Raw genomic sequence first — 144,179 nt, forward strand, 5'->3', positions numbered from 1 at the left:
AGATTATTGTATTGTCATAAGAGAGGTTCAGTATCGATTTGAAGTGAATCGGTGTAGAAATAATGAAATTTGAGTAAAAGGCATATTTGGGTGGTCGTGGCCTATGTGGGCGGGGTGCCCTTGGGTTGGTAATGGGACCATGCATAGCTGAGATTGACCTATTGTCATAAGAGAGGTTCAGTATCAATTTGAAGTGAATCGGTGTAGAAATGAAGAAATTATAGTAAAAGGCAGTTTTGGGTGGTCGTGGCCTATGTGGCAGGGGCGCCCCAGGGTTGGTAATGGGGCCATGCATAGTTGAGATTGACCGTATTGTCATAAGAGAGGCTCAGTATCGATTTGAAGTAAATCGGTGCAGAAATGAAGAAGTTAATGTAAAATAACATAAAAATGAGTGAAAATCTCTGACCCGGCCCGCCCCAACCCCCATAGCTTTTGACCCAGGGGTCAGATCAAAACTCCGTCACTGTCACCGTCGCACATATGCTCATAGCTACCATGTATGTAAGTTTCAAGGTTCTAGTGCTAATAGTGTATGAGGAGCAGGTGGCCAGGACGGACGGACAGACGCACATCACCACAATATCCCCACTTTTTCTCCGAAAAACGTGGGAATAATTAATCGGAACTGCTGATTATCCGGAACTGGTTGACAAAGTGTATATTTATTTCTATATTTTGAATATTTCTTACAGAAATTCCTTAAAGCAAACAGCGCAGACCCTGATTAGACGTCACATCATGCGGCATCTCATCAGGGTCTATGCTGTCTTCCAAAGCCTTTTTTTCTAAACGCTAGGCATAAATGTTTTTTTTTTTTATAACACCAGACATAAAAAATCAAGTTAAGTATATTTTTTACGCAACTTAATAAGTTGTATACAAGAGTAAGTTGTCTCGTTCCATGGCACAAGAGTGATAGTATAATCTTAGTCTAAACCTATTTATTTAAGCTTCATTGCATCGAAAGCCGACGTGGTTAAATAAACACCACAGAGTATGTTTCCTTTTTCTTAAGAAAAGGAAACTGAGGTCCCGGATTGTGGCCCCACACTTCTACCTACTCCTCTCCGTTTTTAGCTCACCTGAGAACAACGTGCTCATGGTGAGCTTTTGTGATCGCCTTTTGTCCATTGTCCGTAGTGTGTTGTCTGTTGTGCGTTGTCAACACTCTAGAGGCCACATTTATTGTCCAATCTTCATGAAATTTGGTCAGAAGATTGCTCTCAATGATATCTTGGATGAGTTCGAAAAATGGTTAAGTTTGTTTGAAAAACATGGCTGCCAAGGGGCGGGGCATTTTTCCTTATATGGCTATAGTAAAATCTTGTTAACACTCTAGAGGCCACATGTATTGTCTGATGTTCATGAAACTTGGTCAGAAGATTCATCCCATTAATATCTTGGACAAGATCGAAAATGATGCCGGTTGGTTGAAAAACATGGCCGCCAGGGGGCAGGGCATTTTTCCTTATATGGCTATAGTAAAGCCTTGTTTACACTCTAAAGGCCACATTTATTTTCCGATCTTCATGAAACTTAGAAGATTTGTCCCAATGATATTTTGGATGAGTTCAAAAATGGTAACCTTGGCTTGAAAAACATGGCTGCCAAGGGGCGGGACATTTGTCTTTATATGGCTATAGTAAAATCTCGTTAACACTCTAGAGGCCACATTTATTGTCCAATCTTCATGAAACTTGTTTAAAAGATTCATCCCAATAATATCTTGGACAAGTTCCAAAATGATGCCGGTTGGTTGAAAAACATGTCTGCCAAGGGGCGGGACATTTGTCTTTATATGGCTATAGTAAAATCTTGTTAACACTCTAGAGGCCACATTTATTTTCCGATCTTCATGAAACTTGGTCAGAAGATTTGTCCCAATGATATCTTGGATGAGTTTGAAAATGGTAACCTTTGCTTGAAAAACATTGCTGCCAAAGGGCGGGGCATTTTTCCTTATGAGGCTATATTTGGCTAAAGTCAAATCTTGTTAATACTCTAGAGGCCACATTTATTTTCTGATCTTCGTGAAACTTGGTCAGAAGATTTGTCCCAATGATATCTTGTATGAGTTTGAAAATGGTTTTGGTTTCTTTGAAAACATAGCCACCAGGGGGCAGGGCATTTTTCCTAATAAGGCTATATATGGCTTTTGTAAAACCTTATTTACACTCTAGAGGCCACATTTATTGTCCAATCATCATGAAATACGGTCAGAAGATTTGTCTTATTGATATCTTTGATGAGTTCGCAAATGGTTACGTTTTCTTGAAAAACATGGCTGCCAAGGGGCGGGGCGTTCTCCTTATATGGCTATATATGGCTATAGTTAAATCTTGTTAACACTCTAGAGGCCACATTTATAATCCGATCTTCATGAAAGTCAGTCAGAAGATTCATCCCAATAATATCTTGGATGATTTAAAAAATGATGCCGGTTGGTTGAAAAACATGGCCACCACGGGGGCGGGGCATTTTTCCGTATATGGCTATAGTAAAACCTTGTTAACACTCTAGAGGTCACATTTATTTTCCGATCGTCATGAAACTTGGTCAGAAGATTTGTCCCAATGATATCTTTGATGAGTTCGAAGATGGTTTTGGTTGCTTTAAAAGCATGGCCACCAGGGGCAGGGCATTTTTCCTTATATGGCTTTTTATGGCTATAGTAAAACCTTGTTTACATTCTAGAGGCCACATTTATTGTCCAATCTTCATGAAATTTGGTCAGAAGATTTGTCTCAATGATATCTTGGATGAGTTCGAAAATAATTATGTTTGGTTGAAAACATGGCTTCCAAGGGGCGGGGCATTTTCCTTATATGGCTATAGTAAAATCTTGTGAACACTCTAGAGGCCTTATTTATTTTCCGATCCTCATGAAACTTGGTCAGAAGATTTGTCCCAATAATATCTTGTTATCTCAGGTGAGCGACTTTGGACCTTTCAGGCCCTCTTGTTCGTGTACCCTGTCACACTAATTACGTTGATATCATTCAGAAATGTAAGAAAGGAAACACATATTCGCGTATTTTAGCATCACAAATTTTGTAATCATGACTAAAGGTCGATGATATTACATGTTTTCCGATATGCACACGACGGATAGCGAAGTGTACAAAATTAATCTTTCGATATGACAGTCTACATGTACAGTTGTATGCTCGAGTAAAAATCCCAGTTAATTAAGCGATTTCGGATTGTACTACCACACAATTATCACTCTGCGAAATTACGATTGACGATTGCGACCTCGCATTGTATACAATCCTTAGCCCTAGCATCGCGTCTCCTCTGTTCCAAATTAGTTTATCCGAGGAACAAACATTCAAAAATACGATTCGCAATATGTAAATGAATCTTTCTATCAACCATCGCATTCTCGCGATTTAACCTGAGCCTCAACAAGGATGGCATCGCCAACCCACGCAAATGAAAAAAAACAGCAAAAAAAGATATAATAAAACTAATGAGTACAAGGTACGGCTATAGAAAATGTAAATACAGTTCAGGATTTGCATCGGGTTGTTTACGTACATTTAAATACCAAGTGATAACAAGAAGCGTTTCAGTTAACCGACCAATTCACTTCCTGTATGTTGGGTGTCAAATTATAGGCAGGGCATTTTATTGGCGAATGAAAGAAGCACAACGCCATATACAGTTTTTATATCGCTGTTTAAAATATCGTGCTAGAATTAATTAGTTAGGAAATAAAATGACAGTAGTTTTATTGGACTTATTCACAGATGTTCGTATTTTTTTGATAGTTTTTTTTTAAACAAAATGATGACAAAGGGACACACACCTTTGGCGCATCATTTCATTAGCTTTGCAAAGGTTTTAGTTGCTTATTTGCTTTTCAAACACATAAACAAATGAGCACAATGTTGGCACGAACGTATCAAATCTTCACACGAGACGTTCAGAAAGTGATGAGTATGTCGTTACTGACTTCCAGTGAATCGGAGCATTTTAACCCATTTATGCCTAGTGGACTCTCCCATCCTTCTAAATTGGATCAATTTATTTTCAAAATTAGGGATGTCTAGTATATGTATTTCTATATTTAGAATTTTTCTTACAGAAATTTCTTTAAGCAAACAGCGCAGACCCAGATGAGACGCCGCATCATGAGACATCTGGGTCTACGCCAAGGCCTTTTTTCTAGACGCTAGGCATAAATAGGTTAATTGCTATTAAAAAGACGTAAAGATTTAACCATTGACATAAGTTTGCATTCACTAAAATAACAACTTTAGCCGCTGCGAATCTATTAACATACCATTACTGCCGATGCATAATTATCGCAAGAAATCAATGTCCAATTGAGTGTTACGTAATCGTTCATAGTTCATGGACGACACACAGTTACTAGCAATGTTCATTACTCTTAAATTACTGGTGTGTAGCCTATCATTTGATATCTCGTCATGCGCGGATTGCCAAGATGACCAGTTTTGCATTAACTACCATTTTCTCGTGCCGCGCATGGGACAAGTCCGTCCCTCTCTATTAATGCTAATTTCTCTGCGTAATGTAGGATGAAATATTCAACAACACCATTTATCAGTTTCTAGTCCAATTTTATTTCTGACTTAACTAATATTTCAGTTATACAAATACGTTGTGATTGCTCCATGATTGTGTCTTTTTCCTTCTGTACACCTCTAGGTCTTAACGCTAACTAACTATTTCCCTCAAACATTTGCCCCGTGAAACTCAGTTATGAATCCCATTGGTCAGTATTCTAAATAAGCCGGTTGGCTGGATTACTAAGAATCCCATTGGTCAGTGGTCTATGCGTTCTTATTTCTGATTGGATATATTACTTAAGATACTGAATCAATGAAGCCCTGGGAACGGGATAAACAACCCACCTAAATATTTACAAGCTTTATCCAACCTTTTATTTTGTTACACAAACATATTACACATCTGTGTATCCCTTTTTCTATAAGTATTATATTAAAATAGTCCTTTTTGGATTCAAACATTTAAAACACAGATCACAAAGTCTAAAGACTCCAACAAACCCATTGCAGTATATACTGAACAGTGGGTCTGGTAATGATGCTGCCACATACAACAGTATGTGTGTTTTCACCATCTTTACTTATAAAATTGGGCTATTCTTTCTCTCTCTCCTCCTTAAAAAACAATACAAACAATAACATACAATAACAACATCATATTAATGATAATAATTAATAATAAGTACAGTAACATAACAAAAACATAGTAATCTAATACTATAAAACAACTCCAAGTTCTTTTGGATTAACTCATCCTTTTCTTTCATTTATATTTTTGCATATAAACTATTATTGTTTACTTTTTCTTAAAGTACAAAGTCAGCCGTGGGAAAATCTATTTTTAAACGGATTGACCTACTGGTAATCCTTAATAAGAAATTTCGGCCAATCAGCGCCATCGTTTTATAAGCGCATCAACCAATTAAAACGCCGCTTTTTAACAACGTTAGGCCTATCCACTGTAAAGCACTGCGTCTTTTTAACGCTTCATATAAAGGTTATATATTTTTAAACCAAAAGATTTTTATTAAGGCACCGCACCAACACTGCAAAGTTTTATAATTATACCAATGGTACAGCCCAGTAAAATCGGGCTGTCCATTTTATGGCCGTTTTCGGCTTTTTTATGCAGAGTTCTATGTTAAGGTAGCGCACCTCTAATGATTTCCCGCGATTTCTTCGAAGGTTGAAGAGCCTACTATTAGGTGCCGTAGCCTAGTGGTTAAGGCGATAGACTAGAAATCTTTTGGGATATTGCCGCGCAGGTTCGAATCCTGCCGACGACGTATACTTTTTGCGACGCGTTTTATTTATTTTCTAACGTAATTTGATTTAATATGGCATATAAGCTATATTTATTGTTAAATATGTTGCAATTTTTATGCACATTATTCAATTATTAAAATTAAAACAACGTTATGGCGAAATTGGGTGATAAACTGTTGAAAATACGAACCATGCATGTTGCATTTTTATTTTTATTTCAAAAAGTAAACGGTAAATTTGTCTTGTTCTTGGTATTTTTGCTGTATATAGTGTTTCTATAAAAACTAAGTTTAAAATATGACTTAAATGATACTATTTTGAATTTTATGACACTCTGTTTTTAACCGACCCAATTTTTACTTGGCTGAAATCACTTACATTTCATGGCGCTCTTCCATAGATAAAAATTTGTAAAAAATAAATGTCTGTAAAAGAATACTTATTTCATCTTGTTTAAACTTTAAACACCATTACAGCATCTGTACACACCAACTGCATGCCCATATTTGGAAATTTGAATGAATTATGGAATTTTTATATACCCCAGGGGTGAAAATAAACTGGACAAAAGCCGAGCGTGGGGGTGGTTTTGAAAAAAATCGGTATATTTTTTTAAAAAGCATGGAAAGCCTACCTACAAATTTGCATGTAGTTCAGTGAAATGATGCTGATTAAGAAAATAATTAATTAGATTATATTTAGATATGTGCCCATTAGAGGTGCGCTACCTTAAGCAGTGTGCTCGGGCAATGGTTTTTAACCGAAGTCCCGAGGGTAAATAACCCCATTAGTCGTAGGCCTTTTGATAAGAGATTTAACTGAATAAACACTTTTGCCTGACCAATACAAACATACCCGGCCTTGTGTCAACTATACTATTTTTTAATCTCTCCCTCATCGATAAGCTTATTTGAACATATGTGCACTTTGTGACTGTCATGTTTACTGGCCCTTTTGATAACATTCTCAATATTTCTTACATGAGGTAAACCCACATATTCCACCTACAATTTCTAACCATAATGTGACATGAGCTTAGAAGCCAGCTATGCAACTAAGTTCCCCAATTTAATTTTCAAGGACGCTTTACTCTCAGTATAGTCATATTTATAAGACGCGTACAATTTTTACAGATTCTTTTAATACGGGCTAAATTCTTTGGAACATTACCTATATAAAAAGTAGCTTGATATTTGAGAGCGTCAACAAGTTGGACTACTCTCAGTCGGATAGACTGATCCAATTGTATATAGCAAGCGCTTTAAGTAGTCCTAGCCGTAAATGTAACAAAACATCTTCCCGCGTAACAAAATATATTCATACACAAAAGCGATGTGCGAGTTAATTCATCAATTTTGAAACTGCGGTGTCTCATTACCTTCCGCATGGTCTCTTTATTATACTAGCAATAGAGCGCATGAACATCAATAAATGTCATTGATGTTCAATTAAATGCACTGGGATAATATGGAGAAAAACAACACTTCAAAGGCTATCTGTTGGAGAAAAGTTATAAGACTATAGAAGGCAGAAAACATGATATGTTGTTCATCATGTTTAGATTTCGCATGGCGTCGAAACTTTTCAATTTATTTTATTGTCATTATTTGTGAAACTGACGAAGGGAAAAGACCCGGAAGTATGCACAGTTCACGAAACTCGATCTCCATAAAACATTAATGACAACTTTGTCCAATGCTGGTAATATTTAGCTCCCATTTGCATAATATATATCCTGTTGTATAGTTTTTCTGTGCCTATACCCTTGTCGTGGTAATATTGTATGTTTTTTGGTTCAATATTAACATTTACGAATGAAAGAACTAACGTACGTTATGGATAAAAGCATGAAATTCAATATAAGAAATCAAATGAATAAATTATTCTTATCAATACAATGGTTACCACGGTAACATATTGATAATAATCCTATGGATTAGGCATTTATTCTTAATTTTACCTCAGTTTCTGTAAATTTATGGTATGGTTTCACATATATATAGGATATGGCACGAGCTGTCATATCATACCATATTTTATTAAACGAGTTCAGGAATTTTGTTAGTAAGCGAGCCTTTGGCAACGTCATTTCAGCAAAATAACAAAATGCGATTGGTCAGTAAACGAAAACTAAGCCAATGAAAACGCTTAAAAATGTTGTATTACACATGTGTCATAAAAAAAATATGTTATGGTTATATTACATCAGAAACAGGGTATGGCATGTGATAAAACAATTTAGCACTGGCATATAATGTAATTAAGCGCTGTAAAGATGAACAAGATAAATGTTGACGACGGGCACAGGTCGAATGACAAATGTAATTACAAAAGCTCACCATGAGCGCATTGTGCCAAATACCTGAGGTTCCGACAATATCCGCATGTGTGTTTAAACGCATGGAGATTATGTTAATACGCGTGAATAAAAAATCTTACAAGTAAACATATTATCGATAAAATCAACCATACGCACCAAAATATATTTATAGTCGTGCCACCATAACCTTTATGCAAAACAAATCTATTCAATTATTCAAGCGTTATTATTTACGAAACTTAAGTTAGGACAAAGACCCGAAAGTATGAACATGACCTCGAAACGTGCTCTCGCAGTCTCAAAAAAGCTGAAATGCATGCTTAAAGACGCCTTAAATGGGTTACAGCTATCTTCTTTTTCGCGACGCGTTCTATCTTTATTCTGGATCGCATTACTTGCAACACGTGTGATATTTGTTAACGCACGTTTATTTTTAGCTGACCTGGCCACATTACCTGAGCACAATGTGCTCATGGTGAGCTTTTGTGATCGCCTTTTGTCAGTCGTGCGTCGTGCGGCGTCAATATTTGCCTTCATTAACACTCTAGAGACCATATTTATTGTCCGATCTTCATTAAATTGGGCAGAAGATTCAACCCAACAATATGCCGGTTGGTTGAAAAATATTGCCGCAAGGGGGCGGGGCATTTTTCCTTATATGGCTATAGCAAAACCTTGTTAACACTCTAGAGGCCACATTTATTTTCCGATCTTCATTAAACTTGGTCAGAAAATTGGTCCCAATGATATCTTGGATGAGTTCCAAAATGGCTTTGGTTACTTTAAAAACATGGCCATCGGGGGCGGGGCATTTTTCCTAATATGGCAATATATGGCTTAAGTAAATCATTGTTAACACTTTATAGGCCACATTTATTGTCCAATCTTCATGAAATTTGGTCAGAGGATTGGTCTCAATGATATCTTGGATGAGTACGAAAATGGTTAAATTAAAAGCATGCCTTCCTGTCAATTATGATAACTTGTTATTGGTCCTACTTAGATACAGTTATCTTCAGTGACAGTTCCATCCCAGGTCAAAAGAAAAAGTTTTACTCCTTCATAAACTCAAGCAAAACTGAAAACTCCGGAGTAGCCCCACTAAGCAGTAACGGCTTAATCTACTCTGATCCAACCTCAAAGGCCAACATTTTAAACCAACAGTTTGAATTCGTCTTCTCCCGCCCCCAGCCTCTTAGCCTCAAACAACTTGCTAAGAGCGCTATACCTAACCTCTCTCACCCACCGATGCCCCCAATACACATTACTGTCCAAGGAATTGATAAACTCCTAACTGGCCTGAATCCAAATAAAGCATCAGGTCAAGATGAAATCTCTCCTAGGCTACTCAAAGAGCTGCACAGTGAACTTGCCCCAATGCTAACAAGTATTTTCCAGAGGTCACTTGACACAGGCATTGTCCCAGATGACTGGAGACATGCAGTTATTTCCCCTATCAACAAGAAAGGTCAAAAGTCCAAAGCTTGCAACTATCGGCCCATTTCCCTTACACGCATTGCATCCAAACTTATGGAACACATCATGGTATCAAATATATGAATTACTTTGACTCTCACAATATATTAAGCTCCCAGCAGCACGGTTTTAGGTCTAGACGTAGCTGCGAGACCCAATTCATAGGTTTCACCCTGGAGATTGCTGACAATCTAGAACTTGGTCAGCAGTCTGACGTCATTAAAATGGATTTCAGCAAAGCCTTCGACAAAGTAGATCACCATAAACTAATCCAAAAACTTAAGCATCTTGGTATAGATAATAAGGCCTCCTCTTGGGTCCGCTCATTCATCCAAAACAGGTCACAACAAGTTCTTGTCGAAGGTAAAAGTTCCGATAGGCTACCAGTCCTCTCTGGGGTCCCCCAAGGTTTGGTCCTCGGCCCTTGCCTCTTCCTCGCTTACATAAACGATCTACCAGATAGCATCAAAATTCAGGCCGGCCATTTTGCTGATGATACTGTCGTTTATCTTAAATCAAATCCTTATCTTCCGCAGAAAGCTTACAGCAAGATCTTCAACTTTAAGAATTATGGGTGCGGGAATGGTCTATGGAATTCAAGCCTAACAAGTGTTAGATCCTAAGAATCCATAAAAAACGAAAGCCTGTCATATTCCCCTATAGGTTACATAACATAGAACTCAGGTAAACTGAACAGTCCAAATATTTAGGAGTCACCTTAGGAAAAGACCTCAATTTGGCCCCTCACATCAACAACATTACCTCAAAGGCCAAAAATACTCTCCGTTTCATTAAAAGGAATGTCAAAACTGACAATAAAAAGGTAAAAGAAGCTGCTTACAAAACATATGTCCGCACCCAAGTTGAATACTGTTCCACAGTCTGGGACCCCTGGCAGAAATACCTTATATACAAAATCGAAATGATTCAGAGATCTGCAGCCCGTTACATATTTAATGACTACTGTTACACCAGTAGTGTCTCCGATATGATTTCGGTCCTAAATTGTAAAACCCTAGAATATAGAAGACGCCAGGCCACTCTTGTAATGTTTTATGAAATCAGAAACGAGTTAGTTGCAGTTGATCAGCACCATCTTATTCCCACCGGGAACCTAAATTACCTAATCCCACATTCCAGAACAAATTACCATTTAAACTCCTTCATCCCACATTCCAGAACAAATTACCAGTTAAACTCTTTCTTTCCCAGGGCTATCAGGCTATGGAACGGTCTACCTACCGATATACAGTCCAGACCCAATCTACTGACCTATGTCAGCCGATTGGATTCTCATTCACTCTAGACCCCTTACTTCTGTTTTTAACCTTAGTTTTCCTGTAGATCTTTTATCTTTTAAACTTAATTAACCCATTCTTTGCACATAATTAAAAAAACTAACACACTGTCTTCCAGACAAGCGCCTGTCAGTAATAATCGAGAAACGATTGTTGACAGTACGAAGTTGAAGTTGAAGTCAAGAGTACAGCCCATTATTTAGTATACTGTAACCTATAATCCAGTGCAGCATTTACTCCAGTGTTTACTTCCGTGAAACGGATTGGGGTCCATTTAGTTGAGAAGGATACTTTAAGATCTTCTACATTCAACGGATTCTGACATCGTTTTTCATGACACAGGTAGCGTTCGTGTTCTTTTGAATAATACAAATACATTTATTTTTTCTATATCAGGATAATAACAGTTTGTCAGTGCAGTGTTTTCGTACATGACCCAATTAAAGGGACCTTTGGCTTTTCACAGATTTTGGAAGATATTGAAGTTTGTCATTAATTTTTCTATATTGATAAATGCAAACATTGGATCTAAAAAGCTCCAGTAAACAGCAAGAATAAAATTCAAGAAAGAAAAAAAAATAAACCTCAACTAAGTGGGCTCGAACCACTGACCCCAAATCCATATAAACGGACTCCCAGAGCCTTTGATAATTTTTGCTATGGCGGCTCTGGCAGTCTATATGAACCCCTTCATAAACATGGGTGCAGTTCAGCGCAGCGAATCCGTGCGCTTCACTAAACAGACGTTTAAACGTAATAAACATGTTAAATTTACTTGAATGGCAACCTACGGATGTTTTCCTTTGCATGCACCCTATAAAAACACGACGATGTTTCAACACACTTTTCTCGCTGACATGTTTATGTTTAAATTAAAAACGGTGTATTCTGTATTGAATACCACATCATTATCAACTTAATAGGCTGGAGCACATAACCCGACGTGCAAAATATTGGTGTACTGCGTGTTGCATAGTGTAACTAGATACAGACTATAGATAGCTGCATGCTTGAATAACCTTACTATTACATTGTACAGTAAGCTGATAAGCCAGTCTCACTTGAGCCACCAACATAGTAACATCATTAAAGAGTATAGCGCACATTTGTGTTTGTTATTACTAAGACTATTCACATGAGTGAAAGAACAACTACGCATAACATCAAATATGAATCAAATATGAAACATGGTGTCAGAATTTGAGTGATTTATCCACATCACATAAGTTTAAAAAATGGATTTAAGTGGCATCCAAGCTCCGCGAATGGACTGGAACTCATCCAATTTACCCGAAGCATTTGACAAATTTGAACAACACGTGAAACTCATGTTTAGTGGACCTTTGAAGAACAAATCAGAGGAAGAACATGTATCATATTTCTTATTGTGGATTGGTGACAGAGGACGTGACATTCACAGCACGTGGAAAGACATTTCACCAGAAAATGCAAAGAAGATACAAACATATTATGAACGTTTCAGAAATTACGTGCAGCCATAGTTAAATCCGATCTTTGCCCTGTACAAGTTTTACAGACAGATACAGGACAATGACTCCATTGATGCATATATTACACGCTTGCAACTTATTGCACAAGACTGCAACTTTGCAGAAAAGACGGACGAAATGATTCGATATAGGATCGTTTTTGGCACAAATTCGCCAAAGTTACGCGAGAAGCTAATCAACATCGGTGCAGGGTTGACACTCGATGTAGCCGTACAGACTGCGCAAAGTCTGGAGTACTCAAGGGAGCAGCTGCGCTCCATGAACAACAAAGTAGACGCGTGCCGATCCAGGCCAGTGCACCCGAGACCGATGCAACCGCATCGCCAACGACAACAACGTGGGACGACAGCTACTGATGCAGGTCCAAGTCTACCTACCAAACACAAGCCGTGTTTCAACTGTGATACATTTCACAACTTTGGACAATGTCCAGCAAAAGGAAAGCAGTGTTGCAAGTGCAACAAACTTAACCATTTCGCAAAGTGTTGCCGTTCTTAAAACAATAATATACACACTGTGGACAATGACACAATAAGTCATGATGTAACATCGGATGTAGATGGATTCAATATTGACACGGTAAGAACATTTTGTTCTACCGATCGTGCAATGATTCGTCTCCCCATTGGCCCTAATAAATGTCCCATTAGTTTTAAAATTGATACTGGAAGTTCAGTAAACATTCTGCCGAAGAAAGAAATTAATGGTCTGAACATTCATTCCCCATTGGAACCCCCTACTGACATTTTGACTGCCTATACAGGTAACAGACTTCCAGTTGTAGGGAAAATCAAATTGCAATGTTCACACAAAGAAAAAACTGTGAGCACGTGGTTTCATGTTGTAGATTCCCCGTCGGTACCTCTCTTAAGCCTGAAAACATCAACCGATCTAGGGTTAATTCAGCTGACATGTACTGTTGATTGCCCATCCCAAGAATTAAATAAAGAAAGTGTGTTATCAGATTACAAAGACCTCTTTGAAGGTATCGGGGTCATCCCTGGCACTTGCAAGCTTCATTTGAAGCCATATGCTATACCAGTCGTTAATCCTCCCAGGAGAGTTCCGGAAGCATTACGCAATAGACTACACGAAGAGCTTGACCGAATGGAAAACAATGACATAATTGCTAAGGTCAATACACCCACAGACTGGGTAAATTCACTCGTAGTGGTTGAAAAGCCGAACACTGGACAGTTAAGAATATGTCTTGACCCAAAAGCACTGAATGACGCTATTCGAAGACCACATTACCCTATGCCAACACTTGACGACGTGACGTCACAGTTAGCTCAATGCAAATATTTCAGTCTATTAGACATTACACATGCTTACTGGAGTGTAAGGCTTGATGAAGAGTCATCTTACCTGACAACATTCAGTACCCCATTTGGCAGATATCGTTATCTCCGACTTCATTTTGGGATAAAATCATCTCAGGACATTTTTGTACAGAAAATTGAGGAGATATTCGGGGACCTGACAGGTGTACGCACAATAGTTGACGACATATTAATAAGTGGACGTACAAGAATTGAACATGACAGAAATCTCACTGCTACGCTTCAACGTGCACGTGAAAATGGTATAAAATTTAATCCCGACAAATGTCGTATTGGATTGTCCGAAGTACCATTCTTTGGTCACGTGATCACGTCATCTGGACTGAAACCAGACAGTTCTAAGATTGAGGCATGTGTCAATGTAGAAGCACCAAAGACACGCGGCGAACTTGAAACATTTTTGGATATGGTTACTTATCTGCAGAAATTTGCCCCAAATTTGGCTGAAATAACAAGCCCATTGAGAATGCTTCTGAAAAAAGACGTTGAATTTGTATGGGATCAGCCACAATCAGATGTCTTTTCTAAAGTTAAGCAGGTCATAACACAAAGCCCAGTGCTAGCTTACTTTGACCCCAAGAAGCCGGTTTACATTGAATGTGACGCTTCAATGAACGGTGTAGGTGCAGCGATCATGCAAGATGGTCAGCCAGTTGCATATGCATCTAAGACATTGACACAGACAGAACGAAATTATGCAAACATTGAACGTGAAATGCTAGCTATAGTGTTCGCATGCCAGCGTTTTCACCAGTACATATATGGCAGACATGTAATTGTTCATTCTGACCATAAGCCCTTATCTGCGATCATGAAGAAGCCATTACATGCAGCACCACCTCGTTTGCAAAGGATGATGCTTAGTTTGCAAAAATATGACCTTGATGTAAGACATGTGAGAGGGAAAGAAGTTCCCATCGGCGATTTCCTGTCAGGACAGCCAATGTCAGACTGTTCTGAAATCGAAGGTCTTGACCTTCACGTTCACACGGTGCTCTCGAGCATGACCTATACTGACCGAAGTCTAGAAAACGTGAGAAACGAGACAAGAACTGACCTACAGATGATAGCCCTGAAACAGACTATAGTTAGAGGATGGCCAAGTTCTAGGTCAGATTGCCCTGACATGATACCCGAGTATTTCAATCATAGGGACGAACTTTCGACAGCCGCTGACCTAATTTTTAGAGGGCAGACACTGGTCATTCCCAAGAGACTCTGACCACACATGTTAGAACAAGTTCATTTAGGTCACATGGGCATTGAAAAAAGCACACAAAGAGACAAAGACGTTATGTTCTGGCCAGGAATGTGCAAGCAAATTACTGAGTACATAATGAGCTGTACAATTTGCTTATCGCATAGAAACTCAAACCAAAAAGAACCGTTAACACCCCATGAAATTCCGCAGGGTCCATGGCAGGAGGTTGCCACAGACATATTCCATTTTGATGGAAATGACTATTTGCTCGTAGTAGACTACTACAGCAGATACTTTGAAATAGACAAACTTCCGGACATGCTGTCCACAACAGTTGTCAGAAAACTGAAGTCACGCTTCAGTACCCATGGCATTCCGATGCGTATTTTCAGTGACAACGGACCTCAGTATACATCGGACGTATTTCGAAATTTTGTCAAATCATGGCATATTGAGCATGTCACATCTAGTCCACATTATCCAAAGTCAAACGGACTTGCTGAACGGACAGTACAAACTGTAAAAAGACTGCTACGAAAAAGCAAAAGACAGTAGCCATGAACCATACTTAGCCTTGCTAGAGTATAAGAACACTCCACTCTCAGATTGCAATCGGTCACCCGTGCAGTTGCTGATGAGTAGGAGAACTAGGTCAATTATGCCTACAACGGTTACCCAGCTTCTGCTCAAAGTCGTTAACTCAGACTTTGTCCGATCTTCAATTCAAACTTCCAAAAATAAACAGAAAAACAATTATGACAAAACCGCAAAACCGCTCCCCAGATTACATTTGAATGAAACTGTGAGGTTCCAGATAGGAAAACTCTGGAGACCAGCTAAGGTTATCGAAATACACAATGCTAACTCTTACATAATACAAACACCTTCTGGTCAGGTTTACAGGAGAAATCGTCGCTACCTCATCAGAACCAATGAGGATTTCCCAGAGATATCAGATTTTACACCTGATGTTTTGGCAAGAAATCATTCAAGCACTGATAAACAGGTCAAACAACCAACAAACAATAGTGCATTGAATATTCAACATCCCTCTGAACCTGTAGATAAGCCCATTTCCCCTTATCAGACACGATCAGGTAGAATAGTGCAGCTGAGTCAGCGATACGCAGAAAATGAATGGACTAAGTAAATGTTCAGAATGTTGTTGATGTTTATGTTACATTGATCAAAACATCAAATTATTAATATTAACATAAATATGATTAATTGTTAATATGTTATAACTAACTTTTATTGAAGATAAATTTCCATCTTAACAAAACAAAGAGGATGTTGCATAGTGTAACTAGATACAGACTATACATGTAGATAGCTGCATGCTTGAATAACCTTACTATTACATTGTACAGTAAGCTGATAAGCCAGTCTCACTTGAGCCACCAACATAGTAACATCATTAAAGAGTATAGCGCACATTTGTGTTTGTTATTACTAAGACTATTCACATGAGTGAAAGAACAACTACGCATAACATCAAATATGAGTCAAATATGAAACACTGCGACCTAACCAATATTGGGTCAATTTTCCAATATGGCGGATACAGCGTACAAAACAAAACCTAAGTCAATAAAATCAATAATTTCTTGCTTTAATGGTACCATTTAGATAGGTTTGTGGTTTAGATAGGTAAACTTTAATAAGTTCTTGCAGTTTCAGTGTTCCTTAACCCTTGCATTGTTGATAACATTTTGCACCCATGGACAAGAGAGAGCGCATTGCAACTCGAAGCAGCCCATTGGGCTATAAAGCTTAGAGATGAATTATTGCAACTACACTGACCCCTGGAGTAAATTAAAGTCTATTGCTTAGACCACTCGGGCATCCATGCTCAAACAATGGGTGCAGTAATTTTTTTTCCTTTTTTTTTGTTACTGCCTGTGCCATTCGGATTGGGAAAATTAGCGCGATAAACCATGAAACTGGGAAAATAGCGCGATAAACCATGAAATTGGGAAACATTAAGCATTATAAATATGATTATAAGAACAGAATTAAAATTGTTAAGTGCATGTTTGACAGTATTTTTAGCTAATTTTTTTTTTGAAAAAAAAATTAGCTATTGTCATCACCTTGGCGTCGGTGTCAGCGTCGGCGTCCGGTTAAGTTTTGTGTTTAGGTCCACTTTTCTCATAAAGTATCAAAGCGATTGCATTCAAACTTGGTACACTTACTAACTATCATGAGGGGACTGGGCAGGCAAAGTTAGATAACTCTGGCGTGCATTTTGACAGAATTATGTGCCCTTTTTATGCTTAGAAAATTGAAAAATTGGTTAAGTTTTGTGTTTATGTCTACTTGTCTCATAAAGCATCAAAGCTATTGCATTCAAACTTGGTACACTTACTTACTATCATGAGGGGACTGGGCAGGCAAAGTAAGATAACTCTGGCGTGAATTTTGACAGAATAATGTGCCCTTTTTATACTTAGAAAATAGAAAATTTGGTTAAGTTTTGTGTTAAGGTCCACTTTATTCTAAAGCATCAAAGCTATTGCTTTCATACTTGCGACACTTACTTACTATCATAAGGGGACTGTGCAGGCAAAGTTATGTAACTCTGACTGGCATTTTGACAGAATTATGGCCCCTTTATACTGATTGAAAATTTCTTTAAGTTTTGTGTTTTGGGCCGCTTTACTCTTAAAGTATCATAGCTATTGCTTTCAGACTTAATGGAACACTCACAAACTATCATAAAGGGACTGTACAGAACAAGTTGCATACATCTGGTTGTCATTTTGACGGAATTATGGCCCTTTTTTGACTTAGTAACTTTGAATATATGGTTAAATTTTATGTTTACATCCACTTTACTTCTAAAGTATCAAGGCTATTGCTTTCAAACTTCAAATACTTTCATACTATCAGAGCTCAAGATAAGGTTTTGTGAAATTCTTAAATTACTACCAGATTTTCAAAAAGAATTCTTAAATCTGAAATTTTATTCTTAACGTTACTACTAAGTTTTGGAAAATAATTCTTATTTTTTCTAAATGACCTAAAAATAAATAATAATGGTTATTTTCATGCAAAAAAAAATTAAAATAAACATACTAGCAACTTTATTTATACGAGTTCAACAGTGTCTTCAGTATTATACAATTTTTTTTTCAAATACCTTCATATGCCCAAAATGTGCTTAGATTGCATGCCTTAGATGAATTTTTACATATGTCACAATTAAAACGGGTCTCCCCTTCAATCTTTTCAACGATTAGCCACCGGACTTGTCCCTTCCACTCGTTCAATGTTTTTTTTGTGTTTAAGTTTGGACCCGTCGTACAATATGTTTAAAGCGTGTTTTTGGACACTTTGCAGTTTTTAAAGACGCTCTCTGGGCGCCGCCATTGTTTTTGACAGATAGACTGTATACGCCGCTTTTATTGGAAAAAATGCGCTTTGTTAAACAAACCCGATAACCATTCTATATAAGCACCGCAAAGATCTTTAATACGCGAAAAGAACTCAATAAAAATCGATACGAACCGATGTAAAAATAATATTCGTAACTTGATTTTGTAATTCTTAATGGTACGACAAGATTTTGAAATAAATACGTAACAGACTTGAAAATAATTCGTAATTACGAAAATACGACCCTTATCTGGAGCTCTGACTATCATGAGGGTTCTGTACCTGGCAATGAATTTTACCTTGACCTTTGAATGACCTTGACTGTCAAGGTCAAATAAATAAATTTTGCAAAACTTGCCATGACTTCGTTATTAATGATCAGATTTGATTGATACTTTGACAAAACAACTCTTACATGACATACTACAATAGACTCCACCCAAACCATCCCCCATGCCCCCCCTTCTCCCGAATCCCTTCCCCAAAAAACTAATTTTTATTTTTCATTTTTGTTGTTGAAAGATCATCTTATGAATGACCACACCCTCACACTATACCCCCCCCCCCGACCTCACCCATCCCCTTCCCCCATTGTTTTTGGAAACATGGTTAAAAAACTAAAATATTTATTTTTATTATTTTATTTTTGAAAGACTGTCCAACTATCCCACCCAAGAATCCCCCCCCCCCCCAAAAAAAAAGAAATTATTTTTATTTTGTTTTCGAATTTTTATTTCTTATTTTTGGAAGATAATGTAATAAATGACCACACCCCCACACTATACACCCCTCTCCACCCCACCCAACCATCTTTTTTGATTGAAGTATTGAGATAGTTCCCTTCACCTTTAAAAAGAAAAATAGATGGGCGGTCTGCACCCGCAAGACGGTGCTCTTGTTATATTATTAAGTGCTGCTTTCATGTCTTCTTACAATGAAGACAGCATATAGCAGGCGTGACGAAATTGCCGGTCCGCTGGTCCTGACCGGCAGATTTCCATTTGGCCCGGCAGGTTTAACAAGAGTGTCGGTCCTGGTGACGGGCAAAATGTGAAATGAATGCAAACAAATCATATTTTTTTCAAAGTTGAAAATTCTAAGAGCGAACCCCTTACTACAGCTTGATTGGTCATTGTCGGCTCGTGTACTACTTACATGTACCACGAGTACTCTTAAGTATACTTACATTTACCCCGGGTACGGTAAATATACTAAACGCACCCGGTTTATTAAACGTTAAATCGGTCATTGTCAGCTATTTTTTTTAAATTTGTTATACATGTATTCACATTTATGTCAATTTTCTGTAAAATGGCCTCTATATTAACGAAACCCATTTTAAAAAGCATGTTGATGCAGTTTTTTTTTAAAGAGAAGTTTCTTTAAGATGATCGGTAGCGCGTTTTACGACATCAGATTTTGGGCGGGAATATAACTCGGGTACAGTCTAAAATCGACTGTGTACGATTAAGTATACCGGTATTTACCGTACCCAGGGTACATGTAAGTATACTTAAGAGTACTCGGGGTACATGTAAGTAGTACCCGAGCTGACAATGACCAATCCAGCCTTACTACATCATGAAAATGAAATCACTCATTGTTTTGAAGTTAGCAATAAGTTTGTTACGTACAATTAGCAAATCCAACTGGTTACACAACACCTACTTCAAACTCAGTCGCAAAATTGGCAACTGCATTCTAACAAAAAAGATCTTGATAGCTTTGACATATTTTTCGAGTAGATAAGGACATTAAAATGTGAATTTCTTTATAAAGCATGGCTTTAAAAGGTTGTTTATAAAAATATAAACAATGTTCTAGTGATATCTTTATAAAATGCACTCGTCTTAGGTCTCCAAAAATGTCATCATTTTACATTGTACAAGTTAGTTTCCGTTAACTGCAATTTTATTCGAAAAGGAGATTGCTAAACTGTGTGACACTGAAGAAGATATGGAAATTGAAGAAGATTGTCCAGACTATCAAGACGAATTGATGAACACCGAAAAACTGTTATCTTATTAGGATAAAGCACTGGCAGTGGTTTGTTGAGCTTAAATAAAGGGTTTATGTTAATGTACATAGTTGTGTTGTTGTTTTTTTCGGTCCGGCTAAATTTTCTCCGGACCGGCACATTTTCTGAAATGCCTGTCCGGATGACCGGCATAGTCTTTCCAATTTCGCCAAGCCTGATATAGTTAATATCCTTTCACATGCATATTAAAATTGCAATAATCTATAGATTCTTAAATTCACCATTTAAACATAACCTTTTCAATACACTTCAACACCGTTATTTCGAACACCGATAATCCGAAGTCACCGTTATTTCGAAGTATTTTCCGGGTCCCGATTTTGGTTCTTCTTTGTTTAATGTAAAATTTCATTGTTAATCCGAACTTCGTTAAACCGAAGAAATCGTTAATTCGAAGTGATTCTGTCGGTCCCAACACTATAATTCGCACCTAATTATCAATCTTTAATCCGAAGTCAAAACTGCAAAACACTGATCGTAATTGACCTTTCGACAGCTAGAGTGAAGCCACGCCCACCGATTTCAAGGGGGGTCACTCCGCCGAAGTCCGTCATAAAAATGGCTACGCGAATCGGCCGCATAAGTGAACCAAAAAGGCCTCATGGTATACCAGAAAGGCCATACAATAGTTTTTATTATCATTGAATAGTGGTGCTGAATATAATTATCATATCTATTAAATAGTCAAAACTTTTTTATTAGTCTACTTAAAAGCCGTTAAATTTATCATCAAAGTCGGCAAAATTATCGCCAATTATCGCATACAGTATGAATTGTTCGTTAGTCACAATATTTTTCCTTGAGTAATAGATGTTTCAGTTTTTTAATTAAAAGCCGTTAATTTTTGCAACCGATGGCAACATCGCAAATGTGGCACATGTAAGTAAATTTACTATAATAGAAGACGAAGAACGTTTTTATTGAAATCCGATATAACACATATCTACAATGCGTTTGGTCAAAATGACCCATGAGCATTGTTATAATCGTAAAACATAGTCAAAGTCGTCAAAAAAGTAACATACACAATATATTATTATATATTATTATTTCCTCGTAAACTATCTTCTGCAATATTTAAAATATAAAAAGTTGAAAGAATTTTCATGTACAAAAAAACTCGCTAATCAGACCGGGTTTTCAAAGGGTCATTCACAGTTTGCGGCATCTGTTTTGATAACGGATTAGTAGAAAGCCCACATATGGTGTAAAATGACACTTATTGGCCCCTATTGATAATTACTTGCGCATTTTAAAATAGTTTCTTAACTTACATTAAATTTGGAAGACTTAAACCGAAAGAAATAAAAAATGTTTTATTCTATGTGATATTATTAAAAATAATAACTGATTGTCTTTATTATTACGCATTTCATTAGCATTAAAAAAATCTAGCAAAGTTTATTATGTCTTATTTATTTGCCGACTGCATTAGAATGTCAAATTTATTTAACGTTGGCCACCTTTGAAAAATGGTTTTAAATGTTCCTTTCTAATTTGTCTATATAGAGGATAAACAAGTACAAAGTTATACTCTTTTTTATAACGTGTCCGTTGCAAAACTTACATTTTCTATTTTCGCGTAGTATCTTATTATAACGACTGTGTTTTGCTTTCGGGCGATCGCTTAATATGTTGAGATTAAGCTGTTCGTGTGGACGACCACAAAGACGAATCCAACGTTTGAATTTTTCAAGATTAGTACCCGGTTGAGGGAACGGAAAAAACGTACTTCCATCTTTTAACCGTTCTGGATACCTTGTGTCTGAATAACAAGTGCCATAACAGCACCTTTTAACCATTTTCTTTGTTTAAAACACAGATTTACGCATAAGCTTATGTGTCGGACAACGGCGAGTTTGACGGACAAAATGGCGGATAGTAACGGGCCTAATCTATGCTGTAATCTGATTGGTTAATAAGCCTGTCAATCAATCGGCTGTCGAAAGGTCAATTTCACACCTTTGTCGTCTGCGCTTTGCACGTCAAAAACCGATAATTACACCTTTGTCGTCTGCGACTTAATCGGCCAGCGATCAGTGGACGCAGTACTTAAAAGATTAATCCAGCGACGACGACGAGGCCGACAACACAAGAATGAGATTGATATCCAATCAATGTGTGACCGCATCAACGACGTAAGGCAGTTCTGCGAGCAAAACACGGGCGGAAGTGAATTGTTGAATGTCCTTGACAAATTGGAGAAATATGTTACATGCGTCCAGTTTAGCGCTGCTAACGCCGATGTTCAGAGAGACATCGCGTCTTATTAAAAAAAGTTTATTCATTTCCGAAAATGTACTCATATGTATTTACATGTATTATAATGTGTGCTGTTCATGGTATTTTATATCTTCTGTAATAAGAGAAAAATAAAAAGAAGAAGAAAAAGAATCGTTTTATTCCTCCGTTTGTTACAAATAGAAATCTATTGCTATCTGACTAGTTTACGTTTTTAAGTAAAACCATTATTAATATTAGCGTGTAATCGAACCATGCGAATTCCACAACGTTTTATTTGTACAGAGTCAAAGAAGTCTTCTGTCAAATGTTTATTTCGAATAATCGTTAATCCGAAGTTTTTTTTACGGTCCCGACGACTTCGAAATAACGGTGTTGAAGTGTAGTATTAATTTAATTCAGAATTTAAAAAAAAATTAAATGTCATAATGGTGAAAACATTAACAAATATTAACAAACACACTTTAGTGTTCTTGCTGTGTTAATGATGTATTAAATGGAGTTAAAATAATATATTTTATTTGTTTACCTTTCAATATCTTGCACTTTACATCCTCAGTTCAATATCATATTTCAGTAAACTGTACAGTGTGACAAACAAAATAAAGCAGAATATGCATATGAACCTGATTATACACAGATCCACTAACATATAAATCCAATCATGTTTGTCTCTTTTCATTTTCGAACAATTTACCTCTTAAATGCTTTAACTTTGTGAGTAGACTGATGTCAAATTTTCCAACACTGGTTTCCGTTACGCACATTCACTGTGCAGATTTCTAATAAATATTTGTTGTTTTTTATTTCAAACGTAGTATTTTGCGTTAATTGACACACGCATTAAATTATTCCATAATAACCATATGATATCTGACTGTTGTTAATTTGAATCTTATTTATCATTTTCGCCGCTCATCGCAAATTTCTCGTCTGCTTGCCGCCATCTTGGACGTGTGTAAAAAACAGACGGGCTCAATCGGGATACATCGACTATTGTCGGTATCCACTGCAATATAGAGAGAGATATGTGGACAGCAACAATAAATCGTATTTGGCTACATTGGCGAACAATACGGAAGTCAGTTGTCGTTCAGCGATGACTCGGACAAGCTCGATCGGCACTCATACTAAATTATCGCTAAATGACATTGTAATCTGATTGGCTTTATTGGAAAAATTGAGTCATTTTTTGGAAATTTCGGTCAGATTTTTGGAAAAAAAGCTGATTTGTGCAATTGGGAAGCTGTTGAATATTGGCGGTAATTTTGGGCAAAAAAATCACTGGGGTGATGTATTTGATACTTTATATAAGCAATCCTCATTGTGTCACAAAATATGATGACAACAACAGAACTCTCCAAATTCAATCGTTTCTCGTTGCAACGCATTATAAGTTTCAGGTTTTTAAATTGTCAAAAGATGCATATACATTTATCATTATGGATATTTTATAGCATGGTAAATGTTCAGTATTAATGTTTCCTCACAAATATCATAACTACAACAAAATTTGCAAATCTGAAACATTTTTTAATAATTTTGTAAATTTACTAAAAATTAAAAGGTCTCTTTAAGATTGTTGACCACAATTACAAATAAGCACAATTAGACTATTATTGATAAATATTTAGTTATCAGTACCTTTAAATTGCATTATTAAATTATGCTGAATTGTTTCTCAATGTCAATATATTGCATGGGATCATCTGAATTTATAATGTCTGATATTATTTTTTTTGACATGCCTGTTAAAACACAGGCTGTTATTATTGTTGCAATAATTCAACAGCGCTATCTATTGTCCTAAGGTGCAACCCTCATGCGAATGGGATTATTTCAACAAGAAATTATTGCTTTTTATTAGCTCGGCGTTTTCTGAGAAAACCCGAGGTATTGTCATAGCCAGCTCGTCGTGTCGTCCAATGTCTGACATCCGCGTCGTGCTGAAACCTTAACATTGGCTCTAAAATCAAAGTGCTTCCACCTACAACATTGAAACTTCATAAGTAGATGCATCTTGATGAGTTCTACACGCCACACCCATTTTGGGGTAACTAGGTTAAAGGTCAAGGTCACTGTGACCTCTAAAAAATAATAAAAAATCTGACAAGCTTTCATTTTATTCAAAACTGCACCCATAGCCGAGCGTGGCACCCGTTATGCGGTGCTCTTGTTTACTTTCTTATTCTTTTGTACGCTCTATCCACTATATCGGAAAACTGTCATAATGTTACCAACTTAAAGTTTGACTATCATTTAGGGCACAGTACACCAATCTTTGGCACATCGTGATATTTGATGTAGCCAAAGTGGATAACGATGTCGAACAGGTGTCAAATATTTACAATGTTCTAAATTTCAAAAATAAAAATGTCAGTTTGTTGAAACATCGTCGTGTTTTTTAGGTTGCATGCAAATGATAACGTCTGTTAGGGCTGCAACCGGTACCCGAAATATCCGATGATATCGGATCCTACTTCAGATTCGCGGGTACGTATCCACCCCTGGAAATTTCGGTTCCGAATATTTATTTTTATAGTTGTATGTAACCTAGCGCTGTTTTCACGAGTATTGATTTTATACAGACTGGTTTCATTTAAAAGATAAAAGAAACCTAAAATAGTCTATATTTATTGACGTGTGACAGTCAAATAGCAGATAATTCGAGATCCTTCGGCTTTTATTGTATAGGTAGCAGACCACGGTAGACACACATTCTCTCGGAGCCGCGGACGCCTTCTTGATCTCCACCACGCTCAATTCAGAAAACAATGAACCTGCAATCATAAAAACACATTCACTGCACACAAGTAGTCTGAAACTTACATTTAAGATAAAAAAAGAGCACATGGAACCTGTACAGGTGATACTATTGACAAAAGTGAAAGAATTGCAAGGCTGCAAACAGTGGCTTCAAAATAAACGTTTTACCATGTACGAAAGTGGCTGGGGACGAATGAAATTGAAATGATAGCCTGCCTTTGGAATGATATTTTTACACGCAAAACATAGCACAACCCATAAAACCATGAATAAATACCACGTAACCAGGTGGTTTTCGCGCAATACTTCACAGCGTGACCCTACTAGCGATTCCAGCTTAAAAAGAACCCAAAATACAATATGCCTACCGCAGTTTTCCTTCCTGAGTAACAAAGAACACAACAACAACAAGAGGTCATGACCCCACAGTTTCGCATTTGAAAATGGTCATATTCTCAGGATTTAATGCAATTTGGGGATACAATAAGACCTATTACCCTCAAATTTGACATGGAAACCTACCCTTTCCCAATATTTCACTTTTTGACCGGGGCCAATTCGCATATTTCTGCTTCCTACCGTGTACTGCTACCTATAAGATTCGAAATCATGGAGGATTTACACATTACAAATGCAATTCATAATGGCAATAAGTAAGTTTTCAATCCTTATTGTCTTTCTGAATTGTATTAAAAACAACGGTAGTGGATCCAGTGTGACTGGAATGTTATTCAGGTAAATTTTGCATAATTTCGCAACCTGTCCAATTGTTGCAATAATTCAATTCTACGCTTTATAGCTCAATGGGCTGCTTATAGTTAAAGTTATCAGCGAGAAAAGTGTGTTAAAACATCGTCGTGTTTTTATAGGTCGCATGCAAAGGATAACATCCGTAGGTTGCCATTCAGGTAAATTTAACATGTTTATGAAGTTTATTCATTATTTTCCTCAATTTGTCTCGAACGACGTCAGTTTAGTGAAGCGCACCGATTCACTGCGCTGAACTGCACCCATGTTTATGAAGGGGTGCATATGGACTCCCAGAGCCGCCATAGCAAAAATTATCAAAGGCTCTGGGAGTCCGTTTATATGGACGACCGGTCCAATTGAGTTCCTGCATCATGTAAATTGTAATGTCTTGAAAGCATCATCTACTAAGTTTAAATGCTATCTTGTGATGCAAGGAACCTCAGTGCCCAGTGAGTGAATCTTCTGCACAGCAGGAGATCTCGCCAGTGCTCATAGGGCTTGCCTGGACCCGGACAATGTTGAAATGATAATTTTTGTGAAAACAAACATCAAACTGTATGAACAGTGAAAAGCATATGTTAACAAACAAACTATTAAGTGAATAATTGTTAAGGTTTCATTTTATTTTGACATTGCTACAATGTTAAACGAGAAATTTGTTATGTTTTTTTTGTTAATAAATGTTCTATGTTTTTTAGTCAAATTATACTTCTAATACCATTGATTTCTTTAATTTAGACAGAAACTTCTAATTTTCTCTTATATGAGGGATCCGGATCCGAAAAACAGTAAGAAACCATATTTGGATTCGGATTCGGATCCGAACAACTTTTTTAGGATTCGTTGCAGCCCTAACGTCTGTAGACTGCCATTTAATGTGTTTTTGAAGTTTATTCATCGCTTTCCTTAACTGGTAATGAACAACGTCTGTTTAGTGATGCGCACAATATCTCTGCACAAAACTGCAATTGTGTTTATGAAGGGGTGCATGGGAGTACATTTATATGGACTAGCTATTGATTCGACATCTATTTCATTAAAGCATTGTATGACTCTAATGGAGCACATGTAATACACAATAGCAATTCCTTAGGACATTAATAAAAGTTTACATTCTGTTGTATTGTGAAACGACTATAACTTACATTTATGTATAATTAATTTATTTGCATGTTGATGTTTTACTTCTAGTTGCAGAGCAGTACAATCTAATACCATCATCCAATCCTTGCCTGTTGTGCCATCCTGTAATCTACCGCTGACCAGAAAACTCAAGGCTAATTTGTTCTGGGGTAGTGTCTTCAGCTGTGTTTACGTCTTGCCCAGCTGCTTGACATCTGCATCTTGGCGCCAGGCGTTTCAAGGCGGCCCCCTCTTCCTTGGTGGTTCCAGGTGGGAGACCGCCTTATCATATTGGATGCAGGCTTGTATCCTGTCCATCATCACCGTCTCTGCAGGGTTTCTTCTTGAAGGGGCTGCACCTCATCTAAGATCATCTACCAAAAAAATAAAAACGTCTCAGATACATGTGTAAAGAATGTTCAAGCTGAACATGATGGGCATCCCTATTACTGCAGGCATCAGCTGACGGATTGCAATTCTCTGATTCTTGGAACTGACCTGGGTATTGATGATTTAAGAAACCAAAAATGATGAAGTTGGAAACACTGGATCTACAGTCATTTGCATGTGCAATTTCTGAATATTGAGCGCAAGTTGTGCAACATGTGATATGCTCCCTGTGATAACTCATGGCAAAAGATTTATTTGTAATTCAGAAGGATAATTGACTTCATATTGAAATAATTGTACTAATTTTATTTGATGTTGGCATGTTTTCAATCAATATTCCGTTTTTATTAAAATTGCGGTTCATAAAGTTTAGCCACTCAGAACATCATGCATCTACAGGGCTGGTTTAGATGGACTGTATGGACTGCAGTAGTGACACAGGTAAGTGTGAGCAGATACTGGGCTGGTTTAGAAGGACTGTATGGACTGCAGTAGCAACACAGGTAAGTGTGAGCAGATACAGGGCTGGTTTAGATGGACTATGGACTGCAGTAGCAACACAGGTAAGTGTGAGCAGATACTGGGCTGGTTTAGATGGACTGTATGGACTGCAGTAGTGACACAGGTAAGTGTGAGCAGATACTGGGCTGGTTTAGATGGACTGTATGGTCTGCAGTAGCAACACAGGTAAGTGTGAGCAGATACTGGGCTGGTTTAGATGGACTGTATGGACTGCAGTAGTGACACAGGTAAGTGTGAGCAGATACAGGGCTGGTTTAGATGGACTGTATGGACTGCAGTAGCAACACAGGTAAGTGTGAGCAGATACTGGGCTGGTTTAGATGGACTGTATGGACTGCAGTAGTGACACAGGTAAGTGTGAGCAGAAACTGGGCTGGTTTAGATGGACTGTATGGACTGCAGTAGTGACACAGGTAAGTGTGAGCAGATACTGGGCTGGTTTAGATGGACTGTATGGACTGCAGTAGTGACACAGGTAAGTGTGAGCAGATACTGGGCTGGTTTAGATGGACTGTATGTACTGCAGTAGTGACACAGGTAAGGTTGAGCAGATACTGGGCTGGTTTAGATGGACTGTATGGACTGCAGTGGTGACACAGGTAAGTGTGAGCAGATACTGGGCTGGTTTATATGGACTGTATGGACTGCAGTAGTGACACAGGTAAGTGTGAGCAGATACTGGGCTGGTTTAGATGGACTGTATGGACTGCAGTAGTGACACAGGTAAGTGTGAGCAGATACTGGGCTGGTTTAGATGGACTGTATGGACTGCAGTAGTGACACAGGTAAGTGTGAGCAGATACAGGGCTGGTTTAGATGGACTGTATGGACTGCAGTGGTGACACAGGTAAGTGTGAGCAGATACTGGGCTGGTTTAGATGGACTGTATGGACTGCAGTAGTGACACAGGTAAGTGTGAGCAGATACAGGGCTGGTTTAGATGGACTGTATGGACTGCAGTGGTGACACAGGTAAATGTGAGCAGATACAATGTATAATTTAAATCAATTGATTCATACCTCAATGCGTTTCCTGTTATTGTACAATAAAACTTTGGCAAAACACTCAGTAACAAAATAAAGGTAAATATAATATATGATCCAAGTGTATATTTTAGTTTACAACGCAAGTGAAAAGTTAATGTTGTTAAGCTTTACCGGTAATTCTTCAGCATAGTGATCATTATTACCAAAATGTATTCAACACTGTTTTTAATTTTATTCTTAAGTTTTAAATTGGAGGAGGTTCGACTGAAAACAAAAATCTGACATTAAGAAGAAACCACACTGTTTGCATTTGTTTAATCAATAGATCCTATTGGCATCTGGCAGACTGCTTCCGCAAAGACATGATAAAAGATCCGTCCCTGAATCCGTCCCTCCATCAGACCCTTACGAGGAATTCTGGAAGCAGCACAATCATGGGTTGTGTCCCTTGGGTATGGTCTCCCAGAGGAACAACACTGTGTGCTGTCTGCCCACTAGCTGCAAGCCAGGTAATGCTAATGTTTTGCAAGTTGTCATTGAAATAGGCTTTCTTGTCATTAAATTCAATATTGCATTCTAATGAAAAAGATACCGTAAGACTTATTTGTTATATATTTTTATTATATACCTGTTTAATGCTTTAAATCGTTGAAATAAATCCCGTATTATGCTACTTGCTGTTTTCCGATTCTGTATTACCATACTAGCCGGACTACTTTCTCCGACCCATTTAATTGCGTCACATTACGAGCACCGAAAATATCATGTGAAGTCATTTCTGTGACGAAACACAATAGTTTTATTTAAACTCTCTGGAATTTAAGGACATGTTGGACATGGTGTTTTTTAACAGTAAACTGTAAAAAAATTATCTGACCTGCCAAATTATATATTTTTGTTAAATAAATCAAAGCAGCGCAGTAGGCGGCATTGTGCTTCTGAAAAACACATCGTGGAATAAGGTCAAGGTCATCCTTCAAGGTCTAAGGTCAAGGTCAAAAATACAAATCCAAGGGAGGTAATAAGCTTTAAAGGGAGATAATTATTCAATATTGAACATATCAATTTGATATTTGGCATGCATGTGTATCTCATGGAGCTGCACATTTTGAGTGGTGAATCTACAGTCACGGTAGTGGCTTTTAATTATTTGCTACTAAAAATAGAGATTTGTTAGAGACAATAATTTTCAAGGGAAGTAATTTATATATTTATAAATCTCAGATTATATATTTCCTTACCAAGAATTTTAGTTCTTTTCACAGTTACTGTACAGATTTTTTATTTTGATTATTTATAACTCAAATGATTGATTTGACTTGGTCATTTTTTACTGTCTATAAATTTAGATGATTTCTTTACCTGCCAAATGAAAAATAGAATTATTTTTTATTTCAAAGCGGTGCAGTAGGGAGCATTGTGTTTCTGACAAACACATATCTTGTTTACCTGTGAATTGAGTTAAAAACCATCTCCCTTATCTAAATGACATTTTTCTTCCTTAAGCACTAATTCCTTAACTTTCAGTTAAAACCAGTCAATTATAAATGTCATAATGCATCTTGATAAGGATAAACTTTTTAGCAGAGCTCATCAAATAAACCAAGACACAACCCTGTTAAGTAAAAGCAACAAATTTACTTGGAAGGTTAATTAAGAAATAAAATTAACTGAAATAAACATTGTTATAACATTCCTTTCACCTTCCCATGAGTATCATCTACAATGAACAATTATTATAATCTCTAAAGTACATGCACACTATTTTTGAAATACCAGCAAATTGTTTGTCATAAACTAACCAATTATGGACACATTTTTAGCTCATCTATTTTTTGAAAAAAAATTATGAGCTAGTCATCACCTTGGCGTCGGCGTCGGCGTTGGCGTTGGCGTCCGGTTAAGTTTTGCGTTTAGGTCCACTTTTCTCAGAAAGTATCAATACTATTGCATTCAAACTTGGTACACTTACTTACTATCATGAGGGGACTGGGCAGGCAAAGTTAGATAACTCTGGCGTGCATTTTGACAGAATTATGTGCCCTTTTTATACTTAGAAAATTGAAAATTTTGGTTAAGTTTTGCGCTTAGGTCCACTTTTCTCAGTGAGTATCAATGCTATTGCATTCAAACTTGTTACACTTACTTACTATCATAAGGGGACTGGGCAGGCACAGTTAGATAACTCTGGCATGCATTTTGACAGAATTATGTGCCCTTTTTATACTTAGAAAATTGAAAATTTTGGTTAAGTTTTGTGTTTAGGTCCATTTTATTCCTTAAGCATCAAAGCTATTGCTTTCATACTTGCAACACTTACTAACTTTCATAAGGGGACTGTGCAGGCAAAGTAATGTAACTCTGACTGGCATTTTGACAGAATTATGTGCCCTTTTTATACTTAGAAAATTGAAAATTTGATTAAGTTTTGTGTTTAGGTCCACTTTATTCCTACAGTATCAAAGCTATTGCTTTCATACTTGCAACACTTACTAACTATCATAAGGGGACCGTGCAGGCAAAGTTATGTAACTCTGACTGGCATTTGGACGGAATTATGGGCCCTTTATACTTAGAAAATTGAAAATTTGGTTAAGATTTATGTTTTGGTCCACTTTACCCCTAAAGTATCATAGATATTGCTTTCATACTTGGAACACTCAAAAACTATCATAAGGGTACAGTAAAAGGACAAGTTGCATAACTCTGGTTGTCATTGTTACGGAATTATGGCCCTTTTTTGACTTAGTAACTTTTAATATATGGTTAAATTTTGTGTTTCAATCCACTTTACTTCTTAAGTATCAAGGCTATTGCTTTCAAACTTCAAATACTTTCATGCTATCATGAGGTTACTGTACCTGGCAAGTTGAATTTTACCTTGACCTTTGAATGACCTTGACTCTCAAGGTCAAATTATTAAATTTTGCTAAAAATGCCATAACTTCTTTATTTATGATTAGATTTGATTGATACTTTGACGAAACTACTCTTACCTGACATACCACAATAGACTCCACCCAAACCGTCCCCCGTGCCCTCCCCCCCTCCCCCTCCCCCCACCTCCCCCCTCCACCCCCCCTATTTTTTTTTTTTTTTTTTAAGATCATCTCACAAATGACCACCACACCCTCACACTATACCCCCCCCCACCCCCCCCCCACCCCACCCCCCCCCCAATTTTTTTTTTTTTTTTTTAAGATCATCTCACAAATTACCACCACACCCTCACACTATACCCCACCCCCCCCATTTTTTTTTTAAAGGGTTATGTTTGAAATACCGTCCAACCATCGCACCCGAAAAATCCCCCCCCCATCGCCCTTCCCCCCACCCCCCACCCCCACCCCCCCCCCCCCCGCCCCCGATATTTTTTTTTTTTTTTTTTTTTCGCTTTTTTGGAAGATAATGTAATAAATGTCCACAACCCCACACTATACACCCCTCTTCACTCCACCCCTCCCTCCTTTGTGATTGAAAATGAGAGTCCCTTCACCTTTTAAAAGAAAATAGATGAGCGGTCTGCACCCGCAAGGCGGTGCTCTTGTTATGTCCCCCACAGGCACTATAGTAGTGGGGGACATATTGTTTTTGCCCTGTCTGTTGGTCTGTCTGTTGGTCTGTTGGTCTGTCTGTTGGTCTGTCTGTTTGCGCCAACTTTAACATTTTGCAATAACTTTTGCTATATTGAAGATAGCAACTTCATATTTGGCATGCATGTGTATCTCATGAAGCTGCACATTTTGAGTGGTGAAAGGTCAAGGTCATCCTTCAAGGTCAGAGGTCAAATATATGTGGCCAAAATTGCTCATTTTATGAATACTTTTGCAATATTGAAGATAGCAACTTGATATTTGGCATGCATGTGTATCTCATGGAGCTGCACATTTTGAGTGGTGAAAGGTCAAGGTCAAGGTCATCCTTCAAGGTCAGAGGTCAATTATATGTGGCCAAAATCGCTCATTTTATGAATACTTTTGCAATATTGAAGATAGCAACTTGATATTTGGCATGCATGTGCATCTCATGGAGCTGCTCATTTTGAGTGGTGAAAGGTCAAGGTCAAGGTCATCCTTCAAGGTCAGAGGTCAAATATATGTGGCCCAAATCGCTTATTTTATTAATACTTTTGCAATATTGAAGATAGCAACTTGATATTTGGCATGCATGTGTATCTCATGGAGCTGCACATTTTGAGTGGTGAAAGGTCAAGGTCAAGGTCATCCTTCACATGGTCAAGGTCATCCTACAATGTCAAACATCATATAGGGGGACATTGTGTTTCACAAACACATCTTGTTTGGATGATAGCTCTGTTAAGGAACAAATCATCATTCATTCTAAGTAATGCTGCATATTTAATTGAAGAAAATGAATTTTCATTCTAGTTATGTACTAGTACATGTTATGTGTTATCGTATGTTTTACTAATTTAAGAATATATATATCTAGCCCTCAATCTTTTAAACTTATTTTATTCTTTATAATACTGGGTTCAAATAAAATTTAAAAAGATAGAAATAATGTTTCTACTTAGTTTTTGTCATAAATTATAAATTTACATGCTCTAGTTCATGCCAGGCCCATATTTTTTTCCTAAAATATGGATAGGTTTATTTGTTTTAAGTATTTTTGTAACAAATTTATGATTCCATCGGTCTTCTTTGTTACCTTTTCTGTTGTGTTGTAAAATCACAATTACACCAAAATAAAACTGCAACAATCATTAATAACAGATATTATTCCAGGCCCCTCCCCCTCCAAAAAATATAAAATAAAATAAATGCTATGAATGAGTAAAAAAAAAACAACAACAAAGATTTGGTATCTTTGTATCAGATAGTTTCGGTTCATGCTATACAAATAGTTTGTGAGGCTTTTGTAGTAAAACCAGCTTAAATATAATGTGAAAACTGTACTAATTATTCACTTTAACTCTTTCCCACTCGGAGGCAAAGTGAAAATGGCTATGTACAAATAGCATAATCCAGGCCAACCTGCGAGTAACTCGCAGTCTGTTCAGGTTTTATGCTGTTTGCTGCTCACCAGTAAAATGGTTGGAAATGAAGCCTTTAAATATTGAATTTAGTAAGAAAGGTCTTTAATTAAATTAAACTTTCTAAGGGAAAAGACGTATCTATGTGGTAAAGGGTTAAAACATAATCATTATATTTCCTACAAACAGTTTCCTGCACATATTAATGCTTTATAGAACTACTGTGAAACCATTTATTTTCGTTAGCACGAAATTTCATCCTTTTAAAAAAAATGACTATTTCTTCAGCACTTAAATTCGTCCATTTCTGGTTTTGAAAAAAAAAGCGTCCAATTTGTTTGTAATGTTTGTAATACATGTAATACGGGGTTGCGAAAAAATCGTACTGGGGAAAGAGGGGTGACACTTGGTAGTCACTTGCAGGAGGTGGGCCTTGTTTGGCATATGCCAATTAACAAGTCCATTATTTCAGGTGATAGAAACTGTCCCTTATTATTTTATGTCATTGACACGTTCTTTGTTATGATTAGCGGATAAGTGTGACTGAATAACCGTTAACGAGTGCTTTAAACAACGAAGCCAATTGCCAATTAGTCTTTTTCCATTACAATCACGGACAACCAAACACAAATCAATATGTTCTTTATTAATTTGTAATAAAAGCGCAGAATATATTTCAGTCAGGTGTTGATCACACATTGTCATATTTTAATTGCGTTTAATAGTATTGTCTTTAATCCAGATTCGCCGCGTGTTGGCTGTATAATCTGCAACACCCCTGAAAAACACAATACACACAATGGGTAATAAAGTTGTTAACGATTAGCGCTAATCAACACTATTGTACCTAAACGAAGTTGACGCATTCGATACAGCCTTATTGCATTCGCGTTTTACAGGCAATGTCAGTTGTCAGTACACCCCTTTGTGTCAAAACCGGATTTAACTTGAGTGTGAATAGTCGACTGTTTCATGTTCTTTGTATCAATATCATCCGGGTTTCTGTACTATAAGTATACCAGTCTACAAACAAGGTGGGCGCTTCCGCATATGGGTATTCGGACGTTCAAAAAAATTACCTACGGTTTAGCGTTCAGGCCGTCGAACGCATTTAGCAATAAAACTCGTTTTTTTTTCACTATTTCTTAACTTGCAAAAAATACTAGTGGCTTATAACTTACCTTGCAATCTATTTTTCTCGCATTTTGCAAGTGTGCGAGTGTTAATTTCGAGCCCTGTGTATATGCGTGAATTAGGCTGGATTTAAATGCCTCATGCCTACTGTCATTCAGTATTATTTGTTTCAAATATGGGACATGATTGTTCATTAGGATCTTGAATTCGTCCATCGGTCAAAGGACGAAAAAGACGAAAATTAATGTCTGACGAATAATAATGGTTTCACAGTAAATTCCTTTAAAAATTTATCCCCGCCAGAGGCGGAGGGATATTGTTTTGGCGTTGTCTGTCCGTCCGTCTGTCTGTCCAGCTGTCCGTCCGTCCATCAGGCACTTTTGTGTCCGGAGCCATATCTTGGAAGTGCTTTGGCGGATTTCATTGAAACTTGTTATGAGTATATATATGCATAAGAGGATGATGTACGCCAAATGGCATTGTACACCATCTGTTAAAAACAGAGTTATGGCCCTTTGTATCTTGAAAAAATGCTTTTTACTATAGGCTCTTTTGTGTCCGGAGCCATATCTTGGAAGTGCTTTAACAGATTTCATTGAAACTTGGTATGGGTATATATATGCATAAGAGGAAGATGCACGCCAAATGGCATTGTACACCATCTGTTAAAAACAGAGTTATGGCCCTTTGTATCTTGAAAAAATGCTTTTTACTATAGGCTCTTTTGTGTCCGGAGCCATATCTTGGAAGTGCTTTAACAGATTTCATTGAAACTTGGTATGGGTATATATATGCATAAGAGGAAGATGCACGCCAAATGGCATTGTACACCATCTGTTAAAAACAGAGTTATGGCCCTTTGTATCTTGAAAAAATGCTTTTTACTATAGGCACTTTTGTGTCTGGAGCCATATCTTGACGGTGCTTTGGCGGATTTCATTAAAACTTGGTATGAGTATATATATGCATAAGAGGATGATGCACGCCAAATGGCATTGTATACCATCTGTTAAAAACAGAGTTATGGCCCTTTGTATCTTGAAAAAAAGCTTTTTACTATAGGCACTTTTGTGTCCGGAGCCATATCTTGGAAGTGCTTTGGCGGATTTCATTGAAACTTGGTATGAGTATATATATGGATAATAGGATGATGCACGCCAAATGGCATTGTACACCATCTGATAATAACAGAGTTATGGCCTTTTGTATCTTCAAAAAAATGCTTTTTTTGTGTCAAATATAACACTTTTGTGTCCAGAAGTATATAGGCGGGGGATATCAATTCAACGAATTTGCTTGTTTGATAACTTTTCTCTTGACTGGTTCATAAAGGTCTTTTTTTAAAGGGAAAATATCATACTTTGTATGTCATATAACCTTCTTTCATCAATTCGTTCCGAAAGCACATTATTATTTTCTGCACTCTGTAAAATTAAAGGGATACACTCATGTTTTGATGAAACTGTCTTAAAATGATAATCTGAATTCATATGGGCGGTGCTCTGTGAAAAGTGAGTTTAATGCATGTGGGTAAAGAGACATCCCAGATCAGTCTGCATAGTCCACACAGGCTAATCAGGGACGACATTTTCGGCCTAAACATGATTTTTGCTAAGAAAAGACTTTCTTGAAACACAAAATATCATAAAAGTGGAAAGTGTCGTCTGTGATTAGCCTGTGCAAACTGCACAGGCTAATCTGGGACTTCACTTTACGCACATGCATTAAACCCCCTTTTCACAGAGCACATCTCAATGTTTACTTAATTTTGCAGCACCATCAATACGTATTGTGTTCAGCTTCTCAAATATGGAACACAGTGTTTCCTATTTCTGTATCATATTCGTGGATGAGCTCTTTTTTAAACCAATACAAACACTAGGCTGACTTAAGCACTTGTCCTCGTTCTTCAAAATGCAATGTTTACTTGACATTAAATATGATTTTTGTTTGTATGAAAGAAAAATAGGTACATAATAAATTGGATTTTATTTAAGTATGATGTTATAAGACCTTCTGATATAACTAAAAAAAAAGAAGTACTTAAAGACTTTGAAACCCGGCTATCACAAACTGAGTAAGTCTTGAAAATGGATGAAAGACATCTGTCGATTGACAATAAACTGCGCAAGACATTTAATATGCAAGTATCAGCTTGCATAGACACGCAATTGATAAATTATTTTTTAACTATCCCAGCACCTGCAGATGTTTTGAGGCATATAGCAGTTATGTTGTGCATTCATTCTTCCTTCTATTTGAATTTTAACCCAAAATTACACTTATGGTTTAACATAGATTAAGCTGCCTACAATGTTTTAATACTAAAATTTAGTGATGATGTCTTTGAACACTATCAACACCGAAACTCTCACCACCTGACATCATTTTAAAATGGGCATTTATCTACTTCTGGATTTATTTACGGATTTCAGTAGATTTTGAAAACAAAGAGTCACAATGACCCAAGGTCTCAAAATAATGAGGGGTCAAAATAAAAATCAAAGTACTGACAGTACTGGTGTGACGATGCTTTTGAAAAGTATGAATATAAAAGCATCAATTTAAGTTTATCTACATCACCACAATTGTGTATGTGGGTACTTATAAAATTTTGGGTAAGAAAACAATGCGTACACAATTTTGGGTACAAAAATTATGCCCCAAAAAATGGGAACAAACAAAAATTTGGTTGCGAAAAAAAATTGGGTAGGAAAAAAATAGGGTAGGCAAATAAATTTGGGTACGAAAAAACATTTGGGGGTACGGGGAAGTAGTACCCGTAGGGAACTTGACCGATTCAGCGAATCTGGGAGGCGGGTTACTATCTTGATCAAACATAACAAGAAATATCTTTTAAAAAGTATTCAGCGTGTATTTTCTGTACCACTTATCTTAAAAAACGTTCTGTTACAGTAAAACATTTGTGGGTTATAACATTACGTTTCAGCAGATATATTCAAAACTTGACATGCTCTTTAATTACACAATGCTCTTTAATTTCAAAAGTATATCATACCAAACTTTATATTTCATTGTTTCCTTTCCTAAGTTAATGATAATTGTGTACGGATGTGATTTAACATGCCCATGTGTATGAACATATAATTTATCTCTTTTGATTATTGTTTTTTCTCTAATTCAATAAGCTTAGGCATGTTTGTTCGTTAAGTATGACAATACTTTTATGATGATTCCCGAAAGAAGGTATGAGCGCAAAGTCGTAAGAACACTTGAATACGTGATTTCGCCCATGAACACATGGTTAGGTTAACTAAATCTCCGCGATATAACCTAATATGTGTTTAAAACAGCAAACAATATCCAACAAAGGAATGAATTATCAGACATAGTATATGCACTGATGTGGCTCAGTAACTTCTGTTTGAAAAGTTTATTAAATATGCAAAATGCAAAAGCACGCATAAAAGGGAGTTTCATAGATATCGTACAGCTATTATGTTGTTAATATACCATATTCGCTATAACGTTTACAAATGGCAGGTTCGAAATAATTCGTTTTCTTTATACTCATGATCGCGTTTAACGTTAATTATACACGTTTTCATTCGCAATTTATTTACAAGATCACGACAAATATCAAATACAATGCAAAAAATGCATAGTTGTTTCATTGATCTATAAATATATAATGGATTGAATATAACTGATTTAAAATAAAAATTTTCAAACAATTATAAAATCTTTTATCAGAATATGCTGTCCTATTTATAGCTGAGCTTCCTTTACCTTTATGAATGATAATCAGCGAGGTATGCCGATTAGAAAAATTGAGCTATCTCAATCGGACTGGCTCGGTCTTTTACATAGGTCGCCATTGTGAAGATTTTTTTAATGGTATGATAACTTAGACAAGCTGCTTCGCAGCATCATCAATGATAATGGTCAAAATAATGAAGTGAAGTAACTTGAAATGTTCCTAAATGCATGTTTAAGGATTTGTAATAGTTTATTTTTCATAATAATGAATAAAACATTTTGACAAAAGCTTTATTATTTCCATAAATGATCATTTCGGGTCATTTTTCAAGTTGGATTGTGGAAAACAAATGTGTCAAAATGATGCAAGGCTAATTTTTTGCAGAAGTCAAACATGAGAAAATGGCAACTTGTTTGCATCAAAATGCAGGATTCTGCTCCAATTGAAATCACTGTTATCCATGAGGTCACTTCTCTTGAAAGAACATAGTTATGTATTATGGTAACACCCTCAGTGGATGGGCCAAATCAGTGCTCCAGCTAGGATTTGAAAAGAGCAGGGGGTGGGGGCTGTTTTGTCAAAAGGGCTTTTTTGAGCACAGAGTCATATTTGGAATGCTCCCTGTTGCATATTAACTTTTGTATTATGAATAATTGTTAGAATATATTATTTCCATTATTATTTAACCATGTTAATAAAAATGTCTACAATGAGTAATAAATTCATATCAATGTAATACAAAATTTATAAATTATAATATGTCTAAAAAAAACAACAAAATGGTTTTCATAAAATGGCTCGGCGGGGCACCCATCCATTAAGCCTTTAGCACTGGGACAAATGGTGGAGCGTTCCTATACTCGGGTAGTCTTACAGTCTTCATATCAACTTTATCAGACTCTCTTGAAATTATTGCTGACATAAAATAGAGGTTAGATTTAAAAACCAGCCAATTCACTCATGGCATTTAAGAGTTTATACCCTTTATTCAATACAAAATATGTTAAAATTGGCATTTCTGATCTACATGTATAACTCTTAAATTTTTCTGCGAATCTTCAATAAACTGGACAGTGTTTTTTTAACCATTTTGGGAATGGGGCCCTTCTCAAAAAGTGCACTAAATGCTCATTTAATGCACTTTTAATGCGCATTAAAGCGCATGTTATTGGCGCCGTATTTTTTGCTAAAAAAATACGGTGCAAATAACATGCGCTTTAAAGGGCATTAAAGCGCATTTAACTAAACAAGTGCATTTTTCTGTTCAAATAATACACTTTTTGAGTGTATAAATGCACTTTTGTGTGTATTTTAAAGTGTATTTAAGTGTTTTTAAGTGAATTAATACGCTTAAGTATATTAAAGCGTATTAATTCGCATACCGTTTTTTTTGTTCCCCAAAAAGTACACTTGAAGCGTATTTTAAGCGTTTTAATTTACTTAGGAAAACATGAAAAATACACTTAAATACGCTCTAGTGTTTTTTGTGAAAAAAATACGCTCTAGTGTATTTTTTTGAAACGCTATTTTTTTGAAAAAAATACGCTCTAGCGTATTTTTTGGGAAAAAAATACGCTCAAGTGTATTTTTTGAAAAAAATACGCTCTAGTGTATTTTTTGAAGAAAGTGTATCTTTGAAAATGTCTATTAAAAAAACCACATTCATTTGGATATGAAAAGTGGCCAGTTTAAAAATGATCTGAAAGAACAACAGCAAATAAACTTTGAAATAAACAAATTTATTAACATAAATCATATTAAAATAAACAAGTAGTTAAGACCATTCTATGGGTGCTTAAAAGCTTTTCCGCTTTCCTCTGCAACTGCTTCCCCATGTCCCTATACTTTTTGGTTTTCATTGTTCCATACAAAGAATGCATTGAAAAATAACATGTCAATATACATTTTTTCGGCGTCAGCTGAATACGCCAGCTTTTCACCTTAGCCTGACCTTTGTTAGCGTCCAATAGAATTCAAATAAAACTTCCCGCGGCCAAGTACAGATGAATACACTTCATTGACTGCATTGGCTGATTTGATAATACCACTAGAACATTGGAAACATGTCCGCGTCTTTGTAACACTGTTTTACTGCGTGTTCAGCATGAAACAGTTTTATCTCTAATAAAAAGGCTTTATAGATAGAACAGTTTTACACTCAATCTCGACATCAATACAGTTTGTGCGTACATCTTTTATTTTCAGAGGATTTTCAGCGCGAGAACGTTGTGTACTTAAAGGCCATGTTCTCATATTTAGTACTGACTTCCATATTCCTGTCAACATGTTATATGTAAAAGTATAAAGAGCAGTGGAAGCGATGCCTCACTTTAATGTGTTGCATTTCAACCCGCGAGGTATAAGGGGTCAGTTCGCGGTTAGTGTGTTTGAATGTCAGAGTTTATATACAGATCAGACCTTCTGTGCTGTTCGGAGTTCGCGGTCAGTTATATAATAGTTATATAATAAAGACGCTATAGCGTGAACTAGGTGAACCAGAATTTTCTTTACCACCAGAAAGATGTGAAATGAAGATATCCAGCGATATTATTTTATGGCATGTCAATAATAGATTCTTAATGTGTTTTCAACAATACCATGATAAATATTATTTTTAATTAATTAACAAGAATTATTCCATCATATTTACTAATGTATTATTGCAGCATATTGACTAATGTATTAAGTATGAGCGCGATGATTCTCGATACTGTTAATAATCGGTCGGTCTACCTCAAATTTGCGGGACATAACATCTGAAACGAAAAGTCATGAAAAGTGTTAACAAGAAAATAATTGTATTTTAATTTAAGAGTTTGAAAAATGTAGGTAGCTGTGGCAAAGTGAATATGTTGTCCTCATAGATACTGACAAGTGGTCTCCTTTCAGATTAGCAACCCCACCAAAAAATTCAAAACACAGAAATCTTAAATGTTTTGATATAATATTTAATACTGCTCAGATCAGTTTGAATTATTAATTTATCTCTACTACATCTAAAGTTATGGTAATTTGAATCTTCTGAAAAAATGCCATTTTGGGGAAAATTATGCCTATTAAAAGCATTCACATTTTGTGTCGATTCGCGGACCCACTTTCTATAAAATTTTGCTTCTTTTTTGTGTATAATTTTTTCTATACATGGTATCATATTGCAATTTGGCATACTGATGGCATTTTTCCTGTAGATTTTAATAAAAGCATTGATTTGTTGATCAGAAATTGAGATAGTACCCTAATTTTGATTTAAAAAGTGCCAATTTTATATATTTTTTTGTTTAGGAGCATAACACCACAATATATTCGTTGAAAGTATAAAAATCTTTAATAACTTATTAAGTCTTACCACCATGCATGCCATACGTCCCGATCTCGGCGGGACAGTCCCGCTTTTGGGCCCTTTGTCCCGCCATGAGACGATTTGTCCCGACATTCGTAAAAAACGATGTAAGGTCTATAGGTTCCCAATAAAATTCGCTATTCAAGCTCTGTTTCGCTAACACTTACCACCGCTAATCCCTTTATTGCCCCCAATTAACAATCCGATTCTACATATCGTGTGTACCAGTGTTGTTTATGACACCCTATCAGCGATTTATCGGCTAATTATTGATTTCATCAGGCATTCACACCATGCGGGTCTTCAAGATAGTGGTCGCTTATTGTTATCGATAGTTTTATTATAATGAAATAAATGTTGAAAATGTGTTTATTTTTTGTATTTGTTTGAAACGGTTAACAAAACAATTGTTTTGAAAAATTAATGCTACGTCATTAATGAGTCTTTTACATTCAATGTTTAGTTCCAATATACATGTAGCGGGTTAATCCGAATGTGCAATATACCAAAATCGCAACAAACAATCCAATAAGTGATAACCATCCTGTCTAGTGTAATTGGGTGTAATCGTAATAAAAACAACGAGGTGCTATGCATGACAGTTTGACCCTACTCCAATTAAGCTAAAAATAACGAGGTGCTATGCATGACAGTTTGACCCTACTCCAATTAAGCCGCGACAATTGACAAGTAACAAACTGCGCATGGATACATGCTTAAAAAAACATCGCAACAAACAGTAAAAGTGGTACCCATCTTGTCTTGTGTTATTGTAATAAAAACAACGTAATGTTATTCATGACAGTTTGACACTACGCCAATACAGCGCCTGACAATTCACAATTCAGTTAATCTGTGTATATAAGAAGAAAACAAAATATGATAATTAACATTAGAGAAAAAAAATTCGAGTAAAGCATCCATAGACTTCTTTTGTCCTTTTGTTTTTGTTGGTGTAACAAAAAACTGCTTGAATGTCCAAGTGACCCGCAGAGCCGCAAGCTGGTGCTTCTGCTAAGAAGGCAAAGAGAACCTGTAAGTTCCAGGAAACTGATGTAACTGTTCGGTAGATAGTGTTCTGTAACCCGTACTTTCAGTCAACTGGATAGCCTCCCCTGCTTTAATGTTTGCCATTGAAATTAATATAATGAGTATTGTTGTCGTAATGTTCTAGATTTTGTTCTCTTAAAAAGATGAATATTATCTTCGTTGTTTGCTATTGTCTTATTTAATAAAACTGTTATTGTTATGTTTTAGATTTCATGCTTCAAATAAGATGTTTTATGTCTTGAATAAAAGTATCAAGAGTTTTTGTTAGTACTATACTGACTATAGTAAAGGTGGAATGATAGATCGTTTTAGGTGTCCTGCTTTTTGGTCAAATGTCCCGACAATTTTTTATGGAATGGCCCGCTTTGGACCTAAAAAATTATGGCATGTATGCTTACCACATTCAACAAACTAACTGCAATAATGTCAAGTGTGTACAAAAGGGAAAATTCAATAAAACATTTCAATTTATTTAAACCATACACAATTTCTCAAAGAAGGTCCTTTTTGTACAGTTCGTATGATGCTTGATATTTCTCATGTTTGGAAAACAGACTGCCATTGTCTTCCAGTATTCACTCTTCAAACAATCAGGAACCATCCAGTCTAGAATTAACTCAAATTTTACACTTTGGATATCTGCTCGCACTGACAAAACAGACACTCCTTTTTGTCTACATGCTGTCATGAAATTAACTTTCATTTCATTGCCTTCTATTTTTACAACACACCCAGGGTATCAGTTGTTACCATTTTACAGTAATGTAGTCTTCTTCTGATACAGCATGCTCAGTTGGGTGTTTATTCAAAATTATTTACATTGTAAGTGTCTCCAGATGGATAAGTGGTACAATGACAGCCACTGGAGTAAGGATTTTGAAAACTTCTACTGTGGCTGCCTCATGTACCGGGTATATGGCATTATGGGGAGGGAGGGAATTCAATTGTTTGACTGTTCTTGGGTATAATAGGAATTTATTTGTCTATTCAGGTTTGTATGTGTCTAAAGCATTGGTTACTGATGAGTTATCATGAGTATGGATCAGTAGTCGACAGGAACAAGAAGAACATCAGGAGGAATGATGGCAACTACATGGTGGATAATTGTAAACTGCATGATGAGGCGGAATTTTGTTCTGCATGTTTCAAGTCATTCTCTATAATATTTATAGTCTGAAAGTCGTCAAGAAAACAACTTTTCATATCTTCTGATTTGCATCATTTTAATCGGTTGAATATTTCAACGACAATTTCATTTGTCATTGTACTGGATTTTTTCAAATTGCTTGGTTATGTCTTATGATGGAGTTGCAGCAGAGTCCAACATCCTTGCAGAAGGCACCTGGATACTCTTACACCTTTATCACAGCCAGACACACTAAAAAAATAACAAAACATACCAAAATATATATTTTTACAAATAAAATACATATAAAACATCATTTTTGTCATTATCCTTCATTATTTGACATCTTTGCAAAATCTTGAAAAATGGTACGAACAAGATTAATAAAATTTTAAGTTCGTACCCAATTCAAACAATCCATTATTTTACGTAAATACTTATAGAAAAACGCAGTTATTGATCTATTTCGATTCAATTTGTTATTATCAACCATTTTAATGCGTTTATTAGAGGTATGCATCTCACGGGACTGTTATATTCATTGATATAACTTAATTATTACGCGTGTTTTTCCTGTCAAAAAGCGTACATTGCCATCAATGCGAAAAGCTGGTTTTAATATTTATAAAATATTATTTAAACATAATTCAAACCAAACAATATCGAAAATGATCATAACAAACCTTTTCTTTTGTTTTCTGTAGAGTTTAAGCGAGAATGGTTTAATTAATTCAGATCGTCACAAACGATAACGATTAGCGAAGCAAAACAAAAATGGCGCCTCCCTCTGCAGAGGTCAACCGAGGTCGAATTGTATAAATGCGCGTCTTTGTTTAAAGATGCGGATACCTAATTCTCATTTGAGGAAAATAAATTTGGTATCAAAATTTAAGTTAGACTTTCTAGTTTTTATAACTATGTTCAAAATTTTGTTCGGTCCATCGGAAGTAAAATTATTCATCGTCAAAGTCGGGTACTATTTTCTCGGCGTAGGGTGGTCCTATCTAAATTTTGAATGCATTTTAGTAAAGTTCATTCAATCGTGAACAAGATGATGTCAATCTCATAAATATTCATGATGTGTAAAATATCCGCATTTGAATTGTAAACACACACATGTTTATGCAAGTAGTCCGAAAGTCGGCATTGCGCGATAGCGATATTTCTTCCCTGAATTTGTTCAAGTAACAACATATTTACTTATCATCCTGAAATAATAATAAAATGAATTTTATATGAATAGAAAGATAAAACATTTTTCTTTTAATAACTTTTTATTTTTTTGATTTATATAATAAAATAATGGTTTTATTGATCATTTAGTAAGCAGGGCTTTCCTTTGACCCGAGCTCCCGGGTTTTGACGCTTGAAAATTACAGAATACCCTAGTTTGACTCTTGAGAAAATTACATCATGCGTCACATTTGACCCGGGGGAATGTACCGACTTGCGTCAAAGAGATCAAAAGTTATTAAGAGTAATCGATAATTGGCTTGGGGCGGAGTATCTTTTGGTAGACGCTAATCTATATCGCCCGTTTGAAGCACAAGTCCGCCCAGTAGGCGGAGTTTTGCCCATTGAGAAATCTAATAATGACCAATTAAAACACTGCTTGTTCGATGACACGTGTATCAACGTTCCATTATTTATCTGAGCGTTTGTTATCAGCTGTTTGCAGAAATGACATGTATTCAACCCACCAAAACAGAATGGACTCACCCGCGTCAGTTTTAATAATATCCAATATATATATATATATATATATAATCTGCTAATTGATTACAACATAGGTGTAATAATTGACCATTTGAGACGGCATAGAAAATCGGCGTGTTTGTCGCACGTCCTCGGTAAAGATGGCACATGAAATAATTAAATCCGGATTTGAGCCGTCCAGGGTCGATTTTGAGATGATAGGAAATCCAATTAGTTAGTTTAAGGAGGTATTTTGATGGTAAACGGCTGGCACTGACATGAGAAGTAACTGACGAAACATCTTTTTGTTTTCTTTTAAAACATCTTCGCTACTTTCCCCAAACCGTACCATTCTACGAACGTAGCTATAGTTGTCCGCCAACTATAAATTATCTATTAGCAAAGTAAAGCACTGCAATATCATACTTAAAACAATATGTCAACCGAATTATATATTAATTGCGTATTTGCTAGGTTACTTATTACTGGCTTTCATTTTCTGCAGACAAACAAAACACATATTTTATTTCATTCGCAAACGACGTATCTCTACCCGTTTTCAGATACGGTATGGTTCGTCGATTTTAATTGATTTCCAACGGTCTTTATAACATTTTTTATAGAATGACAAATACACATGCGGTGTTACGGATGGTCTGATTGATAAAATTTTGCATTGTACTTGCAAGAAATTGCACATAGAAAGAAAAGAAAGAATAACAATAAGCAAGGGCTGGAGGGGCTCTGCCCTCTATTCCCTATATCCTACGGTCTCTGAATCTCTGCTTAATTTTCCGTATTTCAAATTTGGGACAATTGACACCCCTGATATATATTACATGTATGTCACTACAAGTGCGAGTGTATTTTTCACAATGTTGGTCACAATGTATGTTTGCATTATCTCTTTTATTGACTGGAATATATTAAGAAATAAATGTTTAGATATTTGTAAATTTGTTGCTTTATATATATATATATATATATCTCAGTAATTCGCTTTAAGTACAAAAGATCATTGACTCTCCTGCGTTATTATTATGACTCATACAAATTTGATTTTGACTCTTGAAAATTTGGTCCCAAGAGTCATTGACTCTTGAGATTGGAGTTCTAAGGAAAGCCCTGGTAAGAGTGGTATTGGTTTTTTCTGCTTTTCTCCCATTGAACTGATAAGTAATCGGCTTTTATCAGGGTTGCTATTCAGATCTTTTCAATAAACGGCTTATATCCAAGATTTTGAGCTTGAGTACCTTAGTATGCAGTAAAATTTTATTTAAATAACATTCATAATTAAATTCTTATTAAATAACAATTTAATGTCATAATTTGTTCTTTAAAAACCTGTTGCAATATATAGTTTAAATTCAAGATTATTACCAATGACAGCTTCTCGTTCAGCCTCTGGTAGGCCGACACGAGGATCCCCCATGGTGGTTATGCCACCCTTGAACGAACAGGTGGCCAGCTGTTCCTCTCAGTCTGTAAACACAGCTCTCATAGCTTTTGCCAGTGCCTTGGGAATTCTCCTCTCAAATTGGATCACACTTTCAATGATCTCCTGAAAAAAAAACAATTTAAAACAATAATTCTTATCAATGTAAATTTCACCTTGGGGTTTAACCTTCAAATATAAAAGTTTTTATTAAATATGGGGGAAAGATATCTGTTCATTAATGACAAGAAATAGGTATAAATAAATTTTAAGATGACAATAACCATAAAATACAGCCATAATAATTAAAATTGTGTTTTTTTCTTTAAAATTGCATTACATTTACTTATCCATTTACATTTGCCAGTGACAATACATAAATATGATAATGATCATAATTAATTAAATTAAAAAGAGATGCAGAAATGAAAATACAAACCTGTTACAGCTGTTCTTCAGTATTCCAAAAAAAGGCAGTTGTTGAACTATGAGACCATATCACTTTAACCACCAACTTTGAATTTCTTTGCAACAAACTTATTGTTGATTTACACATTGTAGTAAATACACATTGTTTTCATCACACAATATTTCATGTGCTGAAAGAATTTGTAGACATTTGACACTAGAATTATAAGTCTTAATGTTGGTCAATAATATAAGTTGCTGAAACCAAATTGTTTACAAAAAATAACTTCCTGTGCTCCAAATAACTTGCTGTGCTCCAACCAATCAAAAGTGGTTTGTTTTCAAATAGATGGTGCCAGAACCAATCAAAAGTCTATAAACACCCCTTTGTTTGGGCTAGATGGAGCACTGATAGATGGATTAGTGTTTATGATGCTATTGGATCTCTTATCTGATCCTGATCTTATCTGATATTTATTGAATAATATATAGCACACTTAGCATATTATATTTAATTGTGAATATTTCTATATAACATACTGAATGGTGTTAGCAAATAATAATAATATTATAAATATTATTTAAATTGTCTTTTAAAATGTATGTCAATAGTCAATGTGGTAGACATTAATTGAATTGGGGTTAAATATCAGTGTAAGAAAGTTCAAATACTTATTTTTTATGTTGTGGAGATATAATTGATTCTGGAAAGCCCACATAATATTTTTGACACTTTCAATATTTATGCCCCCCTTCAAAGAAGAAAAGTATATTGCTTTGCTCATGTCGGTCGGTCGGTCGGTATGTCGGTCCGTCCACCAGGTGGTTGTCGTATGATAACTCAAGAACGCATATGCCTAGGATCATGAAACTTCATAGGTAGATTGATCATGACTCGCAGATGACCCCTATAGATGTTGAGGTCACTAGGTCAAAGGTCAAGGTCACGGTGACCCGAAATAGTAAAATGGTTTCCGGATGATAACTCAAGAACGCATACGCCTAGGATCATGAAACTTCATGGGTAGATTGATCATAACTTGCAGATGACCCCTATTGATTTTGAGGTCACTAGGTCAAAGGTCAAGGTCACGGTGACCCGAAATAGTAAAATGGTTTCCGGATGATAACTCAAGAACGCAAACGCCTAGGATCATGAAACTTCATGGGTAGATTGATCATGACTTGCAGATGACCCCTATTGATTTTGAGGTCACTAGGTCAAAGGTCAAGGTCACGGTGACCCGAAATAGTAAAATGGTTTCCGGATGAAAACTCAAGAATGCATACGCCTAGGATCATGAAACTTCATGGGTAGATTGATCATGACTCGCAGATGACCCCTATTGATTTTGAGGTCACTAGGTCAAAGGTCAAGATCACGGTGACCCAAAATAGTAAAATGGTTTCCGGTTGATAACTCAAGAACGCATACGCATAGGATCATGAAACTTCATGGGTAGATTGATCAAGACTCGCAGATGACCCCTATTGATTTTGAGGTCACAAGGTCAAAGGTCAAGGTCACGGTGACCCGAAATAGTAAAATGATTTTCGGATGATAACTCAAGAGCGCTTTTGCCTAGGATCATGACACTTCATAGGTACATTGATCGTGACTCGCAGATGACCCCTATTGATTTTCAGGTCACTAGTTTATTCTGTTTTCACACTGTCCAGTAAAGAGACTTACAAATTGAATTTTCGACACATGTTCATTCATAATGATGTATAAGCCTTTGTTTCTGTGCCAGTAAATACTATGTTTATGGAAATGACGTGAGAATTCAACATTTAAAAAAACAATGTAATATGATATGTAATATTATATGGCAACAGGACAGTTGTGATTTGCTGGGTCAATTCTTTTTAGCTTGACCATCCAAGCGGTTGATAGCTTTGACAAACTGGTGGTCTGAAACATTGAGAAAATGTCACGATTCACTGACAATAAATCAAACATGTAATTCTTGCTACGCAACTTGCATTTAATTTTGTCAATTCAAATTATACATAAAAATATAATTAATTTTTAATCTGCTTGTTAATTGAAAAACAGCAACACAGTTTGTATGTATAAAACAATGTTAATACATAAATAGGATCAAGCATATTAAAATATCAACTTAGATTTAGTTTCCTTTACTGTACAGGATTTGTAAAGTTAGGTTAATATTTGTGTATTGAACAAAAATAACAACAGTGTAAAGAAAAGTTAATTTGGGGATGTTCTATCCAAACCCTGAGAGTTCAGATTTCCTCAAATGCCAAGTAAAGATTGTAAATTTCAACCCACTCTGGTTAGTTTTCAGAGGCACATATAATTAACTTTTGAGCTTAGTGTCTCATTTGTACATGCATTACTGTATTAACTCCAAATCAACTAGTACAAGTGGTAGGCCAGTATTACATGGACTGGTGTTCACTGTTTACACAGTTTCACAACCCCATCTGATACTGGTCAGTATCTTGGCAAGTGGCCAAAGTTGGGAGTGGAATTAATGGTCTATTACATAACTGACTTCTGTGTGTGGTAAACACATGATACTGGTCTTGTAGTCAAGTTGCACTTGTATACATTTGCCCAATACACAACACTAGCCTTGGCTATTTTTAATCAGATTGCATTGCTATCTATGGTGGTCATTGACTAGGGGAGTTAACTGCTATAAATAACATGTTTCATTACCATTAATAAATAAAACATTACAAATTGTGTGCATGTTTCACATATTGTCAAATAAGTCAAAATGTGTGAAAGGAATCCAAAATATCAAAGACTCAATCATATAATGGATATAATTGATTAGTATAGGTCCTGATTGGTTTTTGCACTATTAATTGGATACATTTCACAGGTCATTGACATACAGTGACATAAAACATATTCACACAATGGCTGTCACTACAACGGAGAGCCCATATGGGGGCATGCATGTTTTACAAACAGCCCTTGTTTTAATTAGTTACCCACAGCCTGATTTAGTTGTACTTTTCCCTTTAAAAGCTGCTCTACTGATTCACATATTTTATGAGCAGACATATTGCAACAATAAAACCATAAACATTATGTGAAGATAAAAAAGAATTCAGTACAATCCTCCTATTAAACTATATCTCTGTCCTTTAACTTCAGTTATTTGCTATAGTGTTTTTTTTTATGAAGATGCACTTAAACTACACTTGTACAGAAAGACTTTTTTTTTGCAAATCAGAAGGTACACTAATATGCACAAAAAATGCACTTCATTAAAAAAATGCACTTATTGCATAAAAAGATACACTTTGTCTACAGAAGATACACTAAAAGTACAGTAAAATACACTTAAAGATAATGAAAATACAGAAAAAATGCACTTTATTGCACTTAATTATGAAAAAAGTGCTGAAAAAATACACTTTTCAGTAAAAATGCAGAAAAAATGCACTTTTTAAATCGTATTTTGTTAAAAAGTGCATTTTATTTTGAGAAGTGCGCAGGTTCCTTGGATTGGGAAATATTGCGTCCATTTGACTAAAATTGGGAAATTAATATTGTTGATTTCATGCTAATTTTTTTTTTTAAATTGATAATAAAAGTGATTTCAATATTGTATTTTCTTAAGTGCAACTATAAGAGATGGATTTGGAGATAAATGACATGAATAAAAAAATAATATTTTTTTGTAAAACTTTAATTGGGGATTGTTAGATCCCATTTAGGAAAAATATTATACTTTTTTCCATTGGAAATGGGTCCCCCTACCGGAACCGGGCCAAGTTTGAAAAAAAACAAACTCACTGCTTTATGAAAAGATTGGTTGACATAACATTGAAGCAAATTAAGTTTGATTAACAGCCAACACACCTTGGGCTTCAGAGTTATTTCCTTTTTTTGTATAAAAATTTCCAGAATTCCCTTTTCTGCTCGCTTACACAAAATAGTTTTTTTATCATTTAACCAAACTTCCAATAAATGTATATTAACATAAGACAAATGCAAAGTTTAAAATCCATCCAAATCACACCTGGCACATTAGAGTTGTAGCCCTTTGTTTACACAAAAAGTGCAAAATTCACAAATTCAGCTTGCTGGATTTATTTACTTTTCACCAAATCTTCATCAAACATTCTTTTTTATGACGGGTGTCTATTTCTGTCCTTGAACTTGTTAACCTTGATTTTGACCTATTATTGGACTTCATACCGATAGTGCTTCAACTGGGCGCATATATGGTTATTTAATGCATCATCTTGTTGTTTCAAGATATGGCTAACGGTTTTCTAACTCTCTCTCAACACAAAAGAAAGTTCAAGCATTTGTTTTACAAATTCTTTAAATGCATCCACATTCAAATATATTTCTTTTTTATAAACTACTCAACCAATCGGAGTTTAGCAGTATTTTAGTAAATAACAGTAAAAAAATACATTAATTATTATAGAATTCAATAGCATCTTACAGGGGTGTGATTTTTTTCCTTTCTGCTGATTTCCTTTCTTTCTATGTCAAACTAATTTTGCAAATAGTTGTTAACTTTGCTGGATCTGCATAGAAATGCAGAGTTTACAGTACAGCTCACGCAAAACCAACAAATTCCGTGATCCTGTTAATTTTTCTTCTTGGCGAATCGCAGCATTTTAAGGGGGGCATAAGGGGGGGGGGGCATTTTCCTACCCTGAGTTGGTTCTTAAATCACACCCCTGATCTGAGCATTTTTGTATATTCATAATAGAACCATATAGCCACATGCAGATAAATGACGATTCCTGCATACAACTATTATCAAATAAGTTTTCTTTACAGGATACGGACTTGTCGCGTGTTCTATAAATGGTTCCGAAGATGTGTGCATTCCTTGTAAAGAGGGCTACGTACAGAGGCTCAATGTGTCTTCTTTGAATATGATGAATACAGCATGTTTTAAGGAGGTGGCCGGATTTAATAATCTTTGTTCCCTAGGTAGGAGCTCTAGTTTAACCCATTAATTCTCTTGGTTAAATGTAATCCTAGAAAGTGTGCGAAATTTGTTGTTAATGCTTTTTATATCAGAGCAGTATGTTATATGTAAAAATATCTGTTGTATGCTGTTGTGTCAGTTTAAACTTTAAAATAATATACTTACGTAAATGAACTTCTAAGTATTCACTTCGTATTACATATTTTTCAGAAACATGCCTTCTTAATTGGATAATTTTCCTACTACTGAAATTATTCTTATATTGATCTAACTTTGATAAACCTGAATTATTATTTATAATTTACTTATTGAACTCAGTATGTGGCATAATTTTTTTATTGTCTATTTGTAAAATAATTATTACGTTATATGTTACACTGTTGTTAAGGTGACTTATAGGCCTATTTTGCTGGGTGTTCTCTTATGCATTGTATATATGTCTGTTAATACCTTGCACATAAACACATGTCACTATAATAAAATATTATCTATCTGTCTGTCTGTCTGTCTGTCTGTCTGTCTGTCTGTCTGTCTGTCTGTCTGTCTGTCTGTCTGTCTGTCTGTCTGTCTGTTGTCTGTCTGTCTGTCTGTCTGTCTGTCTGTCTGTCTGTCTGTCTGTTGGTCGGTCGGTCGGTCTGTCGGAACGTTGGTCTACCCACCTACCGAGTGCATCATTTACAATAATCGGAATAGTTAGACTGTTTACTTGTCAGAAAAGGAAGATGCCTTTTGATTTTGAGGTTAAGGAGTTTAATGTCATGGTCACAGGGGCTTGTTAAATAATGTTAAATAGATACAATAGTCATTTAAAGCACCGCTAAAACCCATACAAAATCTGTAAAATGCACTTTCAATAATGATAAAAACTTTTTTATTTGACTATTATATATGAAATATATATAGTGGAGCTATCCTACTCAACCCGGCGTCGGCGTGAGTGTCTGCATTAACGTTAGCGTCTGCTTTAGCTAGCAAATGTTTAAGTTTTCGTACTACCCCAAATATTTTCTTTGTCCCTTGACATATTGCTTTCATATTTTGCATACTTGTTTACCAACATGACCCCAACCTTTAAACAAGAGCAGACAACTCTATCAAGCATTTTGTCATAATTATGGCCCCTTTTCCACTTAGAATATGCAGCAAATGTTAAAGTTTTCGTACTACCCCATTTATTTTCATTGTCCCTTGACATATTGCTTTTATATTTTGCTTACTTGTTTACCAACATCACCCAACCTATAAACAAGAGCAGACAACTCTATCAAGCATTTTGTCATAATTATGGCCGCTTTTCCACTTAGAATATGCATATTATTGATAAAATTATGTTAATGTTTGCATACTACCCCAAATATTTCCTATATCCTTTGACATATTGCTTTTATATGTTGCATACTTGTTAACCAACATGACCCCAACCTATAAACAAGAGCAGACCACTGTATCAAGCATTTTGACCTAATTATGGCCCCTTTCACACTTAGATAATTGAACATTTTGCTTAAATTGCCATAACTTCTTTATTTATGATCACATTTTATTATTACTTTGACAAAACAACACTTACCTGAATACCACAATGGATTCCACGCAAACAACACCCCACGCCCCTACCCAGAATCCCTCCCCCCCCAACCTCCCCCCCCAATTTTTTTTTAAACATCATCTTATAAATTACCACACCCCACATTATACCCCCTTCTCACCCCCTATCCCCCTACCCCCCCCACCCCCACCCAATTTTGTTTTTAAAACATCATCTAATAAATTACCACACCCCACATTGTACCCCCCTCTCATCTCCCCCTACCCCCCCCCCCACCCCCCCCAAAAAAAAAATATTTATTTTTTTCCTTTTTTTATTTTTGAAAGATCGTCTAATAAATTATTGAATATGAACAATTTCCCCATGATGGCTTACGTTCTACTGTCAAGCACTCGAATAGTCGAGCGCGCTGTCCTCTGACAGCTTTTGTTAAGTAGTACACTTACTTCCTATATCATCAAGAAATTCAAATTGAATATAAATTACCACAAACAAATAAAAGCAGCATTTTGTATTTCGTTAAGTCAATGTTACCAGACCACATCTAGTGTTGAAATTACTGCTAGTGCTATAATGAACATTGCTTTTTTATGCCCCTGAAGGGTGGCATATAGTTTTTGAACTGTCTGTCAGTCCCTCCCTCTGTCTGTCCATCTGTCTGTCAGTCTGTCTGAAAACTTTAACATTGATATTTGTTTTTGCAATATTGAAGAAAGCAACTTGATATTTAGCATGCATGTGTATATGATGGAGCTGCACGTTTTGAGTGGTGAAAGGTCAAGGTCATTCTTTAAGGTCAAAGGTAAAATATATGGCTTCAAAGCGTCGCAGAACGGGGTATTGTGTTTCTAACAAACACATCTCTTGTTTATGTGTTAACTTTATTTGATGAACTATTTGTTGATTTTATTTTCGTGTTAATAGATCTTAAAATAAAAAGTATCATCAAAGTTTGACAGGGTTATTTGGGGTCATGCTGTCTGTTGGTAGTTTGTGAATGCTGAATCAAAGCTTTACGATTCTGAATCTCCCTTATATGTTTATATTTAACAAACATATTTCAGTCTTTCTAATACAATCATCACCAGGCCTGCTGTATAACAATACAACTTTTAATTGGGCTGTGCTCTGTGAAAATGGGGTTTAATGAATGTACTAAAAATGTCATCCCAGATTAGCCTGTGCAGCTTGCACAGGCTAATCAGAGACGAGACTCCCCGCTATTATAGTATCATTCATTTACAGAAAGTCTCTTCTGCAAAAATCCAGTTGAGGCGAAAAGTGTCTTCCCTGGTTAGCCTGTGTGGACTGCACAGGCTAATCTGGGTGGGACCACACTTAACGCACATGCATTAAACCCCCTTTTCACAAAGCACAGCTCAATTATATTTGTGCTATACTAAATGTTCACTGACCTTTGTAGTTGACTTCAATGCAGTAGAGACTGGCAGTTATTCAAAAGGGATGCCTTTGTCATGCGAATGTGCCCTGGAGAAATGTCATTGGCCGGAGACGTCCTATAAAGATGCAAGCTCCTGTAAAACAGAAGACCCCTGTCCGGCTCATCACCAGCTCAGCAAGCTTACTGGCGGTAATCAGATTTGTTGCAACCATTTATCAAAAATGAATGTGTGTTTCAGATAACAGAGCTTTGTCAACTAAAGAAGACCTACCCTCCAAGTTGAAGCAATTGTTTGTTTCTTTGAAATTTATTATTTTGCCCCCCTTCGAAGAAGAGGGGTATATTGTGTTGCACATGTTGGTCCGTCGGTCCGTCCACCAGATGGTTTCCGGATGATAACTCAAGAATGCTTAAGCCTTGGATCATGAAACTCCATAGGAACATTGATCATGACTGGCAGATGACCCCTATTGATTTTCAGGTCACTAGGTTAAAGGTCAAGGTCACAGTGACTCGAAATAGTAAAGCGGTTTCCGGATGATAACTCAAGAATGCTTACGCCTAGGATCATGAAACTTCATAGGTACATTGATCATGACTGGCAAATGACCCCTATTGATTTTCAGGTCACTAGGTCAAAGGTCAAGGTCACTGTGACTTGAAATATTAAAATGTTTTCCGGATGATAACTAAAAAATGCTTACGCCTAGGATCATGAAACTTCATAGGTGCATAGATCATGACTGGCAAATGACCCCTATAGATTTTCAGGTCACTAGGTCAAAGGTCAAGGTCACAGTGACTCGAAACAGTTTAATGGTTTCCGGATGATAACTCAAGAATGCTTACGCCTAGGATGATGAAACTTCATAGGTACATTGATCATGACTGGCAGATGACCCCTATTGATTTTCAGGTCACTAGGTCAAAGGTCAAGGTCACAGTGACTCGAAATAGTAAAATGGTTTCCGGATAATAACTCAAGAATGCTTACGCCTAGGATCATGAAACTTCACAGGTACATTAATCATGACTGGCAAATGACCCCTATTGATTTTCAGGTCACTAGGTCAAAGGTCAAGGTCACAGTGACTCAAAACAGTAAAATGGTTTCCGGATGATAACTCAAGAATGCTTACGCCTAGGATCATGAAACTTCATTGGTACATTGATCATAACTGGCAGATGACCTCTATTGATTTTCAGGTCACAGGGTCAAAGGTCAAGGTCACAGTGATTCGAAACAGTAAAATGGTTTCTGGATGATAACTCAAGAATGCTTACGCCTAGGATCATTGAACTTCATAGGAACATTGATCATGACTGGCAGATGACCTTTATTGATTTTCAGGTCACTAGGTCAAAGGTCATGGTCACAGTGATTCGAAACAGTAAAATGGTTTCCTGATGATAACTCAAGAATAATTAGGTCTAGGATCATGAAACTTAATAGGTACATTGATCATGATTGGCAGATGACCCCTATAGATGTTCAGGTCACTTAGTCAAAGGTCAAGGTCACAGTGGCAAAAAACGTATTCACTCAATGGCTGCCACTACAACTGACAGCCCATATGGGGGGCATGCATGTTTTACAAACAGCCCTTGTTTAAAAAATAGTTCCATTTTTTCCCAGTCCTTTTTTAGCTCACCTGAGCGCAACGTGCTCATGACGAGCTTTGGTTATCACCTTTTGTCCGTTGTGCGTTGTCCGTTATCATTATTTTGCCTTGTTAACACTCTAGAGGCCACATTTATAGTCTGATCTTCATAAAACGTGGTCAAATGATTTGTATTAATGATATTTTGGTGGAGTTAGAAACTGGGTCACGTAGGGTCAAAAACTAGGTCACTAGGTCACATTAAAGAAAAAGGTTGTTTACACTTTAGAAGTCACATTTATTGTGCAATCTTCATGAAATTTTGTCAGAACATTTGTCCCGATAATAACTCAGCTGTTTACTCAAATGGTTCCGGTCAGTTGAAAAACATTGCAGACAGTGGGCGGGGCAGTTTTCCTAATATGGCTTTAGTAAAACCTTGTTAACACTCTAGAAGTCTTTTTTTAGTCCAATCTTCATGAAACTTGGTCAGAACATTTGTTCTAATGATATCTCGGCTGAGTTCTAAAATGGATCCTGTTTGTTCAAAAACATGGCTGCCAGTGGGCGGGGCAGTTTAGCTTATATGGCTATAGTAAAATCCAAGGGAAGTAATATGCATTAAAGGGAGGTAAGTAATGAACCTGCCAAGTGATCAGTTTTAGCTCGACTATTATAAATGAAATATATATAGTGGAGCTATCCTACTCACCCAGGAGTCGGCGTTCCCATAAGCGTTAGCGTAAGCGTTAGTGTTAGCGTGCAAATGTAAAAGTTTGCGTACCACCCCAAATATTTTCAATGTCCCTTGACATATTGCTTTCATATTTTGCATACTTCTTTACCAACATGACCCCAACCTTTAAACAACAGCAGACAACTGTATCAAGCATTTTGTAAGAATAATGGCCCTTTTTTCACTTAGAATATGCATATTATTGATAAATCTATGTTAAAGTTTGCGTACCACCTCAAATATTTTCAATGTCCCTTGACATATTGCGTTCATATTTTGCATACTTTTTTACCTACATGACCCCAACCTATAAACAAGAGCAGACAACTGTATCAAGCATTTTGTAAGAATTGTGCCCTGGGATCGATAGATCGTGGGTATATTGTTTTGGGCCTGTCTGTCTTTCTTTCTTTCTTTCTTTCTGTCATTCTGTCCCAAAACTTAAACCTTACAGTAAATTTTTGCAATAACTTTTGAAATATTGAACATAGCAACTTGATATTTCGCATGGAGCTGTACATTTTGAGTGGTGAAAGGTCAAGATCTCTTCAAAGTCAAAGGTCAACAAAAAAGCGACGCATTAGGGGGCATTGTGTTTCTGACAAACACATCTCTTGTTTCACTTACATGTAGAATATGCATATTATTGATAAAGTTTGCGTACCACCTCAAATATTTGCTATGTCCCTTGACATATTGCTTTCATATTTTGCAAACTTCTTTACCAACATGACCCCAATCTATAAACAAGAGCAGACAACTGTATCAAGCATTTTGTAAGAATTATGGCCTTTTTTCCATTTACAATTGGCATTTTACTTTAGTTACATTGCCAAAACTTATTTATTTATGACCAGATTTTATTAATACTTTGACAAAACAGCACTTACCTGAATACCACAATGGATTCCACCCAAACAATACCCCATGCCCCAACCCAGAACCCCTCCCCCCCCCAAAAAAAAAATAAATAAATAAATATTTTTCCTTTTTTTATTTTTGAAAGATCATCTAATAAATGACCCCACCCCACATTATACCCCCCTTTTTTATTTATTTACTATTTTTGAAGGACCGTCCAAACTTCCCACCCAAGCTATTGCTATCAAACTTGAAATAAAATATATTTAGTTTGCTTTATGTCTTTACAAATGTTCAATAGATTGTGGAAAATATACCTGAACTATTACCTTGACCTTATTGAATAATTTGAACAATTACCCCATGATGGCTTACCTTATACCGTCAAGCACTCATATAGTCGAGGGCGCTGTCCTCTGACAGCTCTTGCTTTTTAAAAAGCGTGGATATATTGTGGTTATCTCCGCTGTCTGTCCGTCCGTCTGTCCGTCCGTTCTCACGAATGATACATTGTGCAACTTTTTTTATGCCTAGATATGCATTGTGTGTCTAAATTTCATTGTGCGACTAGTCGCATAAAACATTTGGCCAAACTTCGTCAAAATGTGTTTTGTGCAACTTTAAGCCTATCCGGAGAAGTCGCACAACGTTTTTGTCCAAAATGATATCCATGACAAACTGTCTATGCAACGGACGAGACCATAACTTCTAATATTGCAAGTGTCGGTGAAAGTTTGAGAGACTATATCTGAGCTAATCATAAAGCCTGCTTTCTAAACAACGCATGTGCACACACCCGCGTATCGCACATGTGGCTTGTTGTGCAGTGGGACTGTCGAACGCCGCAGAACCCATGATAAAACGGAATTATATTTTATAGAACCATATGTGAGGTAAGTTTCGTATGTTTTCTTTCTATAACTATAATCCATTAAATGCTTTCTGTTTGTGAATGACTTATGGCACCCAGTTTAAGCAATGAAAACAGGAATAAATAAGGTCATTTTGAAATCTGTTTTATTGGCCACTCAGTGATCGGGAAATGCAATATTTAAATTTTGTCCAATTTCACGTGAACCTGCTCGTTGTTAGCAACGTAATAAAGACGACGCCATTTTGTTTGTTAGATATTATATGAGTTTATAAAACAAGTGGAACAGAACTGTTTAGTTTTCTATGACAGTGTTCATTTTGTTTTTATGTGAGTACCTGGTGCATTGCTGCTAGAAACAGGACTATAGATAACAAGACTTAGTGTATTTGCGTTATTTCGCAATTCAAATAACCAAAAACGTAATTAAAATTCAAAATAAAGCGTACAAAAACGCAAATACAAATTCAACAACGTAATTCCCGTAAAAAACCTTACATCATGAAAGGCAATTCTGATGAACACCACGCGTATTTTTTAGACTGGTTATTTTCCGTACAATAATGTACCAGATAGTTTATATGCCGTCCTATAAAGAAAAGAAGGCAGTCTTTCCAGCGGTTATCAATCTTTTAGGTGTTATTGTAATTATTCTTAGAACCATCCAATTTCTACTTTCATTTTCTGTAATAATAAAAATTGCCACTCGTTGACATACAATTTAAGGACCAGACTTTGATCAGAAATTCAGTAATTGTTTGTTGTTATGTACAGGTGCCTTTTTAAATTCCATTTGAATAAACAATATTGTAACCTTGTAGATTTGTATTACATTATAATATGTCTTTCCCTAAATTACCCAATTGAGTTTAAAAAAAACGTGGGTGAAAAACCCAACTAAGCTCATAAGAAGGGGGTGAAAATGTTTGCTAAAACTCTATTGAATTGACAAAACCCCTATTGTTGTAAAAAATAGGGGGTGATTACTAAATATAACATCAGACTGAGTTGCAGTTGAAAGTTATTACTTAAAAACACATACATGTAAATATAAATTTTACATTCAACACGAACACACAAGTTACTTGCATGTTCATTTTGTAAATAATTCTGAGGTAAATGCAAGGCTTTTTTCAGCCAATTTTACAGCCTTGATGGTTGGCCGATGAAAATACTAAAAGAGAAAAAATTATAGTTATTGTGTTAATAAAATGTTTAACTTTTATTGGAATATTCAATGCTGGTCTAATTTTTGTGTATTTTCGCACTTTAATCAATGTAAAAAATTAAGATGGTGCAAATTGATATACAATAAAAGACTGAGTGAACTGCAATTTTGTCTAAGGATACACAATTATCACTTTGAAAGTTCAGCAGCCTTGTTGCTTTTTACAAATCAACCTGTGTGAATAATACCACAGGATTGCAAATACAAACAATTATTTCAAATTACTGAAAATGAGCTGATTTTGATGTGTGAGCGTAAGCTCACAAATAATGTAGAGGCAATTTTGCAACTCAGTCTGCTGTTAAGTACGCTAGGAACCATAACCACTGCCTGTCTGCACTACCTGCAGTAAAATATTGCAGACGACAAATGCTATGAGTGTGTGCTCTAACCACAGCATCTGCCTGTTTATAGTTCCCACTGGTACACTACATTGTGTGTATGTAATCAAAAGTATTTAACAGCTTGTAAGACAACAATGGCCAGTCTAGTGTTTATCATTGAAATCTGTACATATTGGCTGCTTTCAGGGAAAACGGGGCTTAATGCATATCAAATAAGATTAGCCTGTGCACACTGATTAGCCTGTGCAATGCGACAGGTTAATCAAGGACGACAATTTCTGATTTTGTGGTGTTTTTGGTTAAAAGAGAGTCTCGTGTACTAGGATGGACATTACAGTCACACACCTGCGTTATGGACATGACAGTTACTTAGTTTAATAGAATTTAAGTCACACAATTTATGGACATGACAGTCACTTAGGTTATGGACGTTAAACTCACACAAGTTTTGGACATGACAGTTAAATACAATTAAAGTCACACAATTTATGGACATGACAGTCACACAACTTACGGACATTACAGTTACTTAGGTTATGGATGTTAAAGTCACACAAGTTATGGACATGCCAGTTACTAAGTTTAATAACATTAAAGTCACACAATTTATGGACATGACAGTCACTTAGGTTATAGACAATAAAGTCACACAACTTACGGACATTTCAGTGACACAACTTACAGTAATTACAGTTACTTAGATTATTAACATTAAAGTCACACAATTTATGGACATGACAGTCACTGAGGTTTTAGAAGTTAAAGTCACACAAGTTATGGACATGACAGTTACTTAGTTAAATAAAATTGAAGTCACACAATTTATGGACTCGACAGTCACTTAGGTTATGGACAATTAAGTCACACAACTTACGGACATAACCCTGACACAACTTAGGGTCATTACAGTTACTTTGATTATTAACATTAAAGTCACACAATTTATGGACATGACAGTCACGTAGGTTATGGACGTTAATGTCACACAAGTTATGGACATGCCAGTTACTTAGTTTAATAAAACTAAAGTCACACAATTTATGGACATGACAGTCACTTAGGTTATAGACAATTTAGTCACACAACTTACGGACATTACAGTCAACAAGTTAGGGACAGTCACATGCCAGTGACTTAGTTTATTATGCCCCCCTTCGAAGAAGAGGGGGTATATTGCTTTGCTCATGTCGGTCTGTCTGTCGGTCGGTCGGTCGGTAGGTCGGTCTGTCGGTAGGTCAGTCGGTAGGTCGGTCGGTAGGTCGGTCGGTCGGTCCGTCCACCAGGTGGTTGTCAGATGATAACTCAAGAACGCTTGGGCCTAGGATCATCAAACTTCATAGGTACATTGATCATGACTTGCAGATGACCCCTATTGATTTTGAGGTCACTAGGTCAAAGGTCAAGGTCATGGTGACCCGAAATAGTAAAATGGTTTCCTGATGATAACTCAAGAACGCATACGCCTAGGATCATGAAACTTCATGGAAGATTGATCATGACTCGCAGATGACCCCTATTGATTTTGAGGTCACTAGGTCAAAGGTCAAGGTCACGGTGACCCGAAATAGTAAAATGGTTTCCTGATGATAACTTAAGAAAGCATACGCCTAGGATCATGAAACTTCATGGGTAGATTGATCATGACTCGCAGATGACCCCTATTGATTTGGAGGTCACTAGGTCAAAGGTCAAGGTCACGGTGACCCGAAATAGTAAAATGATTTTCGGATGATAATTCAAGAACGCATATGCCTAGGATCATGAAACTTTATAGGTAGCTTGATCATGACTCGCAGATAACCCCTATTGATGTTCAGGTCACTAGGTCAAAGGTCAAGGTCACGGTGACCCGAAAAAGTAAAATGATTTTCGGATGATAACTCAAGAACGCATATGCCTAGGATCATGAAACTTCATAGGTAGATTGATCATGACTTGCAGATGACCCCTATTGATTTTGAGGTCACAAGGTCAAAGGTCAAGGTGACCCGAAATAGTAAAATGATTTTCGGATGATAACTCAAGAACGCTTTTGCCTAGGATCATGACTTTTCATAGGTACATTGATTGTGACTTGCAGATGACCTCTATTGATTTTTAATATTAAAGACACACAATTTATGGACATGACAGTCACTTAGGTTATGGACGTTAAAGTCACACAAGTTATGGAAATGACAGTTTCACAGTTTAATAAAATTAAAGTCGCGCAATTTATGGACATGACAGTCACTTATGTTATGGACAAATAAGTCACACAACTTACGGACATGATAGTCACACAAGTTATGGACATGCCAGTTACTTAGATTATTAACATTAAAGTCACGCAATTTATGGACATGATAGTCACTTAGATTATGGACAATTTAGTCACACAACTTACGGACATGACAGTCACACAAGTTATGGACATGCCAGTTACTTAGATTATTAACATAAAGTCACACAATTTATGGACATGATAGTCACTTAGGTTATGGACATGACAGTCACACAACTTACGAACATTATAGTCACACAAGTTATGGACATGACAGTTTAATAAAATTAAAGTCACACAATTTATGGACATGACAGTCACTTAGGTTATGGACATAACAGTTACACGAGTTATGGACATAGAAATTGCACAGATTTTGGAATTTGTTACTTGTTATAGTTACAATAAATGCTAACAGGCTGTGGATATAATGGTAAAATGTTATTAAAAACACATTGGTAATAGGGATAAAAGATACACTAGTGATGGAGTTCAGATACACAAATCATGCCTATTAATGACACAAAAAGTCCTATAATCAAATAAGAAAATTAATTTCAGTGGCTTTTAAGAAGCAACCAAATTACTTGGAGGCTTCTTAAATGATGTAGAGTTTGCAATGAAGGAGGGGTTCTTAAAGGTATACAAACGTAAACTTTTATTGATGATATTTCTGTAACTTGCCTTTTAAATATGTTCAGAATTACAAACTAACTAAAATAAATTGAATATCCACAACATTTACTGCAAGGTAACAAGTATTTGAACTATTCATTTTACTTTGATTTCAATAAAAAATGTATGTACAAACATATTAACAATTTTGACTTTACCTGTACACATAATGTTTGTGTATGTGACTATTGTCACCTGTTCTGTGTATTTATGCCCCGGTAGGGTGGCATATAGCAGTTGAACTGTCCGTCAGTCAGTATGTAAGTGTTTATGTCAGTCTGTCCGTCTGTCCGAAAAAAACAACACTTTAACGTTGGCCATAACTTTTGCATTATTGAAGATAGAAACTTGATATTTGGCATGCATGTGTATCTCATGAAGCTGCACATTTTGAGTGGTGGAAGTTCAACGTCAAGTTCATCCTTCAAGGTCAAAGTTTAAAAAAAAAAATCAAAGCGGCGTTCTCATGAAGCTGCACATTTTGAGTGGTGGAAGGTCAAGGTTATCCTTCAAGGTCAAAGGTAAAAAAAACCTCTTTTTTTTATTTCAAAGCGGCACAATAGGGGGCATTGTGTTTCTGACGAACAGATCTCTTGTTCATTTTATAATTCATTAGTCAGCACATTATTGACCAAAACTCATTTTTTTTGTTAATGATTTTATCCCTTCAAATCAGGATGTAAGTAAAGATACATCACCCACAGGCAGTAAAGAGGTGTGCTTATCAGGAGGTCAAGATTCATCGCCCACAGCCAGTCAAGAGGTTTGGCCATCAGAACGTCAAGATACATCACCCACAGCCAGCTAAGAGGCGTGTTAATCAGCAGTTCAAGAAACATCACCCACACCCAGTCAAGAGGTGTGCTCATCATCAGTTCAAGATACATCACCCACACCCAGTCAAGAGGTGTGCTCATCATCAGGTCAAGATACATCACCCACACCCAGTCAAAATGTGTGCTCATCATCAGGTCAAGATACATCACCCACACCCAGTCAAGAGGTGTGCTCATCATCAGGTCAAGATACATCACCCACACCTAGTCAAGAGGTGTGCTCATCATCAGGTCAAGATACATCACCCACAGCTGGTCAAGAGGTTTGGCCATCAGCACATCAAGACACATCACACACAGCCAGTCAGGAGGTGAACCTTAGGAAATACACTGCAACATTAAGCCAGGTAAAGATTATATATCTTACTTTGTAGGTTAGGAACTCATTTAAATTTAACAGTGGATTTTTATGCCCCCGGATGGAATAATAGGGGGTATATTGTTATGCCCCCCTTCCAAGAAGGGGGGGTATTTTGTTTTGCTCATGTCATGGTTTCCGGATGATAACTCAAGACACTTAGGCCTAGGATCATGAAACTTCATAGGTACATTGATCATGATTGGCAGATGACCCCTATTGATTTTCAGGTCACTAGGTCAAGGTCACAGTGACTCGAAATAGTAAAATAGTTTCTGGATGATAACTCAAGAATGCTTATGCCTAGCATCATGAAACTTCATGAAAGTTTGATCATGACTGGCAGATGAACCCTATTGATTTTCAGGTCACTAGGTCAAAGGTCAAGGTCACAGTGACTCGAAACAGTAAAATGGTTTCCGGATGATAACTCAAGAATGCTTACTCCTAGGATCATGAAATTTCATAGGAACATTGATCATGACTGGCAGATGGCCCCTATTGATTTTCAGGTCACTAGGTCAAAGGTCAAGGTCACAGTGACTCGAAACAGTAAAATGGTTTCCAGATGATAACTAAAAATGCTTACTTTTAGGATCATGAAACTTCATAGAAACATTGATCATGACTGGCAGATGACCCCTATTTATTTTCAGGTCACTAGGTCAAAGGTCAAGGTCACAGTGACTCAACACAGTAAAATAGTTTTCAGATGATAACTCAAGAATGCTTACACCTAGGATCATTAAACTTAATAGGTACATTGATCATGACTGGCAGATGACCCATATCAATTTTCAGGTCACTAGGTTAAAGGTCAAGGTCACAGTGACTCGAAACAGTAAAATGGTTACTGAATGATAACTCAAGAATAATAAGGCCCTAGGATCATGAAACTTCATAGGTACATCATGACTGGCAGATGACCCCTATTGATTTTCAGGTCACTAGGTCGAAGGTCAAGGTCACAGTGACAATAAACGTATGCACACAATGGATTCCACTACAACTGACAGCCCATATGGGGGGCATGCATGTTTTACAAACAGCCCTTGTTCTGGTCGGATGATTTTTCACAGACTTATGGCCCTTTGAAATTTTCCATTAACTGTACATATAGTGCAATTCTTGTCCAGGCTATTTCTCAGCAACTAATGACTGGAATTCAATGAAACTTTGTGGGAAGCTTCACTACCAAGAGGAGATGTGCATATTATCTTTCGGTTCTCGTCGGATGATTTGTCACAGAGTTATGGCCCTTTGAAAATTTTCTATTGTACATGTATTGCAATTCTTGTCCGAGCTATTTCTCAGCAACTTATTACGGGAATTCAATGAAACTTTATGGGAAGCTTTACTACCAACAGGAGATGTGCATATTATCAGCCGGTTATGGTCGGATGATTTTTTACAGAGTTATGGCCCTTTGAAATTTTCTATAAACTGTGCATATAGTGCAATTTCTCCCCAACTACTGACTGGAATTCAATGAAGCTTTATGGGAAGCTTAACTACCTTGAGGAGATGCGCATGTTATTTGTGGGTTCTGGTAAGATGATTTATTTAGAGAGTTATGGCCATTTGAAATTTTTAAGTTGCTAAACCATCCATCGTATTATTTTGTCCAAAGTTATGCCCCTCATGATGTTTCCTTTTATCTGAATATATACAGTAGTGCAATTTTGTGACAAAAAAAACCTTTGGGGAGCATCACCCGTCTCCGACGGTTTCTTGTTTTAATCAATTATTATTCACTTAGATTCAGTGTTCTAACCTGGGTATGGGATAAAAAATTTATAAACTAAAAACACATTTAACTATTTAATATAAGGATTTAATAATAAAAGTTTCGTAAGTATCAGATGTAGCAGTTAAATGCAAAATGCTTATGTTTTTCTAGGACAACACATTTATATGTATATTTTTCTTTCATTTATGTCTTATATCTAATATATATATACATTTTCTTAGCACTGATATGACTATTTGTTGATGATAAAGTGATTTGATATTGATCTCAACCGTTACATGTCCTAGGGCAGTCGTACTGGCCAAAGGCAGAGGGCCAATAAGACTGACCCGAGCACAAATAACACTGCCAATATCAAACACTTACTTATTGACGATGTTATTAAAATATCTGCATGTTTGTATAAGATTTCGCATTTATTTTCTTATTTAATGCTAGATTCAGAATAACTTTAAACAAAATGGCTGCCATTTCCCGGAGTTTCTTGCTGAAATCTATATAATTGTTTGGACCTGCCTTATCAGCCAATCAAATTATTTCAAATGTGGGCTTTATATCTATATCCCTTTTCGACCCATAGTAGCCCTGTTATAATGCAGGCCATTGTTTTATTGAACATGGCAGATGCTTGAATATGAAATTGATGAAAATCTGATAAACATGTAGGTGCATTTGTCGTTAACAGTACACTTTGTAAACAGTTGACGAATGTTTTTAGACTTTTTAACAGCTGGTCCAGATACATGTGGTAATGAAAATGGAGCAGAAGGTCAAGCAGAAGTCGATGCTGAGCACGCAAGTCTTGATACCCCATATGGCTATGGGTAAGTTTAAATGAAACAATGTACTTTTATATCCCCATTGGAGTTCACTGTTTTTTACCCGAGTCGCGCTTTCCAGTGTATTTACTTTTCTTTCATTTTGGAATGGCTTACTAAGATCTTACTAAGACTTTTCAGCTCACCTGATTACAAAATGCTCATTGTGTGCATCGAGAAAACTTCTTTTCTGACAGAGCAAGAACTAGAGCTTAGATATTTGATGTGAATCTTGTCTATTAGAAAATCAGTTGCTTTTTGGTCCAGTTTTGGAATTGATGCTGAACAAGCTCATCTGAGAAGACCAAAATGACAGAATCCTCAGGGTCATATTGATTTAATTATTGCCACTGTAGTGTCTGTTGTCAACAATAAGGACTATATATTTTGTAAAAAAATTCGAATTAGTCTAGCTTGCTTCTTTTTTTCAGAAGCATGGACAAAGATGACCACACTATATCAGATGAGGATGAAGAGGAATTTAAGACCCCAAAAAATGCTGAAAAACGTCAGAAATTCACAGAGGTAGAAACAGAAGTAATAAAAACTTACTTTGTTGAATATCTGAAAAGTGGAATTTGTCTGCGAAAACAGCAGTTTGAAGATGCCAAACAGAAAAGTCGTAAGAAAAATGGGCAAATTTTGGAAAAGGTCTAACGACAAGATAATTAAGAAAATTAGTGCAATGAATCATAAGAAAAAATAAAAACATGTTGTTTATTTCTTGGATGGAACATTATAAGAAAACCTACGAGAGACATTGAAAAGTTCATGTGACAGTGACTTGGTAAATATGGTTGATGTTTGCAAGTGGTAATTTTTGCGTGAGCATTTTTATTTGTTGCATTGAAACTCTACTCTGTATATGTCTTAAGGTGGAAAAGAATCTTAAGTCTGGTATATTATCAAACGTTAAAAATGCTTATTAAAAACTTAGATACACTATTTTCCTTTTTGCTTCATTGATGCTTTTGGAATGTACCTTATTTACTTTCGTATATACCTGATTTCAGTTTACAAATAACACAAGTAAAGTTTAAGGTATAGAATAAAAACGTATGTTATCAACATATTGTCACAAATTAATTTTTAGAAGCAAGCTCTATTTGTACCTTCTAAAGAAAAAAAATCATGAGCTTTTAAGTGTGTCCTTTTTGAAAGTCTTTGCACCTTAAGCTGCCATATGTATGGTTCATTTGCTACATTGTTTTGGCAAGACCAATATGGAATCTGGGTCATGTGGGTCCAAAAGCTAGAATGTGTAGAAAAATTTACAAAAATAAGTGTTTATATGCTTGAAGACACATGTTTGAACTTTTTTTTTCAAGATAATATTAAGTTTTACAAATCTTAAGGAAACTTGGTAAGAGTCTTCTAGACATTTTAGTTTGAAATTGGTAGTACAAAATACATATGCACACACCCTAAGCATGTTTTTTGTTCTACAGTTACTGGTTTGTAGTATTTAAAAAGAATGAGGCAGTTAGATACACCACTGACAATTAGGTTTTTCTGATGGCAATGTTTACCAGTATGAATGGAATAATTTTTGTCATACCGCTTGCAGTGAGCTCGATATAGTTGACACCATAGCTCTTGCGTATCTGTATGTTAGTTGGTTAAGTTTTTCGGTCCGGATTGCTTGTCCAGGCTGTATCTTCCTTGTGCATTGACACTTTTTAAAAATAACTTGGCATAATTGTTAAACACCATGAGCCGGTGTGCAGCACGCAAGATCAATGTCTCTAGCTCAAAGGTCAAGGTCACACTTTTAAAAGTTCAAATGTAAAAAATAAGCATGTCCGGTCTGTATCTCCCTGATGAATTGACACATTGTTTAAATAAAATCTTTTTGTTGGATTTTGCCAGGTTTGTTTGTTTTTTGTAAGTAATTGTGTCTGTGTCCAAACAGGATACAAACTTTGCTTTATTTACACTAGGCTCGACAGGCATCTAGTTCTGAAGTTCATGTCACTTGTGTGTATAGGTAAATGGAGATATATTTTATACATGTTGTAAATAGAATTTATACTAAGTCTTGTAGAAGAATACAACATTCTATTTCAATATTTGTTTGACTTTCCTAGGTGTTGTTAGCTCAACTTTTCAGAGAAAATGAGAGCTATTGTATCCAAGCCGGCATCGGCAGTGGTAATTTTTTTTAGACATCACAAATAACTTTGGGAAAATGCCATAATTATGTCAATGTTAGTTTTTCATTGCAAAAGCTAAAATAACAAAACTTGAATATACTGAAAAGTAAGTGTGATCTGCGATTATACTCTGTAATAACATGAACATATTGAAAATTAACATGTGATCTTAGCAAATATGTGACAAGTATTCCGAAAAGTTGACCAGCCTCTTACAGCAATCGTTTTTAATTGTTTTATTTTGTTCCATTTTGTTCCGATGCAGTTGAAATCCATTTGCAAGCAAAGTTATATCTGATATTAACTAATCTTTACACTCTTCCTACAAAGATGGATTTTTTAGTTTAAGAATAAGGTCATATTTGTTTCAGTAATATTTCCATTATATCTTTTTGAGCATTTATCTTGCAGGCAAAATATCCACTATATGTCTTTACATACACCTCGTACATTGGCAAGCAATTGTTTGTGTCTAAAATTCCTTTCAAAAACAGTTTAACAATGTGTACACTAATGTTGGATTAAGATTAAATTTTTAAAAAGTCATAAAGCACAGGGCCCTCAATCCATTTTAGGGGAAGCGGGTGTCTACCTTCGATGAGGGGGATTTTTCGAGGCGTTTCCCTTTTTGGGGGATTTTTGTTACTTACTCATGGTGAATTTTTGTGATCGCCTTTTGTCCGTTGTGCGTTGTGCGACATCAACATTTGCCTTGTTCACTCTCTAGAGGCCACATTTATTGTCCAATCTTCATTAAATTTAGTCAGAAGATTGGTTTTAATGATATCTTGTATGAGTTCGAAAATGGTTACGTTTGCTTGAAAAACATGGCTGCCAAGGGGAGGGGCATTTTTCCTTATATGGCTATATATGGTTATAGCAAAATCTTGTTAACACTCTAGAGGCCACATTTATTGTCCGATCCTCATAAAACTTGGTCAGAAGATTCATCCCAATGATATCTTGGACGAGTTCGAAAATGATGTCGGTTGGTTGAAAAACATGGCTGCCAGGGGGCGGGGCATTTTTCCTTATATGGCTATAGTAAAACCTTGTTAACACTCTAGAGGCCACATTTATTTTCCGATCTTCATGAAATTTGCTCAGATGATTTGTCCCAATGATATCTTGAATGAGTTAAAAAATGGTAACCTTGGCTTGAAAAACATGGCTGCCAAGGGGATGGGGCATTTTTCCTTATATGGCTATATATGGCTATAGTAAAATCTTGTTAACTTTCTAGTTTGCTCAATATTCATGAAATTTGGTCATAACATTGGTTTCCTGTGTAGTAAAGTTTGGTTTTATTATGTCAATATTATGTGACATTAACTGTGTTATGTAATTTTTCATAACACAGAATTTTCTTAGTTAACATAACTGTTTTAGTCATTAACACTTATGATAAGCCTTTCAACTATGAGATAACTGAAAGAAAGACAACATGTACATGATTTTGCAGTATTTATGCAGTATTTATCTCCCTTGTTAAACCTGGTTCAGTAATCTATTTTTTAGGTCTGCTCTGGAATTTGGGAAGATATTTATCATTGATAAATGCACTGTTCTGAGGGAAAATTGACTACTCTGCCATTGATCTCTTCTGAACTGTATAAAATAAGCTGTTTTGGCTGATTTAAACACCTCTTGATGCTTTCTTGAAGAGCACTTGAAAAAGGTTGGAATTTTGAAATAATTAAACTCTAAATTATTTTCAACACCAGCATCAAGACATTTTGGCATTATTTTCTAAATTATTTGAATTATTTGGATTATTTCTATTTGGCATTTTTTAAATTAGAAAGACTCTATTCTATTTCAATAACTGTAGTAAATATTTCTTATTTTTACATTTGATTCACTGAAGTTTCCTAATCTCTATAAATATTCTTCTTTAGATTAAATTAGACCTATTTTGTAAACGAGATTTTTGAAGCACTTTCTAGACTAACAGTAACTTTTATTTATATCAGTTTTTTGACAGATTTTGAACTTCTTTTTACATTTATTGAGGTATTTGCTGTATGTTGTTCATTTTTGTAACGATACTTAGATTCTTTAGACTTGGCTTGTACCTGTTCTTAATTTTCTGTCATTGTTCTTCATTTTCCGAGTTCTTGGAATAAAATTAGTTATTTTTGTTAAAGCTGCCTTGGTTTTCACTTATAAATAAATTCTTTGAGTGTATTTAGGCGTCCCTGAATGAACGCCTTTAGTTAATTGAATTACAACCAGTCAGTATATTCATCCTGACCGGAAATAAGAGTTCGTCAAATAAATATTTCAGCATTGCATAAGTGCTTACAAAGTTACATAACTTGTAACCGTCCTGTGACCAGTTCATTTGCGTAAGCAAAGGAGACCACACTACCACACCTGGATAGGACAGTTGAGTTCGATAATGGTTTGGATCCGTAAAAAAACATGGCCGCCAAGGGGGGGGGGTCTTTTTCCTTATATTTATATAGTAAAAAAGCTTGTGAACACTCTAGAAGTCACATGTTTTGCCTAATCATCATGAAATTTTGTCAAAACATTAGTTATGTGGATGTCTAAGACGAGTTTGAAAATGGTCGTGATCAGTGAAAAAACATGGCCGCCAGGGAGTGGGGCAGTTTTCTTTATATGTATATTGTGACAACATGTGAACAGTCGACACATTTTTTTCCCAATCTTCATGAAATTTGAACATATCTTGGAAGTGTTAAAAAATGGTTCAGGTCTGTTAAAAAAAACATGGCTGCCAAGGGGCCATTTTTGTTCATTCTTCATGATACTTGGTTAGAACATTTGTTCCATTGATATCTTGGGCTGCAAAGAACAGGTCATTTCTTTTTATCTTAGGTGAGCGACTTTGTGCCTTTCAGGCCCTTCTTGTTTCATAATTAAGTATGTTTGACAAGATTAAATTGAAATAGAATTGAGATATAATAATCATGAGACACATCTTTAAAAAAAAATAAAAAAAATAAATATTTTTTGATCAGGGGGGAATTTTTCCCCCCCCCCAAAAGGGGAAAAAAGTTTACTTTTCAGAAATTCGGCCGCAAATTTGACAGATTGAGGGCCCTAAAGCAGTATTCATAATATAACATTTTATTTGGAAAGTTTTGAAAGGATTTTATATTTATTTTCATAACATTCCTTTAACAAATACAATTGACAATCAAAAGGATGATACAAAGAAAAAGAACAACAACAATTATTACACAGGTTTTTTAAATAAAAAAATTGTAGTTTTGAGTCATATTGTGTAAATGTTCCTGAATGTATGTTCAATTGGTGGGCAACTAGGCATTGGTGTGTGATGCTTTATGTGATTTTGTATGGCTGATGTGAGAAAGAGAAGAAATTACATTATGAAATACTGCCACTTGTAATGTGTGAATCAAATTAGTTGTGGTTAAGCGCAATTTGATATGCAATGCGGATCATTTCATTAAATTAATGTTTTCGAACATGATAAAAAAACTTATGTCAATATTCTTTTCGCTTAAGTTTTGGGGAAAGTGATAACAATGGTTGAACTTTTCTACATTCAAAGAATAGGTGTTGTATTGTTTCTTTAGAGCACAAGCATAAATTGCAAAGACTTGATTGTATTAAGTTTACATTTATATAAGTATGCATTAGTGACGGTTATTTGATACAATATATTTTTATTGAATATTTCTAACTTATGCGTCATTAATTGGTTTTTGTTGTGTTAAATATATAGTTTTCCATTGGAGTTGTAACTCTTTATTGAACATAATATGATCCCACAATTTATTTGGATGAAAAGACACACAGTGATATAGACACAGAAGTCTGAAAAACACAATGTATGTTTTGTAGAAAAAAAAGGAAAAGACCCACAATACGATTTTGATAGTCCCACAAAATATTAGACACACAATGTATCATTCGTGTGTCCGTCCTGGCCACTATCTCCTACACTATAAGCACTAGAACCTTGAAACTTACACACATGGTAGCTATGAGCATATGTGCGACCCTGCACTATTTTGAATTTTGATCTGAGCCCTGGGTCAAAAGTTATGGGGGTTGGCGTGGGGCCAGGTCAGAGATTTTCTCATTTTTATGTCCCCCACTACTATAGTGGGTGACATACTATTTTTGCCCTGTTTGTTGGTTTGTTTGTTGGCTTGTTTGTTGGTTTGTTTGTTTGCCCCAACTTTAACATTTGCCATTTCTTTTGCAATATTGAAGATAGCAACTTCATATTTGGCATGCATGTGTATCTCATGGAGCTGCACATTTTGAGTGGTAAAAGGTCAAGGGCAAGGCCATCCTTCAAGGTCAAAGGTCAAATATATGGGTCAAAATCGCTCATTTAATGTACGCTTTTGCAATATTGAAGCTAGCAACTTGATATTTGGCATGCATGTGTATCTCATGGAGCTGCACATTTTGAGCGGTGAAAGGTCAAGGTCATCTTTCAAGGTCAAAGGTCATATATATGGGGACATAGTATTTCACAAACACATCGATTGTTTAATGTTATTTTACATTAACTTCTTCATTTCTACACCGATTTACTTCAAATTGATACTGAACATCTCTTATGACAATACAGTCAATCTCAACTATGCTCGGCCCCATTACCAACCCTGGGGCGCCCCCTGGGTCAAAAGGGGATTGGGGTGGGGATGGGTCAGCGATTTTCACTCAATTTTAGCTCGACTATTATATATGAAATATATATAGTGGAGCTATCCTACTCACGTCGGCGTTTGCGTTAGCGTTAGCGTGCAAATGTTAAAGTTTGCGTACTACCCGAAATATTTTCAATGTCCCTTGACATATTGCTTTCATATTTTGCATACTTCCTTACCAACATGACCCCAACCTATAAACAAGAGCAGACAACTCTATCAAGCATTTTGTAATAATTATGGCCCCTTTTCCACTTAGAATATGCAGCAAATGTTAAAGTTTGCGTACTACCCCAAATATTTTCAATGTCACTTGACATATTGCTTTCATATTTTGCAAACTTCTTTACCAACATGACCTCAATCTATAAACAAGAGCAGACAACTGTATCAAGCATTTTGTAAGAATTATGGCCCTTTTTCCATTATAACATGCATATTACTTTAGTTACATTGCCATAACTTCTTTATTTATGATCAGATTTTATTAATACTTTGACAAAACAACACTTACCTGAATACCACAATGGATTCCATTCAAACAATACCCCACGACCCAACTCAGAATCTCTGCCCTCCCCCCTCCCACCCAAAAAGAAAATTTTTATTTTTATTTTTGAAAGATCATCTTATAAACGACCACACCCCACATTATACCCCCCTCTGAACCCCCCTACCCCCCCAATTTTGTTTCCCCCTTTTTTATTTTTGAAAGATCGTCTAATAAATTATTGAATATTAACAATTTTCCCATGATGTTATACAGTCAAGCACTCAAATAGTCGAGCGCGCTGTCCTCTGACAGCTCTTGTTTATGTTATTTTACATTAACTTCTTCATTTCTACACCGATTTATTTCAAAATGATACTGAACATCTCTTATGAATATACGGTCAATCTCAACTATGCATAGCGCCATTACAAACCCTGGGATGCCCCGCCACCCAAAATTTTGTTTTAACATAACTTCTTCATTTATTCACAAATTGACTTCAAATTAATACTGAAAATCTCATTTTCAAGACCACAAGCTATTTCAGCATAATTAAAATCAAAGCCAAATTGGCAGTCAAGACCCCAAGCTATTTCAGCATAATTCAAATCCAAGCCAGATTGGTGGCCAAGACTTCAAGCTATTTCAGCATAGTTTAAATCCAAGCCAGTTTGGTTGTCAAGATCCCAAGCTATTTCAGTATTATTAAAACCCAAGCCATTTTTGCGGTCAAGACCCCAGGCTATTGCAGCATAATTAAAATCTAAGCCATTTTTGTGGTCAAGACCCCAAGCTATTTCAGGCTTATTAAAATCCAAGCCAGTTTGGTGGTCAAGATCCTGAGCTATTTTAGCATAATTAAATCCAAGCCAGATTGGCGGTCAAGACTCCGAGCTATTTCAGCATAATTAAAATCCAAGCCAGTTCGGTGGTCAAGATCCAGAGCTTTTTCAGCAAATCCAAACAAAATTGGCGGTCAAGACCCTAAGCGATTTTAGCATGAATAAAATCCAAGCCAGTTTGGTGGTCAAGATCCCTAGCTATTTTGGCACATATAAAAATCCAAGCCAGATTGGCGGTCAAGACCCCGAGCTATTTCAGCATAATTAAAATCCAAGCCAGATTTGCAGTCAATAACCCAAGCTATTTCAGCATAATTAAAATCCAAGCCAGTTTGGTGGTCAAGATCCCAAGATATTTTAGCATTATTAAAACCCAAGCCATTTTGGATGGCAATACCCTGAGCTATTCGGGCATAATTAAAATCCAAGCCAGGTTGGCGGTCAAGACCCCGAGCTATTTCAGCATAATTAAAATCCAAGCCAGATTAGCGGCCAAGACCCCAAGCTATTTCAGCGTAATTTAAATCCAAGCCAGTTTGGTGGTCAAGACCCCGAGCTATTTCAGCATAATTAAAACCCAAGCCAGATTGGTGACCTAGACCCCGAGCTATGTCAGCATAATTTAAATTGAAGCCAGGTTGGTGGTCAAGATCCCCAGCTATTTCAATATAATTAAAACCCAAGTCATTTTGGCGATTAAGACCCCGGGCTATTTCAGCATTTTCAAAATACATTCCAGTTTGGTGATCAAGATCCCAAGCTATTTCATAATCATTAAAATCCAAGCCAGTATGGTGGTCAAGATACCAAGCTTTTTCAGCATAATTTAAATCTAAGCCAGTTTTGTGGTCAACACCCTAAGCCATTCAGCCTTATTAAAATTTAAGCCAGTTTGGTGGTCAAGATCCTGAGCTATTTCAGCCTTATTAAAATCTTAGCCAGTTTGGTGGTCAAGATCCTGAGCTATTTCAGCATAATTAAAATCCAAGCAACATTACCCACCCCATATAGGCCACACCCAACCAAAATTGTCTTTTCGTCCATCAGTCCTGGCCACTATCTCCTCTCTCACTATTATCACTAGAACCTTAAACTTAAACACATGGTAGCTTGCGGCATGGGGATACGCGTCGGCCTCTGCCGCGCCATTTCTAGTGTAAAAAATGAATCAAAGCGGTGCAGGAGGGGGCATTGTGTGTCTGACAAACACATCTCTTGTTTTATGTTATTTTACATTAACTTCTTCATTTCTACACCGATTTACTTCCAATTAATACTGAACATCTCTTATGACAATACGGTCAATCTCAACTAAGCATGGCCCCATTACCAACCCAGGCCCCCTGGGTCAAACATGTAGCATGGGGATACGTGTCGGCCTTTGCAGTGCAATTTCTAGTTACATATGAATCTTATTGGACCTTTAATCATTCACTTATCCTACTCTCTACAAAATTCATTAATACCTGTGCATTGTTGCAGTACAATAGTGTTGATTGATGCCTTCTTAATGTGTAACACTCCCTGGAAATTGGCCCCAATTAAGTGGGCTCTCCCATCAGAGACCTTTGTCTTGATGTCAGTTGGACACTATTCATAAGATAGATTACAACTTTAAATGTTTTAGGCCTACAGTTTTCAGTCAGTCAGTAATTTGTGTGTGATTATGAAGGATTTGTGATGTTAACAGGTTTTATTGTTGTTTCAATGCAATGCATATAATTGCAAGGTGAGTCTGAAAATTTTTCCAGTTGTTTGAAAACACTATGTCAAATATGTGAACAATTTGGTAGTAAATAACAACAACATTTTTATCACATCTTTTAAGAAGAATAACAATCTGTTTGGTTAAAAAGAAATGTTGTTTTGGCAGTAGTTTTTGCAAAAATGATGTATTAATGCTACATTTAAATTGCAAATAGTTTGACAATTGTTTTGATATGATAATTTTTCCAATGTCTTGTGTGTGTTTACTTCTATATTTGCACACATTTGTAACTATAAGAAAGATCAAGTGATGTTTTGTATCTTAAAAGAAGATCAATTTTGAATTTCTAGTACATATTCTCATTCTCATTTACTTCTTTACAACCGACTGTGATATATGATAACAATTCAACATATTGTATTTAATTATGCAATTTTTTTTCATAAACACTCATTCTATTGAAAAATACAGCTGTTTCAGTATCTAAAGCTGTTCTTGCAAAATCAAGTTGTGACTAGTCATCCCCTATAACATCCAAAGATGCTGAGATGCTTATATCATGATCTCAAAGCTGGACAACAATTTGTGGAAAAATGTACTTCCATTTTCTTTTGCTGATGTTCATTATTAAATTACTGTCCTCATATTACTTTTATCCAAAACATAGCTTTGTTTCAATCAATAACAAATGTCTATTTTACATAAATACATACACACAAAACTACCTATATTGCATTTATGCATATATCTGCTGAAACAACAAACCCTTTTTTTTCACAAAACAACTTTTACAACCCTTGATTAACATTAACGTTACTCAGGTGAGCGACCCAGGGCCACCATGGCCCTCTTGTCTAGTTTATCTGTCCTTTAGTTGATTTTCTTGTTAGGCATGCCTCAGCACATAGTGCTCATTTTGAGCTCTAATGATTGCTGTATGTCCAGGGTCTTTTGTGTTGCGTCAACTTTTAGCTCATAAATACGGTACATTCCTCCCTTTTTATCCAATCTTTATGAAACCTGGCCAAAATATTTGACAATATCAAGACCTAGTTTGACTCTGGGTCATATGTGTCCAAACACTAGGTAATCAAGTTTAATCTTAGCAAAACCTCTCTAACCACTCTTAACCCTTTATCCCATAAGCAGCAAAGTGAAAATGGCTTTAACAACCAGCAAAAAGCCAGAAATCGCAGTCTGTTCAAATTTTATGCTTTTTCCTGCTCATCAGTAACTAAGGGTTGGAAATGAAGCCTTTAAAACTTGAATCTAGTAAGAAAGGCATTGAATTAATTGTAACTTTCTAAGGGACTACAAGTGCACCAAAAATATGTATCTAAGCGGTAAAGGGTTAAAGCCACATTGAGCAAACTTGGTCTTAAGGTTTCCCTATTGCAATATCTAGATTCTGGGACACGTCCATCCAAAAACTAGATCAACTTGCGAGGTTTAAGAAAAGACTTGTTACCACTCTAAAGGCAACATTTATGATTATACCCCCACAAACGAAGTTTAGGGGGGTATATAGGAGTGAGCTTGTTGGTCGGTCGGTCTGTTGGTCTGTCGGTCCGTATTAAGTGTCCGCTCTCTGATTCAAGTTGTTTTCATTCGATCTTCACCAAACTTGGTCAGATGTTGTATTAAGATGATCTTCAGGCCAAGTTCGAATATGGGTCATGCCGGGTCAAAAACTAGGTCACAGGGTCACTTAGTGCGTTTTTTAACATTCAGCATGGTGTCCGCTCTCTAATTCAAGTAGTTTTCATCTGATCTTCACCAAACTTGGTCAGAAGTTTTATCTAGATGATCTTAAGGCAAAGTTCAAACATGGGCCATGCCAGATCAAAAACTAGGTCATGGGGTCACGTAGTACATTTGACACATTCAGCATGGTGTCTGCTCTCTAATTCAAGTAGTTTACATCCGATTTTTTCTTTTTTTTTTTTTGTATTTTTTATACCACATTCATATAGCGCCATTTTCATACTTGCGGGTGCGTTCAAAGGCGCTTTACATGTTTTTTCCCTGATCACTGAGTCACAAGTCGTCCGTTAACATCTTGGCACAGTATGCAGCCACGGCACATTGGCTTATTTCCCTCACAAGTACCTATTTATACACCTGGGTGGAGAGGAGCAGATGTGGGATAAATTTCTTGCTCAAGGAAATTCCAGTGGTCATGGCGGGATTCGAACCCGGGACCTCTCGATCTCTAAGCCAGCGTCCTACCATTAGACCACTGCTCCCACTGATCTTCACCAAACTTGGTCATTTTATTTTGGTGAAACTTGTGCTGTGTTGTTTCTACATTCATGAACATATATTTAATAACCATGTTAATGTTCATCATTTATGAACTTTCATTAGCTATTGCAAATTTCACCCTTTATGTTGTGAAACTGTATGAATAGATCATTAAGCTAACTTAACCCTTTCCCACTCAGAATCAAAGTGAACATTGCTATGTTTGAACAGCATAAAACTAGAACAGCCTGCCAGTAACCCGACCCCTTACCCTAACCTAACCATAACCCAGGGTTATATTCCTTATACCAGGCCTCGCTCGTTGTTGCTGTCCGCTTCCCACTACAAATGGGTCAAAATATGTATTTAAGTGGTAAAGAGTTAAACAGATTTATCTTAGGGTTGCCTTAAGGGTCAGTCTTGCCAAGGTCAAGGTCATTGTACTCAAAAATGGATAGCAGCAAACAGGTTGTTTCAGGTCAATAACTTAAGTTTGCATTGACCAATCTTCACCAATCTTTATGAAACTCACAATATGTCAAGCTTGCATGGAGACCTAGTTAAGGATAAGTTTAAATCTATTTAATTTAGCTCAATTTCATTGAAAACCTATCGCTTATTGAATGCTCTCCTGTCTGTTTAGTGGGACTAAGAAACAATATTTGGTTACTTAGGGGGACATCTAAAGAACGCTCCCCCAGTAGGGATATAACCAGTGACCTTCTGTATATGGGGCAGGGGACAAAAATATTGCTAAACTGCACTCGTCCTGCAGGACGAGTTCATTTACATTTTCACTGGTCCTGCAATCACATGCACTTGTCCTTTAAATATGTGTGAAATAAAGATTGCAAAGGGCTGATATGACTAATAGAGTTTCTTATATCACTGCTTAAATGCTGCTTACTAAGTTATTCCTTCCAGCTGATCACAAAAGAAATGGTTTAAAACCGTACTTCGCGGTTAACTAATTCTTTAAAAATCAATGCATAGAGTGAATATAGTCGTATGGTTCCCCTGTCAACATGGACGCGCAACGTTTGCACCAAAAACCCAATATTTACTCGGGACACAGTCTCGCATAACAACGCGCACCTGCTGTATGAAATTTACAATAACAATAATATGTTTTAAGAAAATGATTTTATTTAATGAAAAAGAGTTTTGCTGGTCAGAGAATACATGTACATATTATAACATCAGCTTGATTCACTCGTCCTGTAGGACGAGAGCTTGAGGGAAATTCCCTCGTCCTTTCAAGATTTCACTCGTCAATACGAGTGGACGAGTGGAATATTTGTCCCCTGTGGGGTGTATAAGGTAAAACTAAAAAGTCAAAGTCACTATTTATAAGAATGGATTTGTTTCAGATGAATAACTTGTGCTTGATGAATTGGATTGACATTGTGTATTTAGTTTTGTTATATGAAAACCTAGCATGATTGGCTTAAGATAAAGGTAACTTTTACAAAAAATAAGCATTATTTAAAAACCTCCATTTAATGACCACTGCAGTTAGCACAGGCTAATGCCAGGGACAACACTTTGGAGCTAGACTATATCTTAAGAGACTTCCTTAAATTATAAATTAAATGATAAAAACAACCTTGAAGCAAAAAAAATTTCGTCCTTGATTAGCCTGTGCGGACTGCAATATTGGGTGTCGGCTCTTATGGACCCAAGCTCTTTCGGCCCCGATTTTTTCAGGCTCATTCGGCCCCAATTTCAGAGCTTAGGTCTAAAAAAGCCTGCTACCGGACTGCACAGGCTAATGTTGGACAACACTTATGCACATGCTCTTAGCTATGTACTCCAAGAACGAGGCTCAAATGTTTCTTTCTGCTTGACAAGAGTGTGAGCTGTGCTTGCTGCTTGCCCTGTGTCATTAATATCAAATGTTTATTTCTCCCTGGCAGAGTGTGAGCCGTGCCCCTGGTACGCTGACAAGGACCAACCAGGCTGCTGGCCATGTGTCATTAATATCAAATGTTTATTTCTTCCTGGCAGAGTGTGACCAGTGCCCCTGGTACGCTGACAAGGACCAACCAGGCTGCTGGCCCTGTGTCATTGATATCAAATGTTTATTTCTCCTTGACAGTGTGTGAGGAGTGCCCCTGGTACGCTGACAAGGACCAACCAGGCTGCTGGCCCTGCGTCATTAATGTCACACTTCTGAGGTGAGTGAGCCTTTGTCCAAATGATACTTCAAACAATGATTGTCATATCCAAATGATGTGCAATCCGTTATATAATCTAGTCATCATATTGGAATATCTTGTGCTTAGCTGTTGAAACCGTTTTCTATTGCAGAGCATGTGGCTTTATTTGTGATTTTCAAATGAAATTGGTAATTATTTTTTTGGTTTTAACAAAGAGTTTGAAGATGGATGATTTGTGTGAAAATTTAGAACCATATAACAAAGCCAAGGATGATCATAAGGTGACATTGCTGTGTTATTAGCTCACCAGAGCACAAAAAAACTTTGTAGCCAAATCTAGGGGGGTCCGGGGGCATGCCACCCTGAAAATTTTGGGATCCAAGATCGTCTGTGGTGCGTTTTGGCAATATTTTCTGAGCAAAATTAAGTCTATTTTTAGTTCTGCGTTTTCGGAGAAAACCCGAGGTATTGTCATAGCCAGCTCATTGTGTTGTCCGCTGCTGATGTCTGCAGTCCAACGTCCGCCGTTCGCGTCGTGCTAACACCTTAACATTTTGTTAAGGTTTTGAACATTGGCTCTAAAATCAAATTGCTTCTACCTACAACTTTGAAACTTCATATGTAGATGCACCTTGATGAGTTCTACACGCCATACCATTTTTGGGTCACTAGGTCAAAGGTCAAGGACACTGTGACCTTTAAAAAAAAAAAAATTTTGACACTCAGCTGTCATTTGTTCAAAACTGCACCCGTAACCGAGCGTGGCACCCGTTATGCGGTGCTCTTGTTTTCTGAAATTAGCCCTTTTTTTGCTTAAAGTTTTTTTCTGCGCTAGTGAGCCACTTGCTGACATTTTGCAGCCGATTTTTTTTTGTTTAAATAGACACCGGTGGCGTAGTGATAATGATACATTAACACCGTTAAACAGTTTTCGGTACATGTGGTATTTAGGTTAGAAACCACTAAAACAGCCCGCCCGTCTCGGTAGTAATTATACAACATATTTTATGAAATCCGAACATTACTTTTTTTTTGTCTTACAAGAAATGCGTGAGAAATTACTCAGTCCGCATGAGACCGTCATTGCATGCCAAAAAACGTGAGACTTGACAGGTTTGATTTCATAACTTACTTTGGCTAGCATCCGATGTTGCTCATTGGAGATATGCAGGTTTGCATCTAGAAAAACGTAGATAGGGGTTCTGGCCCCCCTCACTTTCAGGAAAAGGGGGTCTTAATCCCCTCTTTACATTTAAAAGAGGGGGACTCAAAGAAAAGATTAATTAAACCCACACAAATCTCTTTTAAGAACCAACATTGTATAAACTAGGAATATGTTCAACGCATGTTCATATGGAAACTATCGTGAACTTGTCAGTTCATATAAATTGAAGGAATAAATTCCAAAATATAGTTAACTGTAGAACTTTGGAACTGTTTAAAAGTGTTTATATACACTGGTTAGATAAGACGTTTTCAATTCTGCATTGGCGTCTGCACTATTTGAGACATCCTCCGATCACGCACATAACATTTGGTCATTTCATGAGCTTACATTATTCTGTCCGCTTTTTTTTTAAAGATATGTGTTAATTTCTGTAGCTTCAACTTTCCTTTTGCGTTCGAAGCATCCATTTTTCCAGGAATCTGCAACTCACTTTCTAAATCAGTCTTCCAAGTAGCATAGCAACCGTAAAGGGAAGTTTCTCTTATCCACTTTTTTAGCCAATCAAAATTGTTGTTTCTTGGGAAATTAGTTTATATTGGCTTTGTCAATAATGCCATAACTCTGCCCATCTTATTAAATGACAATTCCGTACTGGTCGATTTGATAACGTTGAATCGTAACATCTAAAGGTCATTAGATGGCACGCTTCAGTGATTCAGTCATCATGTAAATCGCCGAGTATCCAAATGTTCGAAAAAGTCTGGTCGCAGTGTAAAGCGTGACCAATTAAGACATTAGCAATGTGAATTATCGACTTAGGCGGTCGTCATTATCCCCTGGGGCCTTTCCGGTAAGGGTGTTATCTGTGTAATCTTTGTGATGTTTCTGGCGATTAATACGGCCTGAAAACGGGCATTTAGATTGTGCATTTGAAAAGCATATGGTCTATTTTCTCAATGGCCAATGTCATGAAAATCTAATTTTTAATCGCCAGCCAGGAGTTGTAATCGCCAATGGCAATTTCGGCGATCGGTAACGCTAAGGTAGATTTTTCCTTATATGGCTTTAGTAAAACCTTGTTAACAGTCTAAATGCCACATTTATTTTCCAATCTTCATGAAACTTGGTCAGAAGATTTGACTCAATGATATCTTGGATGAGTTTGAAAATGGTTTTGGTTGCTTTAAAAAAAATGGCCACCAGGGGACGGGGCATTTGTCCTTATATGGCTTCATGAATCTTCATTAAAAGTGTATGAAAATGATTCTGGTCTGTTGAAAAACGTGGCTGCCAGGGTGTTCACTAGTCATGAAAGTTGGTTAAAACATTTGTTCTTATGACATCTTGTGCTGCACAGAACAGATCAGTTCCTTTGAATCTCAGGTGAGCGACTTTGTGCCTTTCAGGCCCTCTTGTTTTAAGAATGATACTGCAATTTGAACCTTGTTGGGCTCCACTTATCTGTACATGTATCACAGCTACCAGCATATTTTAAATTAGACATATGTAGTTTAACCCTTTCTGTCTTAGAAGCAAAGTGGAAATGGCTATGTGCAAACAGCATAAAACCAGAACAGCCTGTGAGTAAATCGCAGACTGTTCAGTTTTAATGCTGTTTGCTTCTCATCAGTATGTAAGGGTTGGCAAATTATGCCTTTAAAACTTGAATATAGTTAGAAAGGTCTTTTATTAAATTTAACTTTCTAAAGGACTACAAATGCGTAACAGTGCGTATCTAAGTGGTAGAGGTTTAAGAGTCCAGATCGTACGGAAATGTGAAATTAATTTTTATAGTTTTATTTTCTGTCGTTGATAGGTTGGGTCGTCCTGACCCCAATGCTCGTGTCAGATTGACAGCCACGCCCAGTACCACTACCACAGTGTCTCAAACATCTCCATCTCCAACAGTTGAGCAAGATATTATATCGAAAGAAAGCAAGTCCCGTATGTGTAAAATATATCCCTGGCTATGGTTTCTTAACAAAGGAAACATATTTTTGGTCCCCTGCCGGTTTCACCGGAGGGAACTTATGGTTTGCGCTCTGTGTGTCCGTCAGTCTGTGAGTCTGTCACATTTTTCTGGATCCTGTAATATCTTTAAAAGTTCTTCATATTTTTTAATGAAACTTGAAACATGGACAGATGGCAATATGGAGATTATGCACATCATTTCATTTTGTTTATACGTCAAGAATTCTGGTAGCTATGGCAACAAATAGACTAGAAATACTGCTGAAAATGGTGGATCCTGCAAACTTTTCCTGATCCTTGGATAACTTTAAATGTTCTTCATATTTGTTCATGAAACTTAAAACATGGATATATTGCAATATGGACATTTTGCAAGTCATTTCATTTTCTTCCTAGGTCAAACATTCTGGTTGCTATAGCAAAAAAAAAGCCGGTAGGGGACATATATTGCTTTGCAATAGTCTTGTTTAAAGTTGTATTATTCAATGTATGGTTACAATTTGCACTTGTCAAAATTGTGTCAAGACAATTGCATTTGTACAGGAATTTGATTGACCTATCATCACAATTTTAAAATTGTCTCATATTGTTGTTTTTAAAAATTGAAATAAGAATTTTTATGGATGAAAGCAAAGATTATAAAGATTAAAGTAATCAAGATGTACATTTATAACTATGTGTATGTGAAACATCTCTGGTTAAATTTAGGGATGCAAGAGGTTAACCGGTGAACCTACCGAAATGACGAGTTAACCAGTTACATTTTCGGGAAAAGGTTAACCTGGAAAAAATATTTGATTATGATTTTTTTCATGGAATAATTATAACGATTTTACTTTTTTCGCGTGACATACTGCCAACTTGCGCTGGAGACTAGTTAGAACAACATGCCGCACCATCGACGGTTATAAATAACGTGTGTTTTTTTGACTCGCTTAAATTTAACTAGCGAACTGCGGTGAGTGGGAGCTACTAGCGAAGACCAAATTGACACGTTTATTGAACTCGCGATACATTCGACGGCTTATTTTGATGTTTTGTTAACCAATATATAATACTGATTGCTCACGAAAATACCGTGTTTATAAGTAACAATTTTATCAAGAATTGCATTTGTAGTTAAAATCTTGACGAGTTAACGTCGTGTTTGTTTATCAAAAATTAATATCATTATGATAATTTACGTCCAACGATTCCACCATTACTGTCCGATGCAAGTTTTATTTAAGAAAGCAAACTATTAACTTATTAAATAATTAAACATCACTAAAAATAATTAAAAAATAAAACCGTAAATTTAGTATTTGTGTAATTGCTTAAACTTTGCGCGCTATGGTACGTTTGCAAACATCTGTAACTATCAGTATTTGAGATCATAATACTTATTTCCTTCGCTATTAAATAAATATACTGATTATTATAAATATTCAATTTACATTTCGTTTAAAATTAATTTAATTTGCATTTGTTTCCTTTATTTTACCCACATTTTGTAATTGTATAATGAAAATTAAACGGTACTACTTCGGCTACAAATGCTAAAATTCAGACAACAAAATATGCAATTATCAAATATGAAGAGATGCGGATTGGTTGAACACACATGACCCACTTCAAATTGAAAGGGAAATTTTTTGTATATATTAAGCCAATTTGAGTTTCAAAAATTAAAACAGAATGAATAAAGGAACACACCATTTTTGTGAGCGATACGACGCAAACGTAATATTAGCGGCCCAACCAAAAATAAGTTTATAACACGTGAACATGAACATTGTGTAGTCCTTAAATTTTTTCGCAGGAAAAATATTTAAAATATATAGCATACATTTACAAAATTATTAAAATAAATTGTATAATACATTTTATTACGAAACTGGCATGTTATCAACGCAGGCGCTTTCAAATTTGAAATTACTTATGTTTCTACAGAGCGGTTCGAGCTGTAAGACATTTTTGACGTACTCTAAATCATTTTAACTACTTAAGGCGTTTCGGTTAACCGGTAAATAATTGGTTACGGAATATGGTTAACCGGTTAATGATTTTTAAAACCTCTTGTTTCACTAGTTTAATTTTATGGTAGCATTTAATATTGTTTATTTGTATTTTGTTTCTTTTCCAGATGGACATGAGCCGTTTTTTGGTATCCACACAATTATTTCATTGGTTTCAGTGCTGGGAACATGTGTGTAAGTGTTGGATGTTATTTGTCTGTGTCCATTCACATGATGCAGGCGTATGGGTCTGAATGTCTTAACAATGTTTTTTGCATTTATGCTCACTTTAAGCCAAAATGTGTGCTCATGGTAAGATTTTGTATTGCCTTTGTCCATTATTCTTTTCCTTCACCTGTTGTCCATTCGCATATTGTCCATTCACTTTGAGCACACTTTTGAAACTGCATTTACCAGTATTATCCAATCTTCCTAAAATGTCTTCAGAACATTTGTCCCAATGATATCTTGGCTCCATATTTCTTGTCAGTCTTTATGAAATTTGCTAAAAAATCTTGTAATAATAGTATTTAAAAAAAATCCGTTTGGCATAAAACCTAGCTGCTGGGTTGTGGTGCATTTTTTTATATTTCTACAGGGCAACCTTGAACACCAACTTTTTGGCCTATTCTTCATGACACTTGCTCAAAACATTTTTATGTCCACCAGTCTATACTGGGAGACATATTGTTTTTGCCTTGTCTGTTTGTTAGTTTGCTGTTGGTTTGTTGGTTTGTTTGCATCCAACTTTAACATTGGCCATAACTATTTATGCCCCCGGATCGATAGATCGGGGGTATATTGTTTTTGGCCTGTCTGTCTGTCTGTCATTCTGTCCCAAAACTTTAACATTACAGTAAAGTTTTGCAATAACTTTTGAAATAATGAACATAGCAACTTGATATTTGGCATGCATGTGTATCTCATTGAATTGAACATTTTGAGTGGTGAAAGGTCAAGGTCATCTTTCAAGGTCAAAGGTCAAAAACTTAAAACTTAAATATAGTAAAGTTTTGCAATAACTTTCAAAATATTAAACATAGCAATTTGATATTTGGCATGCATGTGTATCTCATGGAGTTGCACATTTTGAGTGGTGAAAGGTCAAGGTAATCCTTCAAGGTCAAAGGTCAAAAATTTAAATACTTAATAAAGTAAAGTTTTGCAATCACTTTTGAAATATTGAACATAGCAACTTGATATTTGGCATGCATGTGTATCTCATGGAGCTGCACATTTTGAGTGATTAAAGGTCAAGGTCAAGGTCATCCTTCAAGGTCAAAGGTCAAAAATGTAAATATTACATATAGTAAAGTTTTGCAATAACTTTTGTAATATTGAACATAGCAACTTGATATTTGGCATGCGTGTGGTGTATCTCATGGAGCTGCACATTTTTAGTGGTGAAAGGTCAAGGTCATCCTTCAAGGTCAAAGGTAAAAATTTTAAATATTTAATATAGTAAAGTTTTGCAGTAACTTTTGAAATATTGAACATAGCAACTTGATATTTGGCATGCGTGTGGTGTATCTCATGGAGCTGCACATTTTTAGTGGTGAAAGGTCATCCTTCAAGGTCAAAGGTCAAATATATCATGGCTCCAAAGCGGCGCAATAGGGGGCATTGTGTTTCTGACAAACACATCTCTTGTTCAATATTGAAGATAGTAACTTGATATTTGGCATGCATGTGTATCTCGTGAGCCTGCACATTTGAGTGGTGAAAGGTCATTCTTCCAGGTCAAAGGTCAAATGCATGGTGGGGGACATAGTGTATCACAAACACATCTTGTTCTTAATGATATAGTTACTTATTTTTTACAATGATTGGGTCTGTAGAAAAACTGATGATGGCCACTAGTGGGCAAGTAAATATTTCATATATTGCTATAGTGAAATCATATGAACTCTTTAAAAAAAACGTACATGGTTTGCATAAACTGAGTGAGTCAAAACAAGGTTCTGGTCTGTTGAAAAACATGGCCACCGAAGTAAAAGGGAAGTTTTCCATAAATTGCTAAAATTAAATCTTTGACCCACTTATCTTGAAACTTGCTTAGAATATTAGTGAGCCATGCTCTGTGAAAAGGCGGTTTAGTGCATGTGTGTAAAGTGTCATCCAAGATAAGTCTTTGCAGTCCTCACTTTTTTTTGCTACGAAGAGACTTTTAAACAAAAAATATCAAAAGGACACAGATTTAAGAACATAAATAAGTCTTGATACATGTTTTAAATATTGTCACGTCTATAAATGAATGTTATTGATATCTGCAACAACTGAACGTTGATGAAAATTCTTATTATCCGAGATATGTATCCTTTCATTAATTATATAATAAACACGTACATGTGTAAAAAGTATGTGACTAAACGCAGTTTTTGTGAAATAAGTAAGTCTGGATAAAGTGAGCTTTCCGTATCCAAAATTATTGCGACATGTTTTAATTATTAGAAATATGAACATCAATGAAAATTCTTTCATTTTTGGGATGTGTTTTTCCTTTTTTAACAAATATGTTTTCCATGAATATAATTGATATCTGCAACACGAATGTTGATGAAAATCCTTAATTTAATATATCTGGTGATGTTTTTTCTTTCCATAAATATATGTTTAGCTCAAATGTATTCGTAATAAGTATGTTTAAGTGTAGATTTTCCACATTATCCAAAATTATTGCTTAATTAATAATTATTTAAATTATAAACATATGAAAAGTAGAAAGAAAAAATGAACCATCATACATTGTTGCATTCAGGTTTTATTTGTGTGAATCATGAAGACATTAGTTTGTTTGTCACATGTTTATGTTGCACCATACATTATACATCACCAATAAAATTACATATAATATATTTTCATATGTTGTAAAATCATGTATTTTAATGTTAATAAGTCCCTATGTTTGATTGTAACCACAATCATTCATTATACCTTAAGCCTCCTTTTGTACATTTTGTTATTTTGTTCTTATATTGTATGTTTGTGTTTAAGTTGCTGAATTGTTTGTGTCTAAACATGCAGAAGCTAAAAGTTATGAATATTGTATTACATATATTGTTCCAAGATACCTGTTTTGGGATTCATATTTTACAGCTCATTTTTCATCCTTTTATAAATGGATAATCTTAAATTAATTCCATACAACTGTAGGGGTCTAAATAACACAAAAAACGAAGAGATGTCTTTGATTTCTTAAAAACAAAACAAGCCCATATATATTGTCTCAAAGACTGTCATTTTACTCCGGAAATTAAAAATAAAATATGTTCAGAATGAGATGGGAAATGTCATTTTAGTTTTGGACAATCAAATTCAAGGTGTTTGCATTTTATTTAACAAAAACATTCAAATCAAAGTAAATAAAATTGAAAAAGATTCTATTGGTAACTACTTACTATTGGATTTGACATATATGAATAACAGTTTTACCTTATGTACATTATATGGGCCCTATAAAGATACGCCCGCTTTTTTTACAGACCTCTTTAAAAAAATAATATATTTTCACACTGATAGTACGTATATAATATGTGTAGACTTTAATTGTGTTCTAGATGTCAACTTAGATTATCAAAATTATAACATAAAATAAACAAAGTAATGGAAATTAGAGGTAAAACTATTTCATTCTCATCACATAAAGCTGAACAAAACAAAAACCATGAATCTACTTTAATTAAGAAAATAATTTTTTTACTTAATCATTAAATGAGGCTGATTCTGAACAACTTCGAGAACTAAAAATGAATTAGAAAATGTAAGCCTTACATGCCATATGTCTCGGATTGTCCGGGACAGTCCCGGAAATGAAGAACTTGTCCCGCTGTCCCGGAAATCTGTCAAAGTCACGGAATATACAAAATCCATATATACATGCACCTTATCTTAATAGGCTTAACTGCACCTCGAATCTGTGTATATCTGCAGCGTCTCCATGACAATGCCTACCCGAATAGGCAGACTACGCTACGTGTCAAAATCGATCAATTAACAGGGGTCCTGTTATCATATCGATTGTCTCACGTTCGCGGTCAAACCGAAAAGGCGGCATTGTTTAATGTGGTTGTTAATTGACTTTAATCTACTACGTCATTATTTCCCGCTGCGTAAGGGCAAAGGATAGTTGTTCACACATCTGAAGTCCAACATCGCTTAGTAAAACATTAAAAGCAGTTTATGTTCGCACGTTTAACCGACAAAGAAGTTGAGTACAAAAGTAAGCATATAAAAACGTCATCCTCACTAGGTTTATTATTGTCTTGTTCTAAACCCCCAGTAAACATACGTTAAAAAAAATATGTGAATTTGAATTGCGTTCGCCATGTCGTATCAACAACTACGCGTTACACACCGGTCTTAATAACAATAACGCAGTGAATCACCATCTATGTTTAGAACGCTTACACTGAAAACACGTGGCTTGTATCTAGTAACGGAAGTAGTAATGTTTAATTTGACGTTAATAGATCAAATGTATTTCGGATAGGCTTTCGAACTTTTGCAATTAACGATGCGAAACAAAAAAAACGTACCAAAAATGCATATGTCTATAAATATCGCTACATTTTATACATGTCCCGGAAAATCGGCAAAAGTCCCAGACAATTTAACTCCCGGAATTGGTCTGAAAAATTATGGCATGTATGTGTAAGGGAAAATAAACTTAAAGGCTCTCTTATCGCTTCCAGAGCTTAATGGATAGAAGATGGAGAAAAACCATCTAAATACTTTTTCTCGCTAGAAACAAATCATTACACAAGTCCATACCTTTTATTGAATTAGAAAAGGGTGCTAGATTAACAGAACAAAATGATATTTTAAAAGAAGCTGTTTAATTCTATAAAACCTTATACAATAAAAATGAAAACGAAATTTAATACGATATAAAAACTGATTAAGAAAATATTAATATACAAAAGTTGAATAAAGTTCAATCTGACGCAATAGAAGGGCTGCTTTATATTGAAGAAGTATCCATAACACTCAAAAATATGAAACATGACAAAAGTCCAGGTTCTGATGGATTCACAGCTGAATTCTTTAAAGTATTTTTGAATAGATAAGGCCATTTCATAGTGAGAAGTCTTAATTACGCCTTTATTAAAAATACGTTGTCTATTACACAAAAACATGGAATTATAACTTGTATTCCAAAAGAAAACAAGCCGCGATGTTATCTGAAAAATTTGCGACCGCTAACATTATTAAATGTTGTTTACAAACAAGCATCAGGTTCCATTGCAAATAGATTAAAAACAGTTCTTGACATTTTTATATCTAAAGATCAAACAGGTTTCATTAAAGGTCGATTCATTGGTGAAAACACTAGATTACTTTATGATATATTGAAATATGCTGAGCCTGAAGATAATAATTTACCTGGATTACTATCGACAATTGATTTTGAAAAAGCGTTTGATACTCTGTCTTTTCAGTTTATCGAAACAACTATTAGTTTTTTTAATTTCGGACCAATGCTTCAAAAATGGATATCTATGTTCTTGCATAATACCATGGCCTCCATACAAATAAATGGCTTCTTGTTTAATACTTTCTGTAAAGAGAGGGGATGCCGTCAAGGTGACCCTATTAGTTCTTACATTTTTATTATCTGTGCAGAAATTCTTGCCATTAAAATAAGAGATAACAAAGAAATAAAAGGTATAACAATAAATGACATAGAATACAAAATATCTCAATTTGCTGATGATACATCTTTATTTCTGGACGGATCATAATCATCTCTTGATTGTACACTAGACATGCTTCATGAATTTTCAAAATACTCTAGACTTAACATAATCTACGAAAAAACGGATTTAATTTGGATAGGTTCTATGAAATATAGTACCAGTTCAATAAAACTTAATACAAACTTAAATGGGGAGCTACTACCTTTAAAGTTCTTGGAATAATGTTTGATATTAATTTAGACAACATGATCATTAAAAATTTTGATAATAAAATAGAAAATATTAAAAGTTCAATAACTCATTGGAATCGCAGATATATTACTCCTCTAGGAAAGATAACCATTGTCAAATCATTGTTCTTCCTTTACTTACTTATCTATTTGTATCACTGCCATCACCAAGCAAAGACAGCATGAAAACAATAGAACAACACTTTTATGATTTCATTAAATAAATGTGCAGAGCCAAGCAAAATTAAAACGAGAGCGCCGATGGCGCTGAAAGCATAGTTGCAAGATACAGGGAAGTTGCTGCTGAAGTAAATGTTTAGGTCAAAAAATATTAAATAGTTTCCTTATATGTTTCGATGTAAAAGCGACAACTTTGAGCGAGAATAAATACACAATTTTGCACATAGAGACGGTCAGACCCCCATAACCAAACCTTTTCTTGACGGGCATTTTTAGCTGAATCGATTTAAGCAATAAAAAAGATATGTCATGTTCAAACCAAAAAAGAATTCAACCCAAATAAAAATCGACTGTTTTTGCGCCTTTTTTTCGGCCGTTTTCTAGTGGATTGTAATCTTTCACAGTGCCATTGTTTACTAAAATCTCCAACTTTATCCTATTTCAGGGATTTAGTAGTGAACACCTATGCTTACCCTATCAATATCTCCAAACGATAAAACCAGAACAACAGTCTAAAGTGTATAACATGCCTTCGAGGAAAATATGATGATTTGTTGAGAGAGTACAGCCCTTCATGACTCGATTACCTTCCTGACTCGATTATTTAGTGTATTGTAACCTTAACGATTGCTGACATCACGAGTCGCCCCCCTTGTTACCAAAATGTTCTATTTTTAGAAACGGGAATTGCAAATAGTGACGAAAGTGAATGGTTACAAAATGACATAACTATGAAAATAAATACGTAGAATTACATTATTTCACGCATACCATTATGCAACCATCCGTTGTCTTTTCCGACTTGATACATTTACAGCTTTCCATTTAATATTTTACAGACACAACACTCGTCAAGTATTCGCGCGAATCCATTAAATCCGATGCCACATTTAAACCGTTAGCTCTACTTGTAACGTTAATTTCTGGCACAAAGTAAATCATTTTAACTTCAATTAACACATCTCTATTACTTTTAAACTCTACTTCATCAAATCCATAGAAAGGCAGGTCAGAATCCATGTCATAAATCAGAAAACATTCATCGTACTCCGCCATTTTTTACACATTTTCAAAAGAATAAAAGTGCTTTATGCCCCACTTCCTGCTGAGAATATGTTTTAATTTCTATTTATAATTAACCGATGAAATGTTACATATCCTTAAACCAGGGCCTTATGAATTCAGTTATGTAAACATTTGACCTCTCACAGAACAGTAAACAAAGGAAATAGAAATTAGGTGTGAGGTTACTATCAACAAGAACAGAATTGTTTTACGAATGAATTTTGTTTTAGTTTCTTAGAAGGTTTTTTCACGTAAATCGGTCTTAGAAAAATTCACTAAAAACGGAGCAATATTCTTGGAAGAAAACTTTAGAAAAACGTTTCTAAAAAAAAATTGTAAGAATTACCATATACTAAACTAAATAGATATTTCGTCTGATTTTTGATCAGGTAAGGCTTCATAATGGTCAACCGATCGATGTGGGGTTTCGAAATGTCGTATATACCATAAGCAAAGGTGCGTTGCACCTATGCTAAAAACAGTAATTGTTAAGGAGTATAACGAAGGTGGGTTAAATATTGTTGATATATGTTCCTTTGAAAAATGCATGAAAATAACATGGATTAAGAGAATATTGTCAGCCGAAGGAAATTGCTATTCATTGGCAAAATCGTAAATAGATTTTAAGATAATATTCAACACTGGTAAAATGTATGCCGAAAAATATGTTTACACCTGAAAAATAAATTTTGGCTCGATGTTTTAAAAAACTATATATTGTGCGTTGAAAAGCTGCCAATAATAAATAGTGATGATATTCTGAATATGCCTCTTTTTTATAATCATAATTTTACAATAAACAAAAGCTATATCTATATTAAATGTCTATATGAAAGAGGCATCCGATTTGTGAGAGATATGGTAGAAAGAAACTTTATTTCCAAAGAATCTTTTGATACACAAGTTTTGTTCTAAACTCTGCATAATCAATATTCTTATATAATACAATTCAGCACTTACAAATAAATTTTCTAATGTGCAATAGATCTACTTTTTATTATAAGTAATATACAAACATATAATCAACATAAAGTAATGTTGTATGTTACAAGCTTGTTTGTGTTGTGTGTTTTTTTTTTGCTGTTGTAAAATACTTCTAGTATAACACAACTAGATATGTATATGAATGTATGTTGAATGTACGCAAGTAATATGTATGTACCCATCAAGTAGCTGTACAATACTATCTGAAAAGCTTTGTATGTATGTACTGTATTGTCTACATATGTATGTAATATTCTACGGAAAAAGTAAAATTTTGCACACACACACAAAAAAAAATGAGCTATTGTCATCACCTTGGCGTCGGCGTCCGGTTAAGTTTTGCGTTTATGTCCACTTTTTTCATAAAGTATCAATGCTATTGCATTCAAAATTGGTACACTTACATACTATCATGAGGGGACTGGGCAGGTAAAGTAAGATAACTCTTGTGTGCATTTTGACAGAATTATGTGCCCTTTTTATACTTAGGTCCATTTTATTCCTTAAGTATAAAAGCTATTGCTTTCATACTTGCAACACTTACTAACTGTCATAAGGGGACTGTGCAGGTAAAGTTATGTAACTCTGACTGGCATTTTGACAGAACTATGTGCCCTTTTTATACTTAGAAAATTGAAAATTTGGTTAAATTTTGTGTTTTTGTCCACTTTATTCCTAAAGTATCGAAGCTATTGCTTTCATACTTGCAACACTTACTAACTTTCATAAGGAGACTGTGCAGGCAAAGTTATATAACTCTGACTGGCATTTTGAAAGAATTATGGGCCCTTTATACTTAGAAAATTGAAAATTTGGTTAAGTTTTGTGTTTTGGTCCACTTTACTCCTAAAGTATCATAGATATTGCTTTCATACTTGGAACACTCGCAAACTATCATGAGGGGACAGTAAAGGACAAGTTTCATAACTGTGGTTGTCATTTTTACGGACTTATGGCCCTTTTTATGTCCCCCACTTTAGTAGTGGGGGACATATTGTTTTTGCCCTGTCTGTTGGTTGGTCGGTTGGTTGGTTGGTTGGTTTGCGCCAACTTTAACATTTGCAATAACTTTTGCAATATTGAAGATAGCAAATTGATATTTGGCATGCATATGTATCTCATGGAGCTGCACATTTTGAGTGGTGAAAGGTCAAGATCATCCTTTAAGGTCAAAGGTCAAATATATGGGTCAAAATCGCTCATTTAATGTACACTTTTGCAGTATTTCAATATTCAAGATAGCAACTTGATATTTGGCATGCATGTGTATCTCCTGGAGCTGCACATTTTGAGTGGTAAAAGGTCAAGGTCAAGGTCATCCTTCAAGGTCAGATGTCAAATATATGTGACCAAAATCGCTCATTTTATGAGTACTTTTGCAATATTGAAGATAGCAACTTGATATTTGGCATGCATGTGTATCTCGTGGAGCTGCACATTTTGAGTGGTGAAAGGTCAAGGTCATTCTTCAAGGTCAGAGGTCAAATATATGTGGCCCAAATCGCTTATTTTATGAATACTTTTGCAATATTGAAGATAGCAACTTGATATTTGGCATGCATGTGTATCTCATGGAGCTGCACATTTTGAGTGGTGAAAGGTCAAGGCCAAGGTCATCCTTCAAGGTCAAATATATGGGTCAAAATTGCTCATGTAATGTCACTTCTGCAATATTGAAGCTAGCAATTTTATATTTGAAATGCATGTGTATCTCATGGAGCTGCACATTTTGAGTGGTGAAGGGTCAAGGTCAAGGTCATCCTTCAAGGTCAAACATCATATAGGGGTAAAGGTCATCCTTCAAGGTCAAACATCATATAGGGGGACATTGTGTTTCACAAACACATCTTGTTTGATTTAGTAACTTTTAATATATGGTTAAATTTTGTGTTTAGATCCACTTCTTAAGTATCAAGGCTATTGCTTTCAAACTTCAAATACTTTCATGCTATCATGAGGGTACTGTACCTGGCAACTTGGCAAGTTGAATTTTATCTTGACCTTTGAATGAATATGACTCTAAAGGTCAAATTATTAAATTTTGTTAAAATTGCCCTAACTTCTTTATTTATGATTAGATTTGATTGATACTTTGACAAAACAACTCTTACCTGACATACCACAATAGACTCCACCCAAACCGTCCCCCACGCCTCCCCCTCCCCCGAATCCCCCCGATTTTTTTTAAAGATCATCTGATAAATGACCACCACACCCTCACGCTATACCCCGTCCCACCCCCCTCCCCCCCAAAAAAAAAATTTTTTTTTTTTTTTTTAACATTTTTTTTGCATTTTTTTTCTTCATATTTTGGAAGATAATGTAGATCTAATAAATGATCACACCCCACACTATACACCCTCTCCACTCCACCCCTCCCTCCTTTGTGATTAAAATTGAGATAGGTCCCTACACCTTTAAAAAAAAATAGATGAGCAGTCTGCACCCGCAAGGCGGTGCTCTTGTTTTCAGTGGATGCTTTTACATCATTTCAGCAAAATAACGTGATTGGTAAGTCAAGCAAAATTAGCAATTGACAACTCTCAAATAGCAATATTGTATGTTTTTTAGATAAGAATATGGTTGAATTACAATTAAAACAGTGTGTAGAATGTTGTAAAATTTCATCGTTTACTGGTTTTATGTTTGTAAATTTTATCATTCTGTTTTTGCTGTTGTTTGAGGCTCGACATTGTAAATATTTATATTGTTGTTTTCAGGCTTATTATCATTTTCTGTTTCTTCTGCACACGTCAAAAAAGCCCTAATTTTTCACAACTTATTTTTTTTAAATGTTCGGGTGTTTAGAAAAACATGGCCACTAGGGGGCAGGGCAATGTTCCATGTATTGTAATATTAATATCATTAGAACTTTTTTTTAAAATTGCATGAACTGAGTGAGAAGAGCTTACTTTTCCATTTGGCTACAAGGATTTCTACACAATCACCCATAAAATATACTTAATAATAAGAATTAAGACATAAAAGGTAAATTTGGCTACAAAAATTGTAGAGCCATATGGAGCCCTAGTGAGTCAAAACAAGGTTCTGGTCTGTTGAAAAACATAACCACCAAATTCAGAGGGATGTTTTCCATAAATGGCTATAATGAATTCTCTGACCCACATATCTTGAAACTTGCTGTGAAAAGGGGGTTTAATGCATGTGTGTAAAGTGCTGTCCCAGATTAGCCTGTGCAGTGCAAATTTGTTTCCAAACTAAATTTTTGCTAAGAAGAGACTTTCCTGAAGAAAAAAATAAATCATAAAGCGGAAAGTGTCGTCTCAGATGAGCCTGTGCGGACTGCACAGGCTAATCTGGGATGATACTTTACACACATGCAATAAACCAATTTTTCACAGAGCACGTCCCATTTTTATCAGTATGTTCTTTTTCATCATTTTAATGAAATAACAAATTGGTCAGTGAAGCAAAATTTGCCATTGACAATGCTCACATAGCTAGATTATACGGTTTTCAGATAAAAATATGGTTATATTACATGGAAAACAAGGCATATAATATTGTATTAAAGATATCATGGTTTACTGGTTTTATGTCTGTCAATTTTATCAGTCTATGCTGTTGTTTGAGGCTTGTATTAAATTATAAATATTTATATTGTTATTTTCAGGCTTATTCTCGGGCTTATTCTCATAATCCTGGTCTGCAGACATCACAATTGCAGGCAACAACTCAGGGACTATTTCTCCAAAGGTATCACATGAAATGATATTTATGATTGTCAAAGTGTTATCCATAGGTTGATTTTTTTTTCAATTAAAAACGCTAATCACTATATCTTTTGCACCCTAGTTTCCAAATATGTTACATGTTTTAAAGGAGCTTTTTCACAGATTTTGGCATGTATTGAAGTTTGTCATTAAATGCTTTATATTGATAAACGTAAACATTGGATCTAAAAAGCTCCATGAATAAAATTCAAAAATGAATAAAAAAATAACCCTCAACAGGGCCCGAACCACTGAACGCTGGAGTCATGGAGTAAAAGTCTACCTTTAAAGCACTTGACCATCCGTGCTCATACATTCAGGGATGTATTTTATACTTTATATAAGCAATCCTTTTAGTTTCACAAAATATAATGACAACAACAGAACTCTCCAAATTATTCAATCATTTCGCGTTGCAAAGCTTTATAATTTTCATGTTTTTAAATTTCAAAAGATGCATATAATAGCTATTTTAGAGCATGGTAAATGTTCAGTATTACTGTTTCCTCACAAATATCATAACTTAAACGAAAATTTGCGAATCTGAAACAACTTTTTATGTCCCCCAGTCTATACTGGGGAACGTATTGTTTTGGCCCTGTCTGTTTGTTGGTTTGTTTGTTTGCGTCAAACTTTAACATTAGCCATTACTTTTGCAATATTGCAGATAGCAACTTGATATTTGGCATGCATGTGTATCTCATTGAGCTGCACATTTTGAGTGTTGAAAGGTCGAGGTCGGTCATCCTTCAAGATCAAAGGTAAAATATATGGGGGGGGGGACATAGTGTTTCACAAACACATCTTGTTTTAATTTTGTCAATTTACTAAAACGTGAAAAGGCCCCTTTAAAGGTGACATGATCTATATTCGCCAGTCTCTTGACAATACTTATAATAGGAAGAACCATATTGATTGGCAGGGCGGGCAGATTGGCAGCTGTGAAGTTTTCATAGAATCTTCACCAAACTTTCTGGAAATGTTTGTTGACATAAAATGGAGAACAAGTCGTATAATCAGCCAATTTGCACTAGGCTCTTCAGGGTAATTGCCCTTTATTTATTAAACAAATTACCATTTTTGCTCTATCAATTCTACTGTTTTCGTGAACAAGTTCACCAAAATTTTATGAAAAAAGTTTGTTGACCTTTAATGGATGTTATATAGCCAGCCATTTTGCACTATGTATTTTAGAGTTAATGCGCTTTATTTACCCAAAATGTGAGAATTTGATCTTTACATAACTTTTTTGTTTTTGCCCTGTCTGTTGGTTTGTTGGTTTGTTTGTTTGCGTCAAACTTTAACATTGGCCATAACTTTTGCAATATTGAAGATAGCAACTTGATATTTGGCATGCATGTGTATCTCATGGAGCTGCACATTTTGAGTGGTGAAAGGTCAAGGTCATCCTTAAAGGTCAAAGGTCAAATATATGGGGGACAAAGTGTTAAACAAACACATCTTGTTGGAAAATGTTTATTGACATTAAATGAAGGAAGCACTTTATAACCAGCCAATTTGATTAAGTCTCTTCCGAGTAATTGCCCTTTCTTTATACACAAAACTTTACATATTTTGTGGTTTGCACTTTCGGCCTCATTCAGTTTTTATCAAATCTTCACCAAACTTTCTGCAAATCTTTTTTGAGTGAATGATAAATGTGATAACGAGGCAAATAGCACCAGACATTTCAGAATTATTGCCCTTTGTTCATAGAAAAATTGCAATATTCGCTGGTTGAGTTCTTTTAAATCATTCACTTTTCACCAAATCTTTACCAATCTCTTTGGATAAGGGTCCTATTTTAAACTGGCTTATACTTCTGCGCATGATCTTGTTCATTTAAGATCAATATTGCAAAAACACCTTATTTTGAAAACATCATTTACCATTGATGGTTGCTATTTGCATTATAGAATCAATTTTCTCTGTGTCTTAAAATTAAGAAATTTCCACATCACTCAGTATAACAGTATAACAGTGCAAAATGAAATGGCCTGTACTCAGTATAACAGTTACTGTTTAATGATGGAGGTTTGTTAAGAAAACAAATTGAATATAAATTGCTTATATAACTTTAATTCAGGCCCTGTATTTTACACAATATTTATGCCTCCCTTTGAAGAAGAGGGGGTATATTGTTTTGCACATGTCGGTTGGTCCGTCGGTTGGTCCAACCACCAGATGGTTTCCGGATAATAACTCAAGAACGCTTATGCCTAGGATCATGAAACTTCATAGGTACATTGATCATGACTGGCAGATGACCCCTATTGATTTTCAGGTCATTAGGTCAAAGGTCAAGGTAACAGTGACTCGAAATAGTAAAATGGTTTCCGAATGATAACTCAAGAATGCTAACGCCTAGGATCATGAAACTTCATAGGTACATTGATCATGACTTGCAGATGAATCCTATTGATTTTCAGGTCACAAGGTCAAAGGTCAAGGACATAGTGACCCGAAATAGTAAAATGGTTTCCGGATGATAACTCAAGAATGCTTATGCCTAGGATTATGAAACTTCATAGGTACATCGATCATGACTGGCAAATGACTCATAAATTATCACAAACACGAACACCAATCACTCCTACAATTAATGACGGCCATAGTAACCTTGTTAAGATGAGAGCTTCATCAATGACTGATACTCTTCAGAACAGAGGAGATCAATCTTTGCACATTGAATACAGATCAAAGGTCCATAACTCAACAAATGTTCCAACTCACTGCAGATGTTCTTTTATCAACCAAGGGCAGATAAATGGGGCTAATGCTTTATTGGAAACAATACAGATAATAGTTCGGCAATTAATCATGATGCAGAGCTTGAACCCTTGTTACCATTGACTCCAGATAAAACCCTACCCAAGTCAAGGCTAGATCCAGACCATCCAGCTTGAACAACTCAATCCAATTAAACATAGAATACAAATTGGTGACTGTGGATCAATTAGGCCTAGGAAATGATTCAATTCCGGCTCACAACAAGACATGATGCACTAAACGTTTGTCATATCGGCAAAACTGTTGCTCAATAATTTAAAGAAAAAAGATCAAGTATTAGATACACATAACACAACATGTACATGATTCTAGGCATGTTATTCTTTAGCAAGGCAACCAAAATTCTTAAGATGGTTGCCAGTGCAGCAACCAATTGTGAAAAAAAGAGACATATTGTTGTTATTTTGTCTAAGTTATCACTATTACATAAATATGAGGATAAACAGTGCACAAACATCTCAACCTGTGCTTTAAGACGCACTCTTTATATATATCTTTATAAGTTTGAATGGGTTGTGTTCATTTCAAACTTGCGATATAAAAAGCTATAACATAATTTTGAAAACTGAGTTGCGTCTAAGATTATGCAATAGCGAACATTTTCAGTGCCTGCAGCGCTTTGATTGCTCTATAAATTCTACAGTTTTCAAAAAAAAAGTTCACCAAACTTTTTGAAAAAGTTTGTTTACCTTTAATGGAGGGCCATTTATATAGCCAGCCATTTTGCACCATGTATTTTAGAGTTATTGCACTTTATTTACCCAAAATGTGAGAATTTGATTATTAAAGAACTTTTGAAAATGTTTATTGACATTAAATGGAGGAATTACTATATAACCAGCCAATGTGATTTAGTCTCTTCTGAGTAATTGCACTTTCTTTATACAAAAAACTTGACATTTGTGGTGTGCACTTTTTTCCTCATTCAGTTTTTATCAAATCTTAACAAAACTTTCTGCAAGTCTTTCTTGTCTTATGTGAATGATAAATGTGATAACGAGGCAAAGAGCACCAGGCATTTCAGATTTATTGTCCTTCACTCATAGAAAAATGGCAATATTCGCTGATATAGATCTTTGAAATCATTCTCTTTTCACCAAATCTTTACCAAAGTCTTTGGCGGAGGGTTCTTTTTTATGCTGGCTAATATTTCTGCGCATGACCTTGTTCATTTAAGATCGAGATTGCAAAAACACCTTATTTTGAAAACATCAATTATTGAGGGTTGCTCTGTGTCTTAAAATTGAGAAATTTCCACATCTGAAGAACTGTCACTCAGTATAGCACTGCAAAACAAAATGGCCTATACTCAGTACAACGGTATAACGGTGGAGGTTTGTTAATATAACTTGATAGGTTCTCATGAAAACAAATTGAATATAAATTGCTGATGTAACTTGATGGGTTCTCATGAAAACAAATTGAATATAAATTTCTATGTAACTTGATAGGTTCTCATGAAAACAAATTGAATATAAATTTCTGATGTAACTTGATAGGTTCTCATGAAAACAAATTGAATATAAATTGCTGATGCAACTTGATAGGTTCTCATGAAAACAAATTGAATATAAATTGCTGATGTAACTTGATAGGTTCTCATGAAAACAAATTGAATATAAATGGCTGATGCAACTTTCATTCAGGCCCTGTATTTTACACAATATTTTCTCTCTGTGTTTCTTCAGGCCCATCCCAAGGTTCAGCACAAGACTTGCTGTCTCCACAAACACGAACACCAACCACTCCTACAATTAATGACGGCCATAGTAACCTTGTTAACATGAGAGCTTCATCAACGACTGATGCTCTTCAGAACAGAGAAGCTCAATCTTTGCCCGTTGAAGCCAGACCAAAGGTTCATAACTCAACAAATGTTCGAACTCCATGCAGAGGTTCTCTAATTAACCAAGGGCAGATAAATGGGGCCAATGCTTCCATCGGACATAATACATATAGTAGTTCGCCAATCAATCATGATTCAGCACTTGAACCCTTGTTACCATTGAACCCAGATGAAACCCTAGCCAAGTCAACACTATATCCAGACCTTTCTGGGTTTCTAAATACTACAGGTAGTACCAGTAACCATGGGAAGGTTGCTCTTCGACAATTGGATGAGTTTTACAGAATTTATCAACCTTTAAATACTGAGATTTCTATGAGAGACGATACGATCGGTGACACCCTGTCTGAAGACCATGGCATTGATGATGACAGGATGCATACAGGGTCAAACAGCGTGAGAGTGGCAGCAGTCTCTGATGACTTGAGCACTAACAGAACCAGGGATCTGAAGGCAATTGGTGTAGAACCAAGCAGAGAGAAGACAATCCAAAAGTCTAAGTTTAGCTCTGGAACGCAATTTAATAACAAGAAATGTAAGGGTAACAATGATAATAATGGAAATGCCAATGCAAGAGCTGGTGGTTTGGCAATGAACTTCAACGCGAAAATAAACAACTCTGTGATTAACATTGATATTGACCATGGGGTAGTTAGGATGGGTGGAGATGAGGAATTGGGGAGGTGCCAATTGCAGAGATTGCAAGGAAGGACAGTGCCTGCTACCACGATTAATGAAGCATCTGGCTATGCTGCCACATTGCTTTGCAACAATATGAACGAAGGAATCAGTGAATTACCTAGTCGATGTGAAAATGTGGAAAGCGGTGTGGATGAAAGCAATGACTATAATATTAGCGTCGTTGAAAGGAATAATAGATCTGATAAAGCGACTGAGGAAGAGCATTCCCATATAGAGTCTACTGCGGTCAAGAAAGTGTATCCATCAGTTGTTGCTGATCGACCAGTTGGTGTTGTTGGTATGTTATTATTAAATTGTTGGGCTAAAGAAGTGGATAAGAAAGAGACCTAGAGGTAAATTTCTAAAAGAAGAATCATGACGGTCTGTCTGCATCAGCACAAGTTGTCATTTCATTGCATAGTTTATTGAGCATGTTCAGGAATTATGTAAGTGGACCTTTTCCAAGCTTGCTTAAACATTTCCAGGACAGGGTTCATAAATCTTGGTATGAAATGACCATCTTTATTTATCACACGCTTTTAAATTAGCAAAGAAAATTAATATTTAAAAAAAAGCCTAATGAAATGTTGAAAGTTGTTTGGATTGCCATCGTTCTCCATGAAAATTTCAGTAGCAAGTTGTATTTTCAAAGTAGCCAGCATCAAAGAAATGAAGTGGGCGTTTTTTGCCCTGTTTTGAATGGATATACTTATTTTAAGAAAAGTAGCCAGCGCAAAGATTTTAAGTAGCCGGTGATATAGCCGATGCTTCCGGAGATTGCGGTACTTAACTTGACATTGCATTGTCATTTAAGCAAAATAATTTAACACTATTGGTCTGTCAAACAAAAAGTAGCCAATTAAATGCTTAAAAAGCTAAAATACACATGTAAGATATAACAATATTTGTAATGGTTATATTACAAAGATAGTAAGTGTAGAGCAATTTTTTTCCACATTCCTCAAACAAGAGTAAAATGAAACTAGAAAAACGTCACTGCAGAGTTCAGGAATTTTTTTAGTTAGCGAATATTTGTCAAGCATGCATATACATTGCTTTTCGAAATCATAGTCTAAAGTGTCAGATCTTTTTTTATCTATTTAAAAAAAGCTTATAAAATTAATATTTATGTAAACATCAAGTTAAACCTAGAAAGTACTTTTGATTGCATGTCAGTAAACTTTACATTGCATTATCATTTCAGCAGAATAATGTAACACCAAACAAAAAGTAGCCACATACATGCTTATTAAGCTTTGTTACACACGTTAAAGAAGCAAATCAAAACGGTTATATATCATAGAAAGCAATGCGTAGCTTGTGATAAACTGCTACTCATTTAAGGAACAAACTGCTTCCACATGCCTCTAGTGTTTGATTTGAATTTTGAAATATGTCGTTGCCACGAAGAGTTGATGTGCAGCACTCAATTTTCATTTGCAGTGGTAAACTTATTTCTGAGTAATGTGACCTTTAATATAGGCATTTTTGACATTTAAAATGTTATAAATCTGTGAAACAATCCTCTTAAACGTTTGAATTTAAACATGCAAAACGGCATAACATTTAATTTAACATGTGCAACACACACACATTTCATGCACAGAAATGTATTTATTCCATGTGCCCATAAACTAAGCTTATTAGCCATGAGCACGTGTGCAGTGTCTGTGACAAAATGGTGCAGAGATATTTTAAAGTTAGTGACAAAGCTCTTGATTACATATGGGTCATGCTCTGTGAAAAAGGGTTTTAATGAATGTGCGAAAAGTGTCGTCCCAGATTAGCCTGTGCAGTATGCACATGCTTATCAGGGACAACACTTTTAGCTTGTATGATTTTTTGTTTACAGAAAGTCTCATCTTAACAAAAATTAAAATAAGGCAAAAAGTGTTGTCCCTGATTAGCCTGTGCAGACTGCACAGGCTAATATGGGACAACACTATTGGCAAATGCATTAAATCCCATTTTCACAAAGTGCAGCCAATATGTTTCAAGTGTATCATATATTGTATTTGCCTCTTATTAAGAAACCTTCTAAAATTTTGATCCCGTATGTTTATATGATGCAGAACATGTTAATTGAATTGAGAAGTAATACAATCTAGAAATATAAAGAAATAAATAATTTTAGAATGTGTATAAAGGCTCTAGGCCTTATTTAGGGTTGTAACTTGTTTGGATAGGGTGTTTCTCATTACATAGAACTTTTAACATAATTTTCACCATTACTGAAGAAAAGGATCTCAATTTAATTTGTTTATGTATCAAACCAAAGAGGTTGCCCTTCTAGTAAATAGTTTTTATGTCCCCCAGTCTATACTGGGGGACATATTGTTTTTGCCCTGTCTGTTTGTTGGTTTGTTTGCGTCCAACTTTATCATTGGCGATAACTTTGCAATTTTGAAGATAGCAACTTGATATTTTGCATGCATGTGTATATCATCAGGCTGCACATTTTGAGTGGTGAAAGGTCAAGGTCAAAGTCATCCTTCAAGGTCAAAGGCCAAATATATGGGGTGGACATAGTGTATCACAAACACATCTTGGTTACTTATTAACTTAAGACGCTGATCACCTCTAGTTATTGCAAAAGCTAGCAAACGTAAAAAAACGCCCATTTATTGTAAAATATGTCATTTAACATCTTCTCTTGCAGCCCCATTTTTACATAGCACTGTTGGCAGACAAAGTGGTCACCTTGTTTACCATAGCAACATGCCAGACCACTCAAACATTTCGTCTAGATACGGCCTATCGCACATGTCTCCGCCACTTTCACACATTACCCAGAATGCATTGAACTCTGAAGAAAGTGAGGTCCAAATTAATTCTCGGCATCTAGTATTGCCAAGGCATACCTCAAGTAACCGTGCCAATGCGGGTTCATTGTCATCATTACCGCAAAGCACAGAATTACAGATGCAGCGTCTGGAAGTTTGGAATTATGCAAGCGAGACTTTACCAAAAACTGTAGACTATGATGAAGATGAGGTGGGATTAACTGTGGAGCCACAGGGTTTGCAAGAGATACATGATCCTGATCAGACTGAGAGAAAAGAGGCGGCTCATGATCGTCATGGCGAGGAACAAACTAAGGCGAAACGTGTGGCTGGATTGGATGAGGATTGAACATTGATCTTCAGTGCTGAATTTATGTAGTACATTTACTTCAGAATTAATATATAATAATGGATTTGCATCTGAATATATCTGATTCCTGAGGGCAGAAGATCAGTTAGGCAATCTTGAGATATTTTTAATAAAACAAAAACATATTCAACAAGTTCTCTTGTAAAAAAAGATGCCTTTTGTGATGGATGTAGCTATAACTTCTTTTGACAAAAACTGAATAATAACAGAAAATTATACACTGATGTCAAAATTGTAAAGCCAAAGGCTAACATAAACCCTAGAGGTTTTTTCTTGACATCTGTAAATTATATTATTTTTTATTAGCTCGGCTGTTTTCGAAAAAAAAACACGAGGTATTGTCATCGCCAGCTAGTCGTTGTCATGTTGTGTCGTCCGCTGGCGTCATGCTTAAGCCTTGACATTTTGCTCTGAAATCAAAGTGCTTCCCCCTAAAACTTTGAAACTTTAGATGTAGATGCACTTTGATGAGCTCTACACTCCACACCCATTTTTGGGTCTCTAGGTCAAAGGTCAAGGTCACTGTGACCTCTAAAAAAAAATAAAAACATTCTTACAAGCTTTCACAGCAGAGAAAGCACCCGTTATGCAGAACTCTTGTTAATATTTAGAACTTTTTCTGTTTCATGTTTTTTTTTAACATGAAGTGCTTCCTTTTGCGCTAATTTCTTAACTACTTTCTTTTTAAGTGGTTACTTTTCACTAAAATTATCTGGCTGAAATGTTAAAAACTACATCAACTACTTTAGAAAACATTGAATATATATCTTTAATATTAATTTTAAAATAACATTTTTTAATTGTTAGAAATCATGTGTATTAAATAATTTATTTTAAATTTAGTAACAAATGTGAACTCTTATGTTGTTAATGACAATGTCTTTTCGTATCATGTTAGCACTTTGATTTATTTGTTTTGATTTTTTTAAATTCATTTTTTGACAATCAAATGTTAAATATTGATACATATTATATAGAGCTCCAGTATTTATAATGCAAAATCACATTTGAATATGTTTTTACTTAGCATAATACGTCCTCTGTTTGTGTATCACAAGTGTGATATCAGACACAGCTCTTTAAGTATTTATAGTACATTTGTTGTAAACAATGCTGAACTTGAAATGAGTTAAATATGCATTTTAAAGTTGAATTCATAACTCGGCAATATAAAGGGATTAGTGGAAAACACCAGAGACCATAATTCTTGACAAGTTCTTCCACTTTTTTAGGTTCAATACAGTTTTTTTAGGTCATAAACAGTCTTAGATGCATAGTATAAGAATTAATGTATGTTAAGTGCATCTGGTAATATTATTTTAACTGCTTAAATTTAAGCTCCAGTTATCTCCTTGATGTTTTCAATATGTGGTCAAAATGTGGCATCATTGATATTGCTAAATTAATATGTTCAGATGGTATGTTTTCTATTCCTACAGAACAATTCAATTCTTTGCAAAGAGTAGTTCTACCAATACCACTGTGTAGTGTGCTGATATAAAATTTTTTTGGTGAATTGTACTAAGTATTATCAGGGAGATATTTGCAAAGATATATATATTTATAGATTTTATCCATAACAAAACCTGTTTAAGTTACATCAGTACTGATAATGTGGAAATCACATGCATGAGGTTTTGTTGAGGATGCTCATGATTGTTGTTATACATGTATCAATGTTGAGGGACTTTCAAATGACATTCTTTATACACCATGCAGTATGAGTAGAAATTACTAATGTTTGCAAAATTTGTCTCAAAGGGCACTAGTCTGGGAACTTGTACAAAAGTTCTGAAAACTCATCTAAACGAGTTTGAAAGTTTGAATGTTTTGAAAGTTTCTCTATTACATGTAGGGCAAAAACAGATTTTATTGATCAATTCTTAAGGAGCATTTTTTGAGTATATAATTCTTGTGTAGACCGTTGAGTCTTGCCATAAAATGCAGTATATATTATTGATATATGTTTGCTTAGTTATACTCCTGCTATATTTTGCGCCTTTGCATTTATATTGTTGTTTATCTCATTCTGTCCATGCAAGTTACTATGTCACCTAACCATGCACAGAGCTTGGTGCATTTCTTTCTTATGTTAACAACCTCTAAGGAATTGTTTGGTTTGTTATTTGTGTAGTAGAGATGGGAATACGGAGAACTTGTACCGCCTTGCTGTAAGAGAAAGCTTTTATAGCGATGCGGTGGAGTGTCTGCCTGATTTGGAACATTGAGGTCTCGGGTTCAATCCCCATTGTGGTCCGGGGTTTTCTGGCTGGGTGACATTGCAATGGGCAAGGTTTCAATAAGTAACTGGATATTCGTCTTTTTGAGTGCTTCCTGTCAAAGAAGACAGCATTTAGCAGTCACGCTGTCCGTGTGTGTGTGTCACATTGTCTGATTTGTCTGATGTCTTCAGTAACATAACTATGCAAATATATTGATGGGTTTTTAAATAATGTGGCACAAAAACAAACCATCATAACCACGTGTTGCGTGTAAATCCTTTTTCTACACCTCAATTTTAGGTAAAGATTACAATTCGATGTCAAAGGCCAAATTTCTGCATGAAACAGCTAGTCCAGATTCTACATGTAACTTATTTCTTTAATAATGCAATTAATAATAAAGTACCGCAAATGACTACCATGAAATGGCATGTCCACTTTCCATACCTTGGTCAACATCACACTTATAAGCAACAGGTCAAATCTATCTATGTAACAGCTGTTAACTGCTCCATTCAACAAAACTGTGTTTTTCACTGCTGGCTTATTTAAAGCTGTTGAGGAATGACATCGTTCAAGTCAGGCATATTAAGCTTGGCTGATTCATACAGTGTTTCACTTACATCTTTTGCTTCTTTTTTTGTTACTGACTACAATGTGAGTTTAATCTTATTTATCAGATTATCTGTAAAACAGACACAACGTTTTGTAAAACAATTACCTTATACTCCCAGGTAAGACAACTTAATTGCATGAATTTACTGAATGAAGAATGTGTGCATAAATTCTGTGATTTTTGATGCAAATTTTATTTAAAATAAATGAAAGAATTATAAGTTTTAAAACTATAGATACGGTAAGTACGGGATTTTTTTTTATCGTGAAATCTTAATCCTGGAATTGCGGTTTTTAAACATGTATGATTGTAAATTGCAAATTTGCCTTGATAATCATGCAAATGTAATCATTCACATGTTCTAGACACTTCACTTGTTATGATATTTAGATTTATTGTTTTTATGCACCCCTAAAATTTATTTTGGGGGGAGCATATAGTCGCCGCTTCGTTTTTCCGTCCGTGTGTCCGTCCGTGCACAATTTTTGTCCGGGCTATTTCTCAGCAACTAATGACCGGAATTCAATGAAACTTTATGGGAAGCTTCACTACCAAGAGGAGATGTGCATATTATCAGCAGGTTCTGGTCGGATGATTTTTTACAGAGTTATGGCCCTTTGAAATTTTCCATTAACTGTACATATAGTGCAATTCTTGTCCGGGCTATTTCTACACAACTAATGACCGGAATTCAATGAAACTTTATGGGAAGCTTCACTACCAAGAGGAGATGTGCATATTATTAGCGGGTTCTGGTCGGATGATTTTTCACAGAGTTATGGCTCTTTGAAATTTTCTATAAAAAGAGTATTGTCCCCCCCCCAACTACTGTGCCCTCAAGACGTTTCCTTTTATTGTCCCCTACCGGTTTCACCGGAGGGGACTTATGGTTTTCGCTCTGTGTGTCCGTCTGTCCGTCAGTCCGTCGGTCCGTCAGTCTGTCTGTCACAGTTTTCTCGATCCTGCGATAAATTAGAAAGTTTTTTATATTTTTTTCATGAAACTTGAAACATGGACAGATGGCTATATGGAGATAATGCACGTCATTTCATTGTGTTCCTACGTCAAGAATAATGGTTGTCATGGCAACAAATAGACTAGAAATACTGCTGAAAATGGTGGATCCTGCACACTTTACTGGATCCTGCGATAACTTAAAAAGTTTTTAACATTTTTTCATGAAACTTGCAACATGGATAGATGGCAATATGAACATTCTGCACGTCATTTCATTTTGTTCCTACTTTAAAAATTGTGGTTGCTTTGGCAACCCAAAATAATAATTTCTTATAAAGTTCAAATATGTTATTGTATGATAATAAAAATATAAGATATTAAGTAGAAACATTTATTTGTTGCACTAAATTTGGAACTTTAACCTCTTGAAACCTGGTTCCTTATAGGCCTTTCCCCAGGATTTTGTTGCAAATTGGTATAGACCACATGTATACCGGGAGTTGCAAATGGGTGCGATGTTGTGGGGTGTCCTATATTCATGTTTTATATTACTCAAGATCTTAAGGAAGCACACAGTAATATCAAGAAGTGAAACTCCAGCTGCTGGAGGAGTATTGCATTCTTATTATATACAATTAGTTTGTTCTTTATTATGCCCCCCTTCGAAGAAGAGGGGGTATATTGTTTTGCACATCTCGGACGGTCCGTCGGTCGGTCGGTCCGTCCACCAAATGGTTTCCGGATGATAACTCAAGATCGCTTACGCCTAGGATCATGAAACTTCATAGCTACATTGATCATGACTCGCAGATGACCCCTATTGATTTTCAGGTCACTAGGTCAAGGTCACAGTGACTCGAACCAGTAAAATGGTTTCCGGATGATAACTCCAGAACGCATAGGCCTAGGATCATGAAACTTCAAAGGTACATTGATCATGACTGGCAAATAACCCCTATTGATTTTCAGGTCACTAGGTCAAAGGTCAAGGTCGCAGTGACTCGAAACAGTAAAATGGTCTCAGGATGATAACTCAAGAATGCTTACGCCAAGGATCATGAAACTTCATAAGTACATTGATTACGCCTGGCAGATGACCCCTATTGATTTTCTGGTCACTAGGTCAAAGGTCAAGGTCACAGTGACTTGAAATAGTAAAATTGTTTCCGGATGATAACTCAAGAATGCTTACGCCTAGGAACATGAAACTTTATAGGTACATTGATCATGACTGGCAGATGACCCCTATTGATTTTCAGGTGACTTGGTCAAAGGTCAAGGTCACAGTGACAAAAAACGTATTCACACAATGGCTGCCACTACAACTGACAGCCCATATGGGGGAATGCATGTTTTACAAACATCCCTTGTTTAAGGCAAGTGACCAATTGCCTAAACAGTACAAAACAGCACAATACTAAACAACATGTACACATTTAAGAATAAAGCCTTGGAACGGTCAATGCAAAGCATTGGGGGTTTAAACCGGTTTTAGAGCGCTCAACCTCACAGTCACTTGGAAATATATTCGGAAATATATTTTGAAATTTAGGTATTGGGGTGTTCCAGATTTGAAATTTCAGGTACAAGGGTACCTGTTTTTAGCTCACCTGAGCACAAGGTGCTCATGGTGAGCTTTTGTGATCGCCTTTTGTCCGTCGTGCATAGTGCGTCCGTCGTCAACATTTGCCTTGTGAACACTCTAGAGGCCACATTTCTTATCCGATCTTCATGAAACTTGGTCAGAATATTTGTCCCAATGATACCTCGAGTTCGAAACTGGGTCATGCTGGGTCAAAAATTAGGTCACTAGGTCAAAAAAAGAAAAACGTTTTGAACACTGTAGAAGTAACATTTGATGCCCAATCTGCATGTAATTTGTTTAAATGTTTGACTTAATGATATGCTGGTTGAGTTCAAAAATTGTTAAGGTCCGTTGAAAAACATGGCCACCATGGGGCGGGGCAGTATTCCTTGTATGGCTATTGAGAAACCTTGTTAAAACTCTAGAATTCACAATTTTTGCCCAATCATTATGAAACTTTTCAAAACATTAGTTGTAGTTTTATCTTGGATGAGTTCGAAAATGGTCTAGATCGGTGAAAAAACATGGCAGCCAGGGGGCGGGGCAGTTTTGTCAATATGTATTTAGTGAAAACATAATTATGAACACTCTAGAAGTCACGTTTTTGGTCCAATCTTAATGATCTTTGGTCAGAGGATTTGTTTCCTGGATACGAAGGTTGAGTTCGAAAATGGTTTGGATCGGTAAACAAACATGGCCGCAACGGGGGGGGGGTCTTTTTCCTTATATTTAGTATATATTATAGTAAAAAAGCTTGTGAACACTCTAGAAGTCACATTTGTTGCCTAATCATCATGAAATTCGGTCAAAACATTGTTTATGTGGATATCGGACGAGTTTGAAAATAGTCGTGAACATTTGAAAAACATGGCCGCCAGGGGGTGGGGCAGTTTTCTCTATATGTATATAGTGAAAACATGTGAACAGTCTATAAGACACATTTTTTGTCCAATCTTTATGAAATTTGGTCAGAACATTTGTTTCCTTGATACGACGGTTGATTTAAACAATGGTTCGGATCGGTAAAAAAAACATGGCCGCCAGGGGGGGGTCTTTTTCCTTATATTTGTATAGTAAAAAAAAGCTGGTGAACACTGTATAAGTCATATTTTTTGTCCAATCATCATGAATCTTTGTCAAAACATTGGTTTTATGGATATCTTGTTATGATATATAGGCCAAGTTCCCCTTTATGGTTGCGGTTTGTTGAAAAACGTGGCTTTAAATGGCTTTATAGTGTAACTTTGTTTACACTCTACTATGAATTACCGATGTACATATTGAATGAAATTTATGCATATTATCATATTCATGATCTCCATGCAGTCATTTAAATATTAATTCTGCCGATAAGATATACAGTTAGATTGCCAAAAAAAAATTATATTAATTTTTTGTTCATTTCTGAAGAGGATTATTATGTTTATGATTGGTTGGGGATGAAGTGCAACAAACATAATTTTTCCATCTGAAAACCCTTTATTAAATATTCTCAAAATTTTAATTAGTAATATTGATTTCACAGAAAATCACTTAGGGGAGAAACAACTGTATATTACTTGAATTCTATTTAACCTCCAATCATGAATGTATGACTTGTCAGGAATGCACTCGTATTTCTCCATTGATCCCATTCATCCACCTGCTTATCAGCAACTAATTAATTCTCTATTGACTGTGCCTGAATTGTTACTTTGATGTTACAGGGTTGCAGCTTAAAAGCCCTTAGTCCCTAGAAATAGGCCCCAGCTGGGAACTCACATTAAAGACCTTCAGACTGATAAGAGTGGAACACAAATTACTATGGCACACTGTTTATGGATGTCAGGTCGTTGTTTTTGGTGTGATTTGTGTTTTAAATAGGATTGATAGTTGTTTTAATTGAAAATATCATTGAAGGTGAGTCTGAAAATAGTTCCAGTTTGTTTAAAAGCAAGGCCCTAAGGTGGGTGGCATATTTCTTTTTATTGCTATAATGAAACACTGTGAACTCTCCTTAAGTCACATTTTAGTTCAATCTTAATGAAACATGCTGAGAACATATGTTTCTATAATATCTTCATTTAGCTTGAAAATGGCTCCGGTGCTCTGAAGAGCATGGTTTCCAGGGGCGAGCAAATTTCTTCTTGTGAACCTTCTGATAATATATATGTTTCATGAAGTACTTTTATTACTTTGAACTCCACCTTCCCAGAATAGTTTAGTTCCTTTGGGTCTTAGGTGAGCGCCTTAGGGCCCACGGTCCTCTTGTTGTACATTTAGACACTGTGGTTCCCTTAATTGGACATTTGTTGAAATTTTTTGCACATGAGTGGCATATTGCTTAAAGGCCTTGGGTAAAAGCCTGTCTAAGCACAAACAGAGGCGTACATTTGCAAAAGGGTCTTAAAATATTGTGGTGTTGAACAATTATTGCATGTACATACCTCGTAATAGCCGTTTTGATTTATTGACACTTTTGTCAGATATAAATGGTTTACAATTGCTTGCTGATATTCGTGTATCACATATCAAAATATAATATTGAATATGTTGCGACATATGACGATTTGATGTCATGGGCATCAAATGTTTATCACTTGGTTAAATGTATAACATATTGGAATCTTCGTAAACATTTTTGCCATATCCAACCTACATGTTAGTTAAGTCAATAAAAGGTTTTAAGGAGTACAATATCAGTTAAACAGGAAAAGTATGCGCAACGATTAATTTTGTTACAATAACACACAATAGGCAAGAAAAATTATACATTGAAGACGAATTTCATAAAATGCAGCAAAGACAAATTAGCACCCCGAGCCGATTGTGACGAAGATATTTCGTACATATTTTCCTACAATAACCGAAGCATTCGTCTTATGATCGGAGTTAGTTTTCGTGTGTCGTATGAATAGATATCGTTTTTTACACATTGTTGATAAATTCATAAATATTTGACAAAATCGTGTATACTCTCCTTAAACACTCAAAATTACTTTCTTATTCTTACTTGAATCCCTAAAAACAGCATAGCGGAAGAAACCCCTTTTCACATTTTGCATACCCATGATTTCATTATGGAAGGGGGTTTGTTCCGCTATGGAAGTTGGTTTATTCCGCATATGCAAAACTAGCGAGGGTGTTTCTTCCGCGTATGCAAAATGTGAAAGGGGTTTCTTCCACTATGCCGTTTTTAGGGACGGGTGTTTCTTCCGGAAGGGATTTCTTCCGTACACCTAACCCGCAAGATGCATTAAGGAGGTTTTGGAGTGACTTCACAAGAGGGGTTTTCCATTACTAAAAATAGATTGGCCGTCACACCTCTCGATCGCGGCCATTTAAATTGTATCAGAGTAAAGGTCGTCGGAAGACTAAATACTGACAATTTCACAAAACAAAACAATAAATATCCGTATTCTTTCTTAAAGCCAGACTTTAATAAATGATATTTAAAAAATAATGAAACATATAATAATTTGATTATAATTATTAGTAATGTGGATGCGATAGTGGTGTTTTTTTATCAGCGATCGAAATATAGTGTAAGAGGTGCATTGAATCAGTTTTAAAACAAAACCCTAAAAAGCGCAATACATTACAATCTTCAAATGTAGTTTTAATTTTCTTTTACATTGCATGAATTTTCGTTTCGTTTACATTGAATGAAAATATGAATAAATTTGAACATTCAAACGGAAAAAAACACCTGCATATTTTGCAAATTAAACTGTCTTTGCAAGTACATGTATGTTGACTCTTTACTCTTTACTAACTCTTTACTAGTAATGACGAGCGATACAAATCTTGCATTTTATGATACCATAAATCTGTAATATATATATATATATGTATATATATGCGGGGTTCCACAAGGGTCAATCCTGGGTCCTCTTCTCTTTTTAAATATGTAAATGACATGTCAGCTGTGGTAAAAAACAAGTTATTATTATATGCAGATGATTCAGGAATTTTAGTTTCAGGTAAATGTAAGTCTGTCATTGAACATGCCCTTAAAGAAGATTTGCGTCTTGTTAGTCAATGGCTAGTTGATAATAAATTATCACTACATTTAGGTAAGAGTGAGTCAATCTTTTTTGGGTCTAAAAATAGACTTAGGTCAAATTCATACCTTGATATTACTTGTAATGGCACTGTGATTAATCCAACTTCTTCGGTCAAATATATTGGAGCTACCATAGATCAATCTCTGTCTTTTGATACTATGACACGGTCTGTTTTGCAGAAGGCTAATGCCCGGTTGAAATACTTGTATCGTAAAAAGGACTTCCTTAACCAATATACCAAGAAACTTCTTACTATGTCCTTGATTCAATGTCACTTTGATTATTGCTGTTCAATATGGTACCTCGGTCTAACTCAGTTGCTTAAACATAAGCTACAGGTTACTCAAAATAAGCTAATAAGGTTTGTTCTTAATCTTGACGCCAGGTCACATGTTGGTCCACAACATTTTCGCTCTCTAAATTGGTTACCTGTTAGCAAACGTGTTGACCAGATTATCCTTTGTCATGTTTTCAAGGTCAAAAATGGTTTAGCTCCTGATTATATGGGAGAATCGTTTATCCCCCAGGATTCTGTCCATTCATATAAGACAAGGTCATGTAGTAGGGGTGCTTTTGCAATTCCAAAGGTCAAAGGTTTCCTTGTGGAACAGCCTACCTGCTGACATATCCAGTATAAGAAGATTACCTTCATTTATAATAGCAGTTAAGAAGTACCTGATGGACAGTTCATAATTTTATCATTTTTATATCAGTATTATCTATGTATCATTTTTGTTTCGGTATAGGAATATTTTAATAAGTTCATCTAGATCTAGTCATTTAATATTTTTTTATAATTGCTGAAGTTGTGATATTGTTTTTATCAGCTTTCCTTTAATTGATATTAAATTCTTTTTAATTAGGTTTTAAGGACATTGCGTTATGAGTAACTTTGTGTATTAATTCTATTTTTCTAGCTTTTTTGTAATTCATAAATATATTTCTTTATATTCCTTTATAGTCTATTCCCTACTTTGAATACAAAATACCAAACGTAGATTTGTACTGTGATAATATAATTAGGCCAATTATCTGTGATATCAATCCATTTAACAATGTGTACAAATATGAACTTTATTATAAGGTCAATGTTTAAAAACTACTTTTTGTAAGTTAAAAGCTCTCTATGTCATGCCATCAGCACCAAGGACCACAATGGAAATAAGAGTCGCTCTTTTTTGTGTTATCCTTGGTGTTTGGTGTGCATGTCATGGTTTATTTATTCTCGCGTGTTCTACTATTCTGTATTATACATGTTGTTTTAAATGTCCATGTATGTGTATTCCATACCGAAATAAATCAATCAATCAATCAATGACCATACACATGTGGTTTACGCAGAGGCCCCTTACAAGTATAGGTCCCTGGGTTTATGACACCCTGTTTTCACCATTCTCATGAATTTTCACCATTCTCAAATCATGCACCCCTATCATTCTCGTTTAAAACGAATACTGTGTCTCGGAGTATCACCGAAAATGGTAAATCCATGTTTTATAAATTTGATAACAAATATAAAGAATCGTTTTAATGTGATATAACACATAATTTAGAAACCCTAATAAATGATTTAAACACTGAAATCCATGGAAATGGAGATGTTGATTGTCTAACATCGATATTTACAAACTTTTTATGTAAATACGGTAATACATATTTTGAAAAAACCCTTTTGTGATCGAAAACCTTGTTTTCAAGAAGTAAATAACTTTAAACAGTGGTTTGACGACGATTGTAAGCGTAAATATAGCGTATTTAAACAAGCAGTTAAACAATTTAACAATACCCTATCGGACGCTGACAGAAATGAACTATATAATAAGAAAATAATAAATATCAATGTAGAAAGTCGAAAAATTCGATTAATAATTCCCGCTGTCGAAAGATGAATGATCTAAGGCGAAAGTCACCGAAAGAATTTTGGAAAATATTTAAATCGCGACAACAATCTACCGCTGGAGATGATATTTCAAACGAAGATTTAAAAATTATTTTAGTACCCTCATGTCTGGTGGCGATACACAAATAAATGATGATTTTTCTAACTTTATTAATCAGTTTGATAATGGTCATGGCATTAGTCCGACATTTGAAACTCTAGATATTCCAATCTCAGACACAGAAATTTTAAAAGCTATAAAGAAGCTTGGTATTAATAAATCACCTTCAATCGACAATGTTCTGTACGAATATTTTAAGTTATGTGTACCACAAATAATCCGTCCGCTTAACACCTTTTTTAATCACATATTGAACTCAGTGTCATTTCCTCGTGCTTGGGCCTCGAGCATGATTATTCCTATTCATAAAAAAGGTGACCTTTTTCTCTAAATTGTTTACAATAGTTTTGAACGAGCGACTGAAGCCATGGGCAAATGAGAATTCGATTTTAACGGATGCCCAAGTCGTATTCAAAAATAATTCTGGTTGTATAGACCCAGTGTTTATTTTACACTCTTTTGTACAGAGACAAATAACCAATAAGAAAACAGTATATTGCTGCTTTGTTGATTATCGTAAAGCATAAAAAGTATGACTGTATAGATAGAAACAGACTCTGGTATAAGCTGATAAAGTTAGGAATTGACGGAAAATTACTATCCGTTTTACGGTCAATGTATAGTGAAATAAAACTTTGTGTAAAACATCTAGGAACACTGTCTATTTTTTTAATAGCAACCTCGGATTATTCCAGGGGGAGATAACCTCTCCGATCTGCATCTCTCTCTATCTTAATGACATTGAGATGCATTAACAATAAAATATAGATGCGGGTATTAATATTGACCACATCGCTATTTTTTATTGATGTTCGCAGACGACGCAGTGCTCGTATCGGAATCTAAAGACGGCCTACAAAATCCTCTTAACAGCTTATATTCATATGATCAAAAATGGAATCTTACAGTAAATATCGAAAAACTAAAGTCATGATATTTCGAAAAGGAGGAAGGGTAAGTGTTAACGACAAATGGTTTTATAATAACTAAGAAGTTGAAGTCGTAAACTCGTTCAACTACCTAGGGGTTGTATTTACCAGCGGTGGGTCATTTGCTTTGGCAATTAAAACACTTTCGTAAAACGGATTGCGATCCTTGTATTCACTAATGTCTTTAATGAAGAATAACAAAGTACCGCTTAATATTATGTTTAACCTTTTAGACGCATATGTACTATCAGTCTTAAATTACTGCTCAGAAGTTTGGGGTTATGATCAAGCAGATACCGTAGAAAAAGTACACATTTTTTTTTTGTAAATGGGTTCTTATTGTAAAAACATCCACGAATACTCTCGCAGTATATAGTGAATTGGGTAGATTTTCATTGTTTATCGAAAATAATATAATAATAATAAAATACTTCTTAAAGATCAACTCGGTTAAACAAGAACATTGTATTTTAAATACAATTTTAAAAGATCAGTAAAATAACATAAATGATAACAATTCCCGTACAAACTGGGCCTCACAGGTACGCTCTAATACTTCAATTATCTGGTTTATATGAAATATGGTTGTATCCGGACTCTGTTAAGATAGAAACCTGTATCCCAAAGCTAAGAACTCGACTTCGCGATATCTATATTAGCAAATGGCGATCAGGACTAGAAGACTCAACGTCGCTTGATGTGTATAGAGAAATGAAACTAATTTATGAAACATCGGCATATATAAACCAGTTGGATATTCCAAAATGAAGAAATATATTGGCAAAATTACATTTATCGTCCCACAAATTAAATATCGAAATCGGTCGGCACTATAATGTGCCCAGACATGATAGAAAATGAATCCTCTGCGATCTTAATGATATTGAAGACGAATTTTATTTTGTTCTTAAGTGCCCTATATATATATATAAAACGGGCAGTACCCGGCTCAAAAAAACCCGAATATATGGTTTCTTGAATATTTATACGAATTCCATGTCACTGAAACATATTATAAACATGGTATCATACATTACGTCAATATATGCAAAGTAACAAATATATAAAACATATCATGTGTGGCCTTTAACAAGTTACAATGAAATATAAATAAAAGATCTGGTAACATGTCAAAATGGTACATATACAACATAAACATACAAATACATTATATCTCAACTCTTTCTCGTTCTCGCTTACCATTTGAGGAATGTGTACGGAACTCTCTCTCTAAAATAAATCTCTTCGGATACTGTGCTTATGCTGCAAATAAGATTATAGATGTGAAGAGTATGGGAAACTGTGAATTATGGGACTCGTTAGCACGTTAGAATGACAATGCTGCTTTTCTGAATTTAACCTCGTTACTTATCAAATATGAGTTATATCAACTCACAACATAAATACAAATCAATGCAAAAACAAGAAAGAGTAAATGCAAAAGGTAGAAATAGAACTAACCTTATTTACCTTATTTTGAAGTAATGGCAACTCTTAAAGGTAGATCTGAACAAGTCAGTGGCCAAATGTAAAGTGACCAGAAGACAAAGGCAAGAGCGGGAAAATCACTGGTCAAGCACGACTTAACATTTACATAACCTTGACAAAATCACATGCTTGACTGACTTTAATAATTTAGACTGGCCACAGGATAACAGCTTAATAAATAAACCATGTTAACATAATGAGATAAAGGGCAGTAATTACATTAAAACACAACAAAAGAACATACTAATTGAAATGAATGTTTTAACTCGGTTACATACTTCCCTGGCCCGAAAAATGATGTCCTCATCATAACAAACAACGACAAAACAAAATTGTCGTCGTGTCACAGTAAAACATAATCGTCCGCCCGTCGTCCGTCACAAAATAAAATCATTTCTATTCAAAATAGATACGCAATACCTATCTACCTCCCTATATACTGTTTACAATTACAACGGATATATACTTTATGAAGTATATGTGATTTGGACTCGTTTCCCCCTGCTCCACAGAAATGTGTCCCCACATTAAAATAATACAATCACAAACAAATGAATTGATACTATTGGCAATATCAGTAATTCACTTTGTTAATAAAATAAAAAAAAATAACATCATCTCACTCTACTGAAATTTCAATGAAATTTATTTCAGATATAAATATGTATCTGATAATTATCCATCAGAAAAAAATACCGCAAGAAACTTGCAAAAAAAATCTGATATAAAATACACACAAAAGACATACAAAATATTGTTTAAAATATGTAAAAACAAAAACATACTGACATCTCATTGAAAAATACTGGAAACCATACGTCCAGCTGTTTTACCATCTACTTGATTTAAAACACCAGAGGCAATCAGTTTATTTAATGCCTCAAACCTGGCATCTTGTGGTCTTGGTACCACACAAGCGTTCATTTGGTAATCCTTATTCCGTTCTGGGGGTCTTTTCTCTCTGACCGATCGTCTCGGCGTTGGTGTTGGAGCTCACGATGTAGACATCCCAGTCCTAATATGTTGTGCTTCATCCATTTCTAAAGGGACTTCAATTTCTTCTTTGTGGTCTTGCGTCGGGTCTTCAATAATCTCTGGTTCTTCAGTACTGGCATCTTGTGGCAAGTCTTCTTGATGAGGTAAGTTATCAGGTATCTCATCTTCATCGTTCACTTCTTCATTTCCTGCTTTAGTTTCAGGAACATGTTCAACTACTTCATCTTTTCTATCCTCTGCTTCTATTAAAACTTCCGTATCCTCGTTTCTTTGTTCTATTTGATGTTCACTAGAAATATTATCTCTGTCTTCAATCCTTGATTCCTCTCTAGACAAAACTATGTCTTCAGTCCTTGATTGTTCTCTAGACATGCCTATGTCGTCAGTCCTTGATTGTTCTCTCGACATGCCTATGTCGTCAGCCAGGATACTGGCGGCCCCACCTCTTGAAAAATATACAAGATCTCCTGCATCAGACTCTTCATCATCATCGTCTTCCATCTTTTCTACTTCTATGGATGCATCCATGGTCTTCTTGTCTGATAATTATTCCACTACTTCTTCTGCTACTTCTTCAGGAATGTTGTTACCTGAAGTAGTCTTCTGGTTATCCCGAAACTCTTCTGCTTCATCCTGAGTAACCAACAGGCGCAGATGATTCCTGTGCAGAGTTTTCTCCTTACCTGATTCTGACCTGACACGATGGACTGGTATATGGTCATTTACTTGTACTTTGACTGTAAAAACTTCCTCTACAAACTTATCAACCAGTTTGTGTTTCCCTTCAGTATGGGCTAGGATTTTCACAAGAACCTTATCTCCTACTTGAACTCTTGCTGCTCGAGCTTTCATGTCGTAATACTTCTTTTGCTTAACTTTGGCATTTTTTACGTACTGTTCAACTATATCTCTTGTCCTCTTCATCCTCATTTTTAAATCTTCAATGTAATCTTTGGTTTCTTTGGTCTTGAATTTTTATGTAACTTGTACAAACTTGTTGTCCATAGGTAATTTTCCTTTACGTCCAAACATTAATTCAAAAGGTGATACTCTTGTCGATTCGTGTGGAGTACAATTGTAGCAATATACAAGATGTTTAATGTAATCAAACCAATGTTTCTTCTGATCATTCTCTAATGTTCCAAGCATGCCTAGTAATGTTATATTAAATCTTTCCGGAGTTTCGTTTCCTTGAGGACGGTAGATAGAGGTATGAGTTTTCTTTGTATTGGTTAATTTGCAGAGCTCTTGGATTATCTGTGATTCGAAATTGGCTCCTTGGTCAGAGTTTGAAGTTGTTGGAATACCGTACTGAACAACAAAATTGTTATAAAATGCTTCTGCGGTTGTTTTCGCCGTCTGGTTCTTTGTCGGAATGGCCATGGCAAATTTGGTGAAATGATCCGTTATCACTAGGATGTTACTGTGTCCTTTAGATGGTTCAACTGACAGAAAGTCAAAGCACACTAATTCCAACGGATAAGTTGTATTCACGTTAATCATTGGTGCCCTTGTATTCACTGTAGTCTTTCTCCTTATACATCGATTACATCCTGTGACATGTTTCTCGACATCTGTTGTCATTCCTGGCCAAAAATATCGTTCTCTCAGTAATCGTAGTGTTCTATCTCTTCCTGGGTGACCACAGTCGTCATGGTATCCTTCTAGTATTTCTCTCTTATAGCAGTTTGGTATAACAATTTGTTGAATAATTTCTTCATTCTCATGTAAATTCCGATACAAAATCCCTCTCTTTATGATAAAGTTGTCAAAGTTCTTTTTCATTATGATATCTCCAGGTAAAGTATTTAAGTTTGGTATGGTCTTGTCTATAGTTGCTATTCTCCACTTTTCAATTAATGGATCATGTCTCTGAGCTTTCATAATTTCTCTTAATTCAAGCTGTGCTATAGGTTGCGATGGTGTTTCTGTAGCTTCTATGATGTTGAGTGATAATGCTGGTAGTGTGTCAATAAGTGCTGGTGTTATGTACTTGCAAATTGTTTTCACTGTGCTGTTGTCTATTTTGATGTTTTCATGTTGTTGTTTGTCTATGATTTTGTAATGAGGATATCTGCTGAGTGCATCTGCGTCTGTGTTGTTTCTGCCTGCTCTGTATATGATGTCAAAGTTGTAGTTGCCCAAATCTGATGCCCATCTTTGCCCGGTTGCGTCTAATTTTGCTGTAGTGAGAATGTAAGTGAGTGGATTGTTATCTGTGATTACTGTAAAGTGAGTGTTGGTTAAGTAATCTGAAATTTTTTCGGTGATTGCCCATTTTAATGCCGAAAATTCTAATTTAAATGCTGTGTAGTTTGATTCTGCTTTACTGAGTGACCTGCTTGCATATGCAATGACGTGTTTGGTGTTGTCGTGATGTTGTTGATATAGCACAGCTCCTTAACCTTTACCTGATGCATCTGTGTGCACTTCAAATGGTAAGTTGAAATCTGGATATGCCAGAACTGGTGGTGTAGAAAGAATAACTTTCAGATTGGTAAATATGTCCTCTTCAATGTCTGTCCATTTCCATTCCTTCAGTGGTTTCTTCTGTCCCTTCTTTGCTTTGGTTGGTGGTAACAGATCATTCAACGGTCTCGTTATTTTGCTAAAGTCTTGAATAAATCTTCTGTAGTATCCAGCAAATGACAAAAAACTTCTCAATTCTTCTGGTGTGCTTGGTGATGGCCAGTTTCTGATTTTGTCTATCTTACTTGGGTAAGTTTCAATTCCTTTACTACTAACAATGTGTCCTAAGAAAGCTTTCTTTTCTCTAAAGAATTCGCATTTTTCAGGAGCTAGCTTCAATCCAAATTCCCTTAATCTGTTAAAAATGGTGTTTATGTTCTGTAGGTGTTCTTCAAATGTTTTACTAAAGATGATAAGGTCGTCCAAATAAATAACGCATATCTACATATTCAAATCTCCTAGCATTTCCTCTGAATTTCTTTGAAATGTTGCTGGGGCATTCGTCAATCCGAATGGCATTTTTCGGTAGTGGTAAAACCCTAGTGCTCCTACTGTAAATGCTGTTCTTTCCTTATGCTCCTCTTCAATTTCAATTTGATGGTAACCTGCTTTCATGTCCAACGTAGAAATTTTTTTTCGCCCCTTGTAAACAATCAAAAACGTCTTCTATTCTGGGAAGGGCATACGAGTCTTTAATATTCTTGGCATTAAGAGTTCTGAAGTCTATACACATTCTGAGTTGTCCATTCTTCTTCCTGACTAAAACTACTGGTGACGCCCATGGTGATTTGGATGCTTTTATTTTACCGCATGAAAGTAACTGCTCCAGATGTGCTCTAACCTCTTCAACCATATTAGATGGTATCCTACGATGTCTCATTTTAAATGGCGTTTCCTCATGTAAATTGATTCTATGTTTGGTTTTCGTACAGGTTCCTATATCTGTGTCAGAAGTTGAAAATAAATCCTTGTGTTTTTGAAGAAGTGTTTTTAATTGTTCTCTTTGTTCAGGTGTTAAAATGTTGTCTTTGTCAATGTCCAAGCTTTCTATCAATGCCTCTTGTCTTCTCTTCAAATCTTCTTCCTTCAGGTGTCTTCTTGTTGTAATATCTTCAATGTCGACTGACTGCAGCTCTGCAATGATGACTCTGGGTGCTATTGTAACTGTATTATAGGTGACGTTAGACAGCTCAACTACATACTCATTCTTCTTAATGTCCTAATTCGCGAGAGCTGGTCCTATGTCAATGAAGTCAGGCAGTGATGAATCTCCTGTCTCTGATATCAATGCATTTGTTTCACTGTATGGTAGTTTTCTGTCAGCTGTCACTGGTATATGTTTGGTTTCATTTGGTCCTATGGTAATCTTCTGCTCAGTAGCACATCTCAGTATAGCCAGACAATTCTTGTTTCTTCTAAGTGCTTTCTCTCTTATTACTAAACATCCGAAGCTTAAAAACCATGGAGTATGTAAATTAGCCTTTTGTAAAAAATGTTCTCCAAAATTATCCTTGCAGTCTTGTAGTTATGTTTTCAATATGTTTGTTCCTAGAATAATTGGGGTTCTTGCAGAGTATTTCGTATCTGGTGATATCAAAAAGAGACATTGTTTTGATATTGCTTTCTCCAATCCATTTTCAATACTAATAGTAGCCTCTATACATCCTAAATATGGCAGTTGTTGACCATCAGCGCATTCTATGTTAATCATTTCTGTAAGTGGCTCTAATTCAGCTAAGTGTTCTTTATAGAATGTTTCAGATATAATACTGACGCATGATCCAGTGTCCAAAAGAGCTGTGGTTGTATTGTTGTTAATATTAAAGTTAACTTCATTCACATCTCCAACTAGTTGAGGGTATTTCTTAGTATCTGATGTGCTCCTCTCTGACCCGTTGACTGGAGCACAAACTAGTTTGGGCATTTCCTTGCAATGTGTCCACGTTGTTTGCAGTGGTAACAGGTGGGCATAAACGTGGTGGATGACATTGGCCTTGATGGCCCCCTTCTTGTTCCTTCTCTGAAACCCCTCTGTTCTGGCCGGAAACCTCTACCATGGTCTTGTTGTCCACGCCGAGCACCTCTGCTGATGAATGGTATGTACAGGTTGTCTGACTGACCTGTAACTTTCTCTCTTTTTAATCTATCAATTCTTTCATTTAACTTTTTGAGTTGTGACATGACCTCATTCATCTCTGGTGTTGATGTATGAACTGCAGGCTTGGATGGCTTTGTTGTCTCGCTTTTCTCCTCTCTATCTTCCGACTCCATCTTTCTGAGGTAGATTTTAAAGACGTCATAATCATCTTCTGTTTCAAACTTGTAAGCTGCTTGCTGTCTGAGTTCCTTCTTTAATCCTTGGTATAATTCCCCTTTAAGTATATTGTCATCCTTCTTAATACCACCCATAGAAACTGCCTTGTCGTACAAGTCTTCTAGCTTAGAGGAAAATGATGCAATGGACTCTGTAGGTTGCTGGGAACAATTGTAAAACTTTCTTAGAATAGTTTTCTTAGTTTCAACATTTCCACAGGTGCTCTCCAGCTTCCTCATAACTTCATTAACTGTTACAATTGTTCCTAGTCTTCTTAATATGTCAGCGACATCTTCTTTGGCAGCCTTTCTTATTCCAAATAAGATTTGCTCTTCTCTGAATATCCTATCAGCCATCAAAGGCTGAACTTCAAACTTAAAACTCTCCCAACTGGCTTCTTCTTTTCCACTACCCTCCAAATGTTGATATCCTGGGGTAGCTACTACTATTCATGGTTCTGTCCTCACCATATCTTCTGTCCTCAAAGTATCTTCTGTTATAAAAGTATTTTCTGTTATGTCTTGAAGTCTCAACTGACCTAGACCTATTCAGCCTTTTCCCGACATCTATATGCGGACATAAATTTGACTAAGTCCTCTGTATTTTCAATTTCAGGCTTAACATCAAGCTTCTTAAATGCTTCAAGCAATTTCCTCTGTAATATCCTGACCTCCTTCTGCTTTAGCAGTTTCCAAAATATTTCCTTCATCCATGTTAATCCAAATTCAAATTCAACTTTCAATTATCAGTGATTTAATGCAACCTATCAATTAATCACTTAATTAATTAATTATGTAAAGTAATCAATTAATGTCAACTTCAAAGTCAATAGTTTCCAAAGAAAAAAATCTCTTCAAGGCTTAGCTTCCGAAGAAACAATAGTTTCACTTCAAAGAAATTATTTCCGAAGAAATAATGATATCCCTTCAAAATATATTGTGTTTCAAAGAAACACAGTTATCTCTTCCAACATATATAGTATAATATAGCCTAGACCAAATAAAGTTCAAAGTCAGTTAAAAGCTAACTAAAATTCAAAGTTGCTGCCAAACAAAACAACAACAAACAATAAAACACCTTCCATGTATACTGTAACTGTTCAAATTTATAAAAAAAAAATAAAGTTAAGTCAGTATTGCATCAACTCAACCTTAACGTCAACCAAGTAAATCCTCAAAGACTAATTAATTTTTAAATCACAGTGAAATTCTATCAATTCAAAGTATAAGTACAAACAAATAAATCCACTTTAAATCAAATTCAATAAGTGAAAACAAACAAATGAATCCACTTTAAATATAATTCAGTAAGTAAAAACACAAGTTAAATTACTTTTGCACTGTCTGAAAATCAATCAATAAACACATGAAGAAGTGAATTAATTGACCAGCAATGAACCAATCAATCAAATGTCACAAATAAATTAAAAAGATACAGTCATCAAATTCAAACTTCAAACATCAAAGTATGAACAGTGATGCACTTTCACACAATTTCACCAAAGTTAAAACTAATTAGGTCACAAAAGCACGAAACCAAAAGACTCCAAAGTACAAGAACAAGTTAACACACTTTTGCGTCAACTTAAGTCACAATTGAACACAAAATGAGCAACTTTAATCACCTATATCAAACAGAGCTTCAACACACTAAGTATAAATTATATGCAATGTAAATGAAAATAAATCCAAAATGTCAAAGAAAACTTCCAAATGATAAATGAAATGAAATTAACTAAGTATTTCAATCCATAAACTGCAAGGAAGAGCCTAAAAAATCCAAATAAAAATAATACCATACAAATAAAACCAAAATATTTCAAATCAAACCTAAGTATCAATAATAAATGAAGATAGTCCACAAAAATAAAGAAGTTAAAATTAAGTGTTCAAAATAATTTCAAATTAAATTCAAATGAATAAATTGCACCTAGTATTTAAATTCAAATCACTCAACCTTGTCAGACAGTCAAAACAATAATTTACACTTAAAGTCTAATAAATGAGCGTGTTTTTTACTATTTTACCTTATATGGAAGTTGTAGTAGTCACATGGTCTGTCAGTGAAAAAAATCAGTCATATGTCAAACCAATGAAAACCAAGGACACGATGATATCCAAACTAAGTATGCAAATTAGGGAATCATATAGCCAATCATAACCAAATCATGTATAATCAAGGTGAACAAGTGTAACCTGATGTACTGTCAACAATGCATAAACTCAAGAATGCGGTAAATCAAAACAAACACGCACACAGAAATAACATTGAATACAATGGACTAACTATAATGAAGGCCAAAATGTAAAAGGGCTGGGACAGGGTATGGACACTGGGACAGGGATTATACAAGAAATGATATAATTAAGAGATTCAAGAGATAGCAATGACTTGGTTGCAAAATTACTGAATTTATAATCACTTATTGAATAAATTCAAAATAGCATTGAAGTGTAATGTGTTACTGTTGGTAAAGGATGAAGTATATATCTAAGAAAGATGTAACCGTCACCAAGTACTTAGAGCAATCAATTCTATTGATAGGTAAAAATGAATATATTCCCTCTCTCTCTCTCACACATACATATACTCACGATTACGAAGACAGGTGCAGAATACACATATGATGAATATAGGCCACAAATGATTAAAAGTCCAAATATGATAAAAGAAAATAACTTTTTACAGATGTCCACTCTACAATTTGTCTACACGTTATATACACGATATTTTACTGGCAACGACCCGTCCTGCACGACTCAACGACCCGTCCTGCACGACTCTCAACGACCCGTCCTGCACGACTCAACGACCCGTCCTGCACGACTCTCAACGACCCGTCCTGCACGACTCTCAACGACCCGTCCTGCACGACTCAACGACCCGTCCTGTACGACTATCAACGACCCGTCCTGCACGACTCAACGACCCGTCCTACACGACTCGTCCTGTACGACTCTCAACGACCCATCCTGCACGACTCAACGACCCGTCCCGCACAGCTCAACGACCCTTCCTGAACGACTCTCAACGACCCGTCCTGAACGACTCTCAACGACCCGTCCTGCACGACTCTCAACTCTCGGCTGTACGACTCTCAACGACCCGTCATGCACGACACAACGACCCGTCCTGCACAGCTCAACGACCCTTCCTGTTCGACTCTCAATGACCCGTCTTGAACGACTCTCAACGACCCGTCCTGCACGACTCAACGACCCGTCCTGCACGACTCAACGACCCGTCATGTACGACTCTCAACGACCCGTCCTGCACGACTCTCAACTCTCGGCTGCTTACTTAGTCTGCAGGCCGCCTTCTTTTGTCTGCTCTCCTCTTAACGTTTCCGCAAAACCACGTTGGGCGCCAAATATAAACAGGAAGTACCCGGCTCAAAACAACCCGAATATATGGTTTCTTGAATATTTATTCGAGTTCCATGTCACTGAAACATATTATAAACATGGTATCATACATTACGTCAATATATGCAAAGTAACAAATATATAAAACATATCATGTGTGGCCTTTAACAAGTTACAATGAAATATAAATAAAAGATCTGGTAACATGTCAAAATGGTACATATACAACATAAACATACAAATACATTATATCTCAACTCTTTCTCGTTCTCGCTTACCATTTGAGGAATGTGTACGGAACTCTCTCTCTAAAATAAATCTCTTCGGATACTGTGCTTATGCTGCAAATAAGATTATAGGTGTGAAGAGTATGGGAAACTGTGAATTATGGGACTCGTTAGCACGTTAGAATGACAATGCTGCTTTTTGAATTTAACCTCGTTACTTATCAAATATGAGTTATATCAACTCACAACATAAATACAAATCAATGCAAAAACAAGAAAGAGTAAATGCAAAAGGTAGACATAGAACTAACCTTATTTACCTTATTTTGAAGTAATGGCAACTCTTAAAGGTAGATCTGAACAAGTCAGTGGCCAAGTGGAAAGTGACCAGAAGACAAAGGCAAGAGCGGGAAAAATCACTGGTCAAGCACGACTTAACATTTACCTAACCTTGACAAAATCACATGCTTGACTGACTTTAATTATTTAGACTGGCCACAGGATAACAGCTTAATAAATAAACCATGTTAACATAATGAGATAAAGGGCAGTTATTACATTAAAACAGAACAAAATAACATAATAATTGAAATGAATGTTTTAACCCGGTTACATCATATATCGAGCGACCCACCAGATTCACTCGTCACATGCACCCCCTCTCTTTCAGAAAGATCCATACCACTGCAAATTATTATAAGTTTTCATTTTTCCCAAGTGCTATTGTGATGTGGCACAACCTCCCTGCCACTACAGTATTACATCCTGATCTTGAAGGATTTAAGCGGTCCCCGCTTTCCCCTTCTGCCCCTTGAACTCCGAGAGACATGTTTTTATCAGCTTTAACTTTAAATCACTTCACCATGCATGATTAATCGAACATACTTTTATCTTTCTCACTTATTCACTTTTAACACTTTTATCTTGCACTGACTGCGCACCTGTCAATAATACCCACAAGGGGGGTTAGACAGTATAGATAGATAGATAGATGTCCACAGTTTAAATTATAAAGTCGGTTGCTTACATATTACTCAAATTGTTCACATATCCTAGTCTTGTTCCATGGTTATGGTCCTCGTTATACTGATGGCATTGTTTTTTATTGTTGCTTTTGTAATTAAGTCGCATTTTTGTCTATATCATAGTCTTGTCGAAATGCTATGGTCCTGTACAAAGTATTGAAGGCATTGTTGTAATTGTTAACTCCGATAACTATGTCTCACTTCTTGTCTAAATAGTACGATTTGCAGAAAACAAGTTACGAGCAAATTAATCCCCATAGATGATCTATATTTTTGTTTCGCATAGGTAGTCGACTGTGGGGCATGATAACTACTAGTATATAAGTATATATGAATATATATGCGTGAATGTGTTTAAGTGTAAGTATATGTGTACGTTTGTAGGTGTGTATATGTGTATAGATATGTACATATGAATTTGTATATACATAGAGATGTAAGGAAATAATATATTTTGACTTCATAATTATCTTCCTAAATCGTATGTGAGCATTTAATATTCGTTTAGGAAACAAATCCCTATGATCAACTATATTTTCGCGTTTCGTATAGGTGGTCAACAAAGAGATAATGCAAAACATAAAACTTATTCTTTAACGAGGTGTAGCATAGATGGAGTAAATATTTATATGATATTACCTTAACATAATGAACAGTTCCCAACTCTAAATATATATAAACCTATTTGACTACAATTGATTTTCTGACAGCGTTTTGTATCGTAATTTCACACTGAACCTGTTTTGTATTCATTAGTACATATAGTATATACAATTATAATATTTCTCTTGCAAAAAACATAGGTACATGATATTGTTATATTTATTGCAATAATAAAACTTTGTTGGACATTATGTGGTTATTAGGTATTAACTACCATGTGACACTCTCGCGAAACCAGTTTTATTTGATGTACATTTAAATTGATCTTTGTTCGAAATGATGTTTACTTCAAACGCATGCTGTTATTGTATATTTTTGTTTATGACGATGAGCTTTATATGTTAAGTAAAATAAAATATTATGTTCTGTTCTGTTCCTGTTTTCTTAATAATTCTCTGGACAGTATTCAATTATATCGAGATAATCGGTTTGTGATGAACAAAGGGGCAATCAAACACTGGGATTAAAATGCTGAAACAAAGAGTGTCAAAATTGGTGTAAACAATTAAATAAAAACAATTACAGTATCAAGAGGATTTAGTTTATCTGTAACAAGGTTAGTTTTTACTGACATTAAGGTTCACATCAATTACTATATTTTGATTACATAAAATAAATCTATTTGTTGTTTGTTTTCGTCTTTATTTGTGTTCGTTTATTGAATTCAATTTATTCTGAAAGCATTTCAATTTCTAAGTATTTTGTAGTTCTTAAAAAGGGTCGCGAATAGGTGTCAAGTAGAGATTGATATGGTAACCTTATCACGATGCGGTTCATCAAATGCAAACAATAGCAAAATGTCCGCAGTTTTGACAGCCAAAATTTGAGCATGCGCAAACGTGACGTCATTATCGGAATCCCCAAAACCTTCTTTATTTAAAGGTTACGTGTAAGCAATTAATTTCCTTTTATATATTTTTACCATGATCAAGCGTATAACTGACTATATCATCATACATCATTGGAAAGATAAATGCAAACTCTTTTGAAAATGTATGTCGTTAAATTATATACGTTGTAACTCAAAATATTCACTTTAGAATAGGCACACCGGTTTTGACACCTGTGGAGGCGGCCATTTTGGGCTCATATAGTATGACCTACTTTCAAAGCCGGGAACCATCAACAGAAAAAGTAGAGCACAAAAATGGCTTTTTTGTCTTATTGCTTACAAATACACCTGCAATTTGATACCAAAACATACCATTTGCAATGTATTTTACAAATCCTAGGCAACTTGCACTGAACAATGTGTGCTTAGTATCAAGTTGACTGCATGTAACCCTGCAAACACGAGTTCCGGTTTGAGGTAAAATAACCTATAAGAGAACCCAACCCCTTCAAATTTGAATTAAAGGCATTTTTCACATAGGTAAAATCTGTTTTCAGAAAGTTCCCGTACGATGACACACAGATTTATTCATAAAAGTTGCCGTTGAAAGCGTCACGCGTAACAGCGTTTCGCGTCAAGTATTAAGGTAGAAAAGCCGAACTTGGTTACATCATACATGCAGCAATTAGACTCCATACAAGGCATCGCTTTCGATTTGAATCAGCAAAGCAGATGTAACATATGACTTAATAAGTGAAAAAAGTCATCAATGGAAATATTTGTGCATCATAGAAGGTTTTGAACAGGATTCGAACAAACTTTTTTTTGGCACATTTTAGGTCAGATCCACGTAGAAGCAGCATTTCTGATGTCATTTGACCCAACAAAAGGGCTTGCTTGCATGGAAAAACAACACACTTGACTTCTCGACTTAACAAAAAGTCATCGTCAGACATGAGCTTTAAGTCCATTGTCACACCTGGACCTTTGATTCCTCGGCTCGAGTTCTGCTCGGACAGGCTCCGGAATGTGTCAGTCTGGCCCGGATGCTCAATTCCGTGCAATCTGAGAAAACAAAAAGTTTTTTTGTGCACGTTAACCCATTACGGTGCCAACTAATGTAAGTGAGATGCAATAAGAGTAAGCCTTCAATAGTCTTTGTTGCTTTATTTGCTGCAAATGGATAAGTCACCACGCCGGCATCACATTGTCGGGCACACTGGCAAAGTTATCGCCACAAAATATGGTTTCAGAGCTGCAGTAAATGTTAAAAAAACAATTTTCCTAATTTTTGTGACAAAAGTGTGCCAGGATATCAAAGAAATAATTTTACACTAGATTTCATTGAAAATAACGGCGTACTAACCTGCAAAGGCTCCGATCCTCTCCACAAGACTGGGCGAGTGTTGAGGGCCGTCTCCGAATCAGTCATGCTGTGCAGTTTTTGATGGCCTGTCACTTCAGCTGGACTTGTAAACGACGACAGTGCAGGCAGAGCTATAGACCCGATTCGACACCGCCTACAAATGCACACTTAGGTTTACGAATAATATTGAGGTCACTTAAATACAGATTCACTTGTGTTTTTCACGCGGGGTCTATCGCAATAATAACCTTCCAGGAAAGAAAGCATAATAGTACAAGCATTTTTGTGTTTTCAGCTAAATACTTGATTTTACTTGAACTCAGCAAGATATCCGAACAGGAAAAATAAGGCAAAGTAGTATTATTCTGAGTAGATCTGCCTGACGGGGTTGAAGGCGAAGGCAGATAGCAGTGTCGTTCCAAAATTGGCGGGCATTTTTTACAGTAAAATGCTCAAAAAGTAAACAATAGTAATAAATACAGATAAAATAAAGACATGCATTAGGTTGTCAAAAAAGTCGATCTGTTAAAAAATAAAATCTGTACTCATACCATGCAATTGTATTTTCTAGGGTGGTCGTGACAAAAGGAAATTTGTTGTCATAGAATATTATGGATTTTCTAGGGTGGTCTTGACCCGAGTAAATCTTCTTTCATACCATTTTATATAATAGTCTAGGGCAAACTGTACAAAAGAAAATATGTACATGTATACTCATTGGATGTAATGTTATTTTGTAGGGCCGTTGTCACAGTATAATCATTCTATGTCATGTTGTTTTGTAGGGCAGTGGTCACAGTGAAGGTGGTGACAGCAGACAGGTCTGCCCCTGTGTTTGAGAAGACCACGTAGAACGCTGACCTACAGGGGGGTCCTGTCACATAACATTACTCAGGTATGGCTCGGGGGGAAATCACTTAAGCGTCAAATGCTACCATCACGGGTAGGCCTCTTATTAATTTTAATAGAGAGATCAATAATGCAGGACCATGAGTGCTGCCATTTTATAAGTTACTCTCAGGACTTTTTGAGGCCATTTTGGGAAATATGCAAAGTCTGGATGTGATTTATTTTGCGCAAAAAATCAATGTATTGGAAAAACATATTTAAATATAACTTTAGAATAATTCATTTATGCGGATAATTTATAGTCTTATACTTTGTGAGATGTTATTGAAATAAATTGAGATATAAAAATCGTGAAACACTTTTATTGCTTCAAATTGTGAATTTGTTTTTCAACTTTTGAATTTGTTGTTCATCATTTTGCGTTGAGAATGTGTCCATTGAATAAACCTGTAGATACGCCAGGAAAAGGTATGCTTTTAAACATGTGAAAGGAAAGTGGAAAGTTGGAGACAAACGGGCACAAAGACCTACCTGCATTACATTAAATTTCGCCTTTCAATAGAGTGCTTTAAACTGGTTTTACAGTGTACAAATCTCATCCTAAAACTGTTTAAATTTAGGTTAAAGCCACAGACAGTGACACGGATCCAGAGAATAGTATGATATGTGGCTATGACATTGTCAGCGATGAAGCCTCAATCACTATTTCCAGCACATAATTCTAAATAATCGTCGTTCTGGGAAAACCGGGCTTAATGCATTTTTATACAGTGCTGTCCCACTTAAGCCAGTGCAATCCGCATATTAATCAATTTTACTTAATTCAATACAATATTTTAGTGCATGTTATTGCACACAGGTCTTTGTTCTGATTATTGTCTTGACAGAAAATGCTTAAATGTCATCTCTTTTAAGTAATAACATTCCGTCTTTTACACCAAAATCATGACTGGTATATAGTTGCTAAAGGTCAAGCAAAATCTGTAAAATGTGCGAAGCTTCATCGTGGTGTTGACTGGTTTTTATTCGCATTTTTTTAGCAGTTTATACAGTTTATTGAACCTGTGCTCAGATATCTTTGTCTGTGACTCTTAGATCAAAATTTGTATACATTTGCAAAAGGTGAAGCACCGATATATAGAAATGTGAAGCCTAATTGGTGCTGACTGGTTTTCATTGACAGTTTTTGTAACTTGTTAAGGCTATTGAACACATGCTCAGATATCTATTTTAATGTAAGGTCTTCTTAGAATGTTTTAATCAATGATAGGTTGCTGACAGTTGATAGAAGTGTTAAAATTTCAGTTCACAGTTGGTGAGTTTGAATTTCGACACCATTTCATAAGAAGAATAGGAATAGGTCATGAATGTTCTTATGCAGCCATTTTCTTTTACATCTGATTCCAAAGGTCATGAAAGTATTTACATAGCCTTTCCCCCGTTCCTCTAATCCAATTAGGGCAGTTGTCAGTTATGCTTTAGATAGGTGTGCGTATTACTTGTACTGCTTAGTTTTCTGTCTTTTTCTCCGCATCATTTGGAGTATGATGAGGATTCAACCTCTCCTTACGCTTCTCTAGCATGCTTACACGCTCCAGCTTTTTTTCACAATTTTGTGAATGGAGCCGTGTCCCTTTGGATTGGGAAACATCATGTCGTTTTGGCTTAAATGCGAAATTATTTCTGCTGTCTTTTAACGAACACATGCTTTAAAATTGAGAAGAAAAGTGTTGTGAATAAATCTATTAAGGTTAAACTTATATAGCTTGATGAGAGATGAACTTAATGTTGGGATTTATTTGTTATTTGTTTTTCAAATATTCAATTGTAAATTTATGGATCCCATTTGGGAAATATATATACTTTTTTCCATTCGGAATGGGTACCCAAGTACAGGCCCCAAATGTGTATAAAAAAACACTGGTCTGTGTCCGCTTAATTTCATTCAGTGTTTGGTGGTCCTTAAATTCTTGGAAGAGGTGTTTGATCAACTTCTCCATATTGCCAGGGAGGATGTGTTTGATCAACTACTCCATAAAGCCATTTACTTCTGTCACAAGCTGGAATCTCTTGATCATAGGGTGGTTACGTCAATTGCACAATTAACTGTTTAGTTTGGGCAACCTTTGATTTAATTATCCCCCGCTATAGGCGAAGGGATATTGTTTTGGCGTTGTCCGTCCGTCCGCCTTTCCGTCCGTCCTTCCGTCCTTCCGGCACTTTTGTGTCCGGAGCAATATCTTGGAAGTGCTTTGGCAGATCCCATTGACACTTGGTATGAGTAAATATATGGATAAGAGGATGATGCACGCAAAATGTAATTGTACACCATTTGTCAATAACGGAGTTATGGCCCTTTGTATCTTGAAAAAAATGCTCTTTAATATAAGCATAGGGCTTTATCTCCATTAACACATGAGCCAGAGCCATGAAACTTGCCATAGTTGTTCTCAATCATCTGGGGGTGCTTCACATGCAACACCCATAATCATAGGGGCTAAGGTCAAGGCCACACATTGAGGTCATTGGTCATACATTTGATGAATTATTCATTATTTAGTCATTCTTTTACTATGCATCAAGGGATTCTGTAAAAACTGTCCACAATTATTCTCCATTATCTATCTGAGTGTCAAATATAAGATCCAGGTACACACAAAGGTCAAATCACACATTTTGATTAAGAATGCCTTATTTGGTAAGGATTGTACCATACTAAAATGGATTCTCTAAATGTCATAATTTAATTGTTCTCAATTATCAGGCAGTGCAAGACCTATGTGTTTATGACCAAAGTCAAGGTCACACATCAACGGACACACATTTGTAGAAATATTTATTATTGGCTTATGCATCAGTGGCTTAAAAACACGTGCTTGATGGTTTTGATTCACTATATCTTTCTTCGCTTAAAATTTGGAATTATTAGATATTATGGGCATTTTTCACATTTGAGCATAATTGTGTCTTTTTGTCGTATGCACAAATCTGCATGAAAACTACATTAAGACACACATCTTACATCAAATCATTTCTGTCGTCAGTTGTCAAAACACCTATATAATGTTTGCTTCCAATAATTTCGCTTTAATGGAATTACTATTTTTTTATACATTTGATTCTTAATATTTAATCATCTTAACTTGTTTTATTAGTAGTTTAATTTTGCAGTACCGCCCCATTAATATTTTTATTTTAACTTTACAGTACTGCTCCTGGATTTTGTTCACGTCATTGTGTTTTCGCGCGTCAATTACGTCATAACTCTTTCTCTGTTCCTGGGTACATGGATTTTTGTAACATCATACGACCAACTTTCCAATTTGTAATCTACATGCATAGGTCATCGAGTTTATAATTTTATTTTTATTTTCTCTGTGACAGGCGTTTCTTGTTTGATTTATTTTTAGCAGTTCACAAACAACCAAGCAATGTAATATGGAACTTTTACACCCATTATTGCTGCTTCTTCCTGTATTTGTGCGATGATGATCTGAAATATAAACTTCATAATGCTATATTCTTACATCTTTTTCTATAAAGAAGGAATGTAGTTGACACTTGTTCATAGTTTCATTCCATCGTTCCTCAAAAAGTTGTAACTCTGTTGCTCTGGTATCTTCAAAACCATTGAGTAACTAAATGGTAATTAAATAGAATGCGTGTTAATTCCCTTTTATTATTGTTTAATTTTAGTTACAATGCTATGGGGTTAAATTTTATTTACACGTACATGTATTATGAATATCGCTGGACCAAGTGTGAGGTTGAGCGCTCCAAAACCGGTTTAAATCCCAAATGCTTTGCATAGACCGTTCCAAGGCGGTGACCCCAGCATTATTCTTATTTGTGTTTATGTTGTTTTGTATTGTGCTGTATTGTCCTGTTTTGTACTGTTTTGGCAATCGGTCTTTTGCCTTAAATAAAGGACCTACTAAGTGTTTATAATAATAATCCAATACTACTCCAGCAGCTGGAGTTTCACTTCTTAATATTTTATTGTAATAACCTTCCAAAATTATTATCCATCTTCTTCCTTGTTGTGTGTCATATGCAAGATTCATGATTAGGGTTAAGACCAAGGTTCATGTCTTGGGTTAAGGTCAATGTTACACAATAAACTCCATATAAGGTCATACGATTCACATCAAGGGTCAAGGTTACACAAATGTTTCATGTAAAGTCGTACGCTTAACCTCTAAACTGATCAGCATTTTTTCCAGAATTATGTATATATCTTTGTTTTTAGAAATTATAGGTTAGAGATTTTGTGCTCCAACAAGGAAGAGCATATAGTCGCTGACTGTCTTTCCTTCTCTCTTAATTTTATCTAGAGGAGTATATTGTTTTGCCGATGTCCATCAGTCCTTTTATCTGGATGTGATTGTTTTGGCGTTATCCATCCGTCCAGAACACGTTTGTGTCCAGAAGCATATTGTGGAACTGCTTTCGTGCATTTCAATGAAACTTGGTGTGAGTGTATATATACAGAAGCGAATGATGCACACCAACTTTCGTTGCACACCACCTTTTAATGCAGAATAATCACCCTTTGTTCCTTAAAATACATTTTTTTTAGCGTTTTTTCAATACTGTTTAGTTATATTGATTTAAAACTAGGATTTATTTTTGCCGTTGTCTATCAGTTCTTGCATCCAGACCACTTTTGTGTCCAGAAGCATATTGTGGAACTGATTGTGTGCATTTCAATGAAACTTGGTGTGAGTGTATATATAGATAATCATCTAATGCACACCACCGTTTTTTTAATAAGGCATGGTGATTGACATTTCATACCAACTTTTAATAGCAGAATTATCACCCGTTGATACTTAAACACATGTGGAGTTTTATTTTGACGCTCAGGAACCCTTATGTGTCTTTGTTTTCAGTTATTGTCCTTTGTTATTTGTGTATGTTGCTACTTTTCGGGGCAATAACTCAGTATGTTTTCTATTAAAGAAAATGCGCATAACAAGCAATTTCTCCTTTTGTCATGATACTATCAATTGATTCGTGAAAAAAGGCACAACCCTTCACTTATACCTTTTCTTTTTGTTTTACACCCATCCATAAACAAAAATTATTTAGTAAATGGTAAACTAAATTCTGAAAATAAAATACATGGTACCCTATTGGAAATTTAGGCCCACATACTCTGTGTTTGAAGGCAAAAGGGGAAAACCAAAATAATTCATTTGCGCCACACGCGAACTGAATAAGAAATAAACAAAATAATTTTTGCGTTACATATGTCAACCACATGCCATAAGGCAATTATGCGATTTCTCCCAGTCCTTTGTGACAAACAGAGTATGGTCCTGGAGGTTCCTCAGGAAATCTGATAAACGACAGGCAATAATTGTCTCCCTTAAAGGATATCTGCGGGAATGATATATCAGTTTTTACCAACAGCGCCAACTGGGTTGTTATCTTGTTTTGTATGCTTGTGCACATATGTAATGTGATTCTGTAAGCTTTATTGTTGTTTCTTGAAACTATTATTAAAACGATTTCCACACATCTATAGAAAAGATTGCAAGATAAATTAAACGATTTTACCAAAATTGCAGACTGGGAAAAGATATCTTGTTTTGCATACTCATGTGCATAAAATCTTATTCTGTTTAAGCTTGAAGTTTTTTTTATATAAAACCTATCGTAAAATCCATTTTGCATATTGAGAAAGTAACACATAATAAATTTAAAGAAACATGGATAAGAACTATATAATTTAACTGAAATATTACATTATCATCTATTCAATGTTTATTGACATCTTCTTTATATATTTTTGCTAATTTTAGATATTTTCATTATTGTGTGTTTTTGCCTGCCCTATATTCCCGAGAAATCATTCAGTTGAGGCTTTATTAAGCATGCAAATTTATTATTAAGAATGGAAATGGATGGGCTACCAATTGCATTTTCACTTTTTCTCTAGATTTTGTTTTTCTTGAGGAAATATGAACGATGAAAGGGAAGTTTTATTGAATGCTCCCTTGCATGTCATTAAATAAACAAAATATATACACAAAATATTGTCTTAATTATTTTTTTATAACGAAAGCTTGACTTTGTCTATAGCTAGGTTTGCTTCAACAGTGAAGGAACTTCAATTAACTTTGGGTTTTGTAAAATTGAAAGTGTCATATGCGCTTGGCTTAAAACATTTGCTAACTTAGCCTTTCAGAGTTTAAATAGAAAGTTAAAATATAGAATTTATTGTATTTTTAAGAAGGAAAATGCTTAAAGCCGCAATCAATTTTATCAAACATAATTACTGCTATTTACCTGTGGCACTTGCTGTTCTAATCTGTTCGCAATTAAACAATTTGGATAGAAAGCTATATGATTCAAACAATTGCCATAATGGGTTTATTTCCCTCAGAAATTAGTTCTGTTGTAGAGTTTGTCTGTCCGGGTTGTCTGTGGTGGTATTGCTTTTGATTAAGTGAAAGAAGTACATAATGTGTTGTTGTTTTTTGCATTGAGAGTCATAAACTAGCAATTTAAAGATTTATGCATTACAAGGAATGAAATAAAACAAGACACAAATCGCAGGTCTGTAACTAAGAAATATTTAAGTTATGTAAAGAATGAAAATACATGTGAACACTAAAGAGCATTGGAGATCTTAACCATTTTCCCTATAAGAAGCAAAGGGAAACGGCTTTTGCAACCAGCATAAAACCACAACAGCCTGTGCAGTCTAGTCAGGTTGAATGCTGTTTGCCGCTCATCAGTATCTAAGGTTTGGAAATGAAGCCTTAAAAACTTGCATCTAGTAAGAAAGGTCTCTAATTAAATGTAACTTTCTAGAGGACTATAAATGCTCCAACATACGCATCTAAGTGGTTATGGGTTAACACAGGTTTTTTCACAAATTTTGGAAATAAGATTCAGACCAAAACAAGTGGGAATTTTAGTGTCAATTTACTTTACACTGTAAAAAAATTATATTGATAAACTAATAAGATCGAATAAATATTGATGAAAATTGCATGAAATAAAAAATCATCATTTCCTGAAAACCTTTATTTCCAAAACAATTGATAGGAAGTTTATGATCAGATTCAAAATTGCAAAGTAAGGTTATTTTTACCATTTGGGATTGATTTCAGAAACAACTATAAATTCAAGCAACAAAGTCCCACTGGAAAAGAATGTAACAGTTGCAATATTAACGTACTTTGCATATGTTATAAGTGGTTTCAAGTTATGACCTCTCATTGGGTTTTACATTGTATAAGTCATGTATATATACAAAATGTTCTAATGCAACCATATGACTCAAAATTCAAATTTTGTAAACAGTTGTAAACTACATAATAAATGAGTTATTTTATCAAAGATTTGAAAATACTTGACATTAATTATTTTAGTTCGATTGTTTTCTTCGAAGCCATTGTGTTAATAAGTTAAGCTACTGAAATCAGGCTGGGCAAAAACATGAATACGGATTGGGTAATCATTCCCTGACCATGCCAATAACGGCTTGGTTATAGGGCAATAAAATAGTTCCTCTGGGCGAGAAAATAGTTCCCTTTCACAGCTGGACATAAATCACGATTACTGGTTTTCTTTGAAGAGCGTGAACAAAATCAGTTGCTATGGGTAATCAAGAAATGAGAGAAATTGCGAGTAATTTGCGACACACGGAATGTCTGATCACCAAGTGAAAATAGAATCTATTAGCAGGACTGAAATGCCGTCATTATATTGTAACTAATTACATTTGTGGCATTCTCGTTGATGCATTCGTTGGAGGAACGATATACGGCAATATATAATAACAAGGTAACATATAGCAGAAACTTGCGTGTAAAAAATGGAACAGTATTTTAAAAAGTGGAAACATGCTTTCTTTGTGTTATAATTCCAAAGAATGCATGAAAAGGTGTTATTTTAATTAAGAAACCGTGATACGGCAGTATTTACTAGCAGGGTTAGATGGAGCTAAAACTGGCATATGGAAAATGTATAAGACTTAGTAGAAACATGATTTCTTTGTGTTATAATTCCTAATAGTACATCAAAATGTGTTACTTTGTGACTGCATGTGGCAGTGTTTTATAATGAGAACACAGAAGTTTTCATGTACGTGTAGTGTCCTTACAGATATCTGGTTCCAAACTGTGAAAACATTTAATGTCAAGTATTTGATGTTGATGGTATTTGATAGGCTTCAT

The 144,179-nt window shown here is 35.6% G+C and overlaps 1 protein-coding gene and 1 long non-coding RNA gene across 5 annotated transcripts; both read left to right on the forward strand.

The window, feature by feature from the left end:
• Positions 1-11,123: 11,123 nt before the first annotated feature.
• Positions 11,124-108,902, forward strand: LOC127830975 (uncharacterized). Of its 2 annotated transcripts, XM_052355928.1 has the most exons (14): positions 28,216-28,266; positions 28,329-28,390; positions 28,453-28,514; positions 29,011-29,072; positions 29,475-29,658; positions 52,841-52,996; positions 55,967-56,134; positions 82,483-82,561; positions 85,528-85,541; positions 85,599-85,655; positions 87,808-87,874; positions 99,469-99,551; positions 104,047-105,183; positions 107,545-108,902. In XM_052355928.1, the coding sequence occupies exons 3-14, from the start codon at positions 28,484-28,486 to the stop codon at positions 108,015-108,017; spliced, it is 2,511 nt and encodes an 836-aa protein (XP_052211888.1). In that variant the 5' UTR covers positions 28,216-28,266; positions 28,329-28,390; positions 28,453-28,483; the 3' UTR covers positions 108,018-108,902. The 2 variants fall into 2 exon arrangements, with proteins under 2 accessions (XP_052211889.1, XP_052211888.1); XM_052355929.1 differs by lacking the exons at positions 28,216-28,266; positions 28,329-28,390; positions 28,453-28,514; positions 29,011-29,072 and adding exons at positions 11,124-11,243; positions 25,022-25,106; positions 27,321-28,082.
• Positions 59,301-69,930, forward strand: LOC127830982 (uncharacterized). Of its 3 annotated transcripts, XR_008026345.1 has the most exons (4): positions 59,301-64,489; positions 65,201-65,707; positions 68,187-68,292; positions 68,718-69,930. It is a non-coding gene; the product is annotated as an uncharacterized LOC127830982 (long non-coding RNA). The 3 variants fall into 3 exon arrangements; XR_008026343.1 differs by having other exon boundaries at positions 59,301-65,707; XR_008026344.1 differs by having other exon boundaries at positions 59,301-65,707; positions 68,199-68,292.
• Positions 108,903-144,179: the final 35,277 nt, after the last annotated feature.

Source organism: Dreissena polymorpha, chromosome 5 (assembly GCF_020536995.1).
Source record: "Dreissena polymorpha isolate Duluth1 chromosome 5, UMN_Dpol_1.0, whole genome shotgun sequence".
In the NCBI taxonomy this organism is placed as follows: domain Eukaryota; kingdom Metazoa; phylum Mollusca; class Bivalvia; order Myida; family Dreissenidae; genus Dreissena; species Dreissena polymorpha.

What these genes read in the sequence shown, in the direction of transcription:
- LOC127830975 (XM_052355928.1), top strand. Translation starts at nt 28,484, where the DNA reads ATGGACTGTATGGACTGCAGTAGTGACACAG. An exon ending in GGACTGCAGTAGTGACACAG is followed by an intron (nt 29,073 to 29,474) that starts GTAAGTGTGAGC and finishes TTTAATCAATAG; the next exon opens with ATCCTATTGGCATCTGGCAG. An exon ending in TAATAATCTTTGTTCCCTAG is followed by an intron (nt 52,997 to 55,966) that starts GTAGGAGCTCTA and finishes TGACCTTTGTAG; the next exon opens with TTGACTTCAATGCAGTAGAG.